Source organism: Tiliqua scincoides, chromosome 1 (genome assembly GCF_035046505.1).
Source record: "Tiliqua scincoides isolate rTilSci1 chromosome 1, rTilSci1.hap2, whole genome shotgun sequence".
NCBI lineage: Eukaryota > Metazoa > Chordata > Lepidosauria > Squamata > Scincidae > Tiliqua > Tiliqua scincoides.
The window spans coordinates 56013033-56152888 of NC_089821.1; the positions used below are offsets into that span (position 1 = coordinate 56013033).

General features: G+C 44.3%; 2 protein-coding genes and 1 pseudogene across 4 annotated transcripts; 1 reads left to right on the top strand and 2 right to left on the bottom strand.

Moving 5' to 3' along the window:
- Nucleotides 1-16984: 16984 nt before the first annotated feature.
- On the bottom strand, nt 16985-112747 carry LSP1 (lymphocyte specific protein 1). 3 transcript variants are annotated; one of them, XM_066630504.1, is made up of 11 exons: nt 112504-112747; nt 49749-49898; nt 43476-43658; nt 38488-38782; nt 37348-37458; nt 37047-37090; nt 36014-36095; nt 33394-33534; nt 32813-32893; nt 31896-31997; nt 16985-18675 (listed from the first exon to the last, which is right to left on the bottom strand). In XM_066630504.1, exons 1-10 carry the CDS (start codon nt 112581-112583, stop codon nt 31905-31907), a joined length of 1260 nt encoding a protein of 419 aa, XP_066486601.1. In that variant the 5' UTR covers nt 112584-112747; the 3' UTR covers nt 16985-18675; nt 31896-31904. The 3 variants fall into 3 exon arrangements, with proteins under 3 accessions (XP_066486601.1, XP_066486593.1, XP_066486609.1); XM_066630496.1 differs by having other exon boundaries at nt 31888-31997; nt 112504-112746; XM_066630512.1 differs by lacking the exon at nt 112504-112747 and adding an exon at nt 82111-82341 and having other exon boundaries at nt 31888-31997.
- Nucleotides 112748-114841: 2094 nt separating this feature from the next.
- LOC136637208 (5S ribosomal RNA) lies at nt 114842-114961 on the top strand (annotated as a pseudogene).
- A 6778-nt stretch (nt 114962-121739) lies between these two features.
- On the bottom strand, nt 121740-131551 carry TNNI2 (troponin I2, fast skeletal type). The gene is made up of 6 exons (XM_066619466.1): nt 131516-131551; nt 129372-129413; nt 127923-128051; nt 124845-124934; nt 123476-123652; nt 121740-122195 (listed from the first exon to the last, which is right to left on the bottom strand). The coding sequence occupies exons 1-6, from the start codon at nt 131549-131551 to the stop codon at nt 122091-122093; spliced, it is 579 nt and encodes a 192-aa protein (XP_066475563.1). The 3' UTR covers nt 121740-122090.
- Between the last annotated feature and the right edge of the window lie 8305 nt (nt 131552-139856).

Here is a 139856-nt window from a genome sequence, read left to right on the forward strand (position 1 = left end):
CCAATCCACAGCATCTTGTGGGGGTTGGTGTGGTCTTATCTAGGATCAATTCCCAGGGTTTTTTGCAGGGCATGGGGGAGGAACATGACAGGCAATCCTGTTTCAAACCAGGTGCTGTGTTTAATGTAGATTTGCCTACAGTCTCACGCCTGATGACCCTTGGCTCAATTTAAGCTCTGTTTCCAACTTATCTTGATGTTTCATTGACAAGCTGAGGCAGGGGATTGGAATGCATTGGCCTGTCAGATATCTAAATTGCTGATCTCAGGAAACCACTGAAGCTGTAGGGCTAAAACAGACATGACAACGCAGAATATCTATGATCCAATGACGTGCGACACGGGGGTGGAAGGTGAGGCAGAACTGACTCACCGGTGTTCTTTGAAAAGTGCCGCCACCCCTGTGATCACGCAAACACAACCCACAGGCTGTAAGTAGCTGGAGCCCATGGGTTGTAAGTGTTTGTGTGACCACAGCCACAGAAGTGGAAGTGGCGGCACTTTTCAAAGAACGCCAGTGGGGCGGTTCTGCCTCACCTTCCACCCCCGCCCGGCACGGCACGTCGCTGCCATGATCAGATCTTCCACTTTGCCTGAACTTCAAAGCAGCCACTATAATTTTGATAGGCACAGGTGTTTGACTCTTTTGCTTTGTGCTGTTTTCCCAAGCTACATGCCCTCCCTCAATATTGCTATTAGCCCAGCAGGAGAAAAAAAAAGCACAAGTATCTGTATTGTTCCTCTAATTTTTCCCCAAATTGGATAAGGGAAAGGGGTTAAACACGCCTTCCTACTCTAATGAAAGTCATGGTCCCCAGTGGTTATATTCAAGTTCAACAAAATGTCATGAGACCCAGTCATGGATCTCCTGTATCTGTTCTGTTTCAGGTCTTACTTTTAAAATATAGCTAACGATAATAAAGACAAACGTTATGTACCTTTAAAACATTATGTCACCTGCCTTTGTATAAACAAGGGATGCCCAAACCCCGGCCCTGGGGCCACTTGCGGCCCTCAAGGCCTCTCAATACAGCCCTCAGGGAGCTCCCAGTCTCCAATGAGCTTCTGGCCCTCCGGTGATTTGTTGGAGCCCACACTGGCCCGATGCAACTGCTCTCAGCATGAGGGCAACTGTTTGACCTCCCGCGTGAGCTGTGGGATGAGGGCTGCCTCCACTGCTTGCTGTTTCACGTCTGTGATGCAGTAGCAGCAGAAAAGGAAAAGCCAGCCTTGCTTTGTGCAAGGCCTTTTATAGGCCTTGAGCAATTGCAAGACCTTCATTCATTCATATAAGTTCATCTTTAATATATTCATTTATGTAAACATATGTAAATTTATTCAAATTTGAAATGTACATTAATTCTTTTTTTTCTCCGGCCCCTGACACAGTGTCAGAGAGACGATGTGGCCCTCCTGCCAAAAACTTTGGACACCCCTGCTTTAAACTAACAGATGTTTAGTTTGTATGTTTTAAACTAACAGATGTTTTCTACAACTTAAAGAAAATAGCAAAACTATCAATAATGTAAATGTTTCTAGGTCAGTGTTTCTCAATCAGTGGTACGGGTACTACCAGTGGTACTTGAGGTGGTGTCTGGTGGTACTTGTGGGACCCCCGCCACTTGGCAGCCTGACCAGGAACATGACAACAAACAATTATAGGAGAATTGGTTTGGTGGAAAGAGCTCCAAAGCATGCTTTTCCACTCTTAAAAAAGCCACCCTGTCCACCCTGAGCCTCTTACTTTGTATACTTTGTACTTCCGGTAGTACTTTGTATAGGTGGACCATGTGAAGTGGTACAGCGGAGCAGAAACCTTGAGAAACACTGTTCTAGGTAGCTACACTTTATTTGCAGGTTGGAGGAATCCCCTCCTCAAAAACACAGATAGATCTGTTTCATTTAGGCTCTGTATGAGGTGAAAAATATTCTGATAGATATAAATGTTCTGCACCAAAACAAACTGAAGCAGAAAAGGTGAATCGAGATTCTGTGACATAAATCCCCTATTCCCTCTCTCCTTCCTGCTCTGAACTAAATGTTCCTTTTGGCCCAAATCTATTCCAATCCTTGGCTTTCAAAGCACAGTCCCCATCTCCTCGGGAACTTCTTAACAGCTGAGAATGTACCCATCTTCCATTTGATAGATTGAATTCACTCCCTTACACCTCAGAGGCCATTTATGAAAATAGCCTTCCTCCTATCAATCATTCCCTCCCCTTGGCCATACAAGGGAGATGAGGCATCAAGATTATGAGAGGAAGATCGAAAAAGAAAATGGACATGCATTGAAGAACAGACCTGGCAGGTATAGCCAGCTGTTGGGGGGGAAATGCCAGCAACCGTCAGAGTAGCCATCTATCATTTTGCAGATAAAGCCAGTCCCCTGGCAGGATCTCTAGTTAATCAGACATCTCTAACAACATCTAGTCTATATTCCTTTACACTCCCTCCTTCTCTTTTCTCTCCCCGTCTCAGTGAAATGCTTCTTCACCATTTAGCTGAGCGACAATGTGATTCTATATGTGGGACCAAGAAACCAACAGCCAGAGTTTAAAACAAAACAAAAAAACACCACCAGCATATTGCTGACTCCTAATCCCATCCATTTGTGCTTCTAGGCTCTTGTGCTCTACTTGTCTCCAAACCACAGAGTTAGCTAAGAATAAGAAGTATTGAGAAGTAGGCAGTCTCTGATTCTCTTTGACACAGCTACACCCTCTGCTGGAATGCTCTGTGACATTTCTATAAAGGTTCTGCTTGTAAAAAAGTTCTTCTGAAGGAGCTGTAGGTGATATTAAAAACTCACTGTCCCTCCAAAGACAGACATTGGTAAAATGCACTCTAGATGGCTATAATAAAGCGAGGGACACATAAGCCAGAGGTATCAAGCTCCATCCTAAAGTGATAACACCATTGTTAAACATTTGTGAATCACTGATTTTTTCCCCCTTTAAAACTATTATACGAGGAGTGCTAAAATAAAAGAATTGGAGGTTTAGAATGGATATGAAGCTCATCTAGCCCAGACTCTTTAGGGGAGTAGACTCTTTCATGCCACAATACATACAACAGATTAGCTCATGAGTAGAGGTGTTTGAAAATGGTGTAATTTATTTTACTCAGAAGTAGGTCCGGTGTGTTCAGTAATACTGAGGCTGTGATCTTATCTTACCCACTGGAAACAATACCTCCATGTTATGCTATGCTACAGCAAAAAGGCAGGATGGTCTGATGTGATTAAACGCTATTTGTAAGACTAAGACCATGTTTAGAAACATTCACAAGTGCCTCAGGAAAAGGTGTCAGCCATTCTCCAGAACCTGAACAAAAATTCTCCCAGACCTAAATGTGGGCCTCCCACTCAAATTGATCTCTAGCACTTCAGAGTTGGGAACAGAAAACACATCTGGATAATTAGAATTCATTGTGATTATGACCAGGCAGGGTGCACAGGACAGAGCATTTCAAACCATCATTATACTGATGGAATAAGAGAGACTAGCTTCTCTGGGGACTGATGCAGTCATAATGGCTGCCACATGGTGGCGGTCCTGATGTGATTTTCTCCACACCACCACCAACAGCCAAAAAAGGGATGCAATGACACCCAACTGTGAGCTGCTTCACACAACAACTTGCCATGTGGAGAGAACAGTTGTCATACAGAGCCATTTGAAGCAGCCTGTACCCAGGCACTGGAATGCCTGCCCTACTCCTGCGTCATGAGCCCACCCATATTCAAGCGTCTTCCTCACTAACCAAAATCAGAGCTGACTGTAGGATGCTTACCAAAGCATCACTGTTTTCAAGATGGCAAAACACATAGCAAGCAGTTAAATGACTTAGGGTCAATCCTAACCCCTTCTGTCAGTGCTTTCCAGCACTGGCATAGCAGTGCCCATGGGACATGTGCTGCATCCTGCAGTTGGGTGTCACTCATGGAGGCCTCCTCAAAGTAAGGAAATGTTTGTTCCCTGACCTCAGAGCTGCATTGCCCTTATATCAGTGCTGGAAAGCACTGACATAAGGGGTTAGGATTGCGCCCTTAAATGTTAGAAATGTAGTTTTGCAGTCTTCATTAAGTTTAATCTACTTGCAGTAGCTGGGCAAACATGCACAAATAAGAAGTCCACTAACAGATCCCAGTCACCACAGAACTCTTCTGATTCACACATTATGAGTGTACTCCTATAAATGTTTACTCAGAAGTAAGTCCCATTGTGTTCAAAGGGTCTTACTCCCAAGAAAGTGTGTATACATAGCATTGTATGAAAATACATACATTGTGTGTATTTTCTAGTCAAATGATGCCAGTGCAACAAATAATTAAATAAAATCAAATGTTGAGTCCAGCAAAAAATCCACAATTTTCAAGGCAGCAAATGATACTTATTCTATATTCACAAACTGAATTTTCATCAGTAATCCACAGCTGTGATCCCCACACTTAAATACAGTATGCAATGTGTGCTCGGAGCACAACAGCCTCCAATCAGGATACTATAACTTTCTCAACTGAGTTCAGCTCAGTGGCTTGCAATACTGATTCTCTGAGCCTACCACCCCAAATTATGCCACCACAACCTTCGTGTGAGTTGGTTATCTTCTAAGCCAGTTTAAGCAGCCTAACATCACACTGAACCACAGCCAAAAGCCATATAAATCAGCCATCACATTGAAGCCACTTTACTTTTCCACCTTTCTGAGAGCTACACTGGTTGGCTGCCCTGCTTGGCATAAGCCTTCCTGAACCCCCATTTTGTGTGCCTCTGTCACAATTCCTGCCAGCCTGTTCTCGCTGAATCTGAGCTATGAGAAAACTTCATCTGGAGCAATATTGTCAGCTCTGAAATTGTCAGGATTATTGAAGAGAATGAGGGTGTTTTGTGTATGTGATACATCTTTTTTTTAAAACCAGAGCCTACTTATAGGCTTTACTATTAAGGTGCTTTTCCCCTGATTTTTTTATCAAAGGACTGCCAGTGCTTGTTATTGCTACCTTAAAGCAAGTCCCACTCAGAATATGTAAGAAAAAGAGTAGATCTTCCAGGAAATGAATGAAGTGCTGGGTTCTGGAGCCACAGACTTGTTCCAGAGCATCCACCCATCTCCCCTGTGGTCTTCCCTACTCTTTAAGCAAAGTTTTGGCCTTGCTCTTCCTTCTCCATTCCCCTTACAGATATATCCTCATCTGAATCTCCTTCTTACCTGAGAGGGGGAGCAGAGAGAAGCGAGGAGCTTTCTGCCGAATGGGACAGGCTGCAGAGTCTGCAAACGCCACCAGGAGATTAAGTCCTGGTGTTATAGTGACATCTGATCTTCTACAGAAGCTCATTGGCCATCAGGCTTACAACACTAGGGAGGGAAAGGGTGTGGGATGGAGAGGGGGGTGGGCTGGGGATGCAAAAAGGTCATACCAAGTATAGGAGCAGCTGAAGGAATTGCACTAGGCTAAGATGGGAGGGACATGTTTGGAGAAAAAAACACACCCGATGGCTTAGGTTTCTATATTTATAACCCAACCAGGCAAGCAAAATTTAAAGCGGGGCATTCAGTGCAAAGGAGTTGGAGGCTCTTGAGAACTCAGTGAAGAGCGAAGCCCAGTGCCTTTCAGCTGTGGATGTGATGTGAAAGTCCATGTTGGCCCATAGTTGTTTTCTTGCCTCCATAGCCTAGCAACACGAGCTACAGGCATCATAAGCTGCAGTGAAGCATTTTTCTTTGCTATTTGAAAGAGTTGGCGGAGGCAAGATGCACTCTGGCAATAGTGTGGCACTGGGATTCAGGAAGGCTACCAGTTGCGTACATGGTTTTAATGTATAAAATATCAAGGAGGACTAAGAGAAACCCCACAAGAGAAATTGGCTTGTACCATCACAGTGGTCGAGCTTTTTATGCTAAACAGGAGAACTCTGCTAACCATCTTTCAGGCTCAGTGGAAGGAAGAACACAAGGCTGGGCTTGTAAGATGAGCATTTCATAAAAAAGAGACACCCTGAAGATTGGTGTTTGAGATACAAGGTTTCTGGTGGACGCTCTGCAATCATTAATACGCACACAGTGACATTGTCACTGCTCGAAGCAGAGAGGTTCTCCTAGTGTTCAAAGGAACTGCAGGTGGTCATGTTAAATGGTTTGGTCCATGTTCAGTGAACTCAGAGGGAGTTTAAGACATTTCAGCCCAATGTTTTATAAAGACCAGATGTGTACATCTGTGGGCTGCGCAGAAACGGGTTAACCCATTTTTGTCTGGATCACAGGTGTACACATTTGGTTTAAGAAAACTGTGCAGCTGAAGTGTCATCCTTTATGTTCCGTGAGCCTAAAATGGCCCCAAACAATAGACCTTTCTTGAAAATATGCAAACCCATTGAAAAAAGGAGAGATCCAACTATTCTGATTTGCACAGGGAGTTTTTAATTCAGGATTGGAAAGGCTGCCCAGGACTTTTGGTTGCAAGAAGAGTTGTGGAAGGGACTGCAACAAATGGCTCTCTCTCTTTCTCTCACACACACAGAGGCAGGCAGCCCTCCCTTGGAGAATGAATGGAGAGCCAGGGAGTGGGGTTGGCTCAATCGATCCAAGTCAGTTGAGTTCAACCAGCAGTGTTGGACGAGGAGGACGCAGTTGCCTGGCTCGGGCAGCAGGGGGCCCGCGGGACCAAGGGAACGGGCGACAAGCATCAGGTTGCAGCCCTGTTTCCATTGCGCTGCAGACGCGGTCGCTGTTGCCTCCTCCCCGCGGTCCTGTCCACCGGCGTCCCCTCTAACACCACTCTGGCAAGGCTCCTTTGCTGTGGAGCGCCCCCCCCCATGCCATCCAAAGGGGTCGACACCTCCAGGAACCTCTTGGCCCGCCGCCTGAAAGAGGAAAGAGGAGGCCAGTTTTATTTTGGGCAGGGATCAGTCTCTCCCCCCCCCCCCCACTAGGAAGGAAAGAGTCCAAGCAAGGATGCGCCGGCAGGTTTCTTAACACGCGGAGCTGGGAGCAACAGGTTGCAGCCTCTAACCACGCAGCAGGTAATGAACGCCGCCCCTCCCCGTTGTCTTCCCCTGGATTGTGATTCTTGGGTGGTCCCCTGTGGCCGAAGGTGCAGCTGAGAAACCTGATCTTAGCATGCGGGGGGGGGGGGAGGCTGGTTCCTGGGAAAAGTCAGGAGCTTATTGGGGGGGGGAGGGACCCTCCAAGAGCTGATGGACTGCTCTTTATTCATTTGCAACATTGGATTAGACTGGGTTGCAACAGATCTTCAGGTACTCTTCTATGCCTCTGCATGAATGAGCACAGTTGCGATGCATTCTCACCCCCTTCCCCCCCCCTTGTTTGAAAGTGCTTTCCAGCTGCACTTTCCCAAAAGTGCTGCTGGAGCAGAAAGGAAAAGCATGTGCAGAGGGCAGAAGGCACCGCATGTGAACCTGTTTTTTAAGCATAAATTGCACACCTTGATTTGCACACCTTGATTTGCAACATTTTCAACGAAGGTATATTCACCAGCCATCCTTGCCTCCCTATCAATTATAGGCAGTGCTGATATAGTCGCTCAGGACTTGTACAGTACAGGGGAGGGCTGGAAGGATTAGGTCTGTGCATTGGCAGACATGTGTACAGGTGAAACTTATACCCAGCTGGTCAAATATGGGGCCCATTTCCAGACAGATCAGCTGCTCTCTTGTTTGGACACTAGGGGAAAGGGAAAAAAAATGTTCGAAGGCATATTGAAGAACAAGAAACACTGTATTGGAACTTATGCTGCATACATCATGCCAGCCCCATGTCCTGTACAGACTTAGGGAACATCTTGCCAAAATGAGTGACCTTCATCTGCCTGGCTTTAGATGCCAGCATTTTTTTTTTCCACAGTTCACATAAGCGAGACCTGGATCACAAGTGGTTGACTTTATTTTAGCTGCTGAAAGCTTCTTCTGAAACCCTCTATGGTGTACTTAGGGTTGTTTGAGAAGGATTTAGCCCTTCTCATAACTGAGTTCCTGCATCTTAGATCAGTGGTTCCCAAACTCTTTACCACCAGGACCCATGTTTTTAAACAACACTCTTTTGGGACCCATCTAGGTTTTCCAGACTTTTTTTAAAGACAGAAACTGTTTATAAGTAAAAATAACCCAAAAAAGACCCTCAAACATTTATCTCCCTTTATTTACATATGCTTGCAAACTGCAAGAGCTGAGCTCTTTGCAAGGCAATTAGCAGCTACAGTATATGATTTTTGAATCACCTCAGGGCTTGAGGCAATTAGTTATCTGATCTTTTCATCACCCTTTGGTGACCCCCAAAAATTCAGGTCAGGTTACCCACAGTTTGGGAACCACTGTCTTAGATCATTTGTGGGCAGTAAGGTTCTTCATTGCACTCTTCACCCATTTATTGCCATCTAGGAATCTTCTTTCCCATGTGTCCTTCATGATTCAGCTCAGCTGGCAACAAACCAAGACCTGGGGTCTCTGTGATCCATTTCCGCACATGGTTGGCTGAAATGTTAGTATTCTCATATTCCAATGTCTGCCCCATTTTTATGATCAAGAGACCCTTAAGGTGCCCAGGAGGGCACCTAATGTCTCTAGATCCCTACTGCTGATTATCCTCTAAACTTTCAGGGCAAGAAAAGAGGCACATCCTTGCATCCTGACAGTGATAATGCATGTAGTACTCCTGTACAGGTAGGCAGCCCATGTACAATTTTATCTTGTGTAAATAACTGCTCCTCTGTTTACCTGAACATGCTGTTAGAGATATGCTTTATTTAACCATTCTGCCCTCCTATGAATTGTAGTATGCCATGCTTGAATTACAGGGGGACCAGAAGGAGTCTGTCCCCTTAGTTTTTGTGATGGCCCACTTAACTACTCTGTTTAGGAGACGACAAAGGGGCCATGATTGGTTTAATATGGAGGCATGACTCCCTATGACAGAGTATGGTGCTTGTAGATTTCATTAAAGATTTAGCTCTTCCCCCACAATTTGACATGTTACACATGTTACAGTACACACATGTTACAGTAAATATAGGATGGGCTGTACCTCAGAGCATGACACTGCATGTAGAAGGTCCCTGGTATTTCCACTTAATAGACTGGAGGAATGGGAAAGATCTTTGGCATGTAGAGCTGCTATCATTCAGTCTAGGCAGGACTGAACTAGAAGAACTGATATACCTTCTTCATATGACCACCCCCCCCCCCCCGCACAAATGGAGATGGCCCAAAAAACCTATGAAGCCATCTATAGCACCTATATGGTGTGGATTTTTTCTGCCTTATTTGCATCATCGGACTATTCCACAGAATCACTCAGTTTTCGCCTGGTGAAACAATAGGCTATCTGCTTAACAGTATCTGAATGTTCTAGTTATCACTGTCTTACTTTGTGCAACATGCCTGTAGCTCCATGCATAGCATCTTCTAATGCCTTTCTGCTTCTGTCTGAGGGCAGACTAAACAACCATGACATTCTGTCTTTGCTTCAGGATCTCCCTGCTCATGATTGTTTCATCCCTTTGCTTTGTGCCTTTGACCTCAAATCCTTTGTCATCTCTTTAGAGTTGGACTTAAGTACCATCTCCACTCATCAAGCATTTCTTGCTTGATTCTTACTGATGTAAAATCAAGTTCCAATCATGTTATCTTTTTACCTTCATGTGACATTTTTATTTTTCTGCATCCTTCATGTATTCTTTCTAGCATAAAGCTATTTACACTTATTCCCATGAGATTATTGAAAATTACCCAAAGATCACACAGCAAGCAGAGACAACCTAGGGTTATATTCTTCCTAGACAGATCTTGTTTCATCTATCATCTTTATACTTACTTATATTGAAAGGCATCTGTCAGTTTGCTGCCCATTCTCCCAGTTTGGAGAGATCCTTCTGGAGCTCTTCCAAAACCCTTCTGCTCTTACCACTTGGAAAGTTTAATGTCATCTGCAAACTTGGCCACCTCACTGCTTATCCCTGTCTCCAGGTCATTTATGAACAACTTGAAAAGCACTAGTCCCAGGACAGAACCTTGAGGCACACCGCTTTTCACCTGTCTCCATGGTGAAAATTGCCTATTGACACCACTCTCTGTTTCCTGGTCCTCAGTCTGCCATTTTACATACTGTAGCAGATGTGGTTTGTGGTAAACCTAACTATGATAATACATATACATTTTTTTTAAAGATGTATATCCCACTTTTTGGTCTAAAAGATCCCCAAGGCAGCTTACAGTAAATTATGCTATACAATGAAAGATATGCTGCTGAGGTAGTCTAGTTCAGGGATGTCAAACTCATTTCACACAGAGGGCTGAAGTTAGCATTCATGGTGCCAGGTAAAGGGGGTAATTTGTACCCAGGCCTAGGGTCAAAAAGGAGCCCAGGAATCAAAGAAGGGGGCCCAGAAATTTATTGGGATCATATTTTCTGATCTCACCTGGACTCACCCAGTAATCACACTGGGAGAACCCTATTATATTGGGGGCCTGATAAATTGTTTCTGGGAGCTGCATTCGGCCTGCAGGCTTTATGCTTGACACCCCTGGCCTAGTTAGTAGTATCTGCTTATCCAAAAGATGAAAGCTTGCTTTTTCCCATGTGATTCAAACACGTGGGATCCAAATCATGTGACAAAATCCAAACTGCAACCAGTAAGCCTTCATCTTACACACATCTGACTTGTACACATTTGAGATTACATGCTTGTCTCCCTCCCAAAAGACAGAGAAAAACTGCGTTATAAATAGTGCAGGTGGGTCCTCCTGCCATTCAACGCAGGGTGCAATCCTAACTCGTGCTGTAAACAGGCAGGCCAGCGGACCTGCGTTGCATCCAGCCCAAGTTTGGGGCTATCTGAGGCTCAGCCCGAGGCAAGAGGAAACTTTTCCCCTTACCCCATGTCATGCCGCAGCAACCCCAATGGGTCTACTCAGATCTGCGCCACCAGAAATACCCCCCCTCCCACCTTTTCCGTGTCCCCACAAAACTCCACACTGGCTGAGCTTGGTTGATGCAACTCACCTTTTCCCCAGGGTCCGCATTGGCACGGGGAGCACCTACCTAGTGCTTTATGGCACTTTTGCGACACTCCCTGGCCAGCACAAGCGACTTGCGTCAGCCCAAGAACCAGTTAGGATTTGGCTCTTATTCTGTTTATGCTCTGGAGCAGGGGTATCCAAAGTTTTTGGGAGGAGGGCCACATCAGCTGTCTGACACTGTGTTGGGAGCAGGGGGAAAAAAGAATGAATTTACATTTAAAATTTGAATAAATTTGCATAAGTATATATAAATGAATATATTAAAGATGAACTTATATGAATGAATGAAGGTCTTGCAATAGCTCAAGGCCTATAAAAGGCCTTGCACAAAGCAAGGCTGGCCTTTCCTTTGCTGCCGCTGCTGCATCAGAGAAGTGAAACAGCAAGCAGTGGAGGTAGCCCTCATCCCACAGCTCACACGAGAGGTCAAACAGTCGCCCTCATGCTGAGATCAGTTGCGTCAGGCCAGAGTGGGCTCCAACAAATCTCAGGAGGGCCAGAGGCTCATTGGAGACTGGGGGCTCCCTGAGGGCTGCATTGAGAGGCCTCGGGGGCCGCAAGTGGCCCCAGGGCCGGGTTTTGGGCACCCCTGCTCTGGAGCAAACCTGAAACAGAAGGAAGCTGCTCATACTTTGATTTTAGTTCTTAAAAAGATCTCGTATTTCTTGGTTTTCAGGGAGTTTCAGTCACTATGACATCTTGGAAGAAATGCTATGTGTAACTAAAGTGTACTTTTTTTGTTGTTGTTGTTTGACTCCATTGTCCTCCCAAAACTGTGTTTATGTGACCTGTTCATTCATTTATAATATTCATCACCTGCTTCTCTGTCAAAAACTTGTCAGAGTGGCTTACTCTGCTGCTGCAATTTAATACACTTATATCCCACCATCCTCTCTCACTGTAGGCAGTGGCATACCTAAGGAGGTGCAGGGCATAGCAATTGCATTGGGCAACAAGCTTTAGAGGGGCAACAACCTGAGCTTGACAATAGTGGCCAAAAATTGTGAAAACCTTGATATTTTTTAATAATACCATCACGTTACATACCATTCAATGTGGAATGTACTGCAGAATTCAATGAAACAGACTATGTCAAAGTAACTGTCAAAAGTTATAGCCAAATAACCAGAAAATAAAAACACAACTGTATTGTGTAACAAAAACTGGATTTCTTAACTCAAAACTGACCAATGAGACTGATCGTTCCAAGAGCCAATCAGGTGTTACTATGATACAGCAGGGAACCAATAAGGTGTTAATATGGGGGGGGGTGTTAATAAGGTGTTAACGGCCTGAGGGAAGGCGGCAGAGCAGGTGGGCGGGGAGCTGCTGGGGGAGGAGGCAGATTTTCCTTCATTTTCACTTTTTAAAAAGCCCAGTCATGACATCACTTCTGGGGCATCGTTTTGAGCTTGGCATTGGGCTACACAATCATTAGCTACACCACTGACTGCAGGCACCTGAAGTGGCTATCTGCTGATAATAGTGCTGTGTGATTGGGATTTGCTATCCAGATGAGCATAACCAGGACTGTCTCAAGACCTCCTAGCACCTAATGCAGCATTCAAATGCTGTAAGCCGCCACCACCACCACCCGCTTGGATTTATGCCCACCTCCCATTCCCTGGGTTGGGAAAAGAAAGGGATGGAGCAAATGAGGATGTGTGGCAATGCGGAGTGTTGCGTCTCCAATGCTCTAGCTCTCCACTCTCTTCTCCTCCATACTTTTTCTCTGACCCCTTTTTCTTTTCCAACCCAGGGAATGGGAGAAGTAACAAGAGGCAAGTGGGTCCAATCTGCTGAGTGTGGTGCCCAACTAATGGATGGGCCAGCAGCTGGCCACCAGCTCTTTGCGTAGCACTAGAGTCAGGGCCTGAGGCAACATTCAGCTGGTTGCCTGTTGGAAAATCTTAATGGCCTACCTGAATGAGAATATCCAACAGGGACCCTTATGACGCTCTAGTAAATCTTCTTGAGAGGAGGAGCTAAGATTCCTCCCCTCCCTCTTTGTGACAGTGAGAAAGACAAGGGCAGCATGTACTGGAGATTCTGGAAAGACTAAGAGCGAGTGAGGGAGTGATCTGGCAAGGGGTGGAATGGAGGCCCAGGGATGGCAGCTAACAGGCTGAGAGCACTGATGTGACTGATTTGCTTGCAGGTATGCTGCTACCTAACTCCCTCCAATGCTTAAACTTGCGTATAAAGCAAACATTACACGGGCACCACATGTCTCAGGTGACTTCTCCAAAGGAAACCCAAACCTAAGTTGTGCTGCTGTTCCCGGAGTTTCTCACATCTACAAGTGGGCCTGACCACATAACACAGAGTTATAATTGTTCTCTGTGTTTGGTATATAATTGGCATATGAAAAAATAATCCTGAGAGATTGTTGTTTTTTGTTTTCTTTGCAATTTAATTTTGTACATGTCAAAGGACAAGGCTGGCTATGACTGGGCACCCAATCTATCCAACCTTCCAGTGCCAATGCAGCGCTGAGGAAAAGGAACAAACATTCCTTTACTCAAGGAGGACTCCATTACTGCACACACACCCCCATGCAGGATACAGCGCACACCCTGTTGGCTCGGCTGCATCAGCACTGGAAAATTGAATAGGGCTGGGCACTGAGGCTCCCACCCACTCAACTCCTTAACTGTGCGCCAGCATAGACATAGCACTGGGGACTGCTTAAGGACTTAATCATGTTAATATATAAAGTAGTGCTCAAAAAGTTAGGACTTGATCTGCCCATTTGCTCCACCCGCTCCAGATGTAGCCAGAGGAGAATTCCACGTGCAGCATTCCCAACCCTCAGAATGATGTTCTGAGGCCCCATAAGGCCTTGAAAGGTCATTTCCAGGTTTTCAGAACACCCTTTTGTGTGTTTTTGGAAGACCTTATGGGGCCTCAAAATATCATTCTGAGGGGCAGAGATGTTGCGGGCGGTGTCCCCGACCCTGGCACTCCCTCCAGGCGTGACAGGAGCTCACCCGGGCTTCGGTCGTGGCCAGAGGGAGCCTCTGAGGACCAGAGGCACTGCATGTGGTATCCCCGGCCCTGGAACTCTCTCCAGGCACGACCGGAGCTCACTTAGGCTTCATTGCGGCCGGAGGCGCTGCGCGCTTTGTCCCTGGCCTTCAGATCTTCCTCCAGGCATGACTACAGTGGCAGGTAGGTGGAGGCTGTGGGAGTGACTAGGGGGCTTGGCTGGCTGGTGAGCAGAGGATGCTTGGTGGGTAGAATGGGGTCTGGGGTGGGGTAAAGTAGCAGAGCGAGGGGAAGCCTCAGCTTTTTAAAAAACAGGAAGTGACACTTCCTGTGTTCAGGTCACTTCCGGGTGCCACATTTGGAGTTCTGCCGTCAGAACTCCATAAATCCAATGTGGTGCCCCAGGTGCCATAAATCCAATGTGGGCCCCAGGATGAAATGCGTTTGACACCTCTGTGTTACTGTAAGACTTTGCTATGCTGATAGGGGAGCTGGTTTTCTAGGTTTAATATGCAGGTTTAAAAAACAGATACTAGTTTAATCTAAGGCAATGGTTCCTAAACTCCATGACTGCCCACCCACCATAGGACGCAGCACACATCTCATTGGCGTGGCTGCATCAGTGCTGGAAAGTTGGATAGGATTGGACCTTTAATCCACTGCAGAACCTGAACACCAGGCTTCTTCACAACCTGATCTCAGGGTCTTTCCTCTTTTGACACTTTGCATCGTATTTAATTTGGATAGGAATGGCTAAACAGCTTCATATTCATAAGGTATTCAAACAAAAATTCCAGATCAAAATTCCAAAAGGAAGTACAGATTTACATGAAATGTGTGAAGGTTCATTCCAGGACAGCAAGAGCACAAAACTGTGTGGTGCTGGCTCATTCATGAGAACAGCCACGCATGTGTAATTGAAGTGTAGTTGAAGTCACACAAGCCAAAGGTGCTTAGGAAAAAAGAGCAACTGTATTGTTGTAAGATGGTGGCCGCAATCCTAACCAACTTCCCAGCACTGACATAAGGGCAATGCAACTTTGAAGTAAGGGAACAAACATTGCCTTGCCTCCTCAATGACTTACCCCCAACTGCAGGATGCAGCACATGCCCCACTGGCACAGCTATGCCAGTACTGGGAAGTTGGTTAGGATTACACCCGGTTGCTGATAAATCCAGTTCTTATAAGATGGTTTCTGATAAATTCAGCAGCAGAACTGGGCCTTCCAGATCCCAAACTGATTCTGGAATTTTAGCAGAATTTGTGTGAAACTGTTGCTTCACCACATTATTTTTTTCAGCAGAAAGCAGTAGGTCGTCTTAAACTGTACTTCTTTCAGAGGAAGGAAACTTTAGGATACAACCTACTAGTTCCTTCTACCCCTAGTTCTGATATATTCACTGGTTCCCAGATTACAGTGTCAGAAAACCTGTTACATTAACATCTGTTGATGGTTACAATAAGTTTGATGTCAGGTCTGGAATTTTCCCACATTAGGAGTTTAGAATTGCCATCTTTTATTTATTCACTTTTTAATCCAGAATCCAGCTCAAATCATTGCCTACCTGTTGCGTGTTGGTGTACTCAGTATTCTCCTCCTGTCTTATATCAGACTTAAATTGTTGCAAATACATTGTTGGCATCCTTCAGTCTCAGAAGACTATGGTATCTGAATGGTGTTCTGAATGGTTCTGAATGGTGGTTCAGAATTCAGTGGTGGTTCAGTGTTGCAAATACAGCATTATCATTGCACATGCAATTGCAGCATCATTATAATACATTTGCATCACTATTTTGCAATTAAAAAATGAGAGGAATTCTGTCGTGAAAACCTCTTCCTCTCTGTAGGGCAGGGGTCTCTAAACGTTTTGGCTGAAGGGCTGCATCAGATATCTGGCACAATGTCGAGGGCCGGAAAAAAAATTGAATACGTTAGAGATAGAACTTAGATGAATGAATGGGCTCAAGTGATTTCTCCAAGCACTAACACAGTCCAAGAAATAAAGCACACACTTAAATGGACTCCCATTCCCCCACCCCACAAGCACAACTCTGGTCGTATTTGGTCAACTGGGCCAGAAGCTCTCAGGGGATCAGAGGCTGGCTACGGGCCACATCTGGCCCCCGGGCCAGGGTTTGGAGACCCCTGCTTTACCTTAAAGGCAAGTTTTATTGCCAATTGGGAAGGGCTTCATTTAAGGTTGGAAAGCATTTGGGCAGAGAGGGAAGGACAGCATCTGTCCCCACCCAGGCAGAACTAGTTGCATAGATCATATCTACTCCCATAAGAAAGAGGAATTTTACTCCTACTCATACTTTGTATTAAAAAAAAACTTTGAAACTAAAAACTTGACATTTCCAACAGGAGGCAATACACTCACCATTCTCTCCTTCTCTACCTCCTCCACAAGAACTCTATTTTTAAAGAGCTAACTGACTTTTATTCCTACTTCAAATACAACTCTCTAGCCATATCTTATTTCTGTTCTTATGCTTGTAACAAACTTTCAGTTAACATAAAATGTTGTAAAAATTATGCTTGGTCTCTTCTGGCCCCATGTCCAGTTTATAGTGTATTTTGGAACCAACCTTCGTTTTTCAAGTACCTGCTCCCACTCACACACCAGCCCTATTCATATGTTCTGCAACTATGAAAAATGACATTCGTTCTGTTCTAATCAATATTCAACAGGCCCTGCTTCCAGCATCAATTCCCTTTGTAGCTCCGGCCACCCAGCATCCTAAATCACCAGAAGAATGTCTCCCTGGGTGCAACAACTGCCACCTCAGGCAAATAGTGTGGCATGGGGCGGGCACAATGCTATGGATGAGATTTATCATATGCTATAACCATGAAAGTGGTACATAGTTTCATAATAGCTGAACAGGGCTACACAGTCAATTTTAGGACACTGGCAGCTATAAAATGTTTTAGGGTTAAGTGACATTGCAGGAGCCAAATGTTGGTTACTCAGAATTTTTATTAAATGCTTATAAAACAGTTCACACAGAAAGCTAAACAGTTGAAAGCAAAATAGGGGGGATTTGGGCTCTTAAGAAGCAAAATTCCAATCTTGGAGAACAAAAGCAGAATATGATGGTCATTTTCTTTTGTATAGAGGGAAGGAGAAGCAAGTAGTATTTTTAGTCATTAGGGCTAAGAGATGCATCTGTTTCTTAAAGATAGGGGACCCTTCACACATGAAATTAACAGCCACTCCATGCAACTACCAGTAGCCATTTTGATCTAGCCTCTGGGAATTGCCCTCTTTGTTCTAATGTCATTTACATGATGAATCTCATAATTTCCCCATGCTCCTTTGTGGCAGGAATCAATTCAGGAAGGCATGATAGATGTCTTATTAAGTTTCCTTGATAGACAAGAAACTTCTGTTTCCTTGTCTGGTAAGTGCCCTAGGCATCAGCTTATGGGCAGGAATTAATCCTTCAGCAGCCTTCAAATTCTTGCCTTGGTGCAAACTTATGGAAATAATTCAGCTTTACTGTGGAACAAATATTAATGTTTATGCTTTAGAGAACGTATGTGCCTAAACTGGAGAAGTTTCAGGACTTTTTCACATGAACTATAGGAAAAGCCACAGTTAGCATCACTGTGGGCTGGCTTGGACAATAATTTAGCAGATTGCAGGCTCGTGTTGCGTGCATGTCCTAGCTCCTCCCCTTTTTTATCATTGCATGAGTTTAAAAACCTGCTTAGGTTTCACCGAAGTAGTGAGGAGACGGCCTAGGGCACATTCACAGCACAAATGCTCAATCGCTAAGCATGTGGGGCTGGTTTGGGTGCTAAACTTTCATCCAAATTGCTGTTGTAGACCACGCAGGCACTTTTTATTTCAGAAGATACAGTGCTTTTTATTTAGGAAGATACAGTGCTTCTTACCAGGTAACTGCAGCTTGACTGAAACAGCATGAAAGGCAACATCTCGTACTTTACCTTGTGATAAGTGGTATTAAGGTAAATTTCTTCAGCTCTAATTTGTCACCTGTTAAGAAAAAGGCCACCCAAAGCTGGGAAGAAACACCTATGGGTGGTCTTTATGTCAACTAGTACAAAATGACAGTTGCCAAATATGCAAAAACTGTTTGAGTTTATAGTTTTATACCATTTCCCCCTTATTTAACATCAATAATTTCAACACAACAAGATGAAGCATCTCCCTATCATTATGTTAAAAATATTTATAGGCAATGTTGAGGTGTTGGTTTGCATTTTCATTTTCAAGGCCAACTTTTGCTTCCAAATCAAAAAAAGATGTTAATAATGAATATCAAGGGTCCCTCTCTGGTTCTACAGAGCACCCCTAAATTTGGCTAGGAAAATACATGCCTCAATTTCAGAAAGGTAGGAGGGCTCAGAACAGCACAAAGTCAATTTATCAAAGAGAAAGAAAAGTCAAACCATATAATTTTAAAGAAGTTATTGCTAGGTGCGTTAATACTGTCTAAGACCAACTGAAGTCCGCTTGATGCTCCTATCAGTGAAGAAAGTCAGTAGCTGTTTTTGAAGCAAGTTGCCCATTTGAGAAACGAAGGGAAGACATCCTTTGCGTTTAGTTCCCTGTTTAGCAGAGGAAACATCAGTGTTGCACAGAAGTGTTGCCTCAGGTGTCCCTTGAACTAGGACCATGCTGAGCTGCAAGAAGAACACAGAAAACATGGAATCATATAGGTATAAATGAAAAGGATTCCCCAGAGGGGCTGTCCAAGTCAAGGCACCTGTAGCATGTAAATGCTCTTTGTTATTGCACGCATGTATTACCTTGAGTCTCGAAGGAAATGCACGTATTCACTAGCCCCAAGAACATGTTAACAGTAAACTGAGATTTTACAAAGCAAGACTTTGGGTTTTAGCATCTTTCACAGAAAGAGGCCATTTGATCCTCACTTTCCTCAGCCATTTTTTATTTCTGGCCTTGCTGGAAATGCATAAGCAATTGCATGTATTTGAGTGACAATATCTTAGGTAAATGCATGCACATTAGTTCTTGGACAAGGTTCTCTCTATCATCACTAGCCTACTCATGGCTGGTAAGCAGTGGCAGAGAACACTCTCTCCCCCCCCCCCTCAAAAAAAATGAAGTTGCCATTTCCTGCACTGCATTTAATTAGTTTGTATGTTTTATTGAATTCTACTAATAGCTTCTTTCCCACTTTCCACTATGCAGAGACAGACAGGTACCAGTGTCCAAGTGCATACAGAACCCAACCCGAGGGCACACTTCCCCATGTTCCCCATCACTGGCTACTGCAGAATGTTAACTACAGTTTCCCAACCTGGGAGGCAGGAAATAGTGATGGCTTATTGGTACTAGTATGGCATGTGCAGCCAAGTAATTAATGGTATTGCTGAGAATCCAATGCTGGAAGCTTCTTGTTCTTTACTTCCACAGTTTCTATTCCTGCCTCTTGCCACCCATTGCTGAACAAGCAGCCCACACGTGGAGCCTCAGAATAGCTATTTTCTGCTCACATAGCTGTCAGCAGCGTCTGATGTTTGCTTTCCACAAGGTCTGATGGTTGATGTGGCCAAGTTCACTGTTGGAGACCAGTCACACCCTGTTTGGGAGATTTTATAGTCTCCCCTTTTAACTTTTTTTCCCTTTGCCCCAAAATAGCATTCATCAAGATTAGTTTTCCATCACCACATTTTTCCCCCCTTAAGATATCAACTAATGCTGACCACTTTTAACCGGTAGTGTAAAAGAAATGTGTATCTTTCAATATGCTAAAAAAAGTTGTATATGTATATAGGAAAGATGCTGTATTCAGACAAGTTACCAGTTCAGTGTATACTTCAAATATCACATTACCCCCATTTCATTAGACTTGAGGTGTAAGATGCATCATACCAGCACAAGTTGTGCTGTCCCTTAGTTACCACCAGTAATATAGATTGGAACAATGCAAATTAAGGTCTACAGTCTTTTGTTTTTCCAGTCACATCAGGAAACTGGTACAAGGTAGGGGAAGTAGCACTTTTGTAATATCCACTAGTCACCCTTGTAACTGTGGCTGGCCATTAGTAAGGCTCTTTCTTGGTTCAGGCTCTAGATCAGGGCTAAGGGAGCAGAGGAACTACAGCTTGATCATAGCTGTTTAGCTGCAGTGGGAGAAATATCAGGTTTCCTCACATCTCACTCTTCTCTTCAAACTCAACAGCTGGTTCTGTATTTGTGGACTCAAGGATTGTAAATTACTTTTCCATCATGCAAGCTATTCCTTCTCCTCCACTGGCACTCTGCTCTCCTGAAGCTCAAGTCATACAGTTGATTGAGAGCTTAAATATAAAACTGATACACAGTATTACAGCAGTACTCCCAAGCAGTACTCCCAAGAAGCAAACGATTTGGCACCAGTTTAAAGAAAATGCTTGTTAATCCCTGGCCTTTTAAGTAAAGCAAGAGAAGCATGAAGTTTCAGCGGGCAAGAGTTCCAAACTATCCAAAGACCTTGAAAAGTTACTCAGCTGCATTGCCGCAATCATTTATAAGAAAGTGACGGCAGCATTCAATAAGGCCACACAACATTCCAACAAGACCTTTTGTTTCTTGCTCAGGCATGCATGAAGAATACAATCAGGAACTGATGCAGAGGCACAAAAATAAAAATGTGGTGGGCTATCTGGGTCTTCCAAGCATGTCACAGGATCTGAAAGAAAGGTTAATGAGAGCTTCTAGTGATCCTGGCTCAGAACATGAAAAGTGATATTAGGCAAGAAAGTCCAGCTGGAACACACAAACCGTCACACAGATGGACAATTTGGCAAGGCTGGAGGTAGAAAATGTAAACAAGTTCTCAGAATGACTGCAGAAAGGATTTTCTAAGATTGAAGGCTGTCGCGATAGAGAACAAGACGCCATGATGGAGAGAGAGCTCAGCTTTAAAGTCCTGTTTTAAATACATAGGAAAAGCATCCCCGAAGAGGTGCTTAGCCACTTTTTCAATAATCCTGCAGTGTCTCTTAACCAGCTTTGAGGGTGCAAACAATTGTTTGCAGCAATGTGACAGCCTCATTATCAATTGTTTGTAGGGGGTAAGAAACACATTTAATGGTTATGAGGTTTTTAAAATGTTTGCCAGTAGTGGCCAATTTAACTATAGATTGACAAAAGCATACCAAGATAGCTAGCTGGCCAGGTCACCCTTGCACTAGAGCAGGGATGTCAAACATAAGGCCCACAGGCCAGATGCAGCCCTTGGAAGCTCTTCCAGCTACTAACCTGTGTTGAGATGTCATTGCTGAAAAGGTCACCCACATGATAATTGGGCTTTCCCATATCTTGAAAATATGATCCAGATTTACATATTTTTTTCTCTGTCATTTGTAGCTAATGAGCGCCTATGTGAAAAATGCTGCTTAATTTGGATCATGACCTGCTTAACATCACTTCCTGCTTAATGACATCACTTCCAGCCCTCAGAAGGCATTGTGAATGCTGTTTGGCCCACTGTATGAAATGAGTTTGACACCTCTGCACTAGAGGTTGAGTCTTTTGCACCTGTAAATGATTAAGGGTGCAATCCTAACCCCTTATGTCAGTGCTTTCCAGCACTGGCATAGCAGTGCCAGTGGGACATGTGCTGCATCTTGCAGTTGGGTGTTGCTCACTGAGGCCTCCTCTAAGTTAGGGAATGTTTGTTCCCTGACCTCAGAGCTACATCGCCCTTATGTCAGTGCTGGAAAGCACTGACATAAGGGGTTAGGATTGCACCCTAAGTTATATCATCACAAGTTTTCTGACATACCTTGTTTGTTCCTATTCGGTGTCACAAGTGGAGGCATCAGTAGATCCCTTTGTTAGCACATCTAGGCTTGTGAATTAGGACATTGAGATTTTGAACCTCCCAAGCAGCCAGGCAACACACATGCACAAACACAAGTGAACTGACTTCCCATTTTCACTCATCCTAAAGACACTGGTTCTCAAACTTTAGGTGACTGTGGACCACCGAGGCAAAAGTTGGAACTGTCGTGGACCATATCCAACCAGGCAGCCTGGGGCGTGATTGACATGTAGGTACAGCCCAGAGAGGGCGGCCCATGGGTGACACCATACCATGACGTATGGTGGCACACCAGGTGTCACACCCCCAATCAGAATCACTTATTAAAACTATTGAAGGTCAATTTTTTTTGTGAGGCCTGGTGGACTTTTCAGATTCTTGCAAACCACAGAACTACTGCTCTAAAATGCGAAAAGGAAGTTCATGCTTCTCCTGTGGAGAGATGTATACTGCTGCACAGGAAACATATAGCCTTGGGGAGAGGGAAGTGAGAAAGGGAAAAGACAAGCAAGCTCACTTTTGAAGGTTACAGAAGCAACATGCAATTCACACTTCTTGCAACATATCCAAGCTATTAACACATCCTTTCTGATCCTTGCATACAAATGTGAAGCAGTTTCTCCTGCAGTCATTTAGGTGGCAGTTTTGTGTATATCACTTCTCATCCTTGCTAGACTTATTTAACAGACATGCAGGTGCAGCCTGGTAGCTTCTCCTTGCACATGCAGCTGGGCAGAGGACACTGCATCATGTGGCAAGCCATTCATAAGCAGCAGCTTTCTACATGCTACTTGAAATTTTCACCTTGACATCACAATCTCCTTTTATCATCATTTATTGCAAAGACATACAGTGCTTTTACTGAGGACAACACAGGAGTACCTTCATTCATGCAGCATCCCACATGAGCAAATCAAGAGTTTTCTTCAACTGACTGCATGTGGAAGGCCACCTTAGAAATGACATTTGCTATAGTAATCCTGCAGAAGGCATTTTCGGAGCCAAGACCAAAAAGTCATCCTTCCATCAGAGTAATGAGCTTGTGCTAAAAGACAAATTGCAGTGTAGGAAAATGCTGCCTAAGCACCTTGTGCACACTCAAGTGGAAACATCTGCTCTACATATCAAAGGCTCAGGATCTTGCTAAGCAAGTAGGGCTTGCATCTCTGTAGATGCTTTGCTCCTCCCCAGAGAACCCGCTGTAAAATGAGCAGCGGATTTTGGCTAGCATATAGCAGCTGAAATAAGCACACAAATCACCATGGAGAAGCACGGAGGACCCAATAGCTGTGGTGAACTTTTCCAAGTGATACCCAACACCAACTACTGCTGGGAGCTAAAATTCAGTTTGAACATCAGCCTGTCTGTTCTCATATTCCACAGCTCACCTTTAGCTGACTTGGTTCATATAGAAGACCATGCAAAGCAAGCCGCTTATTTAAAGAACTAACATCAAGGCACAGATAAAATAAGGCCTGAACTATGTAGGACAGTGGCAGGCTCAGCTTTGCATGTGAACAGGACAGACCAGTGTTGAAAGTGAACAGGAACAGTACAATTTAAAGAACCAGAAGGGTGCATGGATTGTTGTTGGCAACCTTCAGTCTCGAAAGACGATGGTATCACGCTCTGAAAGGTGGTTCTGGAACAGCGTCTAGTGTGGCTGAAAAGGCCAATTCGGGAGTGACAATCCCTTCCAAACTGGGAGCAAGTGCAGTCTGTCCCTGGTCTGTCTCCCTGGCTATGGGCCTTCCTTCTTTGCCTCTTTGCCTCAGACTGTTGGCCAAGTGTCTCTTCAAACTGGGAAAGGCCATGCTGCACAGCCTGCCTCCAAGTGGGCCGCTCAGAGGCCAGGGTTTCCCACCTGTTGAGGTCCACTCTCCACTCCTAAGGCCTTCAGATCCCTCTTGCAGATGTCCTTGTAATGCAGCTGTGGTCTACCTGTAGGGCGCTTTCCTTGCATGAGTTCTCCATAGAGGAGATCCTTTGGGATCCGGCCATCTTCCATTCTCACGACATGACCGAGCCAACACAGGTGTCTCTGTTTCAGCAGTGCATACATGCTAGGTGCATGGATGGAATACACAGAATCCACCCCCTCCCACACACAGTGGTTTTCTGCCAGCCAGGTTCAGTCTTGTATCAGATCCCCACAAAAAGTCCTGAATTCTGGCCTTCCAAACAGTAGAGTTTTGTTGTTTTTTTTATCATCATCATCACCAGTATTTATATACCGCTTTTCAACAGAGTAGCAAGGGAGGGGGGCTCAGTTTGCCTGCCATTAAAATTGTTCTAGCTCCGGTACTCAGTTGCAGAGAGGTCACTCACTGCCTTGCACCACTAGACATATTTAAAGTCCTGTACTTACCTGCTCTACTTGTATATACTGAGTGTATGGTGGGGAAAACAGGATAGTACAGAAGGCAAGAATGGAACATTGTGTGCAACTGAAAACCCCAAACATGCAGGATTCCCAATCGTGTAGAAGTGTCTACATGCACAGAAATTCCCTTCTTTTTTGCTGACTGGATGGAAGTTGGGGGCCAGTAGATTCAATCCTGCTGCAATCCACACATTTAGTACATGCTTGTGTGAACTGGCATCCATACTTTTTAACTGAGGTTTTGTTGCACTGATGCAGCTGGCCAGATCTCCCAGTTTCTGTATGTTTTAAAGTTAGCCTTCAGTATTTGCACATAGTTGATTTATGAATGTGTTTTAATTCTTTGCTACCCATCTTAGTAAAGATTTCCATTTCCACTCTGTGCATTTGTTGGTAAAATCAATATAAGCAGCCATCAGCTAATATTGACGACTGAAAAAATGCTTTGTTTTGTTTCAGGGGATTAAAATGCTGATAACTATAACACCACCTCATGAGCCCAGCTCTCTTCATCCCCTGACTCCAGCCCCTCCCATCCTACCAAAGCCTGGGAAGGACAATCTTAGACTGCAGAGGCTCTTGAAGAAAGCAGCAAAGAAGAAAGCAACATTGACAGAACCGCAAGCAACATCATTCCGGTCCAGCCTTTCCCCTGTGAGTGAAGCCAGCCCAGATTTGGAACACAATCAACGCTCTTCCCCACTAAAGCCTACAGAAACTACAACAACACACCTCACCATCAATCTCCCACCACGTTTTTCCATCAAGCCCGTTATCCACCATGTTTCATCTCCCTTTCCTAAAGGAAAGCCCTTTACATTCACAGTCTCAGAGCAAAGGAGCCTTTCAGAGCATCTCAAACTCACCGTCTCGCCCATTGGGTCACCATGTCACAGACCATGCAGTCCAGAGCCCTCCTGGCAACCAAAAGGACATCCACCACCAGAAACACACACACAGTTGCCTCCTCCAAGTTCCATGCACTCTGTGTTTCTTGTCCCTGAGCCTCCCATTTCTCTCACACCTGTGGTGGAGACTCCAGTGGTGGTTACTCAGGTGGCCAAGACACATGCTTACATTCATAGTGTGCAGGCACCAAGAGCTAGGACACCCCTATTAGAACAGGCCACTAAATATTCCATTAGTGAAAACACACCTCTGCCTCCAGACCCACAGACACACCAGTCATACCCACCTCCAAGGCAGATGCCAGCCACACAATTCACAAGCCAGGCCAGACCAATTACTCCCAAGTTAGAGGCTGTTCCATCTCCTGAACCTTCTTCTACAATGATGATAACTGCAGCACTGCATGTTCCCAGACAGCACGTAGCGAGTACCTCCCCAACTCCACAGTTCAGTAGGCCTGTGACTCCAGGAAGTGACAGAGGCCCTACGCCTCACAGTGAAATCCAGAGGCAGTCAAGTCCTAATGCATCTCAGAAGCATGTAATGCCAGATGGAGACGTGCCTGCTCCATCAGCTGTCACCACCCAGGCTCTCCTGCCAGAAGCTAGGAATGGTAAGCGGGCTGTATCGCCACAGACGCCTCCTGCTTCTCAGAGTACTGCAAGCCCTTTACCAAAATCAAAGCCAGCTGTGCCTCTCAAAAGCACGTTTGGTGGCTGGTCTCGCCTCAAAAAGCATCTATTAGTGGAATCTGAAGAACCTCAATTTCCAGTCTCAGAATCTGACCCAGCCAAGCCAAAACCGATGGGAGAAAAGACAGAAGATTCTCAAGGTGACACTGGTCAGGACAAGAGGATAACCAAGTCGAGAGCCATAAAGATGTGGGATGCCATCTTGTACCAGATGTCAACCAGCAAAGCAAGAAAGCAGCGAGAAGAGAAGGAAGTCAGGAGAGAGGGAGTCTCCTTGTTCCGGCGCCGTTTACCCCTTCTCCTGCACAGGCCTCGCTTCGACGCACGGAAACTTAAAGAACTGGCTTCCAAACCAATGACAAAAATCACTACTCTTTTTGAGGTACGCCGAATCCAACGCCAGCCACCTGAGGAAGCACCGGCAAGTTTTAACAGGACTGCATCTGGGTGGCTGCTGCAGGGAAAAGACGAACCCAGTTTCCTTTAAAAGATGCAATCCTGAGCTGGGAGCATTTGAAATAAATACAAGATTCACTTGCAAGGAAGGAAAAAAAATAAAATCCTTCACAGGGTTGCTGTCTGTGTACCCAGAGATGTACAAGCATGTAGTGACCATATTTATGCAGGAAAGGGATTTGTGAGGTGCACAAAAGTACTAGATGCTCAAACAGTAATACAAGAACAAGGTTGAGATTAGCGTCAGTGCCTAAAGGTCTGGAGATGAAGAGTGTTGGCCACACACAGAGCGCTGGTGCCTGGCAAGCCTCTCAATAGAGAATATACCACAGTTCCACTCAGCCAACACTGCACAGTCATGGATTTAGCCTCTTGCAGAACAATACCTAGAACAATACCTCCTCTGCAGGTGGTAACTGGCAGGTTCATACAGATAGGTGCTTTTGGAGGTACCTTGGTACCCAGGCCATACAAGGCTCTGTAGGTCAGCACCAGCACTGTGAATGGTGATCAAGCAGCAGATGCCCAAGGACAGCTACAATATGCTCTCTCTCTCTCTCTCTCTCTCTCTACCCCACCGTAACAAACAGTTGGCAGAGGCATTTTGCAGCAACTGCAGGCTCTGAACACTCTTCACAGAGAGTGCTATACACAAGGCACATTGCATCTGTACCAAAACACAGAGGGCCATGCTGAGATCTTTGTCTAGGAAGAGATGTGCCAAGAGACTAAATGCCACAGCAATGAATCCTCTATATTTAGGTAATCTCAGCAGCTATTGTCACACTGAGTCAGACTTGTAAATAGTTACCAGCAAAGCAACTAAACTAGGATCTTTTTACAAAAATGTGTTTTTAGCTCCTAAATGGCTAACATAGGCAGCCAGGCTAGTAAAAGTACTGACTGATAACCTCTCAGTAGATGTGCAAAACTATACCAAGCCATTTCAGAGGTGTGCCATTGAGATGCCAACGCTCTAGGAGTTCAGGTGGCCTATAACTTTGTACAGTACATTATTTTTTTTCTGAGGAATCTTATCAACCACTTGATATGACTAAGGGCAATTTCACTTTTGGTCTACTTCCAGCATTGTATTTCTTCTATTTATTCAGGAGAATATACTTACAGGGCAAACCTATGCATGCGTACTCAGAAGTAGGTAGGCAACTGTGTATAGCAGTTCTCTCCAAACTATGGCCCATGTGCTGGATCTGATGCCTGTGCTAACCCCACCCCCGTGCGATTGGAGCTTACCATTCCATGGAGGAGCCTCTTGTATTCATTCCCAATCTCCTCCAAACCTTGCACCGGCCAGCCACTTCGGCATTCTGTTACCCCAGCAGGCTTTGCGCCCAGATTTCCAGGCAGATGTGGCTGGCTGGTAAGAGGCTTGAGAGAGATCAGAAATGAAAAAAGAGGCTACCCCGCAGAACAGTAAGCTCCAGTCACACCAAGGAGGCTGTTTTCAGCACACAGCAGTCTCCAGTTTAGAGACCGCTGCTGTATAGGATAGTAGTCTTAGGGATACAGCCAGAATCGTTAAGGCTGCTTTATCACCTTGGAAAGATATGGCTACTTCATCTTGCAAAGCTTCCTGGGGAGCTTCTCCTATAGCTCATACAATATGATCATTCTGGCAATAAAGTCACAGATCCTCTGCCATTTTCTAGGTCCTACATCTTCTCAAACAGGATTATGAGACACAATCCTGGCCAGAAAGTAGGTAACAATCTTCCAAATTGTTGTTTGGAACTACTTGTTGCTCCTGGCTCAGCCAAGACAGGGTCAATTTACAGTCACACATACACAAGTAAAGCAAAACTGTCATCTGCTGCACATGTATACTCGTGTGCATGAAGAAAGGGCAGGAAGTCATTTTTGCTATTGATACTGTGCTTTCCCCCTCCCCATAACTACAAAAATTGAAATTTCTAGTGCTATATATGTGTGCCACACTAATAATGTATCTAGTCATGGTCTGGGAGGGGACTGCTTGCATTGAAAGCAGAGTGACAGCATGAACCAGATACCCATTTGAGAGACTGCATGGTTACTGGCTTGAGTTTTGCTTGCTTAACCCCACAATGACAGCAGTCAATTTTTTGTGTGTATCAGGCTGCAAGATGATAAAATTTGTGTGCACACATGCTGTTCATGTCCACTAGTCTAAGTATTCAGTTTGTTTTGAGAAGACTTTTTCTGCAACCTTTTAGCTCTTTATATAGTACTCTGTTCACCCCATATTTGCACTATTCTACTTTCCAGTAGGGGTCATCATACTGCGATAATGCCATTTAGTTCAATTAGGCATTTCTGTCATAGTAAGAAGAACTGTTACTACAGGAGTGTCAATGCTGGGGAATAGTATGACCCAAAGTAGAGCCCTGTTCTCAACTTTAGATGTAGCCATGTAAGTATTTCAGATTGGGCTGAAGTTGAAGGAGAGCACTGCCCAATTCCCATGTTCCAATGTAGGAACATGACAGAGGAACTATGTGGCCCAGCTCTCTCCAGGTACACTTCCAACACCAGTTTAGGCCTGAAGGCCATCTGAAAGACGCTGTCTGGATATGAATTTTGAATTTGATTTCATAGCTACATAGTTGCACTGCTAGCATTTCTCCCTGCCTTAATGCTTTCAGAAGTGTTAAGTGAAGAATTGATTTACCATCTCCTCAAGCTCAGATGAACGGACATATTCAGTACTGTAGAATGCAGCCACAGCAAGGGGAGGACAGTACCAGAATGTACATGACATTCTGTAGCACGTTTTGTCCCCAAAGCTTATTTTACAAAAAGCTGCCACAGAAGTACAGTTGACAGCAAAAGACTCACGTGAGCTACTTAATGCTTTTGACCTTATGCTATTTTTGCCATGTAAGGTACAAGTATCTTTTCCCTTGTGGAACGAAAAACAGTTAAGAGGAAGACAATTTTTTAAAAGGAAACAGCATGAGGGATAAGAGTCAAGTACCCCCATCCAATCCATTATTGCATTTTGTAGCATTGAAAAAAGTGGGTAGGAGAAAGTGTTGAGGACAAGCTACACTAGACTGAGCCTCGTGTAGTTTTGCCTGAGGACAGTTTTTGTGAGAAGCAAGGTTCTTGTCCCAAGGAGAGGAGAGTCCAGAAAATTAAGCAGCCCAAGATTAACAGAGTTCTAAGTGTGGTTTCACTGTGCCTGCAGTGTACTAGACAAAGCGAATATTTCCAAGGCTAAAGTGAAAATTTAAAATATTGTGCTAGAATTACAAGTGCTCTTGCTCTATTCTTTAAAAACAAGGAGCTAATTAGTTTATATTTACTTATGATGCCATAATGATGCCGCACCACCATTTGTACAGATCTGAGTTATCCTTGAAGAGTGTCCAATTGCCATAGACCCTTACTTAAAAATACATTTGTTAGCCAGAGTTAGTGATATCTTTTCAAAGTTTAGTATATAGATAATCAGAACTTCATAAGGCATAATAGTCACCTTTATCACAGGAATATTGAAGTCCAGATGCATCTGCCAAAACACATAGGCTCCATAACTCCTGCCAACCCTCATCTTTAATGTTTTTATCTTTCAAGCCCAAGGTGAAATTTCTGTTGATATGTACCAATGGAAGTACCTGCCTATGTCTTATGTTGATAGAGGTATGTGCATTTATGTTTACCCATTTAAACCACCAATGGGTAACAAGGCAACTTTTCTTCAGTCCAAGATAGTCAGCTGAAGTGAAGAGCTGCATACTGCCAGATGTTTGAATGAGTGAGACTGATATTTAGGGAAGTACCAACATCCCTTTGAAACAATCTACTGACAACAGAAGCAAGGCATGCATTAAGAACCCTTCTGTAAAATGTTTAAAAAGACAATGCCATCCATGTTATTCTCAGTTTACTTAGGATCAGTAATTTGCTGGAGGACAGGGAAGGAGCGATTGCTTGGAAACTCTAGCTACATTTTTTTCTAGCAAGGAACAAATTGGGGGTAAGGGTAAGAGGACACTTTTCCTCTAGCAATGCTTTCTGTGCTCTTTGTGAAAGGAATTGCCCAGTTGAGGGAGAGAAACTGTCTAATGATTTCAGATTTGCTTGGAGATACGTTAAGTTAAAGGGTTTCAATGCAGCTCAAGCTTATATAGGAGTATTATACACAATGAAAGCACACAGTCAGCTTTTGAAGATTCAAATAGTTGTTCACCTGAGGTCTTGTTCCCCTTAGTGCTGATGGGAACATGTGGAAGAGCAGAGGCTTCTTGCCACATTTCTGTTTCAGCAGCAAGGGAAAGCCTCCAGAGATAGAACTCTGCAGTTGACAGAAGGGCCCTTTCCTATCTACCCAGTTGCAGAAGGTAAGCATCTTTTGATGGATTATCTCCCAGTTGATACTCTGTTGTCCTTTTAACAACCAGTACAGGAGCATACATATCTAGGCTCATTGGCAAAGCTCTCAGCATTTCAAAGTCTGCTATTTTGGGGCCCTATGATTACTACCAAAAAAAGTCTCAAGAGCTTAAATAAATGAGAGTGGATAAAGATCTGAAAGTACACTATATACTTTGTTACAGATCAGGATGTCAGTCAAGTTTCTGTAAGTTGTGAGGGCTGGCAGTTTTAAAATACTGGGTAGATACAATCTGATCTATAGGTCAAGAGCTCTATCAGTTATAAGCTGTTTTCATAGAAGGGGGATGTGGAAGTTAAGATTCAGTTGGAGTTTATCTTCATAGACCATTCGTGATCCAACATTTGCTTGGATGTGTGGAATTTCTAAAGTCATAAAGGACATGTAGCCATGTTAAGAGTTGAAATGCCTAGTAGAGAAAGACATGCTGATCTTTAGAGGCAGTAATACAGAACAAAGAGTGTTAAGTGATAAAGAAGGTAACAGGTTTGGAAATTGAAAGATGCAAGGTAAGGTGTAATAAGAGGGAAAAGTGATTTGGCAGGGTAGTGTACATTGACCTTTGTTGGAGCTGTAGTTAACAGACATGAGAATCCTTCACTAGACCCTTAGGCGGGCAACCATTAGAGATTTCCTCCTCCAACCATGCACTATAGATACAGTTCCTTCAAAAATGGTCAACCAAATCCAAGAGAATTTTTTATATGTGGATTGAATAAAGTGTTTCTAAGAAAGAAAGAAGGTGCTGTCTTTCATGCTTAAGTGTTAGGCTTTGCTGCCTGAGAGCCAAGAAGCTTCCCGTGATTACAGACAAAATCTTCCTCATCTCTACGGTTTGCTGATAAGGCTACTGCTGCTCAAAACAGGACTATAGTGACTTTAGAGATACATTTTGAATCATTTTGTTATTTGTAGCAGTTCACAACTGTATGTTACGGAACGGTACGTAAGCAGCAAATACAAACCCATTTGGATTTAGTTTGAGGACAGCCAGCAAAGCTTTTGATTAAAAGCACAAGCCTGAAGTACCTAGTATAGATGCCCAACTAAGCCATGAAAGTGGTTTGCCTAAAACACCCCAGATGGCATAGCTCCTACCCCATTTCTATAATGGGAATGGCAGTGATTTTTTGTACAGCATTAGATGATGATTACCAAAAAGATGAATGTACTTTGAGCATATAGGAAAAGTATTTAATCCGTGTCAATGTTGGTTGTACCTACCTGCGTACCTAAACCAGCTATTTGCCTGCCGGCCCATCATCGTCCATCACTTTCTTATATTGGCCATGCCCAATTGCCACATACTTGTACTTCTTGCCAGGAAGTTTCACCTGAATAGGAGACAAACAAGAATCTTCCCAGATCTTCATTTTTCAAGTGCTTTGGGTGTTGACCTGACAGGTTATTTTTATTTCCAGGTTTTAATAATTAGAGCTTTTAGTATTACAGTGATAGATCCAATTAAACACATTTTCCTGGCCCTTCTAGTCTACTCCAAACGAGAAAGTCGATCCCTTTCCATGAGACAATAATACAGTTGCACCTCTTATAATTTGAATTAATCCACCACAATGATCGTATGTCAAAAGGAAGGCACACTACAGCTTCCAAAGAGGACCTAGGAAGTCCAAGTGATCCATTAGCAACCCAAATTGTTGAGGCCAGACATTTGCAGTGTACCTTTCATTAACATGCAGGCATTCCAGCAGGATATACTACCTTATAATTCTAACAGAATCTTCAGGCTACTCTATATGCTGAACCATTTCTCACTGAAATAGAGGATTCCAAAACTAGAATACTGGTATTTTTTCTCTAGTGTACTCAGTTGGAGAATCTGTTTCAGGATACCTATTAGTACCATAAAAAAAATACTCCTCCCCTTCCATATTGGCAAGAGCCAACAACTCAATTTACATGGTCACTTGGCAAGATAGTTTCTCCAACACCTACAACTTTTCACTCCCAATCTATATTTGCACAAAGGGAATCCAGCATTGTGAAATCTTCCATATTTTAAAAAGGAGCATAATCCAGCCATATGCCAAACTGTAGAAACTCTCCTTGCTTGCTTCTCCCTCCTCCCTTTAAGGATTCTCTTGCCAACAGCTTCCACCCTAGTTATCCCCCAAAAGAAACAGCTCACCTTAGCAGTGCCATCAACCTTTGGGCTCTCTTTCTGTTCCCAAATGCTTCTCACACTCGTAATGTCTCCAGCCACAATGTCCTAGGAACACAGGAATAGTTACTGCTTTCACCTCAGTATCCAAAAGCTGCTTCTTCCCCATCCTGCTCTGGCTTTTGTACAACACAATATTTTTCACATTTTTATACCACCTTTTCCTCCAGGGAGCTCAGGATGGTGTAATTACCTCTCCTCCTTTTGTCCTCACAACAACCCTGTGAGATAGGTGATGCTGAGAGATAGTGACTGCCCCAAAGTCACCCAGGAAACTTCATGGCTAGGTGGGGATTTGAAATCTGATCTTCTAGATCCAAGTCCAACTCCCAAACACTATACCATCCCGACTAGAAATACCTTTCGAGGTACTGCTATGTACAACACAAAGTCACTCAACACCTTCCCCACCAAGAGAAGCTGGGCTCAAGGTCTCTTACTTGACCCCATTGCTAGAATGGGAACCACTTACAGAAAAGGCATACCACCTCATCACATAGGTTAAGGCTTTTCCAACAACAGAAACTTGAACACAGAACATGTCGTACCTTACAAGATGCTCCCTTTGCTGGGGACTGAGCTGCAACCTCCCCAGTTTCCCAGAGACTTTTTGTGTTGGCCACTGCTGCACTATTGGCAGGAAGCTCAATGGAAAGCTGACGAACTGGTTTGGTGGTCTTGCCAGAAGTCTGGAAAGTACGTAGGTAAGAGTGAAAAAGAGCTCTTTGGACCAACTCATCTCTTGGACAAAGATCTGTAGACATTTGGTTTTATGATCATACCCATTTTTTGCTTCTTCAAGTACATACACTAGGCATCAGCCTGCTTGTGATCTGTCTTCAGATGAAATGGGATAGTTATTCATTCTCCTTAAGAAAGGAATTGTGGGGCCCGTCAGCTTTGTGCTGATGGTAGCACAGACAGATGCACGATGGTTCCTGAATACCCCTAGCATGCACACACAAGGCCATTGCTTCAGGGTCACAGAATGCAAGTATAGTGACAGCAAACCAGTTAACATATACTTCTGGCCAACAGGAATGCAACAAGGGCATTACAAAGGAGAGAGCAGAATTCTGTTGCTTTCGGTGCAACACAATTGGCCAAGTCTAAGGGCCTAATAGTATGATCTCTGGGCCTTGTGTAGCAATAAGAAAAGCACCTGCACAAGTTGGTCCTCAGTCTCAGGAAAAAAAAAATTCTTGAAGCACATTTACAGAGGCTTATCAGAAGCTGAATCCTTTATGCAGGGCTTTTTTTCTAATGGAACGCGGGGGGGGGACTGAGTTCTGGCACCTTTTTGCAGGGGCCCCTCCCCTTCGGAGGCATTCCAGGAGGGGGGGGAGCAAAACAGAGGCCTTCACTGGGTGGGTGCTGGGGGGTGCAGAGTGGGCGGGCACCTGGCCCCTGCCTGACCGCACAACGACCCCCTCCTGCCCCCATCCCCAAGCTCTCGCCTAAGCCCAGCCCACCTCCCCTCCCCCAGCACTCTGCTTCCCCACGCAGCTTCCAAGCCAGTGGAGGGCGCGGGAGACACACGCCTGGGAGGAGGATGGATAGCCAGCCAGCCAGGGAGACGGGCTGCAGCACCCACAGAATGCCCAGGTACTGGCTTGGCAGAGGAGAAGGGGAAGGAAGCTGGCTGGTGTAGCCCCCGTGCCAATCTGCAGCACGAGCCTAGGCGTATCTACTCAGAAGTAAGTCTCATTGTGCTCAATGGGGCTTGCTCCTGGGAAAGGATGCATAGCCTTGCAGCCTGAGAGCCCAAGCCTATGCATGTCTACTCAAAAGTAAGTTCCATTGTGTTCAATGGGGCTTACTCCCAGGAAAGTGTCATAGCCTTGCAGCCTGAGTAGACAGGCAGAGGAAGGGCTCTGAGGCTGCAGACCTCTCCACACTTTCCTGGGAGGAAGCCCCACTGCCTCTAATGGGACTGACTTCTGAGCAGACAGGCATAGGAGGGGCTCTGAGGCTACAGTCCTCTCCACACTTTCCTGGGAGGAAGCCCCATTGACTCTAATGGGACTGACTTCTGAGTAGACAGGCACAGGATTGGGCCCTGAAGCTGCCATCCTATCCACAGTAAGCCCCATTCACTAAAGTGGACTTCTGAGTAGACATGCATAGGATTGGGCTCTTAGGCTGCAATCCTAGGCACTTTCCTGCGAGTAAGCTCCATTGACTAGAACGAGACTTACTTCAGAGTAGACATACCTAGGATTGGGCTCTTAATCCTGGCAGAGATATATATCTGCACCCGTTTTCACATGCTAAGGGCAGGTGAAAAGGGATTCTACATGCTAAGGGCAGGTGAAAAGGGATTCTACATGTGTACAATGTGCTGTCCAGCCTTGCCAGAGATCCTCCTCCTCCTTCCCCCACAAGCATGCCCTCCGCCAGCCAGCATTTGCAGCTCCTCTCCAGCAATGCACAGCAGCTGCTCAGGGCAGCAGAGAACATACAATTGCATGCCAAGCACCTTCCCAAAGACACAGAGTATTCTGATACCTGAATTAAACCATATTTAATCGCTTGTTTGCAAACGTAGCTGTTTCTATGTGCACCCAAGAACCCCTCTCATGTAAGAATTCCTTTTTTCTTCTTACTCCCACAGTTGCTTAGAGTAATTTTACTACATGGAACTAATGTAAGCCATTTTTCGGAATCCATTCACTGCTTCCTCTCCTCAAAGTAGTGCCACACCACATACTACACGCTACAAGTGCACTTGTACAGTATTTTTCCCCATGTGTAGAAAAAGTAGCTAGGGGGAAGGGGATGTGGAGATTGACAGCCCAGTCCTATGCATGTCTACTCAGAAGTAAGTTCATCTTTAAGGGGGAAGCACATAAAAAATATTTTATTTCTCCAATTAAAAACGGTTTAAAAACAAACAAACAAACAAACAAATAAATAAATAAAAGATTAACAAGTTGTGAGTTCCTGCACCTTTTTTTTTTTTTTTTTTTTTTTACACAAAAAAAGCACTGGCTATATGTGCTGCTCAAGTACCCAACCAGCTGGGAACCAACAGAGGCGGGCTTCCCAAAACAACAAATTTGTCCCTTAAGAACCCTAACAAAAGGAATAGAGGAAGGAAAAGGGCATACAGCCTCAGCACCCAAAGAGTGAGCATGATGAACAGAGCACCAAACAGCTTCACCTCACCTCAACAGCATAAGTGTACTGCTCAAGCCTGTCATCAATCTTTGAAACTGGAAGTGGTGGCTGTGTCTTCTTCACACTGTTGCTAGAGGAACATAAGTGGAAAACTGGGGTTACACAAAGGGCGCTACAGAGTGTGTGTGGGCACTACAGAGCTTGTTGACCACCATTTGCTGTATATCCTCTTGACCAGCTAAGTTCACCTCTCACATCTTAACAGGTGTGATTGGCAAATTTAGTTTGCCAATTCAACACACAGCAGCATATGTGTACAAAGACATAACAAAACCTCCCAGTCAGCTTGAGCTTCCCTTAAAAGTTAGAGGGAATGTTGGAGATTTGAGCAATTTCTTTTTCACTCAGTTTTCAATTCAAGTGGAGAAGAGGGGCCAGTTCCTTTAGGGCACAATCCTAACCAGGTCTACTCAGAAATAAGTCCTATTTTGTTCAATGGGGCTTGCTCTAAGGAAAGTATGGTTAGGATTGCACTCAACTTAATCAAGCTGATTGACTTCATTACACAGCATTAAAGCCAAGCATTCTCCATGATTTGGTTGGAAGTTCTTTTTAGAAAAGGTACCCCAGATAGTTGGGGTGACAGGACACCACAGGGGACATGCTGGCCCAAAGAGTCTCCCCAAGGGGGTTCTTTCTCTCCCCACCTATCCAGGGAGCAGTCCTACAATGAAGCCTTTTTTGCTAAACAAGAGAGATTTGCTAGCAAGCTGATTTTAGAGCCTTGGACTGGCTCAAACAAGGAACAGAATTCTTTCTGACATTCTGGGAAATAACTGTTCCTTTCCAAGTTGAATCTTGGGCATCTCGCTCATTATCTATTTGTGACCAACCCTTAATCATGGTTTGGATATTCAGGTGTAATATTTAATCATGGTTAGAAGTTGTGCCTCCATAGGAACCATGATAGTATAGTCTATTCTTTGTCTTATTTATCCAAGAGAAAAAAGAAATGCCTTATAATTGCATTTAGTCAAACATTACACAGCTTAAGAGGGTCCAACCCCTGGATGAAAGTTACCTTTTCTGCACGGAACGATTCAGAGATTCAGTTCGGTCAGTGATCTAAGAAGACAGATATAGACTTTTAGCTGTTTGATCAATGGCTAAGATATGCAACTTCTCTGCCACTCCAAAAGTATCATGGTGAACCAGGGGATAGGGAAAGAGAAGAAAGGTCTTTTGGTGTCAGCCCTTTCCCAGACACCTGTATCCTTTTGCTTTTTGTTCCATTCCACTGGCCACCTTAATAGGAATAAAACAGTTTGCAAGAACATTTTTACAAGGATTTCCACTGTCCTTCTAAGCTGTACAACACAAACCTTTGTTGTAGGACTCAGAGGGGGCTGATACTCTTCCTCCACACTGGAAATGCTTGGAGGTCTCTGTCGTTTTTCTGGTGCCTCTTCTTCACTCCATCTTCTCTTCTTCTCCTGAAGGAAAAGATGGTTGTCAATTCATCACTCAGCAGTTGTACAAGAGAGGGTATTTGCTCACAAATAGGCAGTACAATCAAGCAACTAAGGTGATCCCCCTGTTGTACCCCACAGCAATGCTGCATATAACAAGCAAAATGAGAGGGGAGGAGCAAGCCTATATGCCAGATTGCATGGATAGTGGTGCATCCTTAGTCTAACCATGTGGGTTAGAAGACAAGCAGTAATGATATACATCAAACATACCCAGGAACCTCATTCTTTACAAAGAGCTAGAACTAGAAAATCAAGATAGTGCAGTGGTTCTAGTATTAGACTTAGAGCTGGAAGACCCACTCAGCCATGAAGCTTCCATGAAGCTATATGGCTTCAGTTTGTCTTTATTCACCTTTGGAGTTGTTGGAAGCATGGCTGACCTAGTGATGAAGCTGACTGAAGCACTGACCTTGACTGGCAAGTTGCAAGGAAGCAACCCAGTGACAAGGGGTGCTGTGCCCTCCCATCTTCTTGCTGCCCACCTAACGACATGAATTGTCTCTCTGATCCTCTTCTCGCTTGTTGAGAGCAAGAGGGGGGAAAAGAACCAAGGCAGCTGCAGCCCCCCTTCCTCCCCCAGGGCTGAAGGAACAAATGCCATGTCTTGCTTGCTTGCGTCTCCTCACCCTCCCACTTGCTTAGGCAAGGCAGAGCCAATCTTCAACTCTGGCACCATCTCTCCACTTTCGCTCTGCCTTACCTGACCTCCCTCCTTCCCCGCCCACTCAACTCCTTTCCTAAGCAGCCAGTGGCAGTAAAGCACACAGATGCACACATAAGGGATATGCTTTGCAGGGTTGGCAGATCTGCCCAAGTTCAGGTGGCAGGTCTGCTCAGATCTCCCGTGGTTGGAAGATTATCATGGGATTAAGCTGTTGAAAGTTTGTAGCTTTGCATTCATTGCCATTTAAACACTAGTGGCGCATGCACACATGTGATAGGATAAGGAAGGAAAGAAAAGGGAACAAAATCCTGTGGTTTTGCTCTGACCTCCAACTTTTCTTCATGCACATTCTCTTCTGCAACATCCTCCTCCTCCTTTCCAGCATCCTGGATTTCCTCTCCAGTACCCACAACTTCACTGAGCTTTTGTTGCTCCTCCAGTTCGGCTTCTATCTCAGGCTGATCGAGCGAGAATGAGGCAGGAACAAACTTGAGAAACTTTGAAGGCCCAGGTAAAAACTGGATAAAGATGGGAGACTTCTCATTCAGGTGGGCCTGCTCGAATTTGCTTTCTGCTTCCCTCAGACTGCCATCCTCTTCCTCACAGGAATGCCCTGGTGACCTAAGAAGACAAGGAAAGAAATGACAACCTGTTAAGTGCACAAAAAGATACCCAATATGTAGTATTTTGAAAATCTTTAAAATGCTTTTGCTACCTTAGTACAGTTTCCATTGTCAATGAGAGGTAACAGAGCTACTTATTTAGTTTTATAAACTATGGTTAGTAGACTAATCTACTTTCTGGATGAAAGTCAAATGATGTTGGGGTAACAGGTTGCAGTATAAACCCATAAAATAGGTGAGATGAGTTTGCGTTCCCTTACTTACAAAGGTTAAGTCCCCAAAGGTAATGTGCAAAACAAGCATATTTAGGGAAAAGGTTTGGAAGTTCTAACATTTATGTAGGAAGATGCACATTTGATGGCAGCTGTACTGAAAATAGGGATGTTTTGACTTCCCGCATGTTGTATTTGTGATCAATAACCTCCCCCCCCCCCAAAAAAAAAAAAAAAAAAATCCCAACCCAAGATACATTCCCAGTTCTGGAAGAAAAAGATACAGTATCCTGGCAGCACATGTAGCCTGGCCCTGAGACCTCTTTTCTCAATCTTCTGAACTGAAGCAGAAAGTGAAGAGCCAAGGACTAACATTAATGGAACTTTCTATATTGTGACCTTACTCTGCACAAGGTTCCAAGCTGAAGTTGATTTAACCGGCAGCTGACCCACAGTGTCTGTACCAAAAACATCTGGGAATGTGTATAGGGACCATGAATGTGTTTACACAGTTTTGTTAACATTGCTCTGAAGAGGAGCAGATGTTCCTGCTAAAGCAGAACAAGGTACAAACATGAGACACAGACAAGCCAAGTTAGTAACAAGCAATTATTAGGTTATCTTGGGCAGGCTGGTTTGCCTCATGCCCTCCCTTCATTCCACCTCAAAGAAAAGAATGATTGTATACAGGGGTTTGGAACCAAGTGTCAAGCAGCTAACATTGCTTGTAAACCTTATGTGGACTGGGTAGAGGTTGACAGTTACATTTCTTTCTGTCCTTTCTTTCCAAGTACATCACACTACCCTCAAATGACCAGTGAGTGGAGGTCCTATCCTCTGTTTCAGTAAACAAACTGATGCACAGAAGATGGCAAATGAGCAGGCTATGCAGATACTAAGGCTTGGCATTTTATGGCTCATTCACTACACCTATCCGATCAGCCTGCAGAAACTTACCTGAAAACTGTTTAAGAGGATGAGACCATAAGCAATTCAAAGGCATATCGCCACTGGAATTGGAGGTAGCACATAGCTATTACCACTAGTAGGTACCAATAGGATCTATCCTCCATGAATTTGTCCAATTCTCCTTTAAAGCCATCCAAGCTAGTGGCCCTCACCACACCTTGTGGCAATGAATCCCACAAACTAGTTCTGCGCTATGTGAAGTACCTCTCACATTCTATAATGAATTCAAAGAACACCATTAACAATTGGGTTCCCAGCCCTTCAAAAATAGTTTCAGGGACTACTGAAAGCAATCTTGGAGGTTTTAGCAGGGCCTCCAAGAATTTCCAACATTCTATCATGTTAGAAAAACAAAAGAGTAGCTTGAGTCACAGCAGGCAGCTCTAATCACAAACCGGCTACATTGCAGTTTTATGTTCCAGGCTGCCAGTTTTTTCCCCCATAGACTACATGTGTGTCAGTTTTTACCCCTCATATAACATGGAATTGCAGAACCAGTTTACAAAATGCTATTGAGACTTTTTAGGGCCACTATATCTTTTACTTAAGACTTCCCTTCCTACCTCTACCTCCAGCATTACTGAAAAATTGCTTTTAATTTCATCTTAGTTTTGTTCTTGGGAGAAGCCTTTAATTTTTTTTTTAACTGTAAAACAATGCTAATCACTAATGCTGCACCACAATGCAGACGAAACTGAAAGATGCTACACGGAGGCCATTAGAGTTGTATAGGACCTTTCTGAGTACCGACTTCTGAACAAATATTAAAGAATCTTGACCATGCAGGTGGGCATTACTAGATAATACAGCACTACATTAAGGGCTATAGAAAACCACAATTTTATTGTGCCAGTTGTGGGAAACCCAAGATTCAGCAGTGCTCAGTAGGTCTAGCATAGGAGCAACAAAACTCCCATGACATATTCTCTTCATTTCAGCTACATTGCACTAAAGGTGGAACAGTCTCTCAGTTCATTTATTCAGATGAAAGTATTATATTTCACTAGTCAGCAGCATTCCATCCATCCCTCCTGGCTGACCAACGGAGGCACAACAGCATCAGTTTCCTGCTCTAAGCTAAGGAGTATGTTCAGTCAGCAGATTCTGTCCCAACTTACTCTAAAGACCACTACCACCCTCTACAGCTGTTTTCTTAACCAAATAAAGTCAAATTATTTTAATTTTGAAATACAAGGTATATGCATTTGGTCCATGGAAAGTCAAAGTAGGTTCACATGGCAGCCATTTTAGCCAAGATGGCTAGCTGTTCCCACCACAAAACTTTGCTCGCAAAATGACAGAAACAAGCACCATGTCTTAATTGACTTGTACCAATACTGAACTGGATGGTGTGTAGTCCTACTCCATACATCTTTACTCAGAAGTAAGCCCAACTGAATTTAATAGGGCTTAGGTTGTAATCCTAAACACACTTATTGGGGAGTAGGCCCCACTGACAACAGTGAGATTTACTTCTGAGTAAGCATGCATAAGACTGTACTATTACTCAAGAACATGCATGTAGAACTATAGTTCAAGGTTCAAACATCCAAAAAGTTTATTTTTATAAGATACACTCTGAAAAACACATTCATTCATTTATTTATTGGCTGCATAGTAATAATGAGTTTCCACACAGGCTACACTTTTGGGCTCTTTTTGTGCCTTTCTGCAGAAGAAGAATAAATTTTTTTTCCTCTTCTGGAAGAAGAGTTTTTTTTTAATTACATGTTTTTCTTCCTTACTACCTGAAGTCCATGCCTACAAGAATCCTACCCTCAATACTGCAGCACAACCATTTGCAAAAATCACTAAGTTAGCAGATAAGGAACTTTTAAAGTTTCTCAAGACAGAAGTAACTTCACAAGACACATACTACAGACCTTACTCTAAAACCTCAGACATAAGCATCTTTTTAAAGCACTTATGATGAAGGAAGTAACTGAAGAATTTTACTGCAAATACTACTTAAGAGTCTGTAAAATTACAGTAGTAGCATTAAAAAGACTCAGGGCCAAATCCTATCCAACTTTCCAGCCCTGGTGTAGCCATGCCAATAGGGTGTATGCTGCATCCTGTGGTGGGAAGGTAGTTATGGAGGCCTCCACAAGGTAAGGGAACATTTGTTCCCTTGTCTTGGTGCTGCATTGCAAATGCACTGGCACTGGAAAGTTGAATAGGATTGTGCCCTCAGATAGTTACGTACGCTTCAATTCTTGCCACCACTCAGCCTTCAGACAGAAGGCATAGTGGCTGTCCCACCTGAATTAAATGCATTTCTTATTAAGGAAGCTTACATCCTCTCCCCTTTGCCTTGCTACAGGTGGCCTACATTTTCCAACTCTCTGCTGAAACAACCTACCTTTCCCATGTCATCAAAACAACCACCATCAAGCAACACATCATACATGTGTCTGCAGTTCCCTTGTTAGGTTAGAACAGGGGCTTAGAATGTGTTTTTAAAGATATCACTTTTGCAAGTAAGTCCACAAAGGCTACTACTCCACAAATAAATTTACCAACCAACCTGAGCACACTTACAAATTCATATAAGCCATTTGAAGGACATCCATTACTTTCTAAAAGAGGAGATGGGGAAGAGGCTATTCCCTTGCAATTTCCAAACATTTTTCTACTGGAAAATATTTCCGTATTTCCTGGCACAAACAAATAGAAAAGCAGCTATTTACAACCCTGAAATATGTAGCTAAATACAGCAGTCAATGGAATGAAACACCACAGTTGTCATAACATCAGAGAACCTCACAAATAGTCCATTTTTTCCTCATACCACATTTTTGAAGTTTCAAGCACCACCTACAACCCTCAAATCCCATTCGGGCTGTTAGCCCACAATAAGACTTTTGAAAGCTAATTTCCTGCTAATTACCCAAATGTGAAGACACCTGCTACGTAGTATAAGCTCCTTTACATTTGCCCTAAGTCTAGGGTTTGCAAGTTTTTGTTTTTTTTTTCCTGGCAGAGGCTCTAATCTTTTTAACAGCTGTGTAACAGGCAGCACTCCAACAGATTATTGTTGGCCTCATGCTGGGAAGTGCTGACCAGCTGAATTTCTGTCTGTCATATGCGCTAAACAGACTTCTCTGTTTCTCCCTGTAAGCGACTATTCTAGACATAAATAAATGAATGTCATACTGGGTAAGCAGGGCTGGCTCATTGCCCTAGTCTAGAAATTGTCTGGGTGGGGTGGTAGGTGACACTAGCGCTCATTCCACTGACATAATATGTGAATATCAAATAAAAATTTTGCAGCCGGGACAGACTGCAAACAGAAGCAGCTCGCAGAATATTGTATGTTTTTAGCCTGAAAGCTACCACACCATGTACACCTCTCTAGGAATAAGCCCTGTTGAATTCAGTGGGGTTTATTTCCAAGTATGCATACATAGGGTGGCTGCACTTCTTCCAGCACATCAGATTCAGAATCACTTCTTCTGGTTTGTGTCTAACATCATTTCCTTTTGATAACTTTTTCCCCCACTTTTCTACCTTCCTTCCCAATGGGCAGGTGCTCCCTCCTGGGCTTCTCTCCATTCACTGTGGCACGTTCTCTCTCCTTCCTGCTCGCCCTCTCCAGCCCATCTCTGCTTGCGCTGCTCAAGTTTCTGGGACCAGTCACTGAAACCCTCATCTTCTTCCAGTTCCGAAGTTCCAGAAGGCTTACTTGCAAATCTGAAACATTGAGGAAAATAAACATTTTAGCACAATGCAGGTTCAGATAAATGCAGGTTCTGGTGGGCCACTGTGAAATACAAGAAACTGGACTAGATGGGCCTTTGGCCTGATCCAGCAAGGCACTGATGTTCAGAATAATACAGAAACCACCCTGGTCATTGTATCCACGGCTCAATTTAGGCTGGTCTCCTGAATTTAGGCAGCATTCTCTAGACCAGGGGTGTCCAAACTTTTTGGGAGGAGAGCCACATCATCTCTCTGACACTGTGTGTGTGTGTGTGGGGGGGGGGAAGACTTAATTAACATTTCAAATTTGAATAAATTTACATAAATGAATATATTAGAGAAGGAACTTATATGAATGAATGAAGGTCTTGCAATAGCTCATGGCCTATAAAAGACCTTGCACAAAGCAAGGCAGGCCTTTCCTTTGCTGCCATTGCTGCATCACAGACGTGAAACAGCAAGCAGTGGAGGGAGCCCTCATCCCATAGCTCATGCAAGAGGTTGGCTGTCAGACTGAGAACAGTCGCATCTGTCCAGTGCGGGCTCCAGCAAGTCTCCAGAGGGCCAGAGGCTCATTGGAGACTGGGGGCTCCCCACAGGCCGGATTAGGAGTCCTCAAAGGCCGCAAGTGGCCCCAGGGCTGGGGTTTGGACACCTCTGCTCTAGACCAAAAATGATTGCAGATATTGGATTGCATCTCCCAGGCTCTGGTCTGATTCCATCACAACATTCTAGTACCAACAAGGAAGGCATCATTAGCCTTACCACTAATTGAAACTGGGCTGTATGGAGTAGCACTTTGCCCAAGAATACCAAGGAATGAAGGACAGAGGGTCTGAAGCTACAGGGACAGAAAACTGGGTAACAGGCAGAAGATTACAGCAAGTGAGGACACTGACCAGCTTGGGGATGGTCATGAAGAATGGAGTGGGTGAATGGACATGAACTCTTGAGCAGGCATGGCAGAAGTGAGCTAAAGATAGAGTGAGAGCTGACTGGCCAGGTTGTAGGAACTGCATTAGTAAAAGAAAAATGAGGCTGAATGGGAACAGTGCAATTGCTAGAGGAAGAACCTCCAGATAATGGTAGGTGGATAGATGTGTAAAAGATACCATTTTTATATTTCACATGAGTTCCAAAATGTTGGAAGCTACATTATGAAGTTTAACTTTCACTTCGTCTTTGCCTGGACGTCTTTGCCTTCTTCTTAGGAACTTTCCTATACTCTTATTGTATTTATGTGTTTATTGTATAATGAATGCTTGTTTGGTTCTCATTCTCTGTGCATTGTTTCTTCACTCCCCTTCAAGGAGTAAACAAACTCCTGCACTTCTGTTGCAAGATGACACACTCATGACTCACTGCAATGCATTCTCCAACATACATTCACTGCTGTTCTAGTTACTGATATAACTGGCACCTCTTGGAATTTGTTTAGTTCAGGTTTCCTGGCCAGCCCAGACTGGCACAAGGGCTTGCATTTGTGGGATAGTAGGCTCCTGGGGCATCCAAAGAAAGATTCTGGGCTCCATGGGATGGGCCACAGAACCACCATTGGTTGGAGGCTGACTGCCCAATCCTGAACAGTGCACGCCGGCTTTCTGCTGGCATGCACTGTCATAAACGTGCCATAAGGCACGTTTATGGCCCTAGCACCAGATGACCACCAGAGCTCTGCTGCTCAGCAGTCGCACGGACTGCCAAGCAGCAGAGAGGTAAGTGTGGGGAGGTGGGGAGGAGGAGTTCTGGGGAGGGGGAGGCAGGTGGAGGGAGGCGTTAAGGTGTTATGGGAAGGGGGAGGCGGGGAGAGGGTTCCAGGGGGAGGGAGTGGGGAGAGAGGGAGGCGGGACCAGTGGAGCAAAGCTCCACCAGATCCAGAGCCTCCATGTTGGGCTCACCACCTGACACAGAGACTCTTGATTCTCTACTGAACTTTGGGTCAGCGGAGAAATTGAGTAGCTCCATTGCAGGGCTACTCTGTTTACCTGGGAAAGGGGATCAAAGTCCCTTTCTCCCAAGGAGTCGCTGGGGCTGCCTGGAGAACGCTGGATGCAGCAGCAGCCAGGGCTGGACACCAACATAGCCAAGTTGTTGCCCGCTCCATTATTGACCTTCCCAATCCAATTATTTTGGATTCCACACTCTTGCCAATTAAAACATACTTCCCAAGATATAGCATAAAAGCTAAAATATTATTGAGACATGCATGAACAAACAACTCAATAAGGCCCTTTGTGTATAAACTCATAATGGTGCTTCATATTCTGCCTGTGTCTTTGGAGTGTGTTTCTAGTTATAAATGCACCTTAAATCTGCTGCCCCCTTAAATCCCTAAGAATCCTCTGCTAATGCAATCCTAGGGTTACCAGATACAAAGGGGGACAGAGTATCTATGCCTATGACCATTATATAGCAGAGGGAATCCCTTCCATATTGAGCTGCTCCTGCCAAAATTTCCTCTTCTATTCAATGGTATCTGGTAACCCTATGCAATCTGTTTCACCTCAACTCATGGTTGGCTAACAGTGATTGTGAGCATGATCCAGCCAAAGAAGCTTTGGAAAGTCCCATTGATTTCAGTGATACAGTGTTATGCATGTGCTTTGAAATCTATAGTACTTAACTTTGGCTGCATTATAATCTCATATACCTTGACTGCAGTAGTTATTGCTGGTGCACAAGTCAATCTTGCTCTACTTTTTTGAGAGCTCATGTATACTTCAGCATTGGCAGCAGTTCAGCGAATACAGTACAGCTGGCTGACACGCTCACTCTAGGTCTGACTTAAGAGCGCTAGAAAAAATTGAGAGTTTGCTGTTAGGCTTCCGGATGAGAAAGATTTGGCCCGAGTGTGGTAAGGAATGTAGGAGTGGTGTCTACGATATTATTGTATTTACCAGTGAGTATGGATGCCAGAGTCTCTAATATAACAGAGATTTATTGCAAGGCTAACAGTAACTATAGATTTCATGAATATCTATGCTGAGTATTATATTGCCTCTCTCTCTGCTGAGCTTTTACCCTGACTAGCTTTGCTGCTCCGTATCTGTAGCTGGACTAAAACTCCACTCTGCTCCTTCCCTGTTCTGGTGAATTTCTTTTCCAAATCTAGCAAAACCACTGAATGAGACATCACCGCCAAGTCCTTTAAACATATTCAGCATTATTTTTAAAGTGATTTTTTCTTGGCAGGAAAATGTCTTGTATGCTCCACCCATCAGAAAGTGTTGAGGTAATTCAGAATACAGTTTGAAACAATTAAAGGGCCCTGCACAACAGGGAAGAAGACCAAGCCAACCTTCAAAAAAGTGAACTTTTAGTGCGAAGGGTTTTAAGTGCGTGCGTGCGTGCATGCATGCATACATGAGAGAGAGAAAGAGAGAGAGAGAGAGAGAGAGAGAGAGAGAGAGTATGAGGTAAAGGAATACTTATACCCAACTGGCAAGAGTCAGTCATTTGGCCTTCAGAGTAAACAGACTGCATTCCAAAGCTATGATCAAACACAATGGCTGCACTTTAATGCAAAGATGCACAAACCTCCTATACCATAGTGAACCAAAACACAAAGCACTACCTTAAATAGGGGTGTGGGGACTTTACATTGGGGTGTCTTGAATTATTTTTTCTTGATTCCTCTCCCCTGGCTTTCCTTCATTGTCTGGGCCCAACTGTTTTCATGAAACACCCTGCTGTAGTAGACTGGCACAGTCTAAAGCAGGGATGTGAAACCCGTTTCATACAGAGGGCCAAAATTAGCATTCATAGTGCCTGTTGAGGGCCGGAAGTGACATCATTAAGCAGATGATGGTCAGAAATAAGCACTTTGTTCTCATGTAGAAACTCTTCTGCAAATGACAGAAGAGAAAATGTGCAAATCTTCTTCATATTTTCAGGATATGAGAGAGTCTAAGCCGGGAGAGCCCAATTATAACGAGGGCTGAATAAATTGCATCTGGGGTTGCATTTTGCCTGCAGGCCTGATGTTTGACACCTCTGGTCTAAACAATCTGCAGTGCCTCTCCTTAGTCCAAAAGTGATCTAGTGATGCAAGTTTGAACTGATGCTAATCCCTGTCCCAAACAGGTAATCTTTAATTCTCAGAAGTGGGCGGCCTTGAACGTGTTAACCAATACTGTATTCACTTGCAACATTAAAATGCAAAATAAATATAATCCATGAAACATTTGACATGATGACGCAAAGAAGGGGCTTGGAATCAAGTGCCAGCTATGTCTGAGTTCAGACATAGCTGGCACTTGACATAACAGACATAACAGGAAACTCTTGGTTCCCCCTACAAGAAGTAAAGAATGGCTGAATATGGAGGGATGCCAATTATATTCTGTGGGGTTGCTCTGAAGTAAGGGATGGCCTATTGAAATTAGGACAGTTCAACAAAATTAATCCAGACCTGCAGGAAAATTATCACAATTTGTCGGAGGTGGCTGCATTGAGCTTTTTATTTCAAATAAATTATGGCCTTTTTTTTTTTTTTACAAGAAGCAACAAGTTACAAGATGAGAATGAGTCGCCATAAGGGGGAGCTGAGTTTACATAAGAGAAAGTCACTGCTCAGGATAGAATTAATGTGCTGACCTTTGTAACTAGATCAGCAGCTGCAGAAAAGGCTGAGAAATGGCTAGGGAGTAGGATGAAACCATTGATACCACTCCAAAAAATGAAAAGAAAAACCTTTTCTGAAATAATTGAAAACACAGTACATTTTATTCCCTTTACATTTACAGCTTTTCCAGTATCCAGAAACTAGATACATCATAAAGAGACTTACTTTCCAAAACAGGGCAGTATTGGACATTTTCTCAGTAAACATCCCTTCACTGTATACTCCTCCCACTAAGCTTTCAATTCTTCAATTAAGTGTTCATCACAAGTGTTAAGGAACACTTAAAATGAATGACTGAAGGCTTGGTCAGAGTTGTGCCGTTCAATTATTTCCTCTAGCATCTAGCTGGGCTTCTAATTTCAGAGCATGGCAGGGAGGAAAAAAAATTAAAAAAACAAATGAAGGGACTCTTGCAAGGGAAAACTGGCAGGATGGAGAAGGGTTAAGCATCCATCTTTCTTCATCTTCCACCTATAATTTTCTCCCTGCAGATCTTCTGCCCTCCCTATACTTGCTTACACACAGCACTTCTCTCATAACACGTTCCCACAGCTGGACACAGCAATGCTGTGTACTCTTTTTTCTAGTGGTGTCTGACTAAATACTCATCTTAAATACTTTTCTAGAAAATCTCCTTAATTTTAGTAGAACTGATTTCCAGGAACATATGCTTATATGACTGAAGTGCGGTTTGGTTCCGTTTTTTTAATTCACACCGTCTCCAAATACACAAGAGAGGTAGCTATATTTTTCTATCCAGTATTTGCTGTCTGATTTCTGAGGGCAGGTTCACACATTTTGCCACTGGATGGAGGCCAGCTGACACAGCTTCCACACAGCATTTATTCTACAGAGTTTAGCTATGCAAACACCACGTAGAATAACCACTGTGTTGAAGCTGTTTCAGTGGGCCTCCACATGGTGGCATAATGGACACAACAAAGCCCACTAAACAGGAATTGTGGCAGGTAGCCAAAGCAGAAATTGATGAGGCCATGGAGGATGACCAGACATGGCTTCTGGACTGCACTCAGCTGGGTGAGTCACAAGACGTACACTACCCTGTGGGTGCAATGTGTTGAGCAGCTCACCACATGCATTCCCCCACATCGCACGGAGAATCTCCATGTTGCCACCAGCACTTTGGCTACCAGTAGCAGAAGTGCCTTGCAGATTTCTATGAGATCCAGTGGATCCACATGGCAAATCGCTCTGCACATTATACCCACAGCCTGAAGTAACCATTGCATGAAAGCTGATTCATTCAGCTTTTGTACAGTTGCATTAACATGCAGGTCAGCCCTGAGGCTGCTGTCATGTTTCCTTGTTTCTCATTATTAAATCTAAGGTTTGTTTCCAAAATGAGTCAAGTGTGATTTTTATTGAATTAACTTCATTGAACTCTATGATTTTTAATGGTGCACTGGAACAAGTGGAAGCATAATTTTATGTTTTACCTGCTATCTTGTACCAACACTTCACTTTCTGAAGATGGGCAGTTATTAAGGCCTTCTTCTGCCTGGGACCTCAGCTGTCTCTCACGTTCCCTTCGGCGTCGCTCTCTAGCTGCTTCTTCCTCATCCTCCACACTCCATTGTGCGGTCAACCTACCAATCACAAAGCAAATGCAGTCATGCCAAATAGAGGTATGTTGATTTCAAGCACAAACAGAGAACCAATTACCTGTACCATCTGATCCACCAAAAGGATGGCATAGTTGTTCTAGAAACTGTATATGTGAATTGAGTATTCACCTGAAGTTGCATGTGAATAGTGGGTAATAGCGGGCAAGGTATTTTTCAGAGAAGCTTCTCATAGGGAAAACCTCAATACGAGCACATTGAAAACCATTGTTCTAGTAGTGTAATGTAAACAAAGGGGCCTTGTGACATGTAATGTTTCTACAAACTAAACACATGCACAGCTTGAAAATGCTACACCCAGTTGGATGTGACATCTGTTATTAATAGTGTACGCTAAATAAGTTTGTGTGCTTTATAGTACAGTACATTCTTTATTTTGTTGTCTTCATGTTGTACCTTGTGAGGTAGATGAGTATTATTATCATTTTCAGTAAGAATTATTGAGGCAGAGATAGAAGGGTCGTGCTAATCATTATAGTTCAACCAGGATGTTCAACACAGATTTCATGGGTCCCTGTTTAACCCACCAGCCATTGGACTGTGCCAGTTCCTCCCATGAATATCAGCAGCAGACTATATGGCAAACACTTGGTGGACATGCCCCTCATTCAGCCCTCAACACAGGAATTACAGTAAGTCATTCTTGCTATTAGTATTAGACCTTTAAGAGAAATCAAGGACACGCTGAAAATGCAGAGCCTGACATTGGGAAGCTAAGAAACCAGCCAAGAATCTGGGCCTTCCTTCAGTCTCCAAGAGAGAGAAATTTGAATAGGGAAGGACCTTGACATGTTTTTTTAGAAACATAATATTTTAATCAAAATTCCTGAGTCCTGTTGCTACAAATGGGGTAGAGAATGTTGGGGGAGGGCACCAAGTGCTATCGTTCTGCAGGCCTCCCCAACCATCTCTGCTTGATGCTGTTTTCCTTTCTCCCCACTGGAAGGCCAGAATCCTAACGTGGTTCCTCCCAGAATTTCCCAGCCACCAGATAATAACTTCTCTGTCAACAGAAACTACCTCTTGGATCTCAGAGGAAATGATAAGGTTGCTACAACATTCCAACATGGGTGATAACATGAATTTTAGTGCCAGAACTATTCCTCCACCCCCCTTTTTTAAGCAGGCCTTTCTTATTTCTGTAAAACCAGTTAGAGCTCTTCAAGCCTGAGTGCCACATCCAAATATTCTCCATCAAATCCTAAGGACACCCCCCCCCCAAAAAGTCAGTACACATTTTATTTTGTGCAAGAGCTACATTTCAGTTACTTCTTTAAACCAGCCATTTTCAACCAGTGTGCCGCAAAGAATCCACAGGTGTGCCACAGAAATTTGGGAAAGGGTCATTTATTAATAGGGCCATTGGGGTATGTGAGCCCCCCTCTGGCAACACAGTGTGCCTTGTCAGTTGTCAAAAAAACTGAGTGTGCCTTGAGAATTTTAGTACCTTGTCCATAAGCTGTGAGACAAAAATGTTGAAAATCACTGCTTTAAACAATACAGTACACTACTATATGCATGGAAAGTTACATGTTTGTATTTCATAGATGCTTGGTAAATGCAAGCTCTATCCCCCACGCAAAGGAATTATACAGTATTTTATTATTGCCACCAGCCATAGGTCTGGTAGTTGCATAGGAGTATAAGAAATGGGAAATGAATACTCATGTGCGTCCCTACAATAAGGGCACACTGATTTTGCTACATGAATAATAGGAATAGTTAAAGAGTAAGTAGCCACTGTTTGCCAGGTCTCTGATTTCCTCAGAGGACCAGCAGTACTTCTGTCAGAGGGTCTACTGCTGTTGATAAGATGGAGTTCCACCAGTCTCCCGCCTGCAGATGACAGCTTAAAGAGAGCAACATATGAGTCATTGCTCTTTGTCAGCCAGACTCCAGGTGCTGTAGTGCAAGGCTGTGATCCTCCTCCTGAAGCTTGAGCAAATACAGTATTGCCCAATGCTTCTTATTTTAAAAGCCCACCTTATTTAGAAACACCATTTAGGAAGGGGCGAGCCCCTCAGCACGTTTCACATGCAGTTATGACTCACTCACATTCTCATTAAGTTTTACTCAGCTCAAGTTTTGCTCATGGTGTTAGACAGCATGTTTTTTCCAAAGGGAAAGAGGTGTTCCTTATAAAACAAGGCATTTATCAGCAACATTTTCCTCAAATTTAAGCTAATGGATACTATCTTAAAACCAGAGCAAAAAAATAGACAAGGGCATAAAATGGGATGGTGCAAGTCTGGTTTGAAATAAAAAAGATGGAAGCACAAATAATTCAAACCAAATCAAAGACTTAAAAGTTCCTCTCAACAGCACTGCAAATACATTTTACAAAATATAAAAAAATCAGGCAGATGTTGAAAATTTGGAATTTGATATTGGCATTTGAAACTAAATCTGTTGATTGCTTAAATGAAGCTATAGAAAGTTTACCGAATGCTATTGCAAGTCATCTTTCAGAGATTGTCAAATACTGTATGATTCTGCATGTCGGCTGTTAAACACTGACAGTAACCCAGCTGTTAAATACTATCAAGTGTTGACTCCTGCGTACTGTCAAATACTTTTTAACTTCGTGTCACTTATCAAATATGATCAAATACCAACAGAAAATGTCAAATGGTGACCGCTGCTGCATGCCACCTGTTATGCACTGCCTGATACTGATTATTACAACTGTGTCATCCTTGTATGTTAAATGCTGATGCTTAATACAACATATTGAGAGGATACTGGAAGAATGGCTGCTGGCTCCATGACATGTCAGCTATTATGAATGGAGCCTTTTTTATCCTATGTGAACAACCATATAGTTATCATTTATGTGATCTCATTAGGTGAACTGACAGCCAGGGATAAAGGAGAAAAGAGGGCAGAAGGAGCCGAGAGCCGAAAAATATAGTTTCTAGTTTACTGCTGAGAGAAAGTGCCTGTCGCCTTCATTTTCTTCCATGGTTTGGAAAAATAATGTCTCCTTCAGATGTCTCCTGAGACAGATCAGATAATATTTGGCTCCTTGTCTCCTTCTATATTAAGTGGGTGCCTGACCCACAAAACTTCAGTTTGAATTTAACCTGACTGTGATAGTGGCACGTTTTCATTTATGAAGCTGTAGAAATATGTGCAACTGGAAACCACTGGGGGCCCAGACAGACACAACAGAGTCCTGGCAATTGTCAAGACATCTAAATATGTATGACTGCATTTGCTCACATCCATCCTTTGTAACCAGTGCCTCTCTCCTCCCTCCTGTTTCTCTGTTCTTGTCCCACTGTCAGAGCTTAGATTGTGAAGTCCTTGCGGCAGGAGGAGCCCAGTTTCTTTTTGGTCTGCATATGCTGTCAGGTGCCTTGTAGTTGACAAGTTTCCATTATTCGTACTTTAAGGACAATCTGTCTGGTTTTGCTAACCCTTTGCATAAAACCCTGTTAATACCATCAGCACTACATCAGTATGAGAGGCCTGCCAGGTCCCAACACAAGCAAGCACCAGCATAAAACCTAGCTCTGTCACCTTTGGGCCAAGTTGATCTGTTTCTATTTGAGCCAAACTTGGCCCTTGCTGCCTGTCAGTATCTTTGTTTATTCTGATGGTTCTTACTACCTCCAGACACAGTAACAAAGGGGTGAATATTCAGCTGCACCAACAGAAGCTGCACTGCTTGCTATGGGGAGGGGGGAAAGAACCAGACAGCCTGCAGGAGGTAATTACTTACCCCTTCCCTCAGTAGGCTTTCCTTTCATGTATGCATCTCCTAGGATCTATCCCAGCTATATAGCTGGTGCCAGTCCAAAGAGAATAGGGGGCAGGGATGGCAGAAAAATGGGGGATAAGTTCCAGCAAGCGTGACTGCCTCTGGATCAACTCCCTCCTGCCCCAACATACCCCTAGTTCCTACCCTACCCTCCTTCCTGCCCATGTCACCAGCAGCTCCACACCATGCAGTGGCATGCCTTTCATACCGCCACAACAGGACTTACAGTAGCGGATTGTGAGATCCAGTTCCTTAGGCCTTGAATAAGATTGGGCCACAAGACATACGCAGTAGCATTTATAATAGAGCAGCAAAAGCTTACCCCAAAAGGTAAGTTTTCAACTGATGGAGGAAGAGTGATGTCAAGGGAGCCTGCCACACTTCAGAGGGCAGTGAGTTCCACAAGTGGGGGCTACTGGTGAGAAAGCCTCTGGGAAGAGGGAAATCATCAAATATCAGGCTACCCGTCTGTACAAGAAGTGCCTTCTGCTCACGCAAGAGCATCTTTGGATTCAGGCTATCAACTTTAGTAGGCTTACACACAACTAGTTGTGCTGGATTTGAAGCAATACCTAAGATGTATTAGTTATAGATAGTGACAGGAGTAGCTACAACATTTTCAGGTTGACTGTACAGTAAGTATTTCTAGCCAAGAGAGAGAATGATATAAGTATATGGCCCTTCAGCAATTAGGGGCTCATATTTGGGGGCAGGATGGCCTGCTTTCCACCACATTTTCTTCATTTTCAAACAAGCCAACGAGTCTGAAATTCAAACCTCTCTATGGGACTTTGAAAAGCATGACAAAGCCTGTAGCAGAATTGGCAAGGTGAAGTTTAAAAGTGCGCACTGTGGTTTTTAGTAGTCATGCTTTTTTTTTTTCCTCCTCCCTATGGTACTGATCAAGGTGCCAAAATGAAAACCTTTAAAAAAATGTTTCTATTCAGTAAATTACCTGGAACCTCCTTTCTCCCCTTATGTTTCCTGACTTTATCCCGTCCCTTCAGCCCCAGGAGTACACAAATACAAAGACGATGAAGCTATCAGAAACAAGACCTGAGAAACCACTTTCTTCATACTGCCTTCATATTTACTGTTTTCTCCACTGTTCCCATGGAAATAGTTGTCCAGACCCTGGCAGGAAGCCAAGGTGTTGTGCTTTTTTATTTATTAAAAAAAAAAAAATCTAAATGAAGTCATTCATTAGACTCCACCATGACCTCTGCCCCATAAATATGTGACAATACTTGATTAAAGGTCTGATTCAGAAATGCGCTTAGCTCCAAATTTTCCAGCTTGTTTCTTTTCAAGAGAAAGTGAAAAGTCAAGTTTTTGCTAGAATGACTTGGAATTTCAGATTTGTTTGCTTGTTTTTTCTTTTTTAACTGCAAACCAAAAACTGGGCTTTCCCCAGAATTTTCAGTCAATACAATGACCTGCTCAGGTCTAGCCTGCATCCCTTGGGCATTCATTAGGAATGATGCTGTTACAGATCAAACTTTTATCTTTTTTTTTTAATTAATGCCTATGCCAAGTCCTTATAAATCCCAGTATAAGTGTTGCTGCCAGGTAACACAAGCACCCACTTTTTATGCACACATACATGGGTGCCAGCCTGGCATGATGAACTATTTCACCCAGAATTCATGCACACAAAATGGACACTAGGACACTGCCTTTCTGAGCCACAGCTAAGTTCCTGAAGAACTCTGGTCAAGCCTCTGTGCTGCTCCTTCTAGTCACACCCTGGAAGGGAGAAGATAATCCACTTTGTGTGACCTCCTTCTCTATTGTTTCTATTGAATGTAATGTCCTTTGTTTCCCTGTATCACCTCCTGTTTGTATTTGCATCTCCCCCCATTGCATGCCCATCTCTGTATTTTGCCTGTCATACTGTAAAACATTTGCATTTTATCTGTTTAAATGTCACAATATAAACTCCTGCACGTACCTGCCTTTGCTGTGATGCAACCCTAGTCCCACACATCCCCCTGGTATGCGAACATTTGCCTTCTAGTTGTTCCCAGGATCCAGTCTTGTGCAATATCCTCTGTCCTTTAACATTTTGATTAGAAGGAATTCCCCTTAATCATGGGCCAGAAACAGGCACATTAACCCTCATTCCAAAGCCATTCAGCCACCCACACAACTATACAGTAAAACAGGTACTCTAGACCCCAATCTTTCTTCTTGATAGCATAGCTTATCACTAGAGCTGCACATGGCAGCAACTCTAAAGGCCCAATCCTATCCAACTTTCCAGTGCTGGAGAAGCCACAATGCAGCCCTGAGGTAAGGGAATCATTCCCTCACCTTAGGGAGGCCTCCATGACTGCCCCCCACCTCAGGATGTAGCACATGCCCCTTTGGCATGGCTGCATCAGTTTTGGAAAGCTGGATAGGATTGGACCCTTATAGAAGTGTGATAAATCCTTATAGAAGGATTTAAAATAGAAAACTTTCTGCAACCATCCTCTGAGAGTTGCAACTGGACTGAGTCTTTACGTTGCTCAGAACTTCTGGATCTCTACAAGGCAGTTCCAAATTCCTCTTCAGGAAAGCAGGCAGCTCCAGGGGCTCCTGAGAGAAAGTCTGCTTTCTCCCAAAATAACTGCAGGTCTGAAGAGGATCTGAAGATCTTTATCAGGAGAGATAAGATCTTTCCACTGTGCAGGTACCAGAGATTTTGAAAGCCCAATTTGGGGGGGGGGGTGTCATTTAACAGCAGGGGTTCTAGAGTAGAACTCCAACAGATATGGAGGCAAGCCTGTATTGCGCTTGGAAACCTTTAATTTTCCCTCTTTGCCATCCCCCTTTCCCCCTTCTCTCTCCCTGTCTTCATTGTCTAGCAACTGGGTTGGAAGATCAGGGACTCCTAAAAATTCTTTCCCTTCAAGTGGTCCTTTTTCCTGATGTCTTCAGATTGCACCAAGTACACTCTGCATTACAAGCAACCACCACCATAATTTTAGGGCAAAGAAACGTATCGATATCATGCAATATTTCTGTCTTTATTCTTTTATAATAAAACTGTAATCGCTGAGTAAAGTCATCTCTCTCATTCTCTGTCTTAAAGGGGGGAGGGATTTTCTGCAATATGCTGGTTTCTTATCCAGTCTTAAGATCCCTTGTTCCAATGGAGCTGTGTAGTAATTCCCCTAAAACCAGCACCATTGGTAACATTGCAACAGGCAGTTTTATTGCCATTGTAGTCTCCCTCAGCCACTCTTTTTAGTTTCTTAGTTGGATGTGACTAATTTTCTCTCCATGACCTCAGAATTCAACAATCTGTTGCTGTCTTTTCTGTTTTGGCTGCTGGGAATGTAATTGAAGGACAATAACTCAAAAACAATAGTAGCACAGTGAAGGAACTTTAAAGAAATCTGTCTGCACCATTTAAAGATAGGCTGAAACCAGGCTCCGTCAGTCCTGGCAATGAGCTCTTTCCTACTGTTGTCACCTGTCTATCATCCGGTTTCTTCACCATTTCATCATTTTTTGTTTTCGATCAACTTCAGTAGTAGAAAGTAAGGGCAGTCCAATCTTACCTAACTCCCCCCAATGCAGGCATGCCAATGGAGCACAATCCTGGGGAGCAGGGGCAGTTGCAGATGTTTCCTCAAAGTAAGGGAATTTTGTTCCTTTACCCTAGGGAAAGCCTCCACTTGCCTTATGAATCTCATCAGTCCTTTGTCAGCTATTTTGCTGGCACAGAACCAGGGAGTGTAAGAGTGGTGGAAAGGGAGAAGGATAGGATCGGGTCACATACAAGTGTTACTGATTCCGTACCATTCAGACTTTTCCCCCACCTCCCCCCATATACTCCTCCCCACTCAGAAACTCCCACTTTCCTCCCCCACCCACTCCCATTCTCCAACTGCCCATCACCTTGTGCTGGAAGGTGGAATCTTCTCTGCCAGTAATGTGTCCAGCTGCCAGCAATTGCTGGTAGAAGTGACATTCCACAATCAACATCATTCTTCCACCAGTGGAACGCACTTCCCACTGACAGTAGGGGAGGATGGGATTGGGCTGCAAATGTCCTTATGCTTGCATACATATAATTATGTGGATTAATATGCACAAAAGAGCAAGTGGTAACCTTGTTCCCTCTGTCAAAAAGCTGCATTACAGTGATGCAAGCAGTACCACCTTTTCTTAAAAACATCAAGACGGAGGGGGGATTTTCTACAGAGATGTGGCACATTGAAGCTGCTCAAGCTAGAATGGCACACTCTCTTGATGGTATGGCCTTGAATGGTCCCCTATTTCTGTCACAGATGGGATAATTCACAATGAACCATTACAAACTACAGCTGGGCAGGAAATTAATTTTCCTCCTTGAGACTCTGTGATGCAACAACATTTTACATTTAAACATTTTAGCTGAAATATTTTGAGGACTAATTTTTAATACTGTTTTATTCAAATGATTTTTTTTTTTTTGCAACTATGTTTTCCATATATACGTTTGTCAGTATGTATATCATACATTTGTACATATTCCTTTGTCAGTATTGCATGGGATGCAGTCATCTCTGGTCTTGAAAATAGAAGTGATTGTTGTGTATTATGTTAAGTCAATGCAGGAATACTTTTTGACTGCTGTCAGGTCCAAATTATACATTATGAAGAAATACATGGGCCTGCTGAGTCCATCTCTTTTCCATGTCTCCCCAATATTATATTGTTGAAAAAAGATGGGATGTAACATCATCACATTAGTGTCTTCTGTTCAGTCTCCCTTCCCCCACCCCCCAAATTGCAGCCAAGCAGGGAAATGCTAACATGATGATATCATGTCCTGAGTTGTGTGTGTGTGTGTGTGTGTGTGTGTGTGTGTGTGTGTGTGTGTGTGTGTGTGTTTTTACTCTAAACTGCACATCTTCCCGTAACGCACTGTTTGGTCCTCAGAGAGACATGGACTTTATGTACTCCTGTTTACATCCTTGTTATCATTTTGCTCAATACTCATAACTTAAAGGAACAGTCTTATTACTGTTCCTACAGGTCTTCAAGCTCTCAGGCAGAGGACTCTCCTAGCTTGGCTACTTGAGGTCCTTAAACCAGAAACTGGACATAAGATCTTATCAAGGTTGGCTTCGAGGGCTGGCATAATTGAAGTCCTCAGAAAGGCTCACTGCTCATCCATGAGACCACTCTGTACCCATAGTTAGGGCTGGCCCATCCAAGAGGTGAATTGACGTGATTGCCTAAGGCAACATATTGGTGGGGTGGGTGCCAACCCCTGCATGCTTGCCTCCACTGCTCCACCTCCTCCTTCCACTCCCTGGATTGGAAAAGGAAGAGGGGGAAAAAATGTGGAGGAGAGTGTTGAGCTAGAACCTGGAGAGTGGGAGGAGCAGAGGATTGTGCATCATCAGGCAAGGGACAGCAATGTGTATGCTGCCATAGACGTCAGAAGATCTTGGGCCTGCCCTGCCAAGAGCCTTTGTGTAGTGATAGTGGATTTGCTCTGGTGGGTTTGCTCCGGTGGGAGATTGGTGGACACCAGCCTTCCTGCTGGTGTCCTGTCATTGCATTACTAAGTGCATGCTAGAAAGTGCTTTATGGCATTTTTGCAGTAGTTTGTGCTAGCGGAACACTGATTCTGCCAACACTAAAACCCAATCAAGCTGCAGCTTTTGTTTATATTTCTAAGGGCGCAATCCTAACCCCTTATGTCAGTGCTTTCCAGCACTGACTTAAGGGCAATGCAGCTCTGAGGTGAAGGAACAAACATTCCCTTACTTTGAGGAGGCCTCCGTGAGCGACACCCTGACACAAGGGGTTAGGATTGCGCCCTAAGTGAATTAAGAGGCAGAAGAGAGCTGAAATGAAGGCATCAACCTAGAAAATCAAAGGCTTTTGGCTCACTTCTCTTTCAGTGATAAGTGATCAGGGAAACAATAGCAGGGCTGTCCCTATCTCTGGTATGCAGATGTGCATGGAATGCTGAGGAATTTCAAGATTTGGGGCCTCCCTCAAGTGACAAAGCTTGTTTGTTTCTAGCTATATCTGCCCCATGGATAGAATGGAGAGTGGACTGGTTGTCTAACAATGCAATCCTATGCATGTTTACTGAGAAGTAAGTTCCACTGAGTTCAATAGTACTTACTCTCAGGTAAGGGTGCATAGCATTGGAGCCTAGGTTTTACACCTAGAAGAATTGGCTCCATATATTAAGTCATGGAAGCAAATCACCCCCTCAAGTATATAATTTTCTTTGTTGATGAGCAGTTGAATGAAATTTATTATCTACCACAAAAGTGTTTCCCAGTGAATATCTCTGGAATCATCTAGAGCAGTGTTTCTCAAACTGTGAGTTGGGATGCACTAGGTGAATCACAAGCCAATTTCAGGTAGGTCCCCATTCATTTCAATATTTTATTTTTAATATTAGACTTGATGCTACCATAGTATGTGACTGCATTTGGGGAAATATTACAGATCTGTACTTTTAACAAGCTACTGTGAATAGGTTTTTAACAATGATAGCAAATGGGACTTACTCCTGGGTAGGTTTGGATAGCATTGCAGACGTGAATTGTTAAACATTTTCCTGCTTGATGATGTCACTTCCAGCCATGGCATCACTTCCAGATCAATGACATCACTTCCAGTGGGTACTGACAGATTGTCATTCTAAAAAGTGGGTCCTGGTGCTAAAGAGTGAGAACCACTGATCTAGAGGCACGGTGCTGACATAGGGAATAATTGAACATAGACATCCTGTGGTTCACCTTCTTTTGCCTGACGTGATTTTTGCCAGTTTGTGTCCATGTTTACTCCCTGGGCTGAAAGCTTCTGTGTCCTAATGTTGTACTATTAATGTCTCATACATCTCTGACAGTGATTTCTTGGTTTGGAGAAGCAAGTGGGCTATAAGAAACATTTTTAGAGACTTTTAGAGAAATGCTTTAGGCCCAACTTGGATCTCTCTGTCTCTGCTAAAATGCACAGGATGGATGAAAGTATGAATGAACTCAATGTCAGATACCATTGATTGCATTGGAATGTGTTCCGTTTTATTTTTTAAGGGCCCAATCCTAAATTGGGCCAGTGCCAGTGCTGAGCCCTAGCGCAGAGCATATTTATGGCACTAGGAGAGTAGGAAGCGTGATGGGCCCACGCCCAGTCAGGCACCGGCTCAGCGCCGGCAGGAAGATGCACCACGGCTGGGGATAAGTGCAACTGTGGGTGGTGTGGCCTCTGGAAGGTGGGGAGAGAGCAGGGTGGGAGAGGACACAGAGTAGGAGCGGGGTGGGACCGACAGAGTCCTACTCTGACATATCTGTGTTGGGTCAGAAGGCCCAACACGGAGTCTCTCAAGGCTGTGCCAGCAAAATAGCTGGCGCAGGCTTGAGAAGCCCCATTGCAGGGCTTGGGGCTTCCCCTGAGGAGACCTCCAGCTGCTTCCTGGTGCCTGTTGGATACAGTGGTAGCTGCTTAGGCGCCACTTCTCCAGCGGGCACTGGGAAGCTCAGGATTGGGCTGCCCAGCAGATACAACTGAGTGACTAATTGCAATATGGCATTTTGATTTATTTTTGTAATGATTTCTGTACTTCTGCCCTCCAGTAGCAAATAAATGACATTCACATTGTGAAACAGCATCTCTCCCCCCATAGAGAGTATTCCCCTCAAACAGAGCCCCATCTGTCTTGCTATAGCTAGATGAATAGCCATAACAACAACAGTTATTTCCTCTGACCCCAATTTTTCCCCCCTGTTTTTGGCCTGTCTGCCCACACCTTTCACACAAAGGATGAGAGACAATTATAGGCCTCAGAGGCACCCTGAAAACATGAGCCTGTCCTCATGCCAGCTCCAGCTATAGAACACGTCTCTCTGGATGGCTGAGACAACAGAATAAATTTGAGCATGCATGAGATTTAGCGTGGCTAAATTAATGAACTGAGGGAGAAAGAGTGAGTGGAGGGAGGCAGGCAGAAGACTGAGCATGGCATTGGCTTCAAAAATTCAACTAAACCTGCTTCTGATTATAATACTGGCACCTTCAGCAGGGCTGGCGGTTCAGGGGCAAGCTTGATGGGCACAAGAGAAACTTGACAGCTGCTGGTGCATTATGAGCAGGGCCTGGTGGGTTCATAAGACCAGAAAAAAGACTTTGTAGGCTAGTCCAACATGGCCATTCAGATCTCAGTACTGGTCCCTTCACATAATTCAGTTTTACTGGCAAAACAATGAACCCTATATCATGTGATGTGGGTCACAGTGCCAGCTCCCTTTTCAAATTAAGAGCCCAATGCCACCCCCCATCATCTTTTGCTCTGCAGTCACAATAATGGTGCTTGTGTTGCATATTATGGGAGGGGGGGCAATCATACAGCCAACTAGAAGTAAGTAAAAAAACTTTTTTATTTACCTCCTAGTGGGCCACCTGATCACCAATGGGTCTCCTTGAACCTACTCCATCTCTTTTGCTGTTGTGAGTCTGAGAGGGAAAAGGGGGTGGATCTGGACTGGGGAAGGGGAATAGAATCCAGAATGCACATCTGTTGCTGAGATCATCCCCTGAACCATCCCCTCCATTGCCTTACCTGCACCAGTGTGTCATCCGGCAGCTGCAGCTGCATGTACTATCGACACCAGTTGCCCCAAAGTGCATGACAACGGTGTGCCTTTTATGGTGCTGTTGTAAAAGCCCAATAGGATTGGGCTGCAAATGGGGTATCTGGGACTCCCTCCTTTCAAGATGAAAGTACAGAAAAGGCATTCTTCACCAGATGGGCTCCTAGCTTCAGCAGAACTCTTAAAGAGACCAGCATCTACTCAGCTGGAAGGTGAAAACTTTTCACAAACCAGCTGTGAAGAATGCTATTTTTCACAGCATTTTTCAGTATGGATTCTATTCCCCCCACCCACCCACTCAAGCCACTGTACTGAACTCTCATCAATCATTCACTCTTCCTGCTGTCGGATTTGCAGAATTGACCATCTGCCAAACTAGTAAGTGTTTGCTCTCTACAGAATTCTTCCAAAATGTGATTCAACTCATGTCTGCACAAACTGTGGAGTCATAGCCTGGGAACTGTGGCATCTAGATTCCCTCCACTTGCTAATGAGGGGAAGAGAGCTGAAGGTAAGTCTCATGTCAGTAAGGTGTTGAGTATTGAGATATGCAATATGAAGTCCCAATACAAGCGATTGAAAAAACTAAATTCCAGACAAAGTCATATGTATCATAAATACTCAAAGTCATAAATATATGTATAAAAACAACAAAACTCTAGATAACTAAAGAAATCCTGCCAGGACATTTGATTCTTTTAAAAAGAGAAGCTGTCATTTTGCAAAGTGATGGGCAGTGACAACCTGAAACAGATGATTTACAAGTTTCACATGCATGAAAGGCAAGAGGAAACATATTTTCAGATCCCAAAATATGAGAGATGAAAGCAGGCTCAGAGGAAGGACTCCTGGGGAAATGTCTCAAACCGACAGGTTTCCTCCTATATTAGGACATGTGCTGCTGTGGATCAATGCTAAATAGTCTCTTGCTTTCAGTATTATGGGGAAATCAAGGGCCAAATTAAGAAAATGTACAATAGTTCCCCCAGGTTCTACATTCTCACTCTGCACTTGCTGAGTTTTGATTAATTTTATCCTGCCTGCTCCCCAGGAAGCTTGGGGCAGTATACTGTATATGGTTCTCCCAGTGGCATAGCTAAGGGGGTGCCAGGGTAACAGTTGCACCGGGCATCAAGCTTTAGGGAGGTAACAAGCTGAGCTTGACACTAGTGACCAAAATTGTGAAAATCTTGGTATATATGATTAATACCATCATGTTATATATCATTGGAAAGGTAATTTAATGTAAAATGCAATGAAACAACCCCCATTGGAATATCTGTATTCTATCAAAAGTTACGGCTAATTGACCAGAAAATGAAAACACAATTGCCTTATAGAACAAAAAGTGGATTTTCTTAACTCAAAACTGACGTATGAGACAATCAATTGTTCAAGAGGTGCTCCTCTTATATTTAGCAAGAGAAGAATAACCATCCCTCTTCACCCCAATACAGTGTCTCAAACCTATCAGGGGCACACTTTATTTAATTAATTTGATTTTGTGTGTGTGTGGGGGGGGGGGGCTAAAAATCTTATTTGACCCCAGAGAGTATATAGATGCCTTTTCACTTTTGAAAAAGCCCAGATGTGACGTCACTTCCGGGGCAACATTTTGAGCTTTGCACCGGGCTACACAATCATTAGCTATGCCACTGGGTTCTCCCATGGCCAGGCCATCCATGAGGCCAACTGAGGCAGTCGTCTCAGGCAGCAGATTGATGGGGCCACCCATCTCCATCTGTTCACTCATCTCCACTGCTGCTCCTTCACCTCCAACTCTCTGGATTGGAAAAGAAAAAGGGGATGGACCAGAAGGGGAAGTGTGGAGGATAGGAGAGTGGTGGGCTGGAATGTCTCTGATGCAATTTAGGTTGCCACATAACCAAGTAAGGGGAGGCAGCATTTGTCACACTGCCTCAGACATGAAGAAGTCTTGGGCAAGCCCTGGGGTCTCACATCTCCTTTTTTACTCTCACAACAATCCTGTGACGTAGGTTAGATGATAGCTAAGGGATAATAGTAATTAGCCCTGTGAACTTCAGGGCCAAGCAGGAATTTGAACCCAGCTCTTCCTGGTCCTAATCTGATACTGTCTAATTACTACACCATATTGGCTCTCTTTTCTTGTGAGATGTTAAGGACAACCTCATGAAAAGGCCAGAAGGGGAAAAATCCTCTCCTACCACTTGAAACCCATCAAGCTGGCAGTATTCCCAAATCCCAGAACTCAGAGACTGAGACTGCATCTCTAGGCACTGAACTTTAGCAGACCACTCATTGTAGCCATAGTGTCACCAAATTAGCATAGATTGGGTTGCAGTGAATCATCTCCTTTATATAGATAGGTATAGATTCCAGAGTGATGATGTACAATGCTCAGGAATGTATAGATTAATGCCTTTGATATGACTTCACAAACTCTGATCTTTACATTGCCCTCACACACAGATGACAAACTCCTTAAGTGCTTTATGAGTAAGATTGCCAAATAATGTACGTGTGCCTTTAACAGTACTGCCTACTGATGCAATGTGAGAGATCACAACCACTGCACCTCTTGACCCTTTCTTTCTATTCTTAAACCCACCCACCCACCCCCCATATGTTGTGGGGCAACATCAATATCCTGCTTATGTCAGGGAAGGAAGATGAGCAATGTAACCCTGGAAGAAAGGCATGCCTGCCGACAGGTTAGCTTTTCCAGGTGGGTACCATCAATAGTGTATAGCTGGGAAAGTTAACTGGTGACCAGGCAATAGATTAGCATCCTTGTTTACTGTTCTCTCCATATCTGTGGGTGGCAACATGAATGAGGACTTGCATCCATCTGCTACCTGATTCCTGGGCATCAGGAAGCAGTGTGTGGAGGCTGGTACATGCATGTGCATGTGTGGAGGCTGCACTGTTGGGGAGCTCTCACAGGGCCTTTGCACCAAGGTTCCCAAAAGCTGGAGCCTCTGCTGTTCTTAACTCTGCTGTTCTTAACTTTGATTCACAATTAAACACTCAATGTTGAACTTCACTATTTCCTGTTGCTTAGTGAGAAATTACTATTCTGAGAATCTCACTATTCCCTGATTCTCACAAGAAGGCTTATACCAGTTTATGGTCTATCTGCCCTGGTAAGTAACAAACATTATGATACTGCAGATCATTAACACCAGACATGCCATAAGGAGCCCCTTGTACATAGATAGAGGAGTGACATATAGCTAGTGGTTGGACAGAAAGCAGCTGCAGAGTTTGTGATACAGCAACCCGCAGCGTTTGGAAATTCTGGGAATTAATCCATACCGTTTTTAGAGAGGGGGAACAGCTCATACTCTTACACTGACCAGAGGAAAATTAGCTATCAAGCTTCAGAGGGACAGGTGGGCATCAAGAGTGGAATGAAGATATCCTTGGATCAGGGTACTTTTCATCCTGAAGTCCCAGAGCTGGGCAGCACAGCAGTCTTTGTCTGCAAGGGTGGCTTCCACCCAGATAAGTCTCTATCTCTTTGTGCACACCACTTGACCAGGGCTGGCCTCATGTTGCTGGGGGTTGGGGGCAAACCTATTGAACCTCATGATGCTCCCCCACCCCAGTGGTACTTTGGGCTCTACCATTGCCATTGATAATACACTGAGGGTTCAGGGGCCAGCCTGACCAACCCCCCACACATGTCTAGCACTCAACAGATGGGCTTCATACCAATTTCCTGTTATCGGCTACATTTTTCAGATGTGATAAGACAATCAAGTTGATTTGATTTGTTCATGGCATTGTGGCTGCATGCTGTCACAGGTGATACCTACACCTACCAACATCATAGAGGGATGTTCTTTTCCCTCTCACACAATGCAAGAACCAGGGAAGATCCACTAAAATTGAGTGTTGGGAGAGTTAGGACAGAGAAAAGAAAATATTTCTTTACCCAGCATATAATTAGTCTGTGGAACCCGTTGTTACAGGATGTGGTGATGGCATCTGGCCTAGATGCCTTTAAAAAGGAATTGAACAGATTTCTGGAGGAAAAGGCCATCACAGGTTACAAGCCATGGTGGGTATGTGCAACCTCCTGATTTTAGAAGTAGGTTGTCTCTGAATGCCAAATGCAAGGGAAAGCACCAGAATGCTTTGATGTTGCCTTGTGTGCTCCCTGAGGCATCTGTTGGGGCACTTTGAGATACAGGAAGCTGGACTAGATGGGCCTTTGACCTGATCCAGTGGGGCTTATGTTCTTATACCAAACTGCTTTAATAGTCATTCCCTCTCTCCAGAAAAAACCAGGAGTTCTGTGAGAAGGTTTAGGGATCTCTGACAGATTGCTTAGCACACTCACTAAAGTATCATTTCCAGGATTCTTTGGCTGAAGCCATGTAGATAAACTGGAATAAAATCAATACAAGCTTGTACGGCGGATATGCCCTGAGAAGTCCCTGAGGTTGACAATGTCTCAGTATTCACCGGTGTAAATTATAGAGTGAAAGCCCTGATCATTGTTCGAACTCATCTTTCAAACCTTTAATGAAAAGATTTCATATATCATGGTGGATTATTATTACAGCTGGAAGCAAAATGCATTTTTTTCCTCAGTGGTGCCTGTATGTCTATATGCACCATCATCCCCACACATAGCAAGAGGCATTGCCATTCTTTGTGAGAATGTAAGAGTGGTTATATTGTAGTAATAATAATTATTAATTACACACTTAAATTGGGGAAACTATTTTAGTTTGTCATTTAAAAAGCATTTTATTCAAAGAATGTTTTTTTAATTTTTCACAAGAACATTTTTGAAAAAAATGGTTTGTCAAACAACCCATGAATCACAAAAGAGTTACAGGCCTAATAGTTATACATTTATTATATTATATTTAGTTATTTGCATACAGATCTTCAATAGATGTCTTTTTATTAATTCAAAAGACTGCGGGCAGTTTTTATTTTCTTGGTTTGAGAAGGCATTCATTGCTAATGGTGAAGCTGAGCATTGTTTATAACCAAGAAGGTTCCGTGAATTTGGTATTTGTTCCATCTTAGACCTTCACTTTTAAGGCATTCTAACAATTTCCAGTCGTTTCTGGACTTCTACTTTGACTGATAAAATATCCCAATCTAGGTATCAGCAACCTTTTTCTCAACTGCCCCTACCACCAAACCATTACTTCTCCGCAGTGCTTCTATTGAATTACCACTTAGACTTGTCCTAACTCCCAGATCTTTTAAATACACTCCAAATGACATGACAAGATCTCTTTTGAAGTAGGAATTGTGCTCCATTCTCTACAATTGTACTATATATTCTTGTTGCAGGACTGATGTTATTTGCTGCAGGTATATATTGTACAACTACAGTACTTGCAGAATTCTGCTTTGCTGTGGCTAGGATTGTGAACCTACCAGGATTAGCCTGGAGCCTCCTGGAATCATCATTGATCTCCAGGTGACGACTGAAAGCAATTCCAGAGATTTTATAAGGGCCTCCCTGCCTTAATGATACTATTTCAAGTTGAGGGGGAAAAAATCTCCAGGAATAGCTTCAGTCAGCGTTGGCAGTCCTATGTGTTGCAGCATCTGGCAACTTTAATGTGTGTTTACAAACATATTTATCATAGAGCACAATCCTGACCCTCACTTGGGCTGACGTAAGTCCCTTGCGCCAGCCTGGGAGTGTCGCAAAAGTGCTGTAAGGCACTTCTGTGCCACTCTGAGGAGAGATCAGGTGGCGCACAGATGTGCCCCGGCCTCCCGGCACTGACAGGGCCCCAGAGGAAAGGTGAGTTGCATTGGCCAAGCTCAACTGATGCAAGGGTCAGTGGGGGCATGGGGATGACAGGGAGGAGGTGGGACGGAGGTGTTTCAGGGCGGGCAGGCAGTGTGAGCAACGGACGTTCCCGGGGCAGGTGGCCGGGGAGTGAGAGGCAGAGCCAGGATACGGCAGTTATGCTGAATCCTTGCCCCATTACCGGGAAGCACGGAGTGGCCCCGGCTAGACCGGGGATCCGAATAGACCTATTGGGGCCACTGCAGCATGACACAGGGTAAGGGGGAAAGTTTCCTCTTGCCTCAGGCTGTGCTGCTTTTGGCCCCAAACTTGAGCTGGATACAGTGCAGGCCCACTGGCCTGCCTGTTTCTAGCGCAAGTTAGGATTGCGCCATAAAATGCCTCGTGGCAACTCAAATCAATCTTATTGTTTTCAATGGGCTTGCAAATAAAGTATCAGTCATGCATCACACGTATGTGCCATGTGATACATACATAGTAAAACATACTGAATAGTGTGTGAGTGAAACGTATTAATAGGGTGCATAGTGAAACATACTGAATTTTAACTTGACTTTGGGATCAGGAGACGCAATGCTTTCTGACCCATATGTTTTTTAGTTTTAAGGTCAGAAGTTTGTTATCTCTTTACAGCAGACTAAAACATGGTCAGAACATAATTCTGCAGTGGATCCTGAACTTGGGGGGACCTGGAACCCAACAGGGATTCAGCCTGTCTGTGTGTGTTTCCCAGCAAAACGGTTGATCAGCCAGCCCAAGAAGAAAACCACTTAAAAACTACAGACCAAAGCAGGTCAAGTGACAATCCCTGATCTCTATCAAAGTTTCCAGCTCAGGCTTTTCACTAGTCTGAAAAACAAGGGGATTCATCTCCTTCCGCTTCTTGTGATGGCTGCAGATTGTCTTCACTTTTCAAAGGAGAAGGCCTTGCTTCACCTATGCCTTATCTTGCCCTGGCAAGACAATTTGTTCCTGCGTCAAGCCAAGACAGCATGTAACATTCTCTTTATCACCATGAATAAGAGACACCCAATTTAGGAGTTGCAGTAATGTAGAAGAGCAGTTAATATGCACTGAGGAGCATGATCAACCGTGGGTCCCTGTCACATCACAAAAGTGTGTTTGAAGATGTGTCTCCCTGCCACATTTCCCATCTTTAATGCAGCAGAAACCCGTGTTCCTCTGGTGTCTCTATGGGAAACACAATTGTCACGTACAAGTGTGAAGAGCTCCGAACATAGTGCTGAAGCTAGGCTTTGTCTCCTTTGCTGAACTTTGAAAAGAGGTAACAAGCATAGCTGTGTGCTAGCAGTCTGCCATTTGCATCTGAAAAGGCTGGCATTTGGGAAATGCCCATCAAGTGAAGGGAGCCCAAGAGGAGCTTTGCAATTGCTGGGAGACCTTATTGCCAGTTACTGTGTAATTAACTAGAAATGACATTGGGAAAGAATAGACAATTACCATCTTATCTAACTCGACACTTCCCTTCCACTCTCTGCTAGTGTTGTTAAACAGAGCCTTTGTTTGTTTCAAGCTGCTCTATCCCAGTTTATAGTAAGTAAACAATGACAACAATGCCTAGCACTTTTTGAAGTGCCTGTACCATGAAATACTGTCCAAGCATCACTTTACACTTAAAGCCATATCTCAAGCCTCGTAGAGTCACACCAACTCACTTCCCCTTGTACATGTTACATTTTTACACAACACAATAATCTTGTTTATACTCTTCACATCAGGACCATCTCTTATATAATCCCATTGAAGGAGGTGCCTATTAACATTTATCTGGTTCCAATGACTCCAGATACAAATGAAGTAAAGGATTCGAGTCTATAGGATAACTCTAGTCTTCAGGATTGTACTTTAGTGCAGTGGTTCTCAAACCTTTTACCACCGGGACCGACTTTTTAGAATGACAGTCTTTTGGGACCCACTGGAAGTGATGTCATTAACCTAACACCCCCATATGACAAAATCAAATTAAATTAAGGGTACAATCCTAACCCTTATGTCAGTGCTTTCCAGCACTGGCATAGCGGTGCCAATGGGACATGTGCTGCATCCTGCAGTTGGGTGTCACTCTCTGAGGCCTCCTCAAAGTAAGGGAAAGTTTGTTCCCTTACCTCAGAGTTGCATTACCCTTATGTCAGTGCTTGAAAGCACTGACATAAGGGGTTAGGATTGCACCCTAAGTAAGTAAATTAAAGCTTTACAATAAGTAAAAAATTACATACATTGATTTTAAATACATTTTAAAGCCCCCTAACCCTCCCAAGCAGTTGCTGATCTATTTTAAAAAAAATTTACCAAACATCCCAAAGGCTGCAATCCTATCCACACTTACCCAGGAGTATGCTCCATTGACTAGCATTGTTAAAAGCATACTTGGCATCCTTCAGTCTCGGAAGACTATGGTGTCACGCTCTGAATGGTGGTTCTGGAACAGAGTGTCCTCTCCAGTGCGCAAAGCCTGGGTAAAGTAGGTATGGAGGATAGGCTGTTACCCATGCAGCAAATCCCCCCTCTCCACATCGCTGAAATTGTCCAATGGAAAGGCAGAGGCCAATACGGTTGGTTCCAGCGGCGTCGCAGGAGTTGCCAGAACATGACTGTGTTCAGCCATGAACTGCCTCAGGGACTCCGGCTCCGGATTTTGCCTCGAGGTTGACTCCTGAAGCCTTTTCCATAACTGGATGTAGCCACAAGGCAGTGGAGGTTTGGGATCAGAGTTTTCCTTCTCTCAGATGAGCTGCCTTCCCAGGCTGACGAGTCCCATCTACCCGGTGGCTGTTTAGTCGCCTCTTACGACAAGTACAGCCAAACCGAGGGCCTATTCTTATCCCCAGCCCCCAGGGGAAAGCATAGAAGCCTGTTAAAAGTACAGATCTGTAACATTTCCCCAAATGCAGTCACATACCATGGTTGCAGCAAGTCTAATATATTAAAAATAAAATACACATTGAAATGAATGGAGACCCAACTGAAATTGGCTTGTGATCCACCTAGTGGGTCCCGACACACAGTTTGAGAAGCTCTGCTTTAGTGATTAGTTGTCCAAATCATTGCACAGATCTTTTAGTAGATTTGGTTGAGCTTCGTTTTACACTCAAATGACAGACGCTGAAAGCATTTACAAAAGGTCCAAGCATCAGTAATGAAAACAGCCCTAAATATGGACAAATTCCTCAAGGTGAGTGTTTATTATCCAGTCTCTTCTGCTGTTTTATTGGAAACTGGATATTTGCAGTTTGGTCACTGTCAGAGAATTGTTTTTAAAAATGTTTAACACTGTGCTACTTTTAGCCATTCAGCTAAATTCCTGAAGTTCATATGGAAAATCTGCATATTTCTTGAGAAATATGTGTTTATTATATTTCATACATTACTGTACATCTGTTTGTGTCTTACAAAAAATGGTGCCATCCTGTTCTTTAAAAAGTTATTTTAGATGTGAATAAGCTGAAGAAGTTCCATGAAAAGAGCTATGTAGACTGTTGCTTTACAAAAGGTTATTATGCCAGGGGCGGAGCTAACTTTCAGCGAAGTTGCAGTGAACTTTGGGGGTTCCCAAAGAGACTGCGAAATAGATATGTTTTCATGTGCCTAAACAACTAAGGCACGCTTCGGTGCCAGGAAGACGGTACGAAGAGCTGAGAGCTTGAAGGGGGGGGTCCTTAGAAACAGGCAAGTTCAAGGATTTCTCTCTGTTTTGCTCTGTGCTGAAGCATATCTATCCCGGGTGACATCTTTGAGAAGCTCGGAGAGCTGAAAACCCGTCCTCCCACGGCCTAGATACAACAACATTGCAGGGAAAAAAGCTATTAAGAGTGAGTGAACTTGGCTTGTTAAAAAGTTTTACTGAGAACTGTAAGTAAGAAGTCTGGAGGAGGAGGAGATAATTCAAGATTATTCCCGCTGGCCATTAGCCACCCAGGGGGGGAATAGGTGAATTGGTATTTCCCCTGCTGGAGTAAGTACAAGATTATATATATATATATTTAATGGTATGTACCGAAGAGAAATAAATAAGTAATCTTCAACAAAGGAAATAAAGTCTACCTTCATTTTCCCAGTAAAAAGCCTTTATTTAAGCCTGGACACTGTTGGTTTCGGTTTCGGTTTCTCAGCAAGAGGCTTGAATTTTTTTTTTTTCTTTTGGTCATTTAAAGGCATACTAACCTAATTTGACTGTGGATTTGATTGACTTTTTGGATATAAAAATTTGGAAAGTAGCCCTGGATACAAAATTAGAAAGTAGCCCTGCAGGAAGTGGCTTGAGTTGGTGTTGATAAAAATGGCTTTTGAAAATCTAAAAGATGATCATGAAAGCCAGGCCTTGTTGGTGGACTTTCTGATGGATTTTAGAAGAGAAATGGAGCAACAAGTCAGAGAACTCTCTGAACAAATTGGGCAAATAAGCTCCTCCCTTGTAAACTTCGCGGGAACAGATTATAAACAATAGAGAAGAAAAAAGAATGGGTCAGATGTCAGGTGAAGTTAAAGAAGTGGAGTATTTTGAAATGGGACACGAGATGGAAGAAGCAATTGTTATAATAACTGGGAATCTTAAGGAAGAAAAAAGAGGAAATGTTCAGAGAGCAAGCTGTCTCAAGAAGAGGAAGAATTTATGGACTGAATTCAAGAATAACAGAATGAAAAAGAAGAAAGAAAAACAGAGGGGGGGACTTAAGAAGAAAAAGAAGTGGAAGAACCAGTAGGAGGATTATGCCACACTAAATCCACCAGTCCTTCAGGTGCCGCAGAGACTTTCAACCCAATCCTATCCGGGCTGCTGCCCTGCAATACAGCGGCACCACAACAACCGCCGCTTATCCTGTGGGGGCTGGGGAAGCGGCTAGAGATCTCCTCAGGGTAAGGGAACTTTGGTTCCCTCACCCTTTGTTGGGTCCCAGCAGCCCCTATGGGTCTACTTGGATCTGTGTCAGCTCAATCACTGGTGCAGAACTCAGGAGACGAGAGCTGGGCTCTGAAGCCTGGGGGGGGGATAGGATTCAATGGCAGCCGAGGCTGCTGTCCCTGCCCCCTCCAAGGCTTAACCCTACTCTTCTCTGCCTCCCCCCACCTAGTTCCACCCTTCCTCATCTTTCCACCACCCTCCCCCCCCAACCCAGGAATAACTCCCCACTGCTCAGTGGGAAGCATAATGCTCCCAGGTCCAGGTGGGCCAACACAGAGGCCAGGTGCCAACTAGCACTGGCTTCCTGGCTGATGCCTTCCCTCTCCTGGCCACTGCAACATGCCTTCTAGCACATTTGCAACAGCCATTGTGAGGGCAGCGTGTGGTCCATTGGTGCTGCCTGGCATTAGGATTGAGCTGTTCTGTATTCTAGAAGGAGCTGGGAGGAGGGAGTTTATAAAATGCGATGTTGGAAGCCTAAGAAGGACTAGTGTCTTCATGAGTTGGACATACAAAGTGAAAATCCATACAACTGTATGTATAGTCTGTCCAGAGAGAAGGAAGAAGCCTCCTGTACAGTGTCAGTGCTTTAGGTCTGCAGTATCCTCTTCCATGAAACAAGCTCCTCTCAGTTTCACTGTCTGATCGTTCAACCCATAATTTGGGTCTGTCACTTCTTGTGGCATATGGCTGATGGACAGTTTAGCAGGCTCAGTAAGGCAGAGGGCTGGTTACAGTGTCCATCTGGCGTTTGTTTGGAATTGGTGCAACATCAGGGGGCTGTGCAGGCCTAGCGTGCCAAACTGATTTATCACATAGCTAGCCTGGGATTGGAAAACAAGAGGGAGAGAACTGGCCCCTCTCCTCTAGAATTGACTGTGAGCTAACTAAAGAATGCTCAATGTGCGGACGTGTCGGTAATACACAAATCAGATAAACTGAAATAAAGTTGCATGTTGCTAGTATTTGAGAATAGGAGTTGCTGCCTTAATCCACATACACTGTTACCCTCCACATGCCTGATCTTGTTTGATCTCAGAAGCTAAGCAGGGTCAGGCCTGGTTAGTACTTGGATGGGAGACCGCTTGGGAATACCGGGTGCTGTAGGCTTATGCCATAGTCCAGGGGTGTCCAAACATTTTGGCAGGAGGGCCACATCATCTCTCTGACACTGTATTGGGGGCCGGGGAAAAAGAATTAATTTACATTTAAAATTTGAATAAATTTACATAAATGAATATATTAGAGATGAAACTTATATGAATGAATGACGGTCTTGCAGTAGCTCAAGGCGTTGCACAAAGCAAGGCTGGCCTTTCCTTTGCTGCCAATGCTGCATCACAGAGGTGAATCAGCAAGTAGTGGAGGGAGCCCTCATCCCACAGTTCACACAAGAGGTTGAACAGTCGCCCTCAAACTGAGAGGCGTTGCGTCAGGCCAGCATGGGCTCCAGGAAATCTCCGGAGGGCCAGATGCTCATTGGAGACTGGGGGCTCCCTGGAGGCCGGATTGGAAGTCCCCGAGGGCCGCAAGTGGCCCCCGGGCTGGGGTTTGGGCACCCCTGCCATAGTCTTTCGAGACTGAAGGTTGCCAACCAACCAGTGGCCTGCTCACTGCACAGCACCACCAGCCCCATTTGGGCAGTCCCAGGCAGACCCCTACAACACCAGGTTCCCTGAAGTTCCTGGCAGGCTCCCATAGAACCCTGGTTCAGTCACAACCTGAACACAGAACTTCATACCTTTCCCAATATAACTTGAGCTAGTTGAATAAGATAAGGCAAAGTTATACCACTGCAACCAAAGTTTTAACCTTGATAATTTGTATAATATCTTTCTCATCCAATCAGAAACCAGTGAGCCTTCCCCCATTTTATTTTTGCATAGATGACTTCTTGCTATAATTTCTTTTAAACTAGTGCTCAGGTGTCTGCATTAATTTGCTCATTTTTGGAGAATCTTTTCTTAGATAAGAGCTGATTTGCAGCTGGATGCGTGAACAACCTCCACCGGAAAGCCGTTGTGTTTTTTAAGCAATGTCTGCAGTGTTTGAGCTGTAATGGCTCGTTTGTACATACATGTCAGCAGCATGTCACACTGCCATCAAGTGATGAACCTGCATGTCTGAATCAGCCGTAAGATATAAGAAGTCACCTCCTTTCCAACGTCCCCTCTGTGGCCTCTGTGATCAGATGTACAAACGGTTGACAGGTTTTTTTAAACACCTACTTATGCAGATTACATGCAGTCAGCAGCACCTAAATCGGGTCACAGTTCCTCCATGTGCAGAACTAACATGGCAAGAATCTGTGACTGGCCTATATGTTGCATAAGCATGCTAATTCTGCATCAGCATCCCAATCTAAATGTGATATCAGCTGCATGAAACCCTATGTAGCTACATTGTTTTTACATGCCCCAGTGGCATTCCTGGAGAGGGGGCAAAATACTACGTTTTTTTAGGAGCAGCAATGCCCGTGTAAAGTGCCCTTCCCCCTTGCCTTCAGAGCCAGTTATGGCTGCGAAAGCAAAGGCTTTTGTAGACACAATTGGCTCTGAAGGCAAGGGGGAGAGGTGCTTTACACAGGCATCACTGCTCCTGAAAAAAACCTAGTGTTTTGCCCACTCTCTAGGAAAGCCACTGACATGCCCAGCGTCATGTTTAAACCAGGCCTGATAGAAACAGTTCTCTCTTAAACATGTCCACCTAGTGCAAGAATTGCCGTGGGCCAGTCACTATTTCTCAAACTAATCTCACTCACTGGGATCTTGTGAGGATAAAAGAAGGGGAACCTCTCCATGTATGCTTCCTGGAACTCTTTTAGGAAAGGGAAAGATAAAAAAAATAGGATTAATAAAGATTGTATTGTGTAGAGCAGGGATGTCAAACTCGTTTCATGCAGAGGGCTGAAGTTAGCATTCATGCTGCCTGCTAAGGACCAGAAGTGACATCATTAAGCAGATGATGGCCAGAAACAAGCACTTTGTTCTCACATAGAAATTCATTAGCTGCAAATGACAGACAGAAAATGTGCAAATCTTGTTCATATTTTCAAGATGAGAGACCCCAAATATCAAGCTGGGACAGCCCAATTATAACGGAGGCTGGATAAATTGCTACAAGCATTTGGTCCACGGGCCTTAAGTTTGACACCCCTGGTGTAGAACTTGGATTTGAGACCACAGAACTCATTGCACGCACAGGCCAATACAAACACACCTGTGGAACCCTAAACCTGATTTACATGTTTCTCTTCTCTAAACACCAGAAATTATCTCAAATGCACAAAAGGACATTGGATGGGACGATGCTAACATAATGTGCATTTTCAATTTGAGAAGAATTCAAGGCTCTGTTTTCGTATCTTGGCAGTGCACGATGAAACTTGTGCATGTGGGGAGCAAGAAAGAATTGAACCTAGATATAACCCAAAATAATTGATAGGCATGGCTAGCACCAGAACTCAAAAACTGAGTTCTGAAGACTATGGAGGTCTGAATGTTAGCTGAACCCTAGCTATGGTGCTGCTGCTTCTGATTATGATGATGATTAGAGATCCCTAACGCACCATCTTAAACACTCAGGAGACCAGCGTGAAGGGTGGACTTATGGTCACAGTTGTGAGTTAGCATGCATTGATGCTAGGAGAAAGAAAAATATCTTACTCAGGGGGACTCTAAGGTTTCTTGTCAAGAGGGTCCTGCAGGACTTTTGCCCAGGTCCACACAAACACCTAGCAGTGCTGTTGAGTTTTATTCCTCTCTTTGTTGGTGTTTGTTCGTTTCTGCTCCTCTTGCTCTCCGCCTGTGGGAGACTATAAATGGGACAATGGTGGTGGCAACTCTGTTAAAAATGGTTGAGAAAGAACTGGCTACATTGCTGACAGCAGACCTAGATGGCTTTCAGATACCTTCCAGTTCCATGGATTGGAGCAGGGATGTCAAGCTCATTTCATATAATGGGCTGAACAGCATTCATGATGCCTGCTGAGGGCCGGAGGTGATGTCATTAAGCAGGAAGTGATGTCATTAAAATAGATCATGACCAGAAATAAGCACCTTTTTCTCACTAAAGAATTTGCTAGCTGCAAGTGACAGAATTCACAAATTTTGATCGTATTTTCAAGATATGGGGAAGCAAAATTATCATGTGGATTGCCCTTTCAGCAGTGCAATCAGCATAGCTCAGTAGCTGAAGCCTGAGGGCCAGATAACGGGCTTCCAGGGGCCACATCCAGCCTGTGGGCTTTGTTGACACCTCTGGATTAAAGTTTATTGATGAAATCCTTGCTCATTGCAGGGCACTTTCTGTTGAGCTTTGTATTTTAGTAAAATTGGACAGGGTATTTTTTTTTTTTATCTCAGCTGGTCTTGCATTGGTCCCCTTGCCACCTCCTACTTCTACTCGGTTTTCTGAGTCTAGTGCCTTATATTTCTAAGAGCACTGGAACTGTGCTTGCAGCTGTTACATTTGAAGTTATGCATCCTGAACCAGCCATGAGTTAGATGTTTCAAAATGAATTATGTGCCATATAGCAGCTTCTTGTGCCCTATGCTGAGGAAAGGGCTTTCTCACTTTAGAGTCTAACAGTGCAATCCTATACATGTTTACACAGAGAACTAAGGGCGTAATCCTAACCCCTTACGTCAGCACTGACATAAGGGCAATGCAGCTCCGAGGTACTTTGAGGAGGTCTCTATGACTGACACCCAACTGCACGATGCAGCACACGTCCCATTGGCACCACTATACCAATGCTGGTAAGCAATGCTGGTAAGATTGGTAATGTTATACCAATCTGCAAGAGGGATCTGAAGGCCTTAGGAGTGGACCTCAACAAGCGGGAAACCCTGGCCTCTGAGCGGCCCGCTTGGAGGCAGGCTGTGCAGCATGGCCTTTCCCAGTTTGAAGAGACACTTGGCCAACAGTCTGAGGCTAAGAGGCAAAGAAGGAAGGCCCATAGCCAGGGAGACAGACCAGGGACAGACTGCACTTGCTCCCAGTGTGGAAGGGATTGTCACTCCCGAATCGGCCTTTTCAGCCACACTAGATGCTGTTCCAGAACCACCTTTCAGAGCGTGATACCATAGTCTTTCAAGACTGAAGGTTGCCAACTATAAACCAATGCTGGAAAGCACTGTCATAAGGGGTTAGTATTGTGCCCTAAGTCCCATTCTGTTCAATGGTGCTTACTCCCAGGAAAGTGTGCATAGGACTGTAGCCTTACAGCCCAATCCTATCCCCCACCACTTTATAACAGGCAGACATGCCAACAGAGTACGCATTACATTCTATGGCTGGGGGGGACGCATTGGGCAGTCAGCAAGAGGAAAGTATTTTTTAATTGTCTAAGGTCTATGGGACCTCTCAGACCTGTAACAGCCATTTTGCTGGTGCAAGACGAAGGAGAGCCAGGGCCATGTCGGGTTGCAAAATAGGGAATACAATCTGGTGAAAGTCGTTGCTGACAGATCCACCCCCTTCTGTGTTCAACATGCTCCCAGTTCCTCCCCATCCCTTCCCAGCTACTCCCCTGTCCTCCCCCTCCCCACCAGTGATCTGCCCCCATGCCAGTGTACCTGCCCTGGCACTTTCTGGAGTCTGCAGTTGCAGCTGCCTTATGGCAGCAGCGCGATCTTCATGCCATTACAGACCCTATTATACAATTCCTATTACAGTCGGATTCCAGTCTCACTGTTATAAAAGCCCCATAGTATTAGGCCCCAAGTGAAACACTGACTACATCCCAGAGAAAGTTGGATATGCCAACATGCTAGTGAAATCAATGAGATTTAGGACACAATCCTAACCAACTTTCCAGCACCAAGGTAAGGGCAATGCAGCTCCAAGGTAAGGGAACAAACATTCTCTCACCTTGAAGAGGCCTCCAAACTGCCCCCACCACCACAGGATGCAGTGCATGGCACAGCTGTGTCAGTGCTGGAAAGTTGGTTAGGATTTGGGCCTTAAGCACACAGACTTCAATGTGATTTTGATGTATTTTATTTTTTCTGGACTACACCCAAGTGTTAAAATTCATGGATATCAAACAAGATGAAAAACCCATCTTAGAAAAGTATCTGAGGTCGCAATCCAAATCCACTTTCCAGCACCGACATAAGGGCAATGCATCTCTGAGGTAAAGGAACAAACATTCTCTTACTTTGAGGAGGCCTCCAAGAGTGCAACCCAACTGCAGGATGCACCATACATCCCATTGACACAGTTATGCCAGTGCTGGAAAGTGGGTTAGGATTTGGGCCTACGTCAGATATCCGTCCAATGCTCAGCTGAAGTCTGCTTGAGAATTCCCACTGCAGCTGATCACTGATCCCCAAGGCAACATTGTACAGGATAAACAGACTGGAGAAGGGAGACAATCTTTCTTTACACTGAGAGGGGCAAAAGTCTATCTATGGGGGAAAAAATGCACTACTGTCAATAGGAAAGAAAATCTGGACTAAGAATGAAGAGAGAAAAATCTCAACGTTATACAAAGTTAATTATCCAGGTCTGCAATCCTCCAGTGCACCTATCACAGCTTCCCTCCTGAGTCAAACAAAACCCACAGGATGATCTAGACTGTGGAGAAGGAGTTAATTATTCCCTTCCCCCTGCAGCAGTCCTGCTCCATAGTGGGGAGGGGACAGGACTGCTATTTAAACAAAATAAGGACAGGCAAGGGCAAAAAACAGATTCAAGTCAGGTCTGCTTTGGCCTTCCCGCCTTCACTGAGGCTACTTGAGAATGTGGGCTTTAAGGATTACATCTATTAAGAGGATAACAGCCCTTCCATTTCATAGCTTAAGTACTAGGGTCACTTGTGAGAATACAAGGGAAAGTTGTGGATATATATTTCCCAGGAACAATAACATCAGATCTCCATCCTGCAGAAACTTTTGTGGTTACAACTTGGCTTCAGTTATATTTGCCTGCACAATTTCCATGCAGAGTGTTATTTCTTGTGATTCGCCCAGGTGTAAATGCTATCTGCTGTTCGACTTCTGCAGTTATTTTATAACCTTTACCCTCCTTCTATTTAGTCAATAATCAGGACTGATCAATATTATACAGAGCTAGATGGACCGCATAGATTCTAGTGTGAATCTTGGACAATGAAAACCTTGGTTGGAAGGCGAAAACAATTTCTTCCATCATCATGGCTTAAAACACCCCTGAATCACATGACGGAGCTGATCTCCACTGGAGTAAAGAGCCTTCACACATGCTCCTACAGAAGTGTGAAAGTGGGCATGTGCTGTGGCACACTGAGTGGCCACAGAATGCACCTAAGAGGCTTCCTCCCCGCTGAGATTAGAGCTACCACTTGGAAAAATTTTAAGCAGAGACCACACAGCATGTGGCCAACTCTGCCTTCTACTTAGGCATGATCCGTCCTTTGGCTATGTTGTTGAGGGGAGGAGGCAAAGTCACTTCATGATAGAAGTTTTTTTCATCTTCCAACCAAGGAGATGAAAGCACCAGCATCTTTCACTGCAGGAGAGAAGCAAGTGGGCAAAGGGAGGGGGTGTCTTCAGCAATCTGCTACCTGAAAGGACAGCCTTCTGGATGAGACAGCCCAGTAGTTACCACTGCATCTGCATTCATTAATAGCACCAACCCCACCAATCATTGGGGAAGCATGCAGTCAGTCTTGGTGTACGGCCACATAGCTGGGGCTTCTGAACCCATCCTCAGTTTGAAACCATTGTGAAACTTTTCAGCATTGCACAGAGGTGCACAAACTCATACAAAGAGCTACACTTTTTCCAGGAAATGTCTCCTGTAGTGGCCCAATCGGAGTGCCCAACTTGTGGATAATATTATTGCATCATCCCTACAGTCTAGAATTTTCAACCTTTTCCGTCTCACGGCACGCTGACAAGGCACTAAAATTGTCAAGGCACACCATCAGTTTTTTTACAATTGACAAGGCACACCGCACAGCTGGTGAGGGGCTCACATCCCCTAATGGCCCAACTAATAAATGACCCTCCCCCAAACTCCATGGAACACCTATGGGCCAGTCACAGCACACCAGTGTGCCCCTGCACACTGGTTGAACATCACTAGTGTAAACCTCTTAAAATAAAGATAACACAGGCCAACACACATTTTGCTTCCTTAAACATTACAACAATTGCTAGGTACATTTGGGGTGCCGATTCCAAAGATGGCATCCGTTTTGCCCTATCACGTCTAGTTTTGGAGACACGGCATAGCCTCTTTAGTGAATGGTTCAAGCAGCTTCCTCATGAGGAAGCCGTGGTGTAGGCTTCCTCATGAGGAAGCTGCTTGAACCATTCACTAAAGAGGCTATACCTTGTCTCCAAAACTAGATGTGATAGGGCAAAACGGATGCCATCTGGAATCGGCACCCCAAATTCATATCAAACCACCATAAAGTTTGGGGAAAACTTTTCTGACCCTCAGTTTTGCAGGCCTGTGTAATTAGTTAGACATATCCTAAATATCACCCTACAAACACCCTACAAGGGGAACGATGAGCCCCCCCCCCCCGTCCCCTTTTCATTGATGGGACTTTTGGATGAACTGGGCAGGCATCCTTTAAATATTTAAAAGAAACTAAACATTCTGGGGGGGGGGGGATCCATTTTTCATGACCCAGGAGGGCACTCCAAATTCCAGCAGGCAGATCCCCTTCCGGATCCAGGCTGGTCATTCCTGCGAGTGTCACTTTAAGGGCTTTCGCCCTCTTCACTGATGCTCTCCCCTGGGTTTCGATCGCAGCCCGCTGACCGAGCACCCCGGCTTCGGAAGCCTGCCTCCTCCAGCGAGACAGATGCTCACAACCAACCCCAAGGCTCCAGAGGGCTCCGGTCAAGCGCTCGGGGACAGTCCTCCTGGAAGAGCCACCCCAATCTAGCCACTCGCTCCCACCCCCCAAATTCCCAGCCTCCCTCCCGGAATGAAGGCGATCGGGTGGCTGCCCGCGGATGGGCCGGAGCCGCCTTGGCTAGACCCAGGCGATCGCCCGCTCAGCCTCCCCACGAAGCCTCGCTGGGCAAGGGAGCCCCGGGCAGGAGGACGGACCCATTCCCATCCGCGCCGGAGGACAAAGAAAGCTTCCTGGCCCGCCCGCCCGCCCGCAGGTAGAGCCTTACCTGATGAGGTTCTGCAAGCCCTGTTTGCTGGAGTTCCGCCTCAAGATCGCGCTGGTCATGGTGGGCACCAAGGATGAAGCCGGGCCAGCAGGCTCCCAACTCGCGCCTGCTGCCAAGCCCCTCGGTGCTCGTCTCCCCTTCTCCCTCCCGAACGAATAATCTGGTTACTTAGTGCAGGCTCTCTCTCTCTCTCTCTCAGGAAGTTCTGCAGCTGGTTTCCTTTTGTTTCCCTAAGCCCCCTATCCCACTCCCACCCCTACCCCCCTTGTCTCTTCCACCTCAGCGTCCTCCTTCCCAGCCTAGTGGAAATGTCAGGGAAGAAATTTTTTTCCAGAGAGTGAGCAAGCAAGGGTCCCTCCCTGCTCCCATCTGATTGCGAATGGGCTCAGGGTGCCCAGGAGATTCCCCCTTTCTTAGGATTTCCATCTGTTTCCCCTCCCACTACTCTCACCTCCTCTTCCCATTTGCCTTTCATTCCCTTTCTCATCCATTTCACATTCAGGGCTGGATTTCCCCATTACAGAAGAGGAACAAAAAGTTTGTCAGTGAAGAATAGTAAGGCACTGACTGTCACCAAGCAAGTAGCCGAAGATGATTTCATGCTACTGTTAAGGTACCACTCTGGTGAAATCTCATCTTGCTGTACTGAACATCAATGGAACGGTGGGTGGCCAAATTTACATTCAACCAAGAATGATCCAGCAGAATCCAATCTCCCCCATCCTTGAAATCCAAACTGCTTGTCAGTTTTACTCAATTTCTATGTGGAAGGCACCTCCATGTAGCAAGACTCTCTGTGTGTGTGTGTGTGTGGGATGACATATGGGGTCGCGCTGAATATCCACGCAGTGTACACGTGCTAAGAAGCCATTACAGTATTTAGCATGGTTAACCAGTGCACACAATCAAAACTCCCAACAGTCAGTGGGCAACTATGACAAACTACAGGCAAGTTGCCTTCATTTATAAGACAGGACAATTTGCAAGGAGTTGTTGATCTCCCCCCCCCCCCCCCACACCACTGTGGCAGCAAGCAGAGATTGCTGTTCCTCTTCTCTCTTTCTCCCACCCAGGGCTGGCGCTCCATGGGACGCAACATCCTGCACTTTGAAGTTTGTATCCATTGAACCTCACACAACTAGTACATGTAAATATAAAATGGACAACCAAACACTTCTGAAACTTTTCACGCTGCAGATCAGTCAAGGGCTTGTTCATGGGTTGGTGCAGGTTGCTGCATCATATCTGGTACTCGATTATTTCCTAATCATGATGAACCCATGAAGCATCTCAACGCACAGGTGAGGGTTGTTGCATTCATGTCCTGCTTCTAGGAAGGCAACTGTTTGCCATTGTTGGAAGCAGTGCTCTTTCTCAATGCTGAGAAACTTTATAGGGGAAGGTGTTCCTCTGAATGGAAGAAAACTGATCATTTCCCATGTTCTTCACTGTCAAAAGCAGTGTTTCCAAAACTATTTTGACCATGACCCTAAACACAGTTTTTCTCTCCGTCTGGTGATCCATGGAGTTGGTTCATGTTAATAAAAACAGGGATCACTGCCTTTCTGAGGCCCTGAGGAACATCCATACAATCCCCATTTGGGTTGCAACCTCTGGTTTGAGGACCATTGGTCTAAAGCAGGGCCACTTGAACCCCAGCCCTGGGGCTGTATCTGGGGTTTGGGCAGATCCATTGGCCTGGTGAGCAAACTTATCATTCTGCCCAAGTGAAGTCCTCCGTGTTTGGGGCACAAGGATGCTGTGGGCAGTTGTATCTGCCCAGATGACCTGTCGCGCAGCCTTTTGGGACGCCAGGCAGCATATGCGACTACCCAGAGCATCCCTGTCCCCGAATGTGGACAACTTTACACAGCGCACAGGTGGAACAGTAAGATGTGGTTCAAACAGGAACCACATTTTTGTAATGCAGTTGTCGTGACTTTGAGCACTGCTGGTCTAAAGCAAGTTAACCCCATCAGGCAGAAGCACATAGATAAATAACCACAATTCCCCCATCTCAGTAGAATGACTCGGTATTGAGCAATGCACAGGCTGAGGCCATAGAACCATGCCATCACCACCAGCAGCAAATTCAGCTCAATGAAATTCTGGTCTGGCAGTCGCCATGCTCTTATTATAGCTTGGTATGCAGCACAATCCATAGCAAACTGAGGAGGGGCAGAGAGGAATGTGAAAAGTTGACTGTGGTGACAAGGAGAAGGTTGGAAACATCTAGTTGTCATAGAGGGCAGAGTGATGTGGGGCCAGGAAAAGACCATGCAGCTCAATTGTCCTGATTGCACAGTGCCCCATACATTTTTATTTTTTTGTTGTAAACCTTTCTGATCACCTTCTTGAACAAGGAAGGGCAGTATACAAAGCACTTTATAAATACATTCTAGTTAACATGAGTTGTACTGATGGAGTGGGAGGTGAGGAGACTGAATGCTGAAGTCCCTGGTTCACATGGACTGCACAGGCTGGATGTGCTACAGAAGTGCCCAGTGCCCCATATACACAAAGCACGGATGTGATCTTCAGACAGGCTGCCTTTCTCTGTGTCCCACTACCTGAACACTCCAGCTCTGCTCCATATTCTTAGGTAGTACTTCAAGATATTTGAATGCTTGCTTACTAACAGATGGGTTTCCTAAGCTAACAGGGCTGTTAGGATCAAGGAGAAGTCAGTAAGATTATGGGGAGGGGGAGGGGGGGAGGAGAAGTTGAAGTGAAAGCAGATGGAGAGAGAGAAAATATTGGTGGAAGAAATGAAGAAAGACTTGGGTCTTACACAATACAATACACAATCAATGGAGTTGTTTTAGTCCAGAAGTTGGTAACAGATGCTTCAGCCTGGGCAGCAGTACTGATACAGCAAGCTACTGCTGCATGAAAAGGAGGGGGGGGGAAAGACCATACTCTGCCCTCGAGCCTTCCCCCGACTCACGTGCATACCGCCACTGCATGTGCTGATCACCAGAAGAAAGCAGCCCTAGTCATAACTTTGTGAAGTGTGGCAAAGGAAGTCCAGGCTACCTTCTGTTGGCAACCAGGAAGGAAGCAGTGAGGAACTAAAACTTGCCAGAACTTTCCCTCTCTGCTGATGCTTGTCCTTACTTGTAAGGTAGACCACATATCAGCCATGTTGGGATCAGCCATGCTGGGCAGTAGCCAAGGACAGCATGGCTAAGAAAACATATGCTCAACAGAGAACTCACCCATGGGCTGACCCATCAATACTGGTCACAGCAGAAGCACTCAATGTGCCATTAGGGGGTGGCTAGAAGGGGAAGCAGAGCAGAACTCTGCCCCAGTAACCTGGCACCAGTGCTACCCAACCGCATCTTTGCCACTGAGAAAAGACACTGCAGCTCCTTTTCCCTGTGTCTGGGACAAGCAACAGTGACAGATTGGGGCGGGGGTAAACTGCAGATATCCCCAAGTAAAGTAGCTCCTGAAATATGGACTATTGCTACTGGAAATTTCTCCAGTGTGCTCTAGCTTGTATTTTACTGTGAGACAGTCAGAGAACTTTGAAGCAGGGGCATTTCACTGCAGATACAGCTAGAGAGGGAGCCAGTCCATCAGCTCAGGCCCGCAGAAGTGAAAGAGTTTAAAGGTGAGGGAAACTTCAAGGGAGGAAGTGAATCAGCCTTTCTGGTGGGAGGGAGAGAGAGAGAGTCCCAGAGAGGGAAAGGCATACTCATCTTCATCAATTACACAATCCGTTTGCTATGTAGCGCTCGTTGCAAAATCATCAGAAAGCTAAAACATGTTTGGCAAGAAGAGTCAATGATTCTAACAAAAATCAGTGCTGGCTAGGCCTTCTTACAGGGATGGTTCTCCCCTAATGGGGTCCAATACAGAACAAAGCAGAGTGTCTGTGGGACTCCTAGGAATAATTTGGTGGTTACATGCCTGGCACCTGGAAAGGAAAGGTCATTTTCAGACCCTGAAATGAAAACGTCCCCAGATCAAAGGGAGGAGGACTGCCCAGGTGAAAAGCCTTTCTTTACAAAGGGCAGCTGAGGTATACAAGACCCCAAGTTCCAAAGAAAAGCTGGATTTTTTCTTTTTTCTGGATGTACTGACAATTGCTTTATGGACCTTTATCCCACTTTTTTGTTTTCACTCAGAATCAGGGTCAAGTGACAGATTTCTAACAGTAGTTGGCACTCATGTGGTGTTCTCTTGATGTGATAAGGCAGAGCTGTGTTAAACAATACTTCATATTACTAAAGTTCTGCCACATGGCTGATGTTTTCAGTGGCCTGTATGTGAGAGCTGGAACATACAGATTGGTTCTCAGGATGGCTTTCAAGTGGGTAAAATAGTGTATATTTTACCATTCTTTCAATGCCAGTGCATGATTATTGATAGAGTGAGAGCTCTAATCTGAATTCATGATTGCAAAAAGGCTAGTTATTCTAGAGTCATGAATTCAGCATACAAATGAATTCAGCATACAAATAAATCTGTGCACATGCCCTGACTGTGGTTATCTGGACAGGTCTCCTAAACAAAGCTAATAAATGACTCCAGGAGAAGAGGGAATTTTAAACTTGTACTGGTAGAACAGTGGCCAAAGAAGTCTGCCTTTGTATATATGGTAAACTTCATAGCAGGTCCTCTATAAGGAGTGTCTTGAATTATAGGGCTCAGCTGGGTGTTTTAAAACATAGTTTTAAGCCATATTAATTCAAGAATGTGTAACGTGTTTATCGAAAGAAGTCATGCAAGCCCCAGCTTTCGAAGAGAATCTCTCTCCCCCTCTCTTAATCTCGATTCTCTCTAAATGTTGGCATGTTTCAAACCTCATATGCTTTTAATTTAAAAAAAAAATGCCTGTGTGATCCTTGAACAACTTGCTCCACTAGTAATGCCAGGGCCAGTGCACTGCTCTGCAGTAAGTGGTTTAAAGGTTTGACCACCAGAAAGTTACTGAAGCTGTAAAGAGACAGTCTGCAACAAGGCCAGCTACCAAGTCAGGACTGCTAAATCTCAACCCAGATGCTCTCTTAGCTCTAGGATCTACTAAGTTTCTGCTTAACAAATGTCTTCAGGGTGGACCTTTTCAGGGTCCACTTTTAAACTTTCCCATTCTTCTTGCTAATATTTAACTTTTTGCGTTTTTCATACTAGTTGATATCTATCCTTTTTCAAGGGCATTTTCTCTTGTGTTTAATTTGCTAATCAGCTCTGATATTTGTTTGGCCTCTGACTAGAAAGTAGTTACCAAATATAAAGTTAATGCCAAATAAAGTATACTGTAAGCAAGCTCTCTGTCCTCAACACAACCAGTCTTCTACCTGGAGTCTCTGGCAAACTCCACCTGTTCATCTGATAGACCCAAAGAACCAAGGGGAAGTTGATTTCCTTTCTTCCTTCCTTTATTTATTTAGTATCATCAACGTACATAGTACATGTACACAAGCTGAATAACAACCCAGTCCTAAGTTGCTCAGAGCACAGGGCTGCCGCAACACTATAATGGTGGCCGCAGCATCCAACATGCCCTGGGCAGCCACTGCTGCCTCCTTAGGAGAAGGGGACTTTCGTACCCTCCCCCCAAATAAGGGAAGTAGTTCCACAATTGGGCTACTCAATTCTGCCTCCACTCTGGAGCTCTGGAACTGCCACACAATCAGAGAGTCCTGTGTCGCTCCGAAATGGGCTCTGGATCCGGTGAAGATGAGTTCCACTTGTCCCCCTCCCACCCTACTTTCTCCTCCCATCACGTCTCCTCCCCACCCTCCCACCCTCCACCTGCCTCCCCATGCCCCAGAATGCCTCCTCCCTATATCCCCCCCACTCACCTCTCTGCCACCAGTTGGTCTGGGTGACTGCCAGGCAGCGGAATGCGGGTCCAGCACCAGACCTGGGCGCTGGGCTCATGGTAGGGGCTCACAAACGTGCTTACGGCACATTTGCATAGTACATGCTGGCGGTAAGCTGGCATGCACTTTTCAGGATCAGGCCCTAAGATTAGTTTCTGCCTCAAGGAACTAAATATGTAACATTTGATAGTGGGGTATACAATTAAGGAAGGGGGAAAATATATGGGTGAGGAGGGATGGATACCATCAAATTCCTTCTACTTTCTTTTTATGTGGCCCATTTCATTCAAAGCTGATTCCCTGAAAAAATACTGCTACTGAAAATTAAGATAAGAAAATTTTGCTAAAGAAGCTTTGCTGAGGTCCTCTGCAAAGCAAACTGACATAGTCTTTGCAAGTAGTCAGCTGCAAGCTAGTTAATGGCAGAAATGGGTTTTAACTAACTTGCAGCTGACTGCAGAGCTGGTAAGCTGGCACAGGGTGGTTGGGGTGGGTAGAATGGGGCAGGGAAGGGAAGAAATGGGATGGAGACTGGAACAAAGTTGGGGGTGTCATGGCTGGGAAGGGGGTGGTATTGTCAGTAGCAGTGCTGCCAATATCTGATGCCTAGAAGTGGGAGAAAACAGTTTTATTTTTTGGCAGGTTTTGATGTTTCCAAGGGCGGAAATGCAGAAAGCAGTGCTAGGTGTTTTTATTCAAAATTTATATTATAATTATAAATTGTAATCATTTCTAAAGTGTATCAGGTAGGTGATATAGGTGGTATAATGTCAGCAGATGAAGCCACAGTCATTACCCATTAGTTGTTCTTCTCTGAACCTTCTCCAGCTCAGTGGCATAGCTAAGGGGGTGCAGGGAGTAGAAGTTCAACCGGGCATCAAGCTTTAGGGGGGCAACAAGCTGAGCTTGACACAAGTGACCGAAATTGTGAAAATCTTGGTATGTATGAATAATACCATCATGTGATATATCATTGGAAAGGTAATTTAATGCAGAATGCAGTGAAACAAACTGCACTGGAATATCTGTATTCTGTCAAAAGTTATGACCAATTAACCAGAAAATGAAAACACAACTGCTTTATGGAACAAAAAGTGGATTTTCTTAACTCAAAACTGACCTATGAGTCTGATTGTACTGATAGCCAATGACATGTTATTATGTTATTGACATGTTGCAATGACATGTTATCATGACAGTGTCTTGAACCAATCAGGGGCATGCTTTTTATTTATTTACTTAATTAAATTTGATTTTGTCTGGGGGGGGGGCTACAAATCTTCTTTGACCCCAGGTAGCAGATAGATACCTTAGCTATGCCACTAACTGGGAGGAGGCAGCAGAGCAAGTGGGTGGCAAACTGCTGGGGGGGGAGGGGTGGGTTCCTCCCAATTTTCACTTTTTTAAAAACCTAGGCATGACATCACTTCCAGTTGTGACATCACTTCCAGGGCAACATTTTGAGCTTGACACCGGGCTACACAATCATTAGCTACACCACTGCTCCAGTTTATCAATATCCTTCTATAAATACAGTGCCTTAAACTGGATGTATGATTTCAAGTGAGCTCTGACTAGTGCAGAATAGGCTGGAACTATTATTTCTTGTGATCTGAAATCTATGCCTTTGTTAACACAGCCAAGCATCACATTAGCTATTTTCCTTTTTTTTTCCTTTTTTCTTTTGGTTCACTAAGGGCATTTGTCCTGGCATGGTATAAGTCCCTAATATGTGAATGGTTCTCTAAGTGGCAAACTCCTTCACATGGAGTATTTTAAAGCAGCCCCTATCTGTTGATCTTGTTTGTGTTCAGACCTCTACCCTGTCATATCGCTAATTCTTAGTGCCATTCCAGATTCCTGTTCACCTGAAAGTTCCTGAGCCCCTGTTAACTCCATAAGATAAGCATCAGCTGATAAGATTCTGTCAACAGACTACCCATGTGTGCAAGCAGCAATTCAAGTTTCCATCTTTTTTATTCTTTTCCAGATTGCAGCCCAAAGATTTACCCCTTATCTTTGCTGTTGAATCAGCAATACTCCTAGTCTGGGTTTTCTCCTTGTCTTCTGTCATTTTTCCCTCTCCTCCACTTGCCATAAGAAGCAGAGCTCTCTATGTGCTGCATAACAGGCAGGGGAAGCCCAGAAAGCAGGGCCTGGAGGGGAGAAATGAGCATCTCCTGTTTCAATGACAGATTTGAAGGTAAAGTAGAATTTCTGCATAGAGTTATAGCCTTAATGTAACATGAGCTACATTGTAGCTCTCAGGTAGCCCTTAAAGAGACAATGGCCTAGATATTAACATATGTCCCTAAACAAATTTCTCTATTTGCCTTCTGCTGAGTGTGATGCTACTTCTTGACTAGGTCCTGTGAAAAAAAGTTTCAAAGCAGCTTAGCACTCCTATTAATCACTGTACCAGATCCATGGTTAAATGTCATTGGGAGTCCACCACTTAGTGGCACAGGAAGCCATGCTGGTGCACGCATCCTTTGATGTCTATAATAATATACAGCATTTATATACCGCCTTTCTTGGTCTTTATTCAAGACTTTATTCAAGGCGGTTTACACAGGCAGGCTTATTAAATCCATGTAGGGATTTTTACAAATTGAAAGAAGGTTCTCTCTTTCAAGAACCACCACATTCAAGGTGTTACACTCCGATCTGGTTTAACATTCTGGCCTCCATCCTCCCACACTCCGAGCAGATGGAACAGCTCAGCTGCAGCTTGCCAGCTGCTTCAAGGTCGCACGGTGCCGGTGGCCTCGAACTGGCGACCTTGTGGATGTTAATCTTCAGGCAAATGGAGGCTCTACCCTCTAGACCAGACCTCCTGCCCTATAATGCAGTGCCCACACCCTGTTGTTGCATCACTGGAAACAGCAGTCAGGTTGGGGGATATTGATATTGGCATGACTGAAATGTTCCCTTTTCCTTGCTGGTGAACCATCCACACTCCATCTTTCTATTTGGTAATCTGTTTTACTACAGAAGTGTGGCAAAAGCTGGACTTTGGAATTCTATCTTTTTTTGGTATGGGACTGTACATGCTAATTGTGATTTGAGTCCATGGATATGTCCCATGCTCAAGGCAGCAAAACAAAGATTTGCTAATGATGTGTCTATTGTCCACCGGCAGGATCTCATTTAATGCAATCCCTTTCATTTAACTAGGGCTTTAGGTTAAAGAGCTGAGCGCTTTAAAGATAATCCCCATGAAACTGGAGCTCTAAGAACATAAAGAACAACACTCATTCGTTCAACAGCACTGTCTTGTATATCTTGTTGCAATTCCAGGGTAGGACAGTTTGGTACTGGGGCGTATCTTCCAAACTGTTATGAACCAAGGGCATAATCCCATGAACAAATCCATGCAGTCATAGAATTGTTCAGAGAGAAGGTTATCTAACTCATTACTGGGTTTTGTTTTGTTTTTTTTAATACCCAATAACTTATTGGCAATAAGCCTAACAGATTAGTTTCTGTTATCTACAAAGTTACTGTATGCCACTAGAGAAGGCAAGACATGCAGAGGCACACCACAGAACAAGCTCAGTAAAGCAGTCCTGGGTTGGTCAATTCGCAGCAAGGGGAAGATGAAAAAAAAGGGAGAATGAATGAGATATCACCTGCTCCCTGTCCCTGCTGCAACAAGTGTCTAAAGCAGGTGCCAAACATTTTGGCAGGAGGGCCACATCATCTCTCTGACACTGTGTCAGGGGCCAGGGAAAAAAGAATTAATTTACAATTTTAAATTTGAATAAATTTGCATAAATGAATATATTAGAGATGGAACTTATATGAATGAATGAAGGTCTTGCAGTAGCTCAAGGCCTATAAAAGACCTTGCACAAAGCAAGGCCAGTCTTTCCTTCCATCACAGATGTGAAACATCAAGTCATGGAGGGAGCCCTTGTCCCACAGCTCAGGTGAGAAGTCAAACAGTTGTCCTCTTGCTGACAGCAGTTGTGTCGGGCCAGCATGGGTTCCAACAAGTCTCAGGAGGGCCAGAGGCTCATTAGAGACTGGAGGCTCCCAGAGGACCTGATTGAGAGCCCCCGAGGGCCGCAAGTGGCCCCCGGGCCGGGGTTTGGGCACCCCTGGTCTAGAGCAAGGGACCTGTTAGCCAATTCGAGTGTGTGGGAATAGCACATGGTACAGTTCTCCCTACTCCACATCAGCTATTGCTGGTAGGATTGGGGCAGAGTTGAATGCTCCTCTACACCTTCATGTGGAACACTAGCATGGCAGAGACAGGGTTACCTTTTCTGATTTCAGGATGGAGGGACAAGGGATTTCAGCTGCGGAGGAAGATTCTCAGTGAAGAAGACAAAAGGGGGATGAACCAATCTGCCTTGGTCAGTTATTTTTTTCTTTCATGAGAATCTCATTCATTTCATTCCACACTAGGCTATTTTTGGCCTCTCCACAGTTTCTTGGTTCAGCAGCACACAACTAGATGGACACTGAAAAGAACCAGAATAAAAATGCCACATTATGTGAGATTTTCCACATCTTTCTGCTTGATAGGCTATTACAAATGCTGGCCATGTCAATCCCGTCACATGAATTAACCTTGTGATCCCAAATAAATGCTGTGAGGGCAAATTCTAGAAGGGAAGTGTTGTTGTTGTTATTGTTTTCACTCTGGGAGATACTGGGTGTCCTATGAGGACACTCTGCTAAAAGCAACACGGTCAAGGCTTCCCCATGAATACAGATGTCTAGCGCAAGGAAAGACATGACATGTTTGCACTATGGATGTAAAACCACATTGTTGGAGCTTCCCATAAGGAACTCTGGGTATTATAAGGTTGGGTGCTGAGACTTTCAACAAGGATTCTTGTCAGACTACAAATCTCAGGGTTTCTTGGGAGTCGGCCATGAGTCTGACTTAGGTCTATAGCAAGACTGGCCAAAGACCTCCATCTGTCTGAAGTGACATGCCAAATGCTGACCCTTCCAACCTGAATAAGTGATCTGCTCTTCCCACTGTCCAGTGTCCCATCTCAGCACTCTCATCTCCTCCAGATTCCCTTTTCTTTCAATCCAGGGGGTGAAAGGAGAAGGAGGAGCAGCAGTAGAAGCAAGTAGGCAGACAGAGATGCTCCCCCCCCCCAACAACCTACTGCCTGAAGCAACTGCTTCAGCTGGACTCATGAGCGGGCCAGTCCTGGTCTGTAGTACGACTGTGTCCATGTCCACATTATACTGTATATGCAAAGTTAAAGAACATGGTGTATAGCTGAAGTAGATACTTTGGGGTCCTGAATCTGATTTGGTTTCATGCTCGGGTGCACAATAAAAAGAACTGTCAGTGGAAAACTTGGTGACTCAGCTCCATTTAGATAACGGAGAGACCAGCTACTTGTTCATGTGTCAATGTTTCTGAGGCTTGTGGGGGATCAAACAGTGTTTGTAAACTGCTGAGAGATTGCTATGCGGAAGCTGCTATCAAATAGCAAATAATTGAGATGATCAAGACATGAATGAAAGCCTATGCAGAACGTCCTGGAGTTCCCCTCTAACAGAGTTGAGTGTGATAATGAAACAATCCCATTGTAGTTGCTAGTGCGACATGGTTTTGCAGTGACCAAGCTGTGCTGTGTTAGTCCCAGGAGTTAAAGAGACCCCAAGTTAAGCAGAGCAATACCTTTTAGGAGTTGCCTGTGTGGAAGTGGCTGTCTTTCCAGGCACAGCTTCAGTGTTGAGCACCACCAGCCACATGCTTGCCTGCCACAAAAAGTCTTGCGCTCAACAGCTATGGTAGGCCCAATTTGGAAAAAGCCTCAAAGAATGCAAACAGAAAGAGAGGGCGGGAGGGAACAATAGTAAAAGGTTTGTTTTATTTTTTTTAAAAACCCTCTAGTGTTGCACAGGCTTGCTGGTATGGCGCTATTTGTAAAATAAAAATTCTTTCAGAGCTCTTATAAGCCAAGTTATTGCAAAGTGACTCTGTTTTGGGTCTGTGACAAACTGGGGTAAAGAAAAATGCATATTTGTGACCATTGTCCAGGCAGTCAGGAAACCTCACTGTAAATATTTTCATAGCAAGTCTGAACAGCTTTGTGGGGCCTGGGCGATCTGAATCTGTTTGTTCCCTATAGATATAGAACGGGAACAAAGGCATGAGAGGGAAAAGGAGTGGAGAATTTTGATTTCAGGGCATATATTTCACACCCTGCAGACACTTCCTTCCTCTCTTTGCTCCTTCTTTCACATTCTTTTACCTGCTACCACAACCGCAAGCCAGCAAAACCATCCGTCTTTGGAACTCCAGTGTGAATTCCTGGTGTTTGGAGGTCAAGCTCTCCTCCCCCAACACATGAAGCAACACAGGACATGTCGAATATCTGAGAGGTTCCTATTAATTGCATGAGGGACAAACCCTCTCAAGAAAGGATGTCGGTTTTTGAGAATGGATGGTGAGAAGAAAAACAATTTTAAAAGACTCCCCAAAAGAGTGAGAAATTAGGCCCAAGCAGGGCTGGATTGACAGTAATATTTTTATTTCTTTTATCATCAAATCCACTTTCATCAGATAGCCAGCGAGAGGTAAGTATAAATGCCCAGAAGTGAGGGGGCGAAGTGAGCCTCCAAGAGCAGAGACCCACAACCTGGCCACTACCATCGAAAAGACCCCTTACCTCCCAACAGAACCTCTGACAACAAAGGAACATGAAACAAGATAATGAAGAGGAAGGGGAGAGCAGGGGAGGTTGGGGGGCTGGAGGGGCTGGAGCTCAGTGACAACAGTGTGGGCCACGATGTTGCCTATCCTCATTTTTCCAGCCTGACTATACAAACCTGATGCCCCAGAGCCTCAAGTCAGTAACTGCTGAAGAATGGTACATTCACCCATTGATAAGAGCTATTCATTCATTCATTCATTCATGGACACATATCCATGAATGAATACCCTAGAACACCCTAGAATATCCATGAACACCCTTGAACACCCTAGAATACACTACTGCAGTGTTTTGCAAACTGTGGGTTAGGACCCACTAGTAGTAGTTGGCAACCTTCAGTCTCGAAAGACTATGGTATCGCGCTCTGAAAGGTGGTTCTGGAACAGCGTCTAGTGTGGCTGAAAAGGCCAATTCAGGAGTGACAATCCCTTCCACAACGGGAGCAAGTGCAGTCTGTCCCTGGTCTGTCTCCCTGGCTATGGGCCTTCCTTCTTTGCCTCTTAGCCTCAGACTGTTGGCCAAGTGTCTCTTCAAACTGGGAAAGGCCATGTTGCACAGCCTGCCTCCAAGCGGGCCGCTCAGAGGCCAGGGTTTCCCACTTGTTGAGGTTCACTCCTAAGGCCTTCAGATCCCTCTTGCAGATGTCCTTGTATCGCAGCTGTGGTCTACCTGTAGGGCGCTTTCCTTGCACGAGTTCTCCATAGAGGAGATCCTTTGGGATCCGGCCATCATCCATTCTCACGACATGACCGAGCCAACGCAGGCGTCTCTGTTTCAGTAGTGCATACATGCTAGGGATTCCAGCACGTTCCAAGACTGTGTTGTTTGGAACTTTGTCCTGCCAGGTGATGCCGAGAATACGTCGGAGGCAGCGCATGTGGAAAGCATTCAGTTTTCTCTCCTGTTGTGAGTGAAAAGTCCATGACTCGCTGCAGTACAGAAGTGTACTCAGGACGAAAGCTCTGTAGATCTGGATCTTGGTATGTTCCGTCAGCTTCTTGTTGGACCAGACTCTCTTTGTGAGTCTGGAAAACGTGGTAGCTGCTTTACCGATGCGTTTGTTTAGCTCGGTATCGAGAGAAAGAGTGTCGGAGATCGTTGAGCCAAGGTACACAAAGTCATGGACAACTTCCAGTTCATGTGCAGAGATTGTAATGCAGGGAGGTGAGTCCTGAACCATGACCTGTGTTTTCTTCAGGCTGATTGTCAGTCCAAAATCTTGGCAGGCCTTGCTAAAACGATCTATGAGCTGCTGGAGATCTTTGGCAGAGTGGGTAGTGGGTAGGACCCACTAGGTGGGTGCAAATCAATTTCAGGTGGGTCCCCACACATTTCAATGTGTATTTTATTTTTTATATGTTAGACTTGATGCTACCATGGTATGTGACTGCATTTGGACAAATGTTACAGATGTGTACTTTTAACAGGCTACTATGTGTATACAGGTGGTCCCTCGTTATTCATAAGGGTTCCATTCCTGGAACCCATGCGAATACAAATTTCAAATGCAAAATTCAGGGTCTACCCAGGTCCATACACGACCGGAGCCTTCCTCCAGTCATGTCCAGAGCGGTTCTGAGGCCTGTGGAGGTAACGCACAGCCTCCACGGATCTCAAAATGGCCTCCAGAGGTCCTAGAAGGGCATTTCCAGCTTTTGGGCAAAAACCAGAGGTGCCTCTCTAGGACCTCCAAAGGACTTTTTGAGGCTCGTGAAGGCTGCGCACGGCCTTCATGGGCCTTGGAAGTGCCTCTGGAGGCAACTGGAGCTACTGTCGCCTCTGGAGGGCTCAGGTGAAGCTAAGTCTGGCTCCACACAGGTCCTGGGGACCCACATTGAGCCAGATTCACAGACAGAAATTCTGCAAATAAACAAGCTCCACCTGTACTTTTATAAAGATAATCAATGGGACTTACTCCTGGATAAGTATGGATAGGAATGCAGCCTTTGGGAGGTTTGGGGAACTTTTTTTAAACAGATCAGCAACTGCTTGTGAGGGTTAAGAGGGTTCTTCTTGAGATTAAATAAATTTTTAAACTTATAGTTATTGTAAACTTTTAATTTGTTTACTTTGATTTGATTTTGTCATGTGGAGATGTTAAAAATTTTCCTGTTTGATGATGTCACTTCCAGCCATGACATCATGTCCAGGTTAATGACATCACTTCCAGTTGGTCCTGACAGATTGTCATCCTAAAAAGTGGTTTCCAGTGCTAAAAAGTTTGAGAACCACTGCACTACTGCATATTATATATGGTGGGATAAAAAATGGTTGCACATGCAGTGAAAGAAACAGAGAAAATTTCCATCCATTTTTGTCAGGCTTAAGCTATTCCAACTGAACAAAAGGGTGTCTGAAATCCATTAAAGATTATCGAAGCCACATAAAAGTGATCTTGTCAACAAGGTCTCAAACAGGCAAGAACAATGTGGGAGATAGGAGAGTACTATTTTCTTGCTAAAAAGCAGAAACTACTTGTTAGCAGATACAGCAAAGCAGCCCAAAGTAGTGTTTTCTGAAATGAATTTTCTCCCTTCCAAGAGAGCCTGGAGCTGGGGCTGTGGAGGGCTTGTCAGCAAGCTGTAATTTTTCCACAGAGCTCCAGAGCATCCACCACATTCTCTGGCTGTAATGGAAACTCCATCTGTGGGACAAGGGCTGTCTCTCCTCTCTCTCCCCCACCCCAAGCATGAAGAAGGGAAATATAATATTTTCCATACTGCCTGGAGTGTGACTGATAAAAGGAATCACACGTATTGGGTGTTCCGCAGAAGCAAAACTCATTGCCAAACTATGGATCACAGCAAATCTTGGTGCATCAAAATCCCAAAGTGAACCTCCAGGCCACACTTAAAGGGTCATCATCGACCTAGTCATAAAATCAAGAAGATGCACCGATGTGTATAAAAGGATGACTGAGTGGTTCTCTTCATCACAGCCACACAGTCAAATCTTTACGTACATTCACAATTTATATAATTGCTTACCACTGACTCATGGAGGAATATACATGTAAATCATGTTGTTGTTGGCAACCTTCAGTCTCGAAAGACTATGGTATTGCGCTCTGAAAGGTGGTTCTGGAACAGCATCTAGTGTGGCTGAAAAGGCCAATCCGGGAGTGACAATCCCTTCCACACTGGGAGCAAGTGCAGTCTGTCCCTGGTCTGTCTTCCTGGCTATGGGCCTTCCTTCTTTGCCTCTTAGCCTCAGACTGTTGGCCAAGTGAGACACAAAAAGTGCAAAGTTCTAATGACTCCAAAGTGTAAAGTGATTGAGATGATACGATTTTCTCCTTCAGACTATCTCTAGTAAGAATATATCATGAACTGAAATGATACAATAAACTTACTGGATATTACAAGATCTCTTTCTATATGATCCAGCCCCCAACATGCCATCCTGATTTGCCCCATATAATGCATACTAATCACTCCCCTTGTGAAAACAGTATTTGTGCTTGTGCTAGGGAGCACTGTTGTGGTCAGGGCAAGATCTGCAGCATCCCACAGACTCGGGTCCTATAAGAGACACTGCATCCCCAGTGGTCCTTGAAACATACTGTGCCTCTCCCCACACACACTCTACCCATCTATTAGTTGCTTTCTGCATGTCTAAGATGGGAGGGAGGCTTTGTTTCCCCCCCACTGCTGTTGCTCTTGAATGTATAGTAGTGTCCTTCCCCTTGCTCCTTCCCTTTAGAAGTGTGTGTGTGTGTGTGTGTGTGTGTGTGTGTGTGTGTGTGTGTGTGTGTGTGTGTTTTCCACACAACAGGACTAGAGTGACAGCCATAACCTTGAGAGCCTTCCTTGTTTATCGCAGTCAGTTGCCCTGTACCTACTTGTCCTAATCAGAGCCATTTTAGTGTGATGTTAAGACTCATGAACAAGAGGAGATTGATCGGTGTTTACACTGGTCCTGAACTCAGCTGCCCCCACTCTTTTCCTCTCTTTTCATCCATGCAGGTATGGATACCTGTGGATCCCAAACAGTCAGGGATAAAACTGACCTATATAAGGTAACAAATTGCTGGTAATTCTTTGGCTGAACTATAGACTAGGCATTTATTTAACAACAGCAAAAAAAAATTACGCTGTGGTACATACTGGGATGCTGGACTAATCATCACTTAAAATTTGCCAATAAGTTCTTCTCTCTTCTCTAGACTGCAGCAAGTACCTGCCTCAAGGTCATTGGTTTTCCTTCCTAAGCCCACTTCAGTCCTTAAAGTTCTTTAATTCCTGTTTTACTGTAGTGTCACAAGCTCCTCAACATGTATGTTTTGCATACTGTGGAGGAACTTTCAGATTTATAGACATCTTGCCTCCTTCACTGTCCCCCACACTGTGTGCAGAATATCACATAGACCCGTACATTCCACCCATGTGACAGACCCACCCTTTTTGTGGCAGAAAATGTGCATTTGTACCTGCAGTGTAACATTCTACCAAAATGGGGAAAGTACACAAGCCCAAATTTGCTCCCTTATTCCATTGACTGTGGATCCTAAGTGCTGAGAAACACTGCAACCAGTTTTGGAGTAGTATAAAACCAACGAAGGGCAGGAGGGTGGGATATCCCCCCAGAACTTCATTGACCTTGGTAACTGGAATGAGGTGGGGGGGCGGAGGAACAGTGTGCCATTCTCCTCTCTCCAAAAATGTGTGTGAATGCTCAACATGCTTTTGCTGCTCTGCCCATGTGAAGACAGGTGAAGGATGAGAGAAGGAACTAGCAGCCACAAATGTGAAGAACTTTGCTTGCCACACCTTCTGTTTATTGTGCAATAAATGTGCATTTTGGTTTTCCTTCCACCAGATCCTGGCATCTTCCCTCCAGTTTGTGTTTCTGTCATGAGGATTTCATATTTCCAAGATCCTGTTGCTGAGGAGAACGCTTGTGCACTCATTCCTATGATCTTTTCCGTGAGGAATGTAGTTGCGTGATTTTCACAGGCCTCTATTGACAATTATTTGCGATGTAATTAAGGAGGACTGACGGAATTTTCTTGCCCTATCCTGACAAGAGAACATGAGAAATCTGCTGTGCTAGTTCTTGTATGAATGATTAATGACCAAATATTAGTAATAAAATATAAATTAATTGTTGTCAGCTGGTGTTATTAGTGATCTAATTAAGGACCGAAATTAGTGGAGGCTCTCTACTTAGCTCATGATTCTTTCCTGATTAAGCAAGTTTGGCTTCCTAGCACTAGAACACAGGCAGAGTTCCGGTGTATTTTATATGCCTTTATATTGCTGCTTTTAAAGAGAGAAATGATGACATTGCAAACGCAGCTCCTTTTCACAGTCTCATAGAGACGAAATTATTTTTCTTCACTTTTAGTAGCCTGCGGTCTTCTTAGGGGCTTTTTTCTTGTGTGGGAAGAGGGGCCAGGTAGGGGAGTGTTTGTTTGCCCCTTTTTGCCCCTATTTTTCATTGCATCAAATCTCCAGAGAGTCTCCTGCAATTCTGCCCCTTGTGCTCAAGACAGCTCCAACTACTGAAGCCCAGGATTAAGATGCTCAGGCGACTGCCTTGCACATCTGGTGTATATTAAGATGGATACACTGACAAAGAAAATATACTCCAATTTGAAGTAAGAAAGGGGTTAACCCCTTCACTTCTGAGCTGGAAATGGCATGTAGTAGGGAAACAATCATGCTCTTGTAGCCAAAGCACTGGACAGGGAATGAGAAAACCAGAGTTCAAGTTCGATTTGCATCGCAAAACTGAAGTAATTCCACTGAACATAATATCTCAATAATCTCATACTCCCAAGTACTGTATCTAAATTAATTTATGGCTATTTAGCAGAATACAGAAAAATCAGATCTTCACGTTTCAACCAGTTGACTCAAAGGACTCTTCCTCCAAATGCAAATATTCCATGCCTGTTGGGAAATAGAGCTTGCCCCATCTTCTCTGCAATATTGGAAGGACAACTGCATTTTTAACACTAGTGATAAAACACACGCCTGGAAGCTTCAACTGGCTGAGGCTCACTGGCATGAATTTTCAAACCCACACGTAGCTTTCCAGATATTACAGAAAGGAGGTAGTAGTTGACTCATGATGAAAATGCAGGGACCTGACTTTCTTGCTAGAAAGTGTGAAGTGTCCCTGAATCATGCACAAAGCCTTCTATGGGATGGCAGCTGACCAGCTGAAGGTTGGGTGCAATCAGAGCAAACTGTTGTAGGCTTTTTTTGGGTATCTGTATCTGTTCTATTTGACAGGCAAAGTTAAATGAGCATCTAATTAAAATGGTTATCATAAGCTCAGTGGCTCGTCTTCTCCATCTGAATGGGGTGGTAAACCTTCACCGAGCATGCCAAGTCTGTTTTTGCAAGGCTAATTTGCACAATTAGCCATTTTAGGCATCACCATATCACCCTGAGCTGACTTTTCCTTTAATTTTGGTGCTGCTATCTATTGACACACCAGTGTGCAATGAGATGATTGCTGGCTACATTCAATCAAGTTGTTTGCCCAATTGTATTGCAAGGAAGGTCCAGCAGAACATGTGTTTTAACAACGCTGGCTGGTGCAAAAGCACTGTAAAGCCCTCTGTGGCACACTGGCAAGAAGATTGGAGCCTTGCCATGCATACTGGCAGATGTTGGAAGGCCTGCTGCAACAGATATGGCCAGTGCAGGGGGTTATACAGCAGAGAGTGGGTAGAACAAGGGAGGAGTGGACAGAACAGGGCAGTGACGGGACAGGGAGGAGGGCTTACCCTGAGGGGCTTACCCTCAAGCAGTGGGATTGCTAAGGGGGCAATTGTTCCAGGTTCCACACTACTGGGGGCATCACTGTGACTCAGAATGCCCCCAGAGACTTTAAATGGGGACTTCTGATTTTGCAAAAACCTGAAGTCCCTGTTTAAAGGATTCAGGGGGGTATTCTGAGGTGGGGTGTGATGTCACTCCTGGAAGTGTGGTGGCATTACACACTTATGTATGTGGAGGGAGCATAATCTTGAAGTTTGCCCTGGTGCCACAGTGGCTAGCTACACCACTGCCTTGAGGAGATTCCAGTAGCCAAAAATCCCCCCACTGGGATGCAGTAGAAGCCAAACCAGTGCAGCTGCATTCACTGCAATTAGCCCAATTAGGTAGGATTGGGCTGCCTGAATATTTTTCCCCAAATGCAGCCAGCATTGGGCCAGTGAGACTAGTTCACACAGTATGGTTTTTCAAAAGTACATGTACTGTTAAATGTAAAGCTTGAATGTGGCCTTTGAAAACATGTCACATCAGGTATACTTGTCAGGTAGACTTTGATGAATGCACATTCAAAAGAAGCCCAGGTCTGTTGCTGTGCAATACATGAAATGGCACTAAGAGTTGTATGGATGTGGGAGACCCAGGTACAGATCTGTATCCATCCACAGGCAATCAAACTCTGCCTATCAAACTATCACACTCGGTTGTGAGAATCAGGTGTAGTTTATATACATTGAAAAAGTTGGTAGAAATGCCATTTACTAGCATGGAGTGTTACAATTCTGCCACATGTGGCAAGTCATATAGTCATAAAACTGTTCCACTAGGCCAAGTTGCCAGGAAACATCAATTCATAGTGACCACCACATTAAAAGACCTGCCAATCAGAGCGCAGCTGTTGCTTCTGGAGTTAAGTGTCAATACTAAGAATGTGTATAAGTTGTTTAGATTATAGGGTGTTCTCCCACCCCCCGGTACATGTAGGATGTTAATATAATGTTCTACATGTTTATGTTTATCTGGGGATTCATGGTACTACATACTTTCCTTTACTCACATTTAATGTATTGTTATCCAGATATTAATCTAATTGGTTGATCAGATATGGCTCCCCATGTATGTTAGAAACTATCAGATAAACATACTGAACATACAGTATGCTCCATGGGCTGCACCCACTTTTTTGTGCATAGACAGTAATGCTGGTCCAAGACCTCCTGATGCTTGAAGTGGCATGCCAAATGCTGCCCCCCCTTACCCAGTAAATTTCCAGTCTCTGCTCCTCCCATTCTCCAGTATTCTAGCTCAGCACTCTCCTCCTCCCCTTCACATTTCCACATCTTCTCTCTCCCCATTTTCCTTTTCAATCCAGGGAGTGGAAGGAGAAAGAAGAGCAGTGAATGCAAGTAGATGGACAGAGACAGGCATCTTCCCACCAGTTTGCTGACTGAAGCAACTGCTTCAGTTGGCCTCATGGAAGGGCCAGTCCTAATAGACAGAATAATGGTACTTGTATATTTTGTAGCAAGTGAATAAGCCTTTGTGTGGTTCCCATAATAGTATTAGCTTGTGAAAGCCAGTATGAGTCAGTGCAGGGCAGGGGTGTCCAAAGTTTTTGGCAGGAGGGCCACATCATCTCTCTGACACCGTGTCGGGGGCCAAATTTATTTACATTTCAAATTTGAATAAATTTACATAAATGAATATATTAAAGATGAACTTATATGAATGAATGAAGGTCTTGCAGTAGCTCAAAGCCTATAAAAGGCCTTGCACAAAGCAAGGCTGGCCTTTCCTTTCCTGCTGCTACTGCATCACAGACGTGAAACAACAAGCAGTGGAGGAAGCCCTTATCTCACAGCTCACTCAAGAGGCCAAACAGTTGCCCGCACGCTGAGAGCAGTTGCATTGGGCCAGTGTGGGCTCCAACAAACCTCTGGAGAGCCAGAGGCTCATTGGAGGCTAGGGGCTCCCTGAGGGCCACATAGAGAGGCCTTGAGGGCCATAAGTGGCCCCCGGGCTGGGGTTTGGGCACCCCTGGTGCAGGGAATTGGACAAACCGACTTTCAGATTCTGTGGACCTGATACTCTCTGTGATTCTGTACATGCTACTCTAAACTGGGATTCTGAACAAGGCAAGGCTGAAGTAATCTTTTTCTGCTAATGACAAAGGAGAGCCTGCCCCCCTGAGGTCAACCAAGAAAATGCACCTGATATTAAAAAGTATTATTTTTAAGAAAAGTGGTTATCCAAACTGCAAGTGACAAGTCCCACTGTAAAAAAGGCATCTTACCTTTTCTCTCATCCCGGAAAGAATGATTCGTCTAAGGTCTCACCTATTGTGACACATGGGAGCACCTATTGTGACACATGGGAGCACCCTAAAGAAGTTGTGTGTGTTTTTTGCATCAGAACTAGGTTGGGTTTTTTTTTTGGGGGGGGGGGGGTGTCTTTTTTGGCATTTGCAAATGTTTGCAGATTTAAGCAATCAAATAATCAACCACAGTGCAATCCTCTACAAGTTTCAGCAGAAGCAAATCCCACTGTGTTTAGTGAGGCTTGTTCTCAGGTAAGGGTCCATAGGATTGTAGCCTAAAACTTATATAATCCATTATCTAAGATTTCTTTAATCATGACCTAATGTGATATATGTGGATAATCAAAACATGTACTTGGGCAGGGATGCAAGAGTTAATTTGGGCTGTATGACTGATCCCATGCAATCTTTATGAATTTTTCTAAAGCCATGAAACTAGAATATACAAATACGAGATCCTATGTCTTCCTACCTTCATCAAAGCAGGGACAGAGTTCCTTTCTAAATTTAACCCCAGTGTAAATGTTGATGATCTAATATCAGTGTCACCCCTTTGTGCTACTTTCGAACTAATTCACAGTGGACAGATTGTATTCCTCACAGCTCTGAAGACCATATTGTAACCAGGGCCTTGAAACCTACACCTGCTAAATGGGAAAAAAAATGTATTGGCAAATAAATGAACAGGACAGAAATTTACCCAAGTTCCAGTCACCCCCTTCTCTTTTCACCTCTTCCCAAAAGAAACTTTAAAGTCACATTTTAGATTTCTTTTTTGTTATAGACACAAGGAATAAAACCGACTATGTACAGAAACCACCTCTAAAACTTGGGACCACCCCCTTAAAGAGCAATGTATTTGGGAACTGAACTGCTACATAAATCTATAATGCAACATCAGCAACCACCATGGTCATAGTCCATGCCAGCTGGAGGTTGCTATGGGCCCTGTGCCAAAGCCTTGCACTGAACCCTCATCATGCAACCCCAACATACCCTCTTATGGTACATTGGGCGCTACTGCTACCACCATTACTGAGGGCTTAGGGGCTGTTCTGGCTGGGCTTGGGCACTAGGCAGTGGCTGATCTGGCTGACCTCTGACACTATCCCTAGTCATCATTTAGGCATTCAGAATGCATTCATGGCATGGATCAGGTTCCAGGTGCAATCTTTTGCATCTCTTGTTAGACAACCTCATGTAGGAGAACTAGGAATGACCACTGCCTAAGTGCTGGGAAAGTGGGAGTAGAAAGTTAAAAATGTGGGTTTGGTTCAGGTAGTGCTATATTTTGAAATTCCTCCATTCAATTCTGGTTTAAAAAGAGTTCTTCTAACTTTTTCAGATATTTTGATCTGATCTTGAATCAGCTTAGATAGATTCCATGTAAAATGCCAGGCTCTTTTGTTTGTCATAAGAGGCAAAGAAGGAAGGCCCACAGCCAGGGAGACAGACCAGGGACAGACTGCACTTGCTCCCAGTGTGGAAGGGATTGTCACTCCCAAATTGGCCTTTTCAGCCACACTAGACGCTGTTCCAGAACCACCTTTCAGAGCGCGATACCATAGTCTCTCGAGACTGAAGGTTGCCAACAACAACAACAACTATAAAATTATCATCATCATCACTTTAAAATGCATAGTTTGGCCCTGTATTTTTATTTTCTTCTATTAAGATAAGCAACAGTCATGTGGGTAACTGGGACCATGGTGTTGTTAAGTATTTGGATTTTGGGGTTTTTGCCCTCATGCCATGGTCCCAAAGAAAACTGTGTACCCAAAGTAGCTACAAGTGCCAAAGCAGCAATGAAAGTGCTGCTTCATTGGTGGCAATGAAAGTGTCACCCCCCCCCCCCCGGCCGCCCAGTGAAAATAGCAGTTTGAAGGACACAATTTTGGTCAGAAACATGGTGCAGAAAATGGTGAAATACACCCTTACCAAGCACCACAATCTGCGCTCTGATCCTTGGCCAAACTATGTATTTAATGTAACATGACCTATGTCAACAGCATTAATTACTCTAGGAAAACACTGCCTGTCACCGCAGATCTTACATGATAATGGTCTTGAAAAAATGTACCACTTCATATTGTTCAAATGAAACTGGTTTTATATTCCTCAAACTGGTGACAGTCCACCAAGAATGCCTCTTGTAATATACCTGTAAAAGTTCATCTCAACAGATCACTGTTGAAGAGGTGCCCTGTAGCTTCATGAGCTTCACAGGTGAATTAGCATGGAAAATATGCAAAATGATGGCATGAATCAAGAGAAGTGTATTAAAGAGTCACATTCTCATTGGTTCTTCTTGTCACAGAGCCTATTTTAGTTTAGTGATATTGCAGTTTCCTGGAGATACATCAAGGTTAATTTTAAAAAGTATCTCAAAGGGTTTGAACAACACACTCAAATCCATTTTCAAAGGGTTGATAGTGTGCATTCTTTTCCCCCAAACATATCATTTTAACTTTAGAGGCAAAGCTACTGAATATTGATCAAAGCAATCAGACATTTCAATGACTGCTATTGAACAAGCTTTTACAAAAGATTGGATTGCCTCTCAAGTGCTGCAGAATTCCCTTGTTTGTTACTGAAATCATCACAACCATGTCAGTTTTCAGCCTAGAGACATAACTTGAACATTGATTGCACAAGAAAAAAAATACCCCGTCCAAATATTTTCAGGGATCTGAAGTACATAAAGGGCAGAACAGCTCTCACACTAAATAAATTGAGACCTAGTTTCCTCATTATCTGCCATCATCAATGGCATCTCATTGCAAGAGCCAAGGCAGCTTTGCTTCTTCCTTTCACTCAAGTGAAATGCATGACTTTTTCACCATTTTTTTTTAATGCGAAGGCCATACTTGAGTTAAACATAGAGTAATGACTCCTCTGCCCGATCCTCTGGAATGCCGTTCCAAGGAGTCCATAGATATCTCATGAGATATCAGCTTTCCCAGACAATCTCCTTCCAGTGCAAGATATTCTTAGCAGTTGCTGTAATCTGACTTAGGACTCTCCAAGTCTCCTCTAAGGGATCTAGAGAATTCAGGACAGCTGAGGATGAACGTGGCAAAGGAAGGGATGGAGCCTGCTGGCACAGCACCGCCAGCCTTAAGTAATGACCATACATGGGCAGCCTCAGAGCTTTGTCGAGCACTGGAAAGAAGAAGCCAGAGTAAAAGGCAAGCTTGAAGGTTTCAGGAAGATAGTTAATTGTGTCGGTAAGAAGCTATTTTCTAGTTGAGTGCTTCATCATAGCTGAGCGACAGAGGGTGCCAGCCTGACTCACAAGACATTGACCTGTACATTTGTCATTGCAATATACATGCTCCCTGATTGCATCTTAGAATTAAGGCCAGCATCTAATTTTCTTGCTGCATGTACCAGATAATGTGTGCTGCACTTACATTATTGAAACATCTCTATTTTTCTCGCTTTTCACAAATGGATCTGTTGACCGTTAATGCAGCTTGGTTTTGAAATTGTGAAAACAACTGCATTTTGGGATCCAAACTTTGCCTTGGGAGAAAAAGCAAAGGCATGGTTTTTCCTGCCCATGTTAAATCGCAGTGAAGTCAACAAGATGTGCATGTGCTTAACTTGGGGGGGGGTGAGTGTGGCCCCCCCAAATGTATACCTATGTACAGATAAAGTGAGCAAATGTGAGCAATTGGAAACCTTATATCAGTTGGTTCTAGGAGACATATCTGTGCGGGGGATATTCTCCAGCCCTCTAGTGGACATTCACACCAAATGGCCCTGTGGGACCAAAGGACATTTGCAGAAATATGCCCCTGAGCACCAGGGTCTAGATCAGAGGACTAGATGAGCCTACAGCCTGATCCAGCAGGGCTGTTCTTATGTTATTAGTCCCTCATGCAGTCTCCCAACCAGTGGCAAAGCTAAGACTCTAGAAAGAATATGTAGTATTTCTCATTTTCGTTGTAAAACCTACAAAGCTAGGGAGAAGCATAGCCATTGTGGTATCTCCCATATTTCCAACTCATATTTCCGCTGTTGTTGCTTACTCGATCCTGCTCCTGCAGTGAGTAAGAGAGAGAGGAGGGGTAGGCCTGCCAGCTAAGAATTCGGTCAGACTCAAAAGCTAGCATTGCCTTACCAACAAATGACACACAAATCACATTCTGTAGCCTGTATCAAAAAGAACAACTGGCTACACCATGCTTCAAAGAAAAAAAGCAGAAGAAATGGATTTTAAGAGAAATGTGTAACTCACCCTTTCAACAAAACAAAACCAGATCCAAAACTATCTTCAGATTGCAAGCCTATGCAGAATTTATTAGAGAGTACATTTATTTAAACACCAAACATGGTTAAGATCTCTCTGTGATAGTTTTACCCCAACAGCCTTTATTCATACTCAAACACACCACTTCACTGATTTTTCAACTGTAGTAAGTGGTTATTGTTACCCAGGCCGGAAATTTAATATACAGTTAAAATTGTTCTATTTCCAAGCATTTGACTAAGGGCGCAATCCTAACCCCTTATGTCAGTGCTTTCCAGCACCAACATAAAGGCAATGCAGCTCTGGGGCAAGGGAACAAACTTCCCCTTATTTTGAGGAGGCCTCTGTGAGTGACACCCAACTGCAGGATGCAGCACATGTCCCATTGGCACCAATAGGCCAGTGCTGGAAAGCACTGACATAAGGGGTTAGGATTGCGCCCTAACTCTCTAATACTTAAAAATTAAGATCAGTGCAAAAATGAACTTTTTTTCAAGAAAAAAACCTCAAAAATATCAAAATGTTACACAGCCAAAGTTTACATTAAAAATAAAATGTCAAAAGGAAAAATAGCCAAAATGAAAAAGCTGCAATGTCACCATTTTTCTTTGTAAAAAACAGGAAGGGCTTAATTCTATCAAAGTTTACAGTGTCAATGCAGCCCCGAGGTAAGGAAAAATATGTTCTCTTTCTTGAGGAGGCCTCCAAGACTGCCCACTGCCACCACTAGATGCAGTACATGATCCATTGGCACTGCTGCATCAGTGCTGGAAAGTTGGATAAGATTGGGCCCAAAGTTCCTTAAAATTTGAAAGAGATACGCTTCTGTAACAGAACCCTAAAGTTTCTTTTTTTATTTCAGAGATTTGAAAGGATGGAACTGCAAATTTACAAGTTTGTTTATTGTGGGAAGGAAAGAAAGATTTTCAGTGCTTTTTGGTGGTGTGATATACAGAAATGACCCCTTTGCATAAGCGTATCATGCATGATGGGGGTGCTTCACGAACAACTCCCCCTCCCCAACAGAATGCAGTATGTGTGTTTCCAGAAATAACCTTTCTGCATGTGCACCTGAATGCATGGTTGGGAACACCACACACACATGCACATACAAAAAGGTATGTACAGATAAGCCCTGAAATTACAGATCAATTAATGCAACAATTTTTTCACTTCAAGGTGACTTTTTGTTGCTACATCAGATGGAGACTTCCCTCAAGCATCCAGGTCATATTAAAAGCTCCCTCCTCCTCTGAAGGGCCAGAAGGTAGAGCCAGGGCTTGGGAGCAGAATCTTCTAGGTCAGTGGTTCTCAAACTTTTTAACACCAGGACCCACATTTTAGAATGACAATCTGTCTGGGACCCACCAGAAGTGATGCCACGGCTAGAAGTGACATCAACAAGCTGGAAGTGCAGTCATTGTGATACCGGAGCTGGCTGCTTTCCTGAGAATGCAGCAATAAGTTATTTCTCAGCCATTTTCCAATAGCAAAGTGAATCAAAAAGAAGAAGAAAAAACCTATCTACAACTTTAACACCAGTAAAATAACCACACAGCCCTCCCCCTTTCCAACATCCCAATCTTCCCATATTTTCAATGGCAGCTGCGCTGAGTGTAATGCGACCAGCCTGAAATCGGCTTACGACCCACCTAGTGGGTCCTGACCCACAGTTTGAGAAACACTGTGCTGGGTCATGGAGTGCTCATAGTCAATTGGTTGCAAGGTATGCAGTGCAACCCTACCATGTTTATGCAGAAGAAAGTCTCACTGTGTGCAATAGGGCTTTATTCTCAGGAAAAGTGTGGGATTGCAGACCTAGTGGCTTTTCAGATACTGGTCTCCTGCCATAAAACAGTTTCATTGCTCAGATGCGTTAAGAAAAATACCGTTCAGTTGGCACTGCTACTTGTGGAGGGCATTCTCCAATAAAGTTGCCGACTGCTGGTTGTCTGTACCAAACCATTTCAGCCTCTCCAAAAGGAACGTTCAAGGACAAACATAAACCAAAACAAAAAATCAAACAGCTAGTATGAGTTACTTACATCTACAGACACTAGGAAATGTGTAGAATGTGTCAAAAGGGAAGGGAAACCACACCAAACCGGTCTTGTGGTTTCCATGCGAGGAAATAAGCTGTTCATAGATTTGGTGTTTAGAAAGGAAAGTGGGGGATCACTGACAGCCATGTCCATCTTTACATTTGCAGACGTGACAATTTGAATTTTCTCATATGGGAAATGACCAAAAATTAGCAGTGAGTCTTTGCAACAGGGGAATGGCCAGAGGCAGATCTGAGTTCTGCAAACACCCTGAGACTTTTTTTAAGCCGAACAGCTATGTGTAAAAAGAAACAAACAAACAAACAAACCAAGCTCTATATACTGATTTTCAAAATACTGTATGGGATCAGGGGGAGCAGGAGAGCTGTCACATCAAAAGCAGAAGTGAGAAGAAGCCAGAATAACTCAATGTTCACATTACTCACAGCCTTTCAAAACACACTGGGATCACCACTTCTCGTTTTTAGGGGATGCTCTCAAGATTATCTAGTTCCATTAGTCCTTAGAATGCAATCTTATGCATGCTTACTCAGAAATGTCCTACTGAGTTCAGTAGGGCTTAGTCCCAAGTAAACTGGGTTGTAGAGTTGCAACTTTGACCAGTCTTTTCTTCATACAAAACAAACTTGCTTTTTACTAAAGTGCTATTCCAGTTTTCTTAAATGTTAGCAACAATGAAATATTTTTCTGCAGTTTTGATACATGTTTATGGGAGCAACTTATCATTCTGAGTTCATTTTTGTCTCATTTCAAATTATTTAATATGCAGAGGTCCACCTTTGTGCAGAATTTACAGAGAGATTCAGCAGCCACTGTCAATTATTTCTCAAGAAGACTCAGACAATAGCTTCATTAAGAGACCAAGCTGAGGGTTAAAGTAAGCTGGTTATGTGCCCGAAGATTATGAGAAGAGCCTTTCATAGTTTGCCTACAATTATCTTAATTCTTGTCTCTTTCTAGACACTTCTAACTTTTCAAAATGGGGAAGTAAGTACAGTAATTCAGACTAGCTTCAAATCTTCTTCTTCATGGATGCCTGCATGAATGCAGATACTATACTCGTTCCCTTGGTTTTCAGTTTTGGGTGACCAAATCAGGCATCTTTCATATGCAGGTCTACCAGGGCTTGATAAATAACCCTTAATTGGTTTTTAGTAAATGTCATAGCCAAGTCCCCATATGCAGGCAATTTCAAATTATGCACATGAGCATCTGCTACTATAAAAATGAAGTTTGTAGTAAGTAGCGGAAAGGAAGCATTTGAAAGCGTGCAGATGCATGGCCCCCATTCCTTGGGACTTGTTGAGACATGCTCTGAGCATCATAATAAAACTGGCCTGAAGATGGCGGATCCATGCATTTAAACCTGGGTCTGCTGCAGTTGCTTAGAAAGTGGGATTATGCAATGAGGAATCCAGAACCCTTCTCCTGCTTTCCACTTACTTCCCTGCAGCCCCTTTTCTCCCAGTTGGACTCACTTTAGCATGGGGAGCATATGAATGTATGAAATTGCCTTAACTTAACCATTAGGGTAGTAGTTCTCACACATTTAGCATTGGGACCCTGTCAGGACCCACCGGAAGTGGTGTTATGACCGGAAGTGGCATAATCAAGCAGGAAAATTTTTAACAATCCTAGATTGCAATCCTACCCACACTTACCCAGGAGTAAGTTCCATTTACTATCATTGTTTAAAGCATATACATAGTAGCTTGTTAAAAGTACAGGTCTGTAACATTTTCCAAAATCAGTCTAATATATTAAAAATAAAATATTTAAATGAATGGGGACCCACCTGAAATTGGCTCACGGCCCACCTAGTGAGTCCTGACTCACAGTTTGAGAAACACTGCATTAGGGAATCTTGTTAGAATGGTCTACAGTACAGACTGACAATGACATCCAAGAATTTCAGAAAGGGAGCTTTTCCCAGCTCTACCCAAAGTTGTCAGGGACTGATCCTACAATTTTCTATACGCAAAGCATGTGTGGTACTAGTGGTCTTTCCCCCTAGTTGTAGTAGGGGGTGGGTTTTGCATTCCTCACACACAGGCCCAATTTGCTCACTTCTCCATAACTGAGGCTGTTGTGGGCTGAAAGATACAGAACTGCAGCTGTCACATTTAATTTGGCTCACAGAATTTATATAGAATACTCTGGTGGGGGATAAAACTGGGCTTACAGTGGCCTTCTGAGGTTTCCTCCACACCCAGCAACTTCAGGTGATGTTTGAACTGACAGCTTCCCAGGACATACTGTTAGCCACTACACTGTGTTACCATGGGATGAATGGTCATAGGTCCATAAAATACCTGTGAGAGAAACACATTTATGGGCCCAAAATGTCGCAGAACTTTGTTTCCAGATCACCCAGACCAGTCTCTTTCTGGTAATCCGGTAACACCCTTTCCCTTTACGTATGTGGCTACGGCAGACATTTTAAGGCAATTAGAAGCCAAAGCGTGTAAGGAAGACATGTGACTCTAAAAGGCCCTTACCTTTGCTGTTCATCCTGGGCAGATTCGTCCATCCCAGTGTCACTCCCAGGGTCCCTCAGGCTTTCCTCTGCCTCAGCCATTTTCTTTGCTTGTGAAGGAGGTAGTCAAGTCTCTTTGCTTTGCCAACTGCTTTGCAAGACCAGTAAGCTTGCAGCCGCTCCCCCCCTGCTCTTCCTGTATTGACTCTAAAGCCAGTAGCTCCGGAAACCATGTGGGGCTGTGGGTGTGCGTTTGTCTCTTGCTCAGAAAGCAGCTCCAACAACCAACATCTTAGAGGCGAAATGAATCTGCAAAAAACAAGTCTTTATGCAGGCCACAAGAGGAATAATAGCAGCTCAGAAAGGAATCTTTGCCTTTAAGTCAAACTGTATCTCACAAATGTTGCATCAGTAGCCTCTAGCCACTCAGATGTAGGGTTACCTCATGCTCTTTGGTTTAGCCTTATCTGTGTTTTGTCTATGTTAGACTCCTTCGTGCAAATAACAAGGCTGGGAGGTTGGGCAGTTGCAACACAACTTCAGCAAGTAGCTACAAGCAACACATATGAAAGGATGGGAGGAGGGACGGAGGCCACAGCCTTGGGAAAAGTGACCTAAAGGTACACTGGAGGGGTTCTGCAGGAGAGCTGATCAAATCCATGTGGGCAACAGACTTAAGGTCCAGCCCTATTCCCCACCAGCTCAGAGCATGTAGTGCCAGTAATGGAGCACATGCAGAATGCTGTTGGGGGGTGACCAGACGGCCCAAGAGAGGTAAGTAAAGGTTTTTTGACTGGCCTCCAATGAGCTGGACCTACATCAGCTCAGCGAGGAGACTTTGGCAGTTCAGGTCAGGGAAAGGAGGATAGGATATCAGTGTGCAGCGATGCCACGGAAATCCTGCCCAGCCTGCTCCCCGCCTATGAGCCTTCCTCAAATGGTCTCCACTACCAAACTGCTTGCTCTGGTGGGGCACCTGCAAGCCACTGTTGCACGAGTGGGGCTTCTGGCTAGTTCTCCGATTCTCGGATTCTGTCAGTTCAGTATACAACCCTGATAAGTAGTATGCAGCCTGGTAAGTACTGCAGCTAGAAAGAGACCAGACTGTCTCTCCATCTGGAATAAAGGCATTTTTAGAAGACAGAACTTGTAATTGTCAAAATCCCTACAGGGATTTAGTAAAGACTGCCTATGTAAACCACCTTGAATAAAGTCAATCCAATGACAATAAAGGCAGTATATAAATACTTGTATTATGATGATGAACCCCTGGGGGCTGGGGATAAGAAAAGGCCCTCAGTTTGGCTGTACTTGTCGTAAGAGGCGACTAAACAGCCACCGGGTAGATGGGACTCGTCAACCTGGGAAGGCAGCTCATCTGAGAGAAGGAAAACTCTGATCCCAAACCTCCACTGCCTTGTGGCTACATCCAGTTATGGAAAAGGCTTCAGGAGTCAGCCTCGAGACAAAATCCGGAGCCGGAGTCCCTGAGGCAGTTCATGGCTGAACACAGTCACGTTCTGGCAACTCCTGCGACGCCGCTGGAACCAACCGTATTGGCCTCTGCCTTTCCATTGGACCATTTCAGCGACGTGGAGAGGGGGGATTTGCTGCATGGGTAACAGTCTGTCCTCCATATCTACTTTACCCAGGCTTCGCGCACTGGAAAGGACACTGTTCCAGAGTCACCATTCAGAGCGCGATACCATAGTCTTCCGAGACTGATGGATGCCAACAACATATGATGATGATGATGGATCTGTTCTGTATTCTGGGATTACAGTGAGTATATGGGTGGGTTTCAGAATTTCAGGAGTGGTGCGGCAACAACTTTCAGCAAGACAAACAATGGCTAGAGGAGCGGCTTTCTCAGTTACAATATTGAGGCTCTGGAATTCTCTCCCTGTGGATGTGTGAACTGTATCTTCTTTGATGGCATTCCAGCGGGGACTAAAGACACATTTATTTCAAGGTCTCTGAATTTTATAGCTAAGGTTTTATGGCCTTCCTCCAGTTTATTATGAGTTATAATTTTTTGCTGCCTGTCCGCTTGTTACCAATTGGTTTGGTTTTTATCCTCATTTTTTGATATGTCATTTTAATGAGCAGTATAACATGGGTAGTTTTTAAATAGGTAGTATACAATATGTTTTTATATACTTTGTAATTTTTAAACTTTTTGTAAGCTACTTTCAGTTACTCATGAGGGTAAGAAAAGTGATGTAAAAATATCCAAATGAATGAATGAATGAAACTTCCAACCAGCAGTGGACCTCCCCAGCCCCGCACCTTGAGGCAAAGGTCCGGGATGGCGCTCCCTCAGGCTGTCCTCACTCCCCACGTGAAAATCCCTCCCATTCACCTGAGGCAACTGTTACCCTGCACGTGCCCGATCTCGTCTGATCTCAGAAGCTAAGCAGGACCAGGCCTGGTTAGTACTTGGATGGGAGACCGCCTGGGAATACCAGGTGCTGTAGGCTTATACCATAGTCTTTCAAGACTGAAGGTTGCCAACCAATCATGGAGCCTTGTGCGACCCAGGGCTACATCAGGGAAGCCTCATTGAAGTTCCCCGAGGCTATAAACTGTGCTTCTAGGAAACCGGAAGCACAGTTTCCTACCTTATCGGGAGCCTCAGAAAGGCTTCTGCGGGGTCCTAGAGATTTAATGGCAGGTCTGCAACTGCCTCCAACACTGCTTTCTGGTACTTTCCCTCTATCCCAACACAGCATAAAAAGTAAGAAGGGAGCTGCCAATGTCCCCAATATGCAGCACCTTAGCTCCCAATCAAAACTGAAACCATGATTTGTGCCATGGTAGCCACAGTGGATTTTATGCTGTAAGCAATGAATTTACTTCGAAGTAAATGTATTTAGGATTGATGTGTAAGTAGTGTACTCTGATTTATTTCCTTTTTCATCAATTTAATCTATGTCAATTTGAAAACAATAGGAGAAAACCAGCTGAAATACAAGAACCTTAACTGGGTTGCAGATCAGATAACCCAGAATATTCCAAGTTGGACTCTCTGAAAAATAAGAATGATCTCTAGTTGCAGTCATGATTAGACTTTGAATATTAGTGCGGATTGATACAAATTGTTATCTGCAGGTCTAATGCTTCTTGCAGGCGCTTCACCAAGGATATAAACATTAAAACAGGGAGGTGGGGAACTCATGGAAGGTGTTAGAATTGTTTGAACAATTGTTTGAACAATTGTTTGAACTGGGCTGTGCTGTGGAAGAGAAAATGAGAGAACATCTGGGGCAACTGTGCTAGGCAATCTACCACTTCCTCCTTGTACCTTCTCTTCGTCTGTGTTAATTGTCATGTTCTCACCCCTTCATGAAGCAACTCCTCTCAAGCAGTTCAGACAGCAAGGCTCCCTTTGGCATTGTCAGGAATACCAGGTCTTCAAAGCTCTTTCAAAGTGCTGGTGGTGAAAGAAAAGCAAAAATATGATGATGATGATGATGATGATGATGATGATGATGATGAGATTTTCACACAGTCAAGTATATGTTATTGACTGGTTTGTTTTATCCAGACATTGAGTCCTTCCCAAGGACCTGGGATGCCTGGTTTTTGTCCTATTTAGCTGTTATAAATATTGTCACAAGATGTGTGCTATTCCCAGTAAAACTTATTATTATTATTATTATTATTATTATTATTATTATTATTATTATTATTATTATTATTATTATTAAAGTCATGGATACCAAGAGCTGAAGCTTGTGTGTGGCAGCAGAGATGCACATGACTAGGAGCCCAATCCTGAGTTCAACGCGCCGGCTTACCACCGGCGCACACTTTTACAAACGTGTCATCAGGCACATTTGCGAGCTCTAACGCCAGGCGAGCGCCCCTACTAGCCCAGCGCTGGCCAGTGCTGGGCTAGCACCGGGCAGGCGCCTGGCCTCCACCGCTCTACAGTCGTACAGGCCACCAAGCCACAGAGAGGAAAGTGGGGGCAGGGGGGAGGAGGGAAGAGGGCAGGGGGAGGAAGCGGGGAGGCAGGACCGGTGGAGCAACACTCCACTGAATCCAGAGCTTTCTTGTAGCTTTGACACAAAGGCTCTTACTTCCAAAAGGTCAGCGGTGAATCGGGTAGCCCCATTGTGGGGCTACTTCCCTTACCTGGGGGAAGGGGATGAAAGTCCCCTTCTCCCGAGGTGCCACCTGGAGTGCAGGATGCGGCGGCAGCTGTTTTCGGTGCTGCTGCAGCCGCAAGCCATGAGAGCTCAGGGTTGGGCTGTAATTTGTTGCAAACTGGAGGTCAGTACACCGTAGTTGCTGTTGCTACTATACACCAAAGCCTTCACGTGAATAGGTCCTTGTAGGCTCCCAAAGTCAGAAACAAATGGCCTGAGCCTTGCAATGCCTTACTAAGAACTTGTTCAGGTTCTCTAAGAGATCACAGCACCTCTGCAAGCTACAGTCACACTGACTGCCACCCGCGAGAATATCCCAGGCTGACTGTAACTGGCCCAAGGTTCACCAGGAGCTCTGGAAAAACCTTCGCATAAAATCAGTGATAATCACTCTAAATTCCATGTTCACAGGTGTCTTTACTTTGTGTTTCACTTCCTTGTTGGTCACGGCAGTCACTGGCAGAGTTGATGACAGGCAGGAAGCATTCTAAAATACATGACAAAGATGGCTCTGCTGACAAAAAAAATATAGCTACCATGAGAGGCAATTAAAAAAAAAAAAAGGTAAAGCCACATGAGCTTGCGGTCTGTTTTAAATGTCTCCAAGGAGGGACCTGTATAAGAATCCCCCTTCTTAAGAGCAGCCCTTCAAGCATTTAACTTTGCTCCCAGCCCTTTCTGTTGCAGAGGTGCACACCTTGGGAACAAGGAACTGGCTTCTTGCTGATGGCACCACAGTACAGCATGCTGTGTTTTGAGACCTGACTTGACTACATCCCTGCTGACTGTCAAACAGCTGGTGGAAATGGTTGAATGCTGCAGCTTGCAACCCATGGCCTGTTATTCTTCTTAGTATATGAATCCTGGTTTTAGGCAGTGATTTTGTCTATCTGTTGGTGAAGAAGCAGTTTCTCTCTTTAAAAAAAATGTTTGTCATTCATTGTCACCTACGTCTGAGATACTCGGACACTGCATTGGACTGAGTCCTGCAAATGTCAAGAGATCTGGACAACAGGAGCATAAATCAGGGAAATGAAGTTCCATAAATATTCTCAGGCATGATTCTTCCATTTAGCCTGAACATTTTTCCTGTGGTAATGGTCTTGCAGTCTGGGACAGGCCCTCAAGGTATCCTAATTCCATCTCCCTGTGCTTGGACTCTGAGTGCGGAGCTGGGGAATGAAAAACTGCAAGCAAAAAGATTATCTGATGAGAAATTACAACATCAAGTTGGGACAGGGAGCCATTTAGTTATTTGATTTTTCTCTGTAAACCACTTTGTGAACTTTTAGTTGAAAAGCGTTTAATAATAATAATAATAATAATAATAATAATAATAATAATAATAATAATAATAATAATAATAATAATAATGAGTTTTAAAGAATCTACTTGAATGTCAAAAAATTCTGCCAAATTTTAAATAATAAAAATACTCCACATAAATAAAATTCAAATGAAAATACTGTATCTTACAGGTACTTTTTGATATTTAAGTAAAAATAAATTTCTGTACATATTCTGTTGCATCTGTTAAAATATCTTTAATAAATACTGTATGTGTATTGTCCCCTCCTGCAAGCACTCTAATCAACAGGATACCCTAATAGACAAGATAACCTGCTAGACTATTTGAATGCGAAACTTTTAACATAGCATATTAGCACTAAAGTAGGTTAGTTAATTCCTTAGAGACACAGACTTTGTAGCAGGAATTTAACTTCTAAATAAAAACTGACAGGTTTAAATTCAAAGTCAATGGCCCCCATCCACTGATCTTTGTGCACGCCAGTACATTATGTACCAGCTGCTCTGTGAAGGAGGGTTTCCTCCACTAGCACAGATGATCAGTGCTGTCAGTTCTTGACAGTGTTGATCATCTATAAAAGAGATTGGGAAAAAGAGATAATGTTTAAATTCACTCTTCTGCAGTTCAAATGGGCAATTAGTGCCATGAAAACTGATACAGCCCATTGTGTTTTGGCAGTGCGGGTGTAGTACAGATGTTGGGCATGAGGGAAATTTTCTCCCCCTCCCCCATATTGTACCATCCTGCATATGTGGAGTGTGGATACAACAAGACTGATTTTGTGCACATGCACTGAAACCTGTTTTCATGTGCAAGTTGCTCTTGCTGATTGGGGCGAGTATTCTTAAAAGGATGTGTAATGGTGGGGGGAAAAAAGATTATTTTCTGTAGACTAATCACAAAATATATACATGCATCACATTCTTGCTTGCCCATTTGCCCAGCTCCATTCTCACTTCCTTAAAAATATTTCTGGTCAGCTCGCAGCATATGTAATTCTGGACCTCTTTCTTCCTAGGAAAGGAAAGATCACTCTCTCCCCAAATGTTAACCCTGTCCTTTTTACTGGGAACAGGTATTTCCATCTTGAAATCTCCGTGCCAAGAAACCTATGGTACTTTTCCCTCCTGCAGTTTGAGAATCTCACTGGGAGTACTTTGGCTTTAGGGGAGCTGGTCTTGTCGCTTTTGTTTGATGTTTTCAGTTCTTCCAGACTTCTGGGTGAGAAGCTTTTGCCTCACTGTTACGCACCTGAATGTTTCCCCCAAGTGACAGCTCTGATGCCAGCAGAGATGGGTTGGGAGGAACTCAACTGTGAAAAAATGTGTTTTTTATCGGACAGTAAATTATCCATCTCTCTGTGCAGGAAGGTCCTGTGAGGCAAATTCTCACCATTTGTCCACAGCTCCCTGTACATACATCACAAACTTTGTCTGACAAGGCAGCTCCTGGCTTCCAGGTCTGACTGTATGATATGTAAAGGCAACATGGTGCTGTGTAACCCTGGGATGGTGGGGGGGGGGGTAGTTGGTTGATTCTCAAAAAATATCAGACATAAACTTGATCATTAGCTTTCCCTCTGTTTACACATCAATCAATGTCAATTGCCTGAAAGAGGCCTAATTTTATCACATTGCTCCAGGTTTATGACATGTGGCAGTGGCCTTCTCCTTGCACCGGCATAACTAGTGGAAGTTCCAGGTTCCTGGGTGTTCCTGGGTGTTCCTGGGTAAACTGTACACCCCCATGCCTTTGCCTATAGTACATTGAAGTGCCATCTTCACTGTGATGAGCGTACAGCTTAGCGGCCCAATCCTACTGGAGCCTTACGCCATTGGAACAAGCATTACAGTGCTATGTGGTGCTTTCTAACAGTCACAAAACTCAACACACTAGAGTGCGTGGGCTGACCACAGCTGCAACTGGCGAGCAGTCAACTTCATGCGCCAGCTGCCTCCAGCTGCCTACCGGCCCCAGTAACTAAGCAGAGGGGGTGGAAGAGACCTGGGGGACAGTGGGATGGGGTAGGGTGTGGGTGAAATGGGGCAGCGATGGGGGTGAGAAGGAGGGCTGATCAGGACCAGGAAGGAGGCAGGTTCAGTGGTAGCAGCATTTGCGGTATCCAAGCCCCCATCCCAGGCTCAATCCACCTTTTTGGGTCCACACAGGTCCACAAATCACATAGACCTGTGCCAGCAGTATACTGGGATGGAGCAGCACAATGTTCCTTACCCCAAGAAGGCCTCGAAACTCCCCTGCGGGACACAACAGGCACCGTGTTGGTGTCACTACAACAATGCATGGAGAGTTACGATTGGGTTGTTGGTTTGCTTAGTCTCAACCTTGGTATTTTGACTGCCCAATCCTATGCATATTAACGTAGAAATAGATCCCATTGAAGCCAATGGGCTTTGTTCAACAGTAGGTGTGTATAACTAGGGTTATAAAACTGACCTAACTGAAAAACCTAGAAGCATCAGGCTGTCGATTAGCACTAGACTGAGTTTGATGGGATTTACTCCCAGGTAAGTGTGTATTGTAGATTGGCAGCCCAGTCCTATCCCCTCTGTCCCAGAGTATGCAATGCCACTGACAGAGTACATTGCTGCTATGGGCCAGCAAAAGACAAGACAGTGCAGGAAAGGCAAGTAAAGAACATTTTAACCTATCTTTCTTCCATAGGCTGCTTGGTCTCTATGGGTCTCCTCAGACCTACACCAGCTCTTTAGGTGTGGGTCTGGGATTGGGTCCAGGCCAGGGATACGACCCAGCATGCATGGCTGCCACCAAGATCCACCCCCTCCCACCCTCAGCCCCAGCCCCAACCTGCTCCTCCCCCAATCCATCTGCATGGCCAACTTAGTAATAGTGGAGGTTCTGTGGGCCAGTGTCACCCATATGCAGCCTCTAGCGGCAGCTTTGGCAGCAGGCGGCCTGCAGAACAACAGAGTGCTTGCCTTGCCAGCAGCATGGGTCTTACACTGGCGGATTGCAAGTTCTGCCAGTATAAAGCCAGATAGGATTGGGCCTAAATCTCCTGGCATCCAAGCGACTGCAAGCTTTGTGAGACCAGCCAAGGATATAGTCTGTGTTTAATAAGACTGCCCTTGTTGGGATGGAGCAGCACATTAGCCTGATACCAGACAGAAGGAACAGTGCACAACTGCTAAGATTTTTATGGAGAGTGCTTTTGGAGGGACCTTGCCAACAAGAATGATTAAAGTGGCAAAAACGGAGGCTGGCAGTAAGAATGAGGGATTGGCAGAAGACAGATAATCCGTCTAATTCTTACCCTGCTAATTTATCACCTTTTTGCAGGGGGACAACGTTTATTACATCATTTTGCACTAGAGTAAAGTCCTTCAGCGAACTGGAAGGTTCATGGAAATTTTGGGGAGAAAATGGATATTTTATCTGCACTATGCACCTGAGTGGCTGCTTTCCGATTCATGAATAGTTATTGCTATTTTTCCCAAAGCCTCCAAAAGTAGCCCTTCCATGCTCCAGAAATAAGTGATTATTAGACACACATTAATCTGGAGTGCACTGCAAATTTGACTGCATGCAGCTTTGGATGAGTTTCTGAATGGCAGTTAATTTCATGGGAAGAATAAAGCCAAGGCACCAAGAGGCCGCTTACATATGCATTGCAGAACTGCAAAAATATTTTGTTTCCATGCAATACATTTGTATTAAACAGCTTCCCATGCCAGGAAATAAATGGCCATCTGACGCAGTCATTTCATGCCTTGGCTACCCAAGGCTTAACAATTCAACCATACTTTCAAAGCTTTATTTACATCCGTTAGATCGTTTTGCAATAACAGACCCTACAAAATTAAAGAATTTGATGAGGACTGAATGCTCTAAGCCCGTGACACTACCACAGTTGCAAAATGTATTTGAGACATTTTGCAGCTTAAGACAGCTGTCTTCCCTGCAATAATATAGGGTCAGGCTGTGTGTTGTTTCTGTATGGTGGATTGCTGTCTGTGAAATGCAACTGTGGCTTAAGGAAAGTCAGTCCAAAAAACAGCACTGTAAAGCATTCGCAGAACATTCGATGACAGAATAGGTGGAAAAGAATCATTGGGTGTTGGGCAGGGATGAGGATCAAACTGGACAGCTAGGATATCTGTGTGGTTCTTAGGACTCGCCACCACCAGTTTCAAACATCTTCTTCCTGCCCTCCATGCCAGACTTCTCCTCAATGTTCTTCCTCCAGTCACCCACATCACGTAGATCCTTCTCCTGAGAGAGGAAGAAGAGAAACATGGTCAGTGTCTTGATGGGAGTTCATATATAAACACATACCCTGTTGCTTATTCTGACACAGACTTTTTGACAGAGAAAATGCTACAATCACTGATGACCAAAGGGCATGCTGGTTTCATACAGCTGGTTCAGCAACTCTCATCCAGGAGTTTATCATCATATGTTTATCCACCAAAAAGGTCACAATGTTCAAGAGAAAGCAGAAAGGAAGAAATAGAGATTGACAGTATCTCTGAGGCCATTTCAGAATCTTGGTCAACACGATGTTTGGAAAGCATTAGAAGTCTCTGAACTCTATCACTTTGCTGTCAGTTATTAGTTGCAGTTGTGAATTTTGTTATTAGTTCAGATTAAGTGGAGTATCTATTTTTGATTAAGCAGAATGCCTTCCTTGATTCCTGTCAAGGCTATTCACACATTGTGATACATATACATACATGTTATCATGTGAGTGACGATACATGTGCTCCTTTTAAACATCAACATGGGGACTGCATGTACTGCTGTAAGCATCATGAGCACCATGTGTAATATACATATGTATAGCTCAGCCATTATGTGTACACTTTACAGATCGTATATGTGTTGAACCTAACATAAGAATAGATCTAGCATCTTGTGGTTGACTTATACTTTCATTTTTCACTCACTGCTACATGGTCGCATCCTTTTACACTAACCATCATATCACGGCCTTCAATGCACAGCATTATCTTATGTGGTGAAACTCAGCATTCTTGACGGAATGCGGTCCTCAAGAAATCTGATGATGTGTTCCTTGCTGACTCCTTGGAAGCAATCTAGGAGCCCAATCCTATGCCTGTCCTATGCCAATCCTATGCCTGTACTTTTGGGAACAAAAGTCCCATTATAGTCAATGGAATTTACTCCCAACAAAGTGTGGCTAGGATTGCAGCCTACATTGTTTTCATTCTGCCAAGCTTTGGGAGATGAGTAATATCAAGTATATGGGGGGGGGGGAGGGATATGAAGGGCCATCACTTTCTCTGTGTATTGTCTGTTCTGTTTAGCTTTGCTTGCTTTTGTGCTTAATATTTTATCTTGTTTCTAATGGTATAGTTACTATTTTGTAAGTAGCCTTGCGAATTCACTCGAGGAAAGATGATATAATGTGTCTTTGCACTCTTGCTATTTCAAGACAGGCAAGGTTTTTGCCAGACAGCTGAGCTATGTTGAAGTTCAATGAGATGCAGAGCACACACATGGACAACACTTCTTAGAAACTCTCCAGATACCTTTTCAGTGTCTTCCTTCTTGACTTGCTTGAGGTTAGCTCTCAGATCCATGCAGACTTTGTGTTTGGAGCCCAGAAGGGCACGCAACATAGCGTCTGCAGACATGCGGACTCTTCTCAGAGGTGGCCTCTTGAACTTGCCCCTCAGGTCAAACAGTTTCTGGCTCAAATCTTCAAGCTAGAGAGAAGATAAAAGAGGGAAACAGGGGGGTTAAGATAGGGACCTGGATAAGATGAGAGAAAAGTTGTGGGGGCATTTTAAAAAAGAATAACACAGAAATTATAGTAAAATAATATAACTACGATCCATAGAAATGACAGGATAGGGCAAAGAACTGGGGGATACAAGGCAAAAGTTGTGCAGGGCACATGAAGTACAATTATACAGTGGCAGTTTGTCCAATCCAATCATTTCCACATGATACCACTGGAGATACGGCAAAGACATGACAGACTCCACACCTTATCCCATGACCTGTCTCTTATTGGCACTCTAGTTCTAGTTTTCTTGTTTCATCAAATAGGAACCAAGCAACCTTTCCATACTGAACCTGAACCTTACAGAATGACTTAGAGCTATTGTCCCATGTTTCGTCTTCCACTTTCAATTTTTACTTTTCCATCTGGCTGTTTTTGCATCTCTGCTGATCATTTCCAGCAACTGAAATCAAATTTCTTTCTTTGTGTGTATGTATGGGTACTAACCTTGCATGTGTCCCTGGTACTTTCTTATCCCACTGAATACATAATATATATCTCGAGTGTATATTTAAAATCTTTAAGGTTTATTTAAAATGTACTGCTCAGAGTGTAATGGTTGACTATTACCCTACCTGCCTAGAACTATAATTTCCAATCCTTTTATGGAATGTTGTCTTTGTCCAGGACACTTCTATTGGGCTCCCCAAAAGTAAGGTTTTTATTTATTTTTCACATTTTTAGACCACCCTTCCTCCAAAGAGCTGGGAGGGAGGGTTGTACACGGTTCCTTCCCTCCTTTTGTCCTCCCAGCAACCCTGTGAGGTAGGTGAGGCTGAAAAGCAGTGACTGGCCAAAGGTCACCTAGGAAGCTTTATGGCTAAGCATTTTGAACATGGATTTTCTACATCTAAGTCCAGCTCCCAAGCCACTACACCATCTTGGCTGTCATAACCCCTTGCACACCAACACCAAGTGCCAGCATGCCAGTCCCTTGCAAACAAAGATGTAGAATACAATGTAGAATACAAGGATCCAACCCACCTTGGAAAACAAATGTAGGACAGCAAAGCTGAGGAAGTCATAATTAATACATACATACAGCACAGACCCAATTCACATAGCACAAACATTTGATACAGCACCAAGTTGGGTGCCTCGGTAAAGATTACCTCCTTGGTAGTTTTCTGTAATTTAATTTCTGTGTCATATCTTTCCTCATCAACTTGCTCTATCTTAGCATGAAGTTTTTTGCACAGTTCCTGTTAAGAAACAAGGAGAGATGAGATTATTACAGAAGCTTACACAAACCTGATAACAATCCCTACACTGACTTCCAAACTCTAGGGAAATTTGTACTTGCTGTGCCTTCCATAAATACCCCTAAATGTGTCGTTTCAGAAAGATGTGCAATATGTTCTTTGGTCCAGTTGCTTTTTGGAAGTTGACAAACCTATTTCTTGAAGTGCTCCCAAGCCTTCAGCCTTTGCTGGATGACAGATGGGCTCAAATGGCAGGACAAGATATAATGTCGGCATGCCCAGAGAATTGCCTGAAGCCACATGAGATCATTCAGCTGCTAAAGCAAAGCCAGTCCTAGTCCAGAAAAGAAGACCATCCAGGAACAATATGCAACTGTTCTGAGCTCCTTGGTGGAAGAGCAGATATAAAAATAATAGCTAGGTGGGATTTTCTTTATGCTGCGAACTTTTGTTGCACTGCTGATTGGGCACTAGAGTACCCACCTGGGAGCAGAAGAGCTGCCATGCAAAGGAAGCCAGGCAACCCAATCCTGAGCTGCCGGGCACGTGGGGGTGCTGTGGCGCTGAAAATGGCTGCCACTGCATCCAGCGCACCCCAGGCAGCCGCTGACGTCTCCTAGGGAGAAAGGAACTTTCATCCCCTTCCCCCGGGTAAAGTGAGTAGCCCCACAATGAGGCTACTCGATTCTACAGTGACCCAAGTGTCGGCATAGAATTCAGATCCCACCTCCCTCCCACTTCGCTTCCTCCCTCTGGCACATTCCTCCCCGCCCTCCCCCTGCTCTCCTTCCACCTCCTTCTCACTTCTCCCCATGCCTTCACCTACCTCTCCACTGCCCGGCAGTCCGTGCAACCACTGAGCAGCAGAGCTCCACCAGCACTAGCACCAGCACTCCACCAGCACTAGGGCCTGCAAACATGCCATAAGGCACATTTGCAACAGTGAAGGATGGGAATGAGTCGGAACGCACTGGTTAGAATTGGACCCTGAATGGTCCTGAAGCCAAACTTCACCATATTTTTGTAGACATTTTCAGACTTTGCTAGAAATCAGACTGTTGACTACCATCTTCACCACATCAAGGTGTGCTGCAGTGCAAGTTACCTGCTATGATCTGCTTAGGGGCTATCTGCATCTGTTCCTTGCTTCTGTAGCTATTTTTTTAATGACAGTGCAATCCTAGACATGTCTATTCAGACATAAGTACCACAAAACTCAATGGTACTTACATCCAGGTAGATGTAGTGCTGCAGCCTAAACTATAAGAGCTACACATTAGTTCATAACACATCTTTGAGCAAATCCCAAAATATGAAAGAAACTTTTTTCTTAACATGGTTGGTTCTGGTTTTGCTATCAAAACTAGAGGCACCATTCCAAATTTTGGTAGACGAGAGCAGGGAAAGAGAAAGGGGGCAGGATTTTCAGGAAATCTTACAGAACCACTCCTAGAGAGATCCAATGTCAATGGCCCAATCCTATCCTGCTTTCCAGCACTGATGCAGCGGTGCCAACAGGGCATACACTGCATCCTGCGGTGGTGGGTAGTCATGGAGGCCTTCTCAAGTACTGCATCAGTGCTGGAAAGTAGGTCAGGATTGGACCCTAACCTGCAAAACACAAATATATTTTCAGGACATGTGTGGTTGCTTCTTTATATCTCAAGATGGTAACCAGAGCAGTGTTCTCATCAAAGGTCAGTCATATACACACTCCATGTTTATGAGCAAATGGAATTATGCCTTTGGAAGGTGGAGCAAGAACATTATTTATTTAGAAATGTCTACTCCACCTTTTGGCCCCTAACACAATTGGCCCCAGTTGACACAATTTGGCCCCAAGGCAATTCACAACAAAAATAAAACAAAATTGAAGTTTCAAAATATTGAAAACAAACAGCAACCGCAACAAAATAATATGTGGTCTGCATACAAGTGAGCGAGGGACACAGTCCTGCCTCTGCTAAATGCTGCTCCTGTTTCATGAACAAGGCAGGAGAATACATCTGTTGACTAAAACAATGGTACCAAAACTGTGAGCCGGGACCCACCAGTGGGTTGTGACCTGATTTTTAGTGAGTCTTGAAACTGACAAGCTGATAGCTGACAAGGAAACTGTATTGAGCCTCTATGGAAACAGAAACGGAGCAGCGTGTTCACATTTACTAGTGAGTAGGCAAGTGTGCCTTGTTCCACTTAAAGGAAAGGCAGAGTGGAACACAATGCCACTAGAATAGTCCTGATCAGATGAACACAGGCCCCAACAAACACTCGAGAAGGAAGTGCCACCCTTCCAGTTGTCAAGGAAATTGTATTGAGCCCTATGGAAAATGAAACTGAGCCACATGCCTGCATTTACTCATGATTAGGCAACCATGCCTTGGCTTTTATCAAAGGCCAGGTGAAGGAGAACACAAGGCTGCCATAATGGTCCCAGTCTGTTGAACGTGAAGCTCAACAAACATTCCAGAAGGCAGTCAGTCCCCCACCATAGTAAAAAAGATAAAAACTGAGGCTTGAGCAGCTTTTTGTAGTTTTTTAAATGTAGGTGGGTCCTGACAGCGTGCCATTTTAAAAAGTGTGTGCCAGTGCTAAAATGTTTGGGAACAGTTGGACTAAAACAACTGCACACTTTTACAGTACAGGGCAGGACACACTAGCTAATCTGTGATCTCTCTAACCAGTACTGTGCATTCCATATAAAGCATTCTGTACAGTTGTCTCTATATATGGCTCTCCCATGTATTATTGGGCAAAACAAGATAAGTACAGGTGTGTTTTGGGGCCAACAAGTGTTCACCTGTATACCTCTCATAGAACGAGCGGGCAGGAGATGATACTGCTTCCACACACATACCCAGTCGACTGGGTTTGAAGGCAAATGGGCAATGAATTCTGACCAGACTAAAGAATAAAATAGTGTGCTAGAATTGGAATGGTCTGCTTCTGCTGCTGTGTGACAGTGAATGGAGGAGATGAAACGGTTACCTGCAGATCTTGCATGGAACCTGGGAGGTGCAGAGGTGGACAGTGCTCGGCAAGGTAGTTGGCTTTCTCTTGTTCTTTAGCTGATGCTTCCTTTTCAAGTTCAGTAGCAGCAATCTGGAGCATAACACTCTGGAGGAGAGCATTGGAGGAACAATTACTAGTGCTGCAGCTGGAGCCTTTGCGAAGGCAGACAGAAAAGTGTGACCACAGGTAGACTGGGGGATACACAAGGGAAGCTAACTGCTAACAGCTATGTTAGCATCAGGAAGAAGTGCAGCGCAAGAAAACAGTGCAGTGTAAAGCCAGCTAGGACTTGGGTTTATGACTTGGACTTGGGTTTATAACCAGAGTCTGTCATGGATTCATTGGCCAAATGACAAGCTCCAGTGCTCATTTCACATAACCAGCAACTATAATGACCGGATTCAAGGCCAGGCTAGACATAACAGTGTCAGTCCATTTGTTGAAATACGGAACTGCCCCGATCATCTAGAACAGGGATGCCCAAACCCTGGCCCGGGGGCCACTTGTGGCCCTTGGGGGGTCCCAATCCAGCCCTTGAGGAGCCCCTAGTCTCCAATGAGCCTCTGGCCCTCCAGAGACTTGCTGGAGCCCGTGCTGGCCCAACACAACTGCTCTCAGTGTGAGGACGACTGTTCGACCTCTCACCTGATCTGTGGGACGAGGGCTCCCCCCACTGCTTGCTGTTTCACATCTGTGATGCAGCAGTGGCAGTGAAGTAAAGGCTGGCCTTGCTTTGTGCGAGGCCTTTTATAGGCCTTAAGCTACTTCAAGACCTTCATTCATTCATACAAGTTCCACCTCTAATAAATCCATTTATGTAAATTTATTCAAATTTGAAATGTAAATTAATTCTTTTTTTGCCTGGCCCCTGACACAGTGTCCAAGAGATGGTGTGGCCCTCCTGCCAAAATGTTTGGACACCCCTGATCTAGAACGAAGACATTGGGGTTGGATTTGAACAGCAAAAGAGGTGTGCATTACCATCCCTGCTGCCTATGGCTTCCCCCCCCCCCCCACCGCTCTCCAAGAACTTTTCTCCTCAGACTAGTGATCTCAACTAGGTGAAAAGCCCTTGGCGATACTAAGGGCTGGGGTGAGGTAATTGGCGAGTTTAGGGAGGATTCAAAACGCATCACCAGTATACCACTTTTGCTGTTAAAAATAGATTCAGAGGCGTAGCTATCTCATCTCTTTTGGCCCCGAAAATGTGACAGAAACTGTAAGGCACTTGAAATATTAAAAGTGCTCTGTAACAAACTGCTGCAGCAGCAAAATGGACAGGGATAATGGAATGGAAACTTCAAGCCAATTCAAGTGTCTTTCTGGGAAGGCTAGTCAACAAGCACTTTGGAAGTTGGGAACTTTCAGCCATTCCAGACAACGGTTGTGGGGCACAGAACTTTTACCATATGAACCACTCCGTACCTTGAGGTGCTGTCTGCGGGCAGTGATAGCCCTCTTCCTTTTCTAGAGTTGGAAGAAACCAAAAGGAGAAAGAAGTCAGTTATCATGTGCTTTCAAAGTTCTCAGATGCCAGGGTTTTTTCGTGCGTTTGCCCCACTACCCATTATAAGTAAAAGTGCTATTGTATCAAAAGAACAGCATCCACGACTGAATTCAGCCTCTTACTACTCTCCTGTTTCTCACTGAGAGTGGCAAGAAAGAGTGCTACTATTCTGTCTGTGCATTCAGCATGAACGGTGGAAGTAGGGTAGACACCCATACTCAAAAATGATGGCTATTTCCTTCCCTCTGTGTGTGTGTGGGAGGGAATAGCCTTCATTTCTTTTCACTCTCAGATGGTACTTGTCAAATTGTGGCATGTATGTTTCATACTCTGAATGGAATCTAATGCTCTCAGAACATAATAATTCTGGAAGAGTGGCCATATTTTTTTGATGCAGTAAAAAGACCAAGCTCTGCAGTACTCTACTGGTTTATTGGTGTATGAGCTTTCATTGGAGAAAGCCTATGTTATCTGATACATCAAGTGATTTTCCATAAACGTGAAGTCCCATGGATGTAATCGCTGCTTCTCCTCCATAAATGGACTGAAGACGTTTCTCCAGGGACAGCACTCTGTTATGGTCAGTTTGGGATGGTAAACACACTGACATTCGTCTGCATGTCAAACTTGCTTATGTGGAGCTTTGTGGAGGAAAAAGCTCCTGGAAAGGCAATTTAGAGTAGAGAAAAGGGGGAATGGAAAGGGTTAAGCACCCCTCCTTTCCGCCTGGTGCTCGCCTGCTGTATTTACCTTTTCCCCAAACTGCTCTGCATTTAAAAATGGCTATATGCATTTTGTCTGTGACATGTAATTAGCCCAAACAGCCAGGCCAAAGTGAAGCTTCCAGGTTTTCATTGTTTTCCATTCATGTTTGTCTTCCTCTCAGCGACTGGATGTGTTTATGTACCTATTTTTGTTCAGAATGGGGCAAGTCTTTTAACCTCCATTACAAGATGTCCTATAGGTGGCATCAACAGATGTCAAGTGTTGTCCTTATAGGGAGGCAGGTCAGAGGGTTTTCTTCTGATCTGCAGGATGGCTCCCCAGGACAACAGCACATTCCAGCCCTGGAGCTTTGGTGAGAAGGGAATATAGTTATTCATGTTCGGAATAACTTCACGTGGCTCCTCCTGTACTTTCACATTTGAGGGACTGTCCATCCAAGTCACGAATGCTTAAGAAATCTGATAAGGTCACACAGTATGAGGACAGCAGCACCAGAATATGGCCTTTAAAAGTGTCTTCTAAAGGCAGTGGAAAGACTTGGGGCAACTGCAGTCTGCTTTGAGCAAATCTAACCTTATTGTTCCTCTGCAAGCTAGGAGGTGCCTCTTCCAAAAAATAATACAATTATTCTGGTGTATTGTTTTTCGCTTTGCAAAAAGCCAGTTCTACAGATATAAGAACCTTTAAGTTGTTAGGAGAATCAGAGACTTTTCAGTGTGCCTCTTTCATAGTAGAATTCCTTTTTGCAAGAAAGTCCACCAAGCTACCCCTCTTTTAACGGTCAAGAAGGTTGGTAAAGCATATTTTCTTAAAGTTTATTTACTATTTCTGTACGCTTTATATCTGTACTAGTTTATTGGTTGTGATTAGTGATATTCATTGGATGTTGTAACTTGACATTTTAGTTAGATGCCTTCATAGGGCCGGTTGCCATTTTATATAAGCTGCCTCAAGGATCAAAAGGAGAGATGGAAAACAACCAGATCAATATGAGATTTTTCATTGCAGTCTGCATTCTCCCTTTGATAAATAAGGCCCACTTTGCAGTATACCAGCATGGAGAAAATGTATCACTGGAATTCTTCAAAGTCAATCCAAACAGATCACAGAGTTACTATGATCAAAGTGTGAGTAGCAAACCAGCAAATTCTGCTGTAGCCTGAATTGCTGGTTCCAGAATTGCTAGAAAATTGGACACCAATGAAGAAAGAGTGGTTTTCAGGTCAGACTAGGGCCCTGTTGCATTCTGGAAGTTTCTGTCCATTTTGGAAATAGTATGCAAAGTCTAGAACGAGGGGGGATTTTTCTTACCCATGCTGAACCTCATCCCGCATACCTGGAGACCACCAATATGGAAAAGAGTTGTTGACATCCTTGCCCTGCACCATATTAGACACTGCCCAAATTTGTTAGAAGTATACAAGGTACTCATTCATGGCCTTGAACTCACAGAATGCAAATGAGAAGATTGTTGCTGTATTAAGTGCCAATGTCACAGATTTCACTACCCATCTTCAAGATGAAGTTATATCTTCATTGTAGATAAACACACTGGCAACTTAGACCCCAATCCTATGCATGCCCGCTCAGAAATAAGTCCCATTATAGTCCATGGGGCTTACTCCCAGGTAAGTGTGGATAGGATTGCAGCCTTAAAGAAATAGGATGGGTCTTCTTTTCAATTCTAGGCCCTATTCATTTTCTCTAACACCTCATCATTTAGAAAGCTATGAATGAGGCGCTACTAATGCCATTTAGAAGTCAGCTTGAAAAGTAGGTAGAAAGCTTCTTAATTACTAAATCAGTCCACTGGTTCATCGAGTGTTTCTCTCTCCTCTTTTCCCGCTCCTAGATGAACCAGTGGACTGATTCAGCAATAAGGCAACTTTCTACCTATTTTCCTTCCTACCTGTTTCTCCCTTGCTGACAGTACTAGAACCAGGAGTCATCCAATGGAACTGACTGGTGGAAGATAGAGGATGGACAAAAGGAGAGACCTTTACACGGCGCATTAATTAGGCTGTGGAAGGTGTTGCCACAAAATGTGGTGATGGCCACTACTTCAGAAGACTTTAAAGTGAATTGGACAAAGTCTCTGAGAACAGTTCTATCAGTGGCTACTAGTCATGATGGATGGCTGCCTCCTGATCCATGTTTGCCTCTGAATACCAGTTGCAGGGAGCAATGGTGGGAGAGATGCTTGCCTTTTGTGGACTTTCTAAGTGGGCCATTGTGGGAAACAGAATGCTGGCCTAGATAGGCATTGGGTTTGATCCAGCGGGACTTTTATCACGTTCTTATGACCACCATTCACTTACATGGGAGAAATGGAAGGACTGCACTTGAGGACAGCACTGGGGAGGATCAAAACCTACACCCTACCCCTGGGATCCCAGCCACTGAGAATCAGTCTGTCTCCTATCTACATAGCTCTGCCTCTTTATCTGCATAGTCTCATCATGAGTAATGTCTTTGTCACTCTGTGTGATGGAATGTTGAGAGCAGGGGATGACTTGAACATAAAAAGAGAAGGCAATAGGAGGAATAACATTGGTTGCACAAGACTACACTTTTTCTTATGGTAGCTTCTTCAAAAAGCCAAGATTCAACCCCTACTGATAGCAAGACCATAATTGCTGTTTTAATCCAAAATTCTACCCATGGAACCTCCCCAAAAAGTCAAGAAAGAAAAATAAACTTGCCTCTTCACTGTTCAGGAGGAAAGAGAAAGTCACAAAAAGAAAGGAGAGAAGAAAACAAGATAATTACTATTGATGGCAAAGAGACAAGACATATAGATTCAAAGGTGCACGCAAGGAGCAGGTGGGGCTGTACATATACCGCTCTTTCTAACAGTTTCACATTCAGCTGATCTGCTGCTTCACGGGGAAGCAGGCAGACAGTACCCAGCTGAGCAGAAAAATTAAACTCCCTTTTGAATGCATGCATCCCCAATAGGTGGGTGGGGTAGGATTGCTCAACAACCCATCTGCACGTGCTGGAGAGACATGAAGAAAAGACGGCTTCTCACATCTATCGGGCCACAGAAAACGGCTCCTTCTTTTTCAAGTGCGAAATGAAAGTATTTTAAATCTTGGTAATAAAACAGTGTTTCCTTTTCTCATAATAAACAACTGAAACTTACTCAGACATCTTGGTTTAGTTGATGAGCATCTGCAATAAATAAAAGATACATTACATACAGCTGACTAGATGGATTGTTTGCATTGAACAAAAAGTTAGTCACTTTAATAGACACATAGGAACTTGTTTGTACATATTTCCCAACTGCTCCGTTTCTGTTGAAAGGGGAAGTAGTTACCAAATTTATGGAGAGTTGCCAAATACGTCCTCAGTTGCGACTGGAGAAATCTTTCTATGCCAAGCCGTTTGGAATGATTGCAAGGTTTAATACTGATAGAAATGTCTGCATTAACCAAACACCGGCAGGCACCTCTTCCCACATGCTCAGCCAGGAGATAAAGCATGATGTGTGAGAAGACAGTGCAATCTGAAGCACATTTACTAGGGAGTAAGTCCATTGAACACAATGAGGCATACTTCCAGGTAAACATGCTGTTGGTGGGTGTGCTGTCAGTTAGCTTATATGTTATTGTAAGTTTTTCTTGATGAGGGACAGCTTTTCCAAAATGCACGTCCTCTAGACTGGCATCCTGGTGTACATCAGAGAAGCACATCGCTAAAGACTTGGAAGTTATGTCCATTTCAGTGGCTTCATGGAAGCATGTCACACTGAAATGAGCTTCTTTGTTTCAATCAATAACAAAAATGCATAGTAATGACTCTGTCCTTGCTGGCCTTGGAAGGAGGATGTCTGTGAGGCTGGAAATAGGACCGCAATGAGTTAAAAGTCTGCCAGAAAGGACACCCAGAAGGCAATGGCTGATCTCCCAAAAGAAACCTTATCCTGAAAAATGTGCAGGGCTGATCACATAACGGAGAAGAAAGTGCTTCTAAAAATGGCTGGAAAGTAAGGAGCTGCAGCTGTCTCCTTGGGTTGCAGGCATTTCCAACCTCAATGACTCAGAACAGTGAGGGAGTCATTGTAGCAACCACAGGTGGCAAAGGTATAAACAGCAGCAAACTGGACATGCAAGAAATGTCAGCACCCCACTTGTGAAAGCACCACTCAGTTTTGCTGAAACACAACACTTCCTCTCTGTGTTCATCTGTTGCTTGCCAGCGAGTGTGAAGAAAGTCAGGCAATCAAGCATTTCCTCTTCCCTTTGCTCCTTAACAAGCTGGGTTAGTATTTGCTCCTTCCAGCCAAAAAGTGTGTACTGAATGGAGAGCAAGCTTATTAAACAGGTTATCCATCAAGGATATCTGAGGAGCCTTGGCTGGTGTTCTTTGCCAGGTTTCCTTCCTTGAGATGGTTTGATGAAGGAACAGGCCGGCTTTTATAGCAGGCTAAATGGACAGCGTTTACCCCTCTGATTTTGCTTTGCAAACACTCACCAGCCAACAAGCCTCCTTGTTCCTTCATGTATGGGAATTAGTCTGAGACCAGAGTGAGTAGGAGCTTTTCAGCTCTTGAATTAGGACAGCCAAAGCCACTTGTAGTGAGCAGCCCAGCAAGAGACAGGAGGGGGGAAGGGATCATTGTAACAGGCAGGCTAAAGAGGGGGAAGACTGAGAGGTGCTGGCCAGAGGCTGGTTTTTCTTTTAACACTGGAGTTGGGGAGGTCTTTTCCCCCAACCGAGCATCATTAATCTAGTGACCACAGCACAGTTCTGTGTCTTCCTTTTAACCCCCTAAAGCAGCAAGTGGGGTCAGTAAAAGGCATGCAAAGGGCTCACCTAAGTTCCCAAGAAGAAAAACAGCCTGCGCTGGTGGGAGGACAGGATCGACTGGCAAGCCACAGGCAGCTGGCTCATTGAGGAGGTATAAATGTGTTTCTTAAACAGCTCAGCAAAAAACCCCTTCTCTCTTTAAGGGCATGGAGACCTCCTCAGACCAATGGTGTGCAAGGGTCCCGAAATACAAACCACCTCCCTCGACAAACGCAGTCTATTTGGGAAGCATTCAAGGAGTCTTGGAGGAGGCAGGCACACCAGCACAGCACAGAAGAAACTCAGGAGAGGGGAGATTTGCAGGGTGGTGGAAGGGCGAGCGTTGATTTCATATGGTAGAGGAAATTAATTTGCATTGATGGAGTAACTACAGATTGTCAAACCACACATGTTCAGAATGTCTGTTAATGTTTGACACAGTCGACATTGACAGCGCACATCCACCCCAATTCCTTTCGCACAGCAAATTCAAGTACAATTGCTGCGGCCCAATGCTGCTTTGAACCCACTGCCTCTAAACAGTTACCAAAAAAAGCAGCCACTTAATATGCTCTTCTTGTGTCTTGTGCTCATCTATTACAGAAGTGCAGGACTTCTGGTTTGATTTAAAGGGACTATGCAAATGATGGAGCTCTTTTGTTCTTTCCGTACCTGTCAATCAAACCGGAAGTCCTGCACTTCTGTTTTTGAGTAAGCTGTACGAGGAACAAGGTAAAAAGGAGGGTGGGTGGTCTACTTTTTGCTTTCTTTTAGTGGGTGGAAAGTGAATCAGGATGGGTTGCATCTGCAGCAGGCTGGCGGGAGGTGGTTGAGTCAACTGGGTTGACTCAAGGTGAATCCTGAATCCGCTGCTCTCTCACCTTCCTGAAATCTGCCACAGATGCAACCTGCATCACCTCTCCTAAGGGATGGGCCACCCCTATACTATTGTATTTTTGAATACAGGTATATCCCACCCTTCTGCCTAGGAGCCATCCTACTTCATCCTCAGAACAACCCTTTGAGGTAGGTTAGACATAAAGAGTATTTTTTTTATTACGGTATTGAGAATATTTATATACCATGTTTAAAACAAAAAAGTAGTTCCCAAAGCAGTTTACTGAACAAAATAAATAAATGGTTCCCTGTCCCCAAAGGGCTCATAATCTAAAAAGAGTCACAAAAGAGACACCAACAACAGCCATTGGAAAAGATGGGGTGAAGAGGGACAGTTGCTTTCCCCCTGCTAAGTATAAGAGGACACCACTTTGAAGGGTGCTTTTTTGCCCAGTTAGCAGGAGATTGTATCATTTCAGTGTGTTCAGAGGGCCAGACAGTCAGTAACTGAAAGTCTGTTCATGTACAGACATTAACCCTGCAAGGTAGGTCAGTAGTCTTCTCGCCATGGTGCAGATTGGGGAAGCTAAGGATAAGAGAGTGGCTTGCCTAATGCCCCTGAGCAAGCTTAGAGGTGCGATTTGAACAAGGGACTTCCTAATTCACAGCTCACTACACTATAGTGACTGCAGCCGCTAGGCAATAGTGCAGTGTTTCTCAACATTTGTCCTCCACCATACCACTTCACATGGCCCACCTATTTGAAGTACCAATGGATGTAACTGGTGATGACACCACCTCCAGTTACTTCTGGGTTGGGAGGCCAGATGCAACGCCACAAACACCAGTAAGAGGCTCAGGGTGGACTGGAGAGCTTTCTCAAGCAAGGAAAAGAGGGCTTTGGAGCTCTGCCCACTGAGCCAAGCTTCCTCCCACTGTTTGTTGTGCTGCATTCCAGGACTCACTGCCGGGCAGCAGGTTCCAAATCGCACAAGTACCACCAGATGCCACCTCAAGTACCACTGGTGGTACCAGTACCTCTCGTTGAGAAACACTGCAATAGTATCCTGTTCAAGGCCACTCAGCACATCTCATGACACAGCAGGAATTCAATGCAAGGTACACAATCCAAGTCCCCTTTTCCACTACAATACAGTGGTTCTCACTGAATGCATTTATAAAAGAAATTATCATATTTCTCTGTTGCAGTTTTAAGTGGTCCAGTTGTTCAAGTCTATATCCAAGGAACTGGATTTTAAGGCTGCTCAGGACTTTGGTGAATTCTGAATATTCTGCTTCTTTTTCAATGCTTTCAGCGGACTGAGTACATCCATGTTTAATATGCTGTGCAGGTACAGAACCTAAGTTCAAAGGCAGAATTACAGCACCCAAGGCACCCAAGGCAATATTGCAGTATAATTTATCCTCCCAGCTTCCAGAAAAACTCAGCCCTGTGACAGTGCATTTTTAAGAGCGGTTAGTGGAGTACTGGGACATTGTTCCTTAAATGTGTAGAATGGTTGATGTGACAGAAATGACCCCCTTCTTGGCCATATCATATGAATGCAGCCAAAATTCTTCCTTTGCATACAGTCTGCTTCAGACAGACTAGAATCAGTACATATGCACATTTTACTTGTGCGAATTTTACTTGTGCAGCATGGCCTTTCCCAGTTTGAAGAGACACTTGGCCAACAGTCTGAGGCTAAGAGGCAAAGAAGGAAGGCCCATAGCCAGGGAGACAGACCAGGGACAGACTGCACTTGCTCCCGGTGTGGAAGGGATTGTCACTCCCGGATTGGCCTTTTCAGCCACACTAGACGCTGTGCCAGAACCACCTTTCAGAGCGCGATACCATAGTCTTTCGAGACTGAAGGTTGCCAATACATATATACTTGTGCGAATTCAAGTATACGCACTCAGAACAAAAAGAAAAACAACTTACATAGTGCAGGCAATTCCACCTGCCGTACTTCGTAAATGCATGCCCTGGAGTGATCCTGAGTGAGGGTCCAATCCTAACAGACCAGTGCCAGCACTGAGCTCCAGTGCTAGGTGTCACAAATGTGCTTTAAGGCACGTCCACGACACCCAGAGAGGAATAAGTGCAGGCGCCTGCCCAGCACAGTTGGCACTGGGCTAAGCACCAGGCAAATGCCACCCAGAGCACAGTAAGACTCTGGGCAGCGCTGAGGGCCTTGGGGGCTGGGGCAGGTGTTCTGGGACAGGGAGATGTGGGGGGGAGGAACCAGGGCAGGAGAGGGTGGGACCTGTGGAACCCTGCTCCACCTCATCCTATTCTCGGTGTTGGGCTGCAAAGCCCGATATGGAGCCTTTCAAGTCTGCGCCAGCAAAATAGCCGGTACAGACTTGAGAAGTCCCATTGCGGGGCTTGAAGAGTTCTTCCGGCAGCCCTGGAGGTGCCACTGGATTCAGTGGTAGCTATTTTGCCACCACTGCACCTGGCAGTGCCACTGGGGACAAGATTGGGCTGTGAATCTGTTGCTCCCTCAGTCTGTCTCCGTTTCAGTGTGACTCATTTTCAAGCAGACTATAATTTTTGTGATTTTCATCTTACGTGCTGACTGCAGAACCTAACCCCCATACAGGATGCAACCTGACTGTACAAGTAAGCATTGTATGAAGGGCTATTTCAGGCTTAGGTGGCAATATTCTATACATGGCTTGGCACCTAAATCTTGAGACAGTATAAGCTTTCCATGGCATATAGCATATGGTCCTGATGTGTACACATATGACAGCATGAACCACATTCATTTTCCATCTGCCTCTTCCTGGTACTCAGTTGCTCAGTGGGTTAGTTTTGCAGGTTCTTTCTGCCTCCACCTATACAGACAGCCCATTGGCTTTGCTTGCTTGCTAGCCAGGCCTGGACTTTGTCAGTAAAATAGTCACTCTTGTGACAGTCTGGTGGATAGAACTGGCAGTTGTGCATGTCAAAGCTTGTTCTGTTCCTACCTGCCTGCCAGATTTTCCCTTTGGGGTTTCTGCTTCTTGGTTTGCAGGTTCTTTAATACTGCTGAGGACCCAGAATTATGAAAGTATGTGTGTTACGGTGCCAGCTTCCCCATTAAGAGTATGCACAAGAGCTGTTGTGGATTAGGAACAAGAAGGTAACAAATAGAAACATGGTGATCAGATGTGCTGATTCACACTGTACTCAGACCCAGTTTGCACCACAACATCAATGATAAAGAGACTCATAGGATGCACATGGCTGAGCTAAGCTCAGGTTTCTGTTTTAAGAACTTGGTGTTACTGCTGTAATCCTACTGTTGCTTCCATTCCCATATACAAGGCGTTTCTCCAGTTCAACAGGTTCTCTGGATTTCAAAGACTGATATAAGGTCACCTCAGGCCTCTCCGTTAATCAGTGACAACCACACTAGCTACAAACAGCTCAAGTACTACAGCAGACTTCCTGTTCTAGCACCTGGGCAATGACGGAAATTCTTGCGCAGAGCAGGCAAAGCCCTGCAGTACAAAGAGGAGACGGTCACTCATTTTAGCAGAGAATATGATGCTGCTTAGCCTAGTGAGAAGAGTGTGTTTCACACCTGCAGGACATTGATTTGCATTCGCCTCTCCATTTCACTGAAGTCACAGGCCCGGCTTTTGCATAGCAGGTCATGCTTGGGAAGAAGACAGCTTCCTTTTGCCCCCTGCTGGTAGAAGTGCAAATGAAGCAACAGCCAAAGGGCAGAATTCAGCAGTTCAGCCACAAGGAGCCTTTGTGGAAAGCAATGGAAGAGAACTTCATCACAACTGATTTGAATCCCACTTCTTTCAATGGGATTTAGGTGGCAGTCCTATGCACACATTAGGGAGTAAGGGCCAAATTCTATCCAATTTTCCAGTGCTGGTGTAGCTGTGCCAGCAAGGCATGCACTGCATCCAGCAGTAGGGAAGCAGTCACAGAGGCCTCTTCCAGGTAAGGGAACATTCGTTTCCTTTCTTCAGGGCTGCATTGCGGCTGCACCAGCACTGGAAAGTTGGATAGGATTGGGCCCTTAGGGCGCAATCCT

Coding starts and splice junctions, on each gene's coding strand:
- LSP1 (XM_066630504.1), bottom strand. CDS start 112,583: ATGGCTGAGGCAGAGGAAAGCCTGAGGGACCCTGGGAGTGACACTGGG. Junction 38,783..43,475: donor CCTGCCCATTGGGAAGGAAG/GTAGAAAAGTGG, acceptor TTGTCTTCTTAG/GTCACCAGGGCATTCCTGTG. Junction 31,998..32,812: donor AGGTTGATGGCACTGCTAAG/GTGAGCTGTTTC, acceptor TCTCCTATTCAG/GTGAAACTTCCTGGCAAGAA.
- TNNI2 (XM_066619466.1), bottom strand. CDS start 131,551: ATGTCAACAACTCTTTTCCATATTGGTGGTCTCCAG. Junction 128,052..129,371: donor CCCGCAGACAGCACCTCAAG/GTACGGAGTGGT, acceptor GCTCTCCTCCAG/AGTGTTATGCTCCAGATTGC. Junction 123,653..124,844: donor TACAGAAAACTACCAAGGAG/GTAATCTTTACC, acceptor TCTTCTCTCTAG/CTTGAAGATTTGAGCCAGAA.